This window comes from Hyaena hyaena, unplaced genomic scaffold, assembly GCF_003009895.1.
Source record: "Hyaena hyaena isolate Hyena2069 unplaced genomic scaffold, ASM300989v1 scaffold_25, whole genome shotgun sequence".
NCBI classification, from domain to species: Eukaryota; Metazoa; Chordata; class Mammalia; order Carnivora; family Hyaenidae; genus Hyaena; species Hyaena hyaena.
Genome location: NW_024080657.1, coordinates 4,515,995 through 4,637,890, shown reverse-complemented (window position 1 = coordinate 4,637,890; position 121,896 = coordinate 4,515,995). Strand labels below are relative to the sequence as shown.

At 41.6% G+C, this 121,896-nt stretch overlaps 1 protein-coding gene across 2 annotated transcripts; it reads right to left on the bottom strand.

Moving 5' to 3' along the window:
- Window positions 1-684: 684 nt before the first annotated feature.
- Window positions 685-92,405, bottom strand: TOP1 (DNA topoisomerase I). Of its 2 annotated transcripts, XM_039227074.1 has the most exons (22): window positions 92,367-92,377; window positions 92,142-92,214; window positions 91,784-91,808; window positions 61,262-61,364; window positions 47,365-47,488; window positions 46,158-46,213; window positions 42,588-42,683; window positions 41,541-41,616; window positions 37,967-38,079; window positions 31,051-31,166; window positions 27,190-27,311; window positions 26,151-26,273; window positions 23,856-24,043; window positions 23,437-23,581; window positions 11,451-11,594; window positions 9,676-9,861; window positions 8,556-8,624; window positions 7,895-8,009; window positions 6,808-6,935; window positions 3,351-3,445; window positions 2,981-3,130; window positions 685-1,986 (listed from the first exon to the last, which is right to left on the bottom strand). In XM_039227074.1, the coding sequence occupies exons 2-22, from the start codon at window positions 92,172-92,174 to the stop codon at window positions 1,884-1,886; spliced, it is 2,310 nt and encodes a 769-aa protein (XP_039083005.1). In that variant the 5' UTR covers window positions 92,175-92,214; window positions 92,367-92,377; the 3' UTR covers window positions 685-1,883. The 2 variants fall into 2 exon arrangements, with proteins under 2 accessions (XP_039083005.1, XP_039083004.1); XM_039227073.1 differs by having other exon boundaries at window positions 92,142-92,405.
- Window positions 92,406-121,896: the final 29,491 nt, after the last annotated feature.

Here is a 121,896-nt window from a genome sequence, read left to right as displayed (position 1 = left end):
GGCTCTCCACCCAGAATATAGCTGTGCATGCTAGCAAGCTAGAGGGCCTAGGACTGTGACCAATTCTGACCAGTGGCCTTCTTCCTGCTCCATTTGGCCAAGAAAGCTCTCTCTTCACCCTAAATTCCAGACTTAACAGTAACCTAGTATAAGGAACAATTTTTATAGGGACCCTACAGATGTGGGTACAGGAGCCCTGGGGAGTGGCCACAGACCACGCTTTTTCAGTTAACCAATTAACACAAGGAGAAGTCTACAGCTGGGCCTCTGGGATCCAGTGTTCTAACTGGCTTAGGACCCTTCATTCTTGCCATCCTGACTGTAAGCTTAGCCACACAAGCAAATCCAGACAAGCTTCCTACTGCTTCTGGCCAATAAACTCAGAAAGTCCATCTCCCAAATACTTTATCTTGCTCAATGAACATTACCTACCCTAGGCTCCAGATTCAGTTCTTGTACCCTCCCTCACTTCCTGGGCTTGCTTTTATCATAGGATATGGACTTTGGCTCCCCTCTGACCCACACCCAGACAGCAGGACAGGTGCAGCCCCTTCCAGGCCCCGCCCAGTCCCTGGGGAGGGAGCCACCATTGCTAAGCTGAGCAATGAGACTGTATCCCACACACACCGGCCCATTGCCCCAGTCAGGTCGGGGACCTTGTAAAACAAAGAGGCAGACTCTAGATTTCCGGTAAGTTGTAGGAATTTATTTTAAATAACCTACAGTTGATTAAAAGGGAATTCATGATAAAAATAGAAGATACTTGAGGAAAGATGTGGGAAATGGACTCTGCACACACACTAAACTAACAATGCATCTAAAACTAATGATTATAGCAAAAAATGTCTTCACATTAAAATTCTGCTTTTTATGGGTTTTTTTTTCCATTTTTTACACAATTACAAAAGAAAAATAAAAGCCCTAAATTCTTGATTATTTTTCCTTTTTTGGACCAAATACTCATTTTCCTCTAAATTATTGACTTGTGGAACTTTTTACACAATAAAATCTTTCAAGTGAAAGACTGGGTTTAAAATGAAAAAGATGGATATCTGAAGGGTACAGAGAATGCTCAGAACAAAGGATGATGGGAAAATGGTTTCAGTCACTGATTATTTCATTATCCTTAGACTCACTCACCCCTCATCCCTCCCCAACCCCAATCTACACGATCTTTAAGATCAAGAAAAAGGTTTAAATATTTTAAAATAATTAAAAAGAAATAAAAATTCACATTTAAAAAGGAACACTCAAGTCAGGAAATATTTTCCCATCATGCTTTTCTGTGAACAGGTGTCTGAACCAAAACACTGCCGATGTCACGACTGCTTCAAGTTTAATGAAAATTGATTCCCATGACAATAGATAGTGACAATTCTCACTAACAGGTGCGCTGGGTTTTTGTTCTACTTAATTTTAAATTCCTGAAATGGGGGAAAGGGGAGGGAGTTTAGGAATTCATTTCTATTAAAATATAGAAGTTATTGCAAAACCCTAACTGTAAAAACGCACCAATATAATCGGACTTCGTATACAGTAGCTAAGAGAATCCAAATGCTTCAGTGAAACAGTGAATTTGCCTGGCAGAACTCTTGACAAATTCCCATCCACTTGCTCTCTTGAAAATAAAAACAAAATTCAAAACAAATCATACAGCTAGAATTTTGATATCTGAAATATTTTTAAATAAGTTGTCCATAGGACAACTGGCTCAGCTCTCCCTTATAATATCTCCAGGTTTATCTTTTCGCAAAGATGTTGGTTTGTTAAGACTTGCCGCCTCTCTCCCTCAGGCGTGAGGGTAAGCAAGGCTCACAGTTTATCCATCTTCCCCAAACCACACTGTTCCTTTTCACAGAACCCTGCCCACCCCTCGAGACTGGCTAAAACTCGTAGTCCTCATCAGCCATGTCGATGGCCCACGCAAACTTCTCCCGCTGGGTTTTGTTGTAAATTTTCTCAATTGGGACCCCCCACTTCTTGCACCTGCACACAAAGGAGAAAAAGGGGGATTAGTGTCTCAGGGAGCGACAGCCTAGACCCAGGGTAGGGGTTTCAATATGCTTCTTCCTTCATGTCCATCTGGTGAGAATGAATTTTAAGAAGAAGCCAAACATACTCTAACAGCATCATGTTCACATTAATCGTGAGAGGGACCTCTAAAACAGATGTTACTACAAGATGTACTGATGAAAAAAAACCAAGGCAATGAATTCAGTAATTTGCTTACGTTGTTATGCACCTAGTGAGCATGGAGCTAAGAAGTGAACCCAAGCTATCTGGCTCTGGCGTCCATGCTCCTAACCACTGTGCATACTGCCCCTCAAGCCAACCCACCCTCTAGCACCCAAAAGGGCAAAAGAGCAAACAGGGTCCAAGAGCCGGGTGGAACCCCTGACCCATAGGAGCACGTTAATAAAAGCACGTTAACTAAGAAGTGACTTTTATTTATTTTTTTTTTTTGGAAGATGCTTATTTTGGATGTCATTTTATGACTGTGTGGGGTAAGAGGGAGACATAAGCAATAGAAAATTTATCTCTCTTTGTTATAAGGTTCCTCTAACTCTTTCTGTAGGTTGCTCAGATCTGTATTTTTTTTCCTGCTTGTTCCTATCTTCCTTCACTTGTATTTAAAAAAAAAAAAAAAAAGTCTATCAGAAAGTTTTGTTCAAGTGTAGATAGATGGGCTTGTTTTTTTAGGAATTCTAAGGGCTAAAGTTCCATAGGGGTAGAGGCTGCACTGCCTTTTAAGAACAGACAAAAACATGCTCCAAGGCAGTATATATTGACCATTTAGGGCCACAGAAGATGCTCTAATGCACTTGTAGTGTGCATAGTAGAAGGGCAGGGCAAGGGTTTCCCAAAGGACTTCTTCAAGTGTGAGGTGCAGGGATTGGCATGTGAAGGCCAACAATGCTCTTGAACCCTCCACTACCTTCTCAAGCCAGCAGCAGGAACTCATGAAGGGCCCAATGCTTACCAAGCCACTGTAATCCTTGGGTCCAGATAATTCAGTTTGGAGGTTCCCAAAGCAATTTGTTTATTTTCTTCTCGGTCTGTGGCTTGAACTTCCAGCTTCATTAACTGCTCCTCCAGTCTCTGCACAGCCTTCTTCTTTGACTCTACCACCCTGGAAGAATGGAAGTCATCAAGAACCAGGCCTAGCTTCTGGACAAAAACACTGCAGCCCCCACCCTGCCAGCAAAAGCAGGAAAGCCCTAAATACATACAGAGATTTCCAAAAGATACCACTCAGAAACTCTAGAAAAGCTGGGGCCCCACTGCCTCTGATACTACCCCTGCTTTTCTCTCAACCAATCCCCAGCTCTGCACAACAACCAGGTACATACTTCTTGGTCTTTGCATCCTTTAGGACCTTGGCATCAGCCTTAGCACTTTTCAAGTCTCTCCGGGCATCTGCTAGCTGTTCCTTCTTGGCATCAATCTAAGTGGCGAAGAACAGTAAAGTTTAAGGATACAATCAGCCCAGAGAAAAAAGAAGAGCTCCATCAGACGTGAAACCTAGAAGCTATCTCCACCAGGCAAGCGGGATCTGTCAGTGGTGTGCCATGTAAACCACCACGCCCCCACTCCCCTGCCTCACGGTGGCATCATGAGGGCAGAGTAGCTGCACAGTGACTGCTGAGTGCAAATGCTATTTCACCATTTATATTCTTCAGTGACCCTCCAAGAAGTAAGTGATCCTTCAACAGGCAGTGACCCAGGGCCCACTCCCTTAACGCAGAAGGTCAGGTTAAAGAACCGGCCAGGACTGGGAATGTGAGTGCTCATCTTTCGATCATGTAACACTTTGGTTTTAGACACCTGGGAGGAGGGCTACAGATGAAAATGGTTTATTACACGGATCCTGTGCCAGGTAATAGCCTTCCTTCTACATATACTGCAGGAGACAACTCTTTATGAAGCTGAGACAAGATCCTTGCATCTACTGAACCCAGCTCATTCCTCAGATTCTGCCAGCACTCTGGGAAGGAGCTGCCAGCTTCTCAGGAAAAAAGGATGCACTGGCGAGAATACCCAGGGGAAGCCAGGAAGCCAAACAGCTCAGCCAGTCTGTTCAAACCTATACATGGCATGGCCTGGCTTTGGCCTTCTATTTTTTAAAGGAAAGAGAGCTGAGACTGGAAGGAAATTAAAGCAGCTATCACTCAAAAACAGAGGTCTGAAAACATGTGGAGCTAGGGAGCTCTCTTTCCAAATAAAATTTCATGGAATCCCAGTCTACGAAGGATGAAAGAAGCAATTCCAGCCTTTCTTGCTAACAGAAGCCTTGGACGGCCTCTGGAAAACTGAAGTTCTTAGTTCCTGTTTAAAGACAGCAGCAGGCACCACCAGGAAACTAGAGCCCAAACCACAGAGTTCATGCTGCTGGGGGCAGAACCTCCGATGTGCTATTACCTTTGCTAACCTACAAGGTTAAGGGAGCCTCTGCAGAGTGAATAAATACTTGCCTGATTCAACACACATTGGGCTGTTGCTCTCAGCCTAGAATTGTTTGTTAGATATACACATATAGTCCAAGATTGGAAACAGAAGTCACCATTGTGAGAGACTCATTAAATGTATTTTACTGTGAATGGCTTACTTCCAGCATCCATGTTGTCCCAGGTCAAGCTGAAGGAACTGATTCTATACACAAAAGCATCAGACACCACTAGCTAGATTCTTCTTAGGCTAGAAATTTAACAGACCACAATCTTTTAACCATTTCTGTGGATGCTAAATTGGCAGGCTGTTTCAAATTCTCTCATAGCATCAAAGACTCCATTGATTCACTTGGCAAACAGGGGCGTGTGTTTGCTTTGTGGGCACACAGGAGAGGGTTCCTGGGCTTGGAGGGCTCGTCTGGCAGGCGGCCTGGGCTGCCCAAACAGTGGTTCCAGAGTAAGATCAACAAAATAACTCCTCATGCTCCAGAGGGACGGGTAGCTCGAATTGGGTAAACAGCACCTGAATATTCATGCTTTTATTTCTGGCTTGGAACAACACAGGGAGAGTAAATGATTCCACATGACCACCATTTAACAGAGTGGCAGCAAATGGGAGCTGCTAGGATGGGTGGCCTGTAGGGTTCTTTGCCTGCCAACCGTATGGTCTAAGGACTTGAGAGGTCTAGGGATATAGATTCATATACTGTGCATATGTGCATCCCTTTAGGAAAACCAGATGGCACCTGTAGCATGAACTGTAGGTGGTGGGTATCTTTTGACCCAGACATACTACTACTGGATATTTATCTTGAAGAAATTTCAACAGGAGGAAAACCAGTGGACCTGAAAATGTGTATGGAGCCTCACTTTATAGCAGTCATTTTTAGTTTTCATTTTAAATTTGTTTATTTATTTGAGGAGGGGGCAAAGAGCAGGGGAGGGGCAGAGAGACAGACAGAGGATCCAAAGTGGGCTCTGTGATGACATCAGAGAGCTCAGTGTGGGGCTAGAACTCACGAACCATGAGATCATAACCCGAGCCAAAGTCAGACACTTAGCCAACTGAGCCACCCAGGCACCCCTGTAATAGTCATTTTTTCACTTCACTTGTCCTAGTACTGAATTCTGTGAATGTGCATGGAAAAGAATTACCATAATTTCTGTAATTTCACTAACTTCTATTTGAAATTCATCATTTCTTCTCCAATTATGAGTGTGGGCAACAAACCACAGTAATATCAGTAGTACCTATGATATATTTACCACCAATATAGTACAGATATTTCCAGATCATTTACTACCCTTGAAATTTAGTCATTATTAGACCCACCTTTAGATCTTAATAAATGAATAAGGAAGCACATCACAGACTTTAAAATATACTTGGTAAGTATATTTCAAGATAATTGGTCCTTTATAACAACCCTGTGTGTCTGTTCTAGAGTGAAATACCTGCCAATTCTCATGGAGAGTATGTTAAAACGGATTAGTTATGTAGCCATTGCTAATACAGAGACACTAACCACCAAAATGTTTAGTGCCTTGTGGTTTAAAAGCTCAGGACCAGACCAAGTCAGAGGGAAGAAAAGCACACGGAAGAGGAACATCATCCACTTGTTTGCGTGTCAGGCTCTCCCTCTAGGGCAGCAACCCTGGCACACAGCCAGAGTTCAACAGATGTTTGATGATGAGCTACATAAAAATATGACTCATGTGGAATGTGTAAAAATAAAAATAGTGCTAGGATTAGGGGGAAATAAAGTATCATGGTCCATCATCTTTTTAATTTGAAAAAATTTAATTTAGAACTAGTTGTATTTCTGGGCTGTGGCAAGGAACTGTGAGGAATTGTCTTTATATCCATTATTCTCATGTATGATAAGGAAAATAATATTTCAAAAGAGGATACACATCAAACTTAACTTTTCAAAATAGGAAGAGTGGTCAGTGCAGGACTTCTGTCCACAGAATATAGACTTTCTAAGAGAGAGAGAAACAGAACGCTAATGGGGTAGAGGCGAGAGAGAAGGAGACATAATGTGAAACAGGCTCCAGGCTCTGAGCTGTCAGCCCAGAGCCTGAAGTGAGGCTCAAACCCACAAACCACAAGATCATGACCCGAGCTGAAGTCAGAAATAGACTTTCTAAACAATGGGTACCTGATATTCAGTTATCTTCATCAGGGATAACTCCTATCATATTTCCATTTATCTCTAGCATGTACCTATCTTTCAGAACAGACCTAGAACTGGCCTCCTCATATCCCAGCCCAGATGGCCTCTCGTTTGCAGATTATCTATCCACAGTAGATGCAGCTCCCTTAATTGTGCAACCCCACCATCCAGATTCACTTTACCTTAGATTGCAAGTTCATCATGGACTTCTCAAAAGTTTTGGGTGGTGCCCTCTGATGGTTACAAAGAATTGCAACAGCTCGGTTGGCACGGTTGTAAGATAGGATCTTTGCTGGGATGTTCTCATCAGCTATGAAGAAACATGATGATAAAAGAGTTAGTTTGTATCCCAGAAGAGAATATACCAAGTGCCTTCCCCAGCACTTCTTCCTCACGATTCTGCCGGCCTTCATCTCACTAAGATGACCAAGTTCTCTAAGACACAAGGTCAAAACCGGAGTCAAGACTCATCACCTTGTCTTAAAGGCCAGCCCTCCTCCCCACCACCCAATGTAGCCTGAATAAAATGCAGAATTGGGACAGAAACGGTCTGTAGAAAGCAAGGCAGAAGGATCACAAACTTTATGTTTTAGAATTATAAGGTTCTGTTTTACAAAGAAACATTAAAAGTATCATCTAAGGAATAGTTTACTTATGTCACATGGCATCTTTTGTCCCACCCCAAAATTCTGACCCTCAAAATACCTTCTTTAGATTTCCTGGCTTATATTCTAAAGCCATTTGACATACTTATAGAGGACAGAGAAAATTTAGCAGTGGCTGGGCTCTAGAAAAAGCAGCTTGAGGATCTTGGTTATACCTTCTGTACCTAGTTTTTAGGAGAATACTATCAACTCTTAAGGAGAGAAAAATAGCAGAAACCTCAGGGGAAGGATATCCTCCTCCTTTTAAAAAATAACAATGACAACCTTATTCTCTCCAACTTAACTTAACAGCATTAAGTCTTCATCCTGTTACCTTTCCAATAACATACATATAAAAATAAAATGTAAGCATTTCCATAACAGATAAAAGCTCCTGTCGGCATTCCATGAAAAGAAATCCAAGTTGGGGTAGGAAGGGGGAAACAGCACTGACTTTCTGTTTATACAACTAAGCCTCAGCTCTCTATTAGAGATATGGAAGGAAAAAGTTTCCAGTCACAAAGTTAAGGAGAAAAAGCAAAATGGATCTAGGACTTAGCTAGCTGAGCAAGGGCAATGGAGTTACCAGTGAGGGCACAGGCCTATTTGGCCAAGCAGTACTTACGGGCTGTGAGTTCTTTCAGCTGTTGCTGTAGCGTGATGGAGGCATTGTACGTACGGAACACCTTGGCTGTCAAGCCCTCCATGAGATCCTGAAGATGCTTATTTAGAATACCAGTCTGGAGGAGACAAGGCAGAGAATATACTGGGATTTAGGTAAAAAGCCATACCACCCTGCTCTTTCTGGCAAGCTCTATGACATTTATGCCAGTGCAATCTCAACTTTGCCAAGTTTACTGCCTTGCCAGTGGGAAGTTAGAAAAAAAGGAGAAAAGAATTCCAAAATATAGGCTGGCATGATACCTCCCTATGAGGTACTTTAATCTTAAGCAGGCCAATAAAGCAAATTTGTCCTTCTCTATGGAGTTCTTCCATGATAAGCTATCAGGGAGAGGGCTTCAGTCCCCAGCAGAGGTGGCTGGGCATCCAGCAAGAGGAGACTCTCTAAGGGCCAGAAGAGGATGAAAGGCAGGGTTTATCTACCTATCTCAGGGCTTTGGCCATGAATTCACTATGTGCCTAAGGGAGGAAGTGTGTACAGGATAGGATGCCACAAGACAGACTGAACAGAAAGTCCAAGTCACCCCTTGGCAAACCTCTCCCTTAAGAGCTTGAGTGGCTCTGGCTGGGCCCCTCCTTCAACCCGCTACACTTTGTCCACTCACATTGAGTCTATCAAAAAGATCATCCTCAGGCTGTTTGTTCTCCATAAATAGCTGCAAGTTCTTAAAAACCTAAAAGAAATAGCAGAACCTATTATTTGAAAAGCCTTTACCAAAGTAATAATTGCAAACTTACAAAAACTTGGAAAATAAAAAAGCATAAGGAACACCCACATCCTTTACGAGACTTACCCATCATTTAACAGTTTATACATCATTTGCTACTCACACAGCACACGCCTGCCCCATTTCTTTCTTTAACTATTTGTTCTGAAACAGTTATGGGTACTTGTATTATAGTCCTTTACCCTTAAATACCTCACAGTGTTTCCTAGAATTTCCTAAGGATAGAGATATTCCCTTACATACACACAGTACTCATCAACTTCATAACTTTTACATACATACATACTTTAATCTACTGTTCATGGTCTAATTTGGTCAGCTGACCTAATAACATCCTCTACCTCCCCAGTATTAAACCCGATCTAAGGTAAGGTATTACATTTAATTGTCAGGTCTCTTTAGACTCATTTAATATGAACCACTGCCACAGCCAGCAAAGTCTAATTACTTGACTAGACATCAGGCTGTTAAACAGCTAGATTATGGGGGGCCCTGCACCCTGTAGGTCTTTGGTTTAAGTGCAGTACTTTGGAGAAAACATGGAGCTGCAGCACCGTCTTCAGCTGTGGGCTCAGAGATTAGAGGATAACAGGTTACTCCTTTGCTAAGTCAGGAGTTGGGGAGAGGTTGAGCAAAGCTACAAAAGCGACAAGTGTGCAACATGACCAAGAGACACTAAAATGTAGTTGAACCATTACAACTTGGTGAGTTAAATCTTACGCTGAAGTTTGTCCTAAGGGCCCACTCTCTACAGCATGCGGTGTTAAATATTACTGTGGACCCCCGATCCCAGGAAGGTATAGCATGCGGTGGAGGGGGTGAGGAGCAGAGACTAAAAGCAGGTACACAGGACAACCAACACCTCTCCCCTCTCTTTCAAACCATTTTTTTCTAGCCGAGCAAAGTACAGAGGATATGAAAAACACTCAATAACTGCTTGTTGAATGACTGAATGAAAGAAAAAACAGGCCAGGGAGCACAGGCCACAGTAACTTACTCGTTTCTCAACAGGTACTTTGTTATAATATCTGATTGAATCTTTCCCGAGGAAGTCAAACTCTACCACGTATTCCTGACCGTCCAGCTCTGGGTGCAGATTAATATGCTCCACACGAAGTGAACAGCAACCCACTGTGTCTGCCGTTTCTCCTTCTTCCTTCTCATTGCCTGCTCTCAGAGCAAGCTGTCCAGGGAGGGGGGCGGGAAATGAGAATGAATGAAAATACTTTAAATCTCATAGGATCTCCAGGAAACCCAAATAAGTCTCCCAATTCTCTTTGGAACAGAGCATCAGTCTGCAAGGCCTGGGAATTCTGGATTCTATACTAATGTTTCTTCCTCAAATAAAATGAAGTATGGAGAATCATAATAGTATTATCCTTTCTGAGAAAACCAATCTTCTATCTTTACTCTGTTCTTTTAAATAGGGATGGAGGAAAGAAAGTTTTTTTTTTTTTTTTTAAACAAGGAAGCAGGGATACCTGGGTGGCTTAATCAGTTGAGTATCTAACTCTGACTCAGCTTATGATCTCATAGTTCATGGGTTCAAGCCCTGCGTCAGGCTCTGTGCTTACAGCTCAGAGCCTGGAGCCTGCTTCAGATTCTGCGTCTCCCTCTCTCTCTGCTCCTCCCCTGCTTGCAATCTGTCTCAAAAATAAAAAAACATTAAAAAAAAAAATAGCTCTCTCAAGCATTTGTTGCTTAAAGAGATACATTTCAGTTTATAAAAAATAATTTAAAAAGCAGCAAACAAAGGAGCATTCCTATTCTGGGCAATTAGACTCAACAGGCAAGTCTCTCAATTTTGCTTATTTTTGAGATAACTCAGAATTTGTGCTAAGCAGTGTGAAACTGGGAAAAAACTAAAATCTTCTAAAAGGTACTGACAAACTGATCTCATGTTCTTTCAAGGGTGCCTGGGTGACTTGGTTGGTTAAAGCGTCCAACTTTTGGGTTTTGGCCCAGGTCATGATCTCACGATTCATGAGTTTGAGCCCCACATCGGGCTTTGCACTGACAGTGCAGAGCCTGCCTGGGAGTCTCTCTCTGGTCCTCCCCCACACAAACTTAATAAAATTTTTTTAAAGCAGAGTCAAACTGTTGTTGTGATATATTAGTGGTTTAACCAATTTTAAGGGTTATAACCACCCTTTTTAGAAATAAACAGAATTTAAACTTTTTTAAAAATGTTTTTTATTTATTTCAGAGAGAGAGAGAGAGAATGAGCAGGGGAGGGTCAGAGAGAGAGGGAGACACAGAATCCAAAACAGGCTCCAGGCTCTGAGCTAGCCATCAGCACAGAGGCCCGCGTTGCTGAACCCACGAACCGTGAGATCATGACCTGAGCCAAAGTCAGACGTTCAACCGACTGAGCCACTCAGTTCAACGGCTGAGTCGCTGTTGGGCAACTGAGCAGGCACCCCAGAAATAAAGAGAGTTTAAAATGTCAGAATTCAGTCCTTGTAGAAACGTAAACATTGTTTTGTGCAACTTTTGTTTCAGTTATACACAAACACCTATATATTTGTGTGTGTTGGGTCTGTGACATAAAACTTTTTTGTAGCTTATAGTCAAAAGAGTTTGAAAATGTCACAATATTTCTGGCAGATTCAGATACCAGTCAGTAAACTCTGAATGCCTCTCTCTCCATCTCTACCTTCCTAACTGAACCAGAGATTGGTGCTTCTCTAGTACTTAGCACAGGACCCAGAGAAGAAATCGAGCCCCACATCTGCCCCACATATTAGGCAGTGTGATAGGAAGATTGCTCACCTTGTCGATGAAGTACAGGGCTACAGCTCTCTGCCGAACTTTCATCTCTTTGGACTTCCAGTCTTCTCGATACTGGTTCCGGATCTTGTCCACGCACTTCTTAAGCCGCCGAGCAGTCTCATACTTCTGCCAATCTTTCTCACCCTGCAGAGACCCAACCCCAAAGGTGGACTCCTTAGGAATGGTGGCGTAAAAACAGACTTTGAATATCCAAGTTCAGAGCTCTGAACCAAAGAAAAGGTGCTTGAACTTAAGCAAAGTACAAAAAGAATACTGAAGAGAAGCTGTGAAGCATTTAACCTGATGAGAACTCACACTGTCCCATTTCACCGTCAAGCACACACGGCTCCTGTCTAATTGCTAAGACAGCTTGTGGCTTTCATTCTGGTAAAATGCTTACGTTCTAGGGAAAAGCCCACATGGCATGTCCCCAAAACAGACTTCTGTCAACACAAAGGGTATAAACATCCCCATTCCCACATCAGTATCATGGTTCTGCTGCTGAATCTGTGAGCCAACAGCAGTTTCCTGCAAAGACTGAATTTCATTACACTCAAGACAACCATGCACAATTTGATGGAAGTCTCAAGGAAACAGAACCAAAGATTACAACTTGTAATTACTAAGGAACACAATGAATTACAGGAACAGCTGTAATTATTCACCATTTTCTAACTTCTTCATTTAGAAGTATTCTTGATTAGATTGAAGGAAACAATGTTACTGGGAAGACTTTTTTTTTTAAGCATTAGAGCTTTTGATAGAAGATCTAAAAACTGATTTTGAGACCAAAGAAACGTTTTTGAAAGAGAGTGAAAAGATGGTCTCTACCCCACAGTGACAGGTTCTTTCTACTGCCACACTGAAAGGAAATTCACAAGCAAGGGCTGATACTAATGTCAAGAGAAAGGTAAGAAGGGGGAAAAAAATCCAAGAAATCCCATAAGGTCAGGGGGTATTCTAAGGCCTCAAACAGATTACAGGACATGAATACAGGGATGGAATTTAAGACCCCAAGAATCTCTGCTCTCAATTCTCCCACCTACAAAGAAAGGGGTATAGTGATTTTTACCCACATATGTCTAGTTTCCACCTATGACACAGGACGCGTGGTCCTTGAAGTGGTGAGAACAGTGGTCAAAGTAACTAGCCTTCTGAGCGTGCAGGAAAGTGGGCTAAGTGAAAGCAAGAAAGATCTACTTCTGGCTCTAACAGTGCCCCAAAACGCAAGCTCACCCGGCTATGCTAAGGGTTCATCATTCTCCCACAACTGTATGTGGCCATGTTTTTTCTAACTGAACTACTTGTTGTGGGTGGGTGATTTAGCAGTTGTTGATACAATAGTTGACACAATACGGAAGAAATATCAAAGTTTTATTTCCTGACAATGGGAAACTGAAAATTACAGATTTTTCTAAGTACATACTGACATTTAAGAGTACATACTGAAGAAAGGTGTGATACCAGCTGTCCTCATGTACAAGTAATCCATTTCCATGATAATCGTGTGACATAAACACAACACGCACGCGTGCACGCGCGCGCACACACACACAATCTTCAACAGCACTGCCTCCAGCTCAGGAGTGGGCTCTTGGCTATCACTCTAATGCACGCAGGCCCACTAAAGCCTAACTCCAAGTCTGCAAAGTCCTGTAGGGTCACATTTGCGCAATTCCTTAGTCATGCCACTGAAACAAGGTTTAAAAAAAAACCCAACAAATAAGTCATTCACAGAGAATACCACAAGACCAACTTTTCTTTACAGGTTGGCTGGACTCCTAACCCAAGGATCCAGGATTCTCTCAAGTAAGGACATAGTGGGGGGTGGGGGGCAGAAGCCAACTTGTCTAAGTCTGGGGGAAGGCTAGCCTCCAGCAAGCATGCTTATCCCTGCTGCCTTCAGTTTCCCTAAACAGAATCCAGACAGTTAAAGGCACTTGAACAAGCTTTCTCAGACTACTCCCAGAAAAAAAATATCCATTTAGGTCTTCCAGACCGGGTCTTTATCAAAACCATCTGAGTAAAACAAGGTATTCACCACAGGGGAACTGCCTTTTAACCCCCTCCCATCTTTCCCTACCCAGTCAACCCTATGGATAAGAATCTAATTTGATTACTTATATGTGACATTTTTTGGGAGCTTGTTTTTAATTAGTGAGCTCACCATATTTTCTGTTTGTAATATAACTGCTTACTCATTAAGCATACTGGATAGGGGCACCTGGGTGGCTCAGTCAGTTAAGTGTATCTTAATCTCGGCTCAGGTCATGATCACACTTTCATGGGATTGAGCCCCACATCGGGCTTTGTGCTGACTGTGTGGAGGCTGCTTGAAATTCTCTCCCTTCCTTTCTCTCTGCCCTCTCAATGCTTGCATGCATGCCTTCTCTCTCAAAAATAAATAACTTAAAAAACGTTTAAAAAAAAAAAAAAAATATATATATATATATATATATATATATACACACACATACACACATACATACACACTGGGTAAATGGGGTCAGGATCTAGATGCAGGATACAAAGTGGGAAGAGCTAAATTTTGTTCTCCAATCCTCTCTCAGAGGTCTGTATTGGGGAACGATGACATTTGCCAAATTCTTAAGTGGCTCTTCTTCTTTTATTTGTTGAAGATTTAATTTTTAAAGTAATCTCTACACCCAACTATGGGCTGGAATTTACAACCCTGAGATCAAGAGTCACACGCTCCACTGACTGAGCCAGTCAGGTGCCCCATTAAGTGGCTCTTCACACGTAGCTGGTGATGCACCAAAGGAGGAGTGACTAGCATTCTGAAGTCCAAACATCTACTGTTTAAATAAAAGATACAACAAACTGGCCTTATACATTAATGCCCTGTTTAAAGATAAAATCCAAATTTTCATATGTGACCATTTTTACATGTTTGTCTTTTTATTACGTATGTAGAGATCTTTATATATTCAAATTCTTTTCCAGGTACAAGTAATGCATTTTAGTCCACTATTTCCTTTTCATCTTTCATTGTGAATATATCTTCTAAGAGAGATTTTATGTTATACAAACTTAAGTGTACTGTTTAATCAGTTTTGATAATTCATAACCCATATAACCTACATCCTATCAAGACAGAATATTCTCTATCATTTGAGAAAGTTTCCTCATGCTCCTTCCCAGTTAATCACCAACTAAGCAAGCAATCTGACTTCTATCATCAGAGCTTGGTTTTGCCTAATTTAGAATACTGTAGAATGGAAGCATACAGGGGTATCGTGATCTTTACAGTTCATGAGTTCAAGCCCCCACATAGAGCTCTGTGCTGACAGCATGGAGCCTGCTTGGGATTCTTTCTTTCTGCCTCTGGCCCTCCCCAACTCGTGCTCATGCACCAGCACTCTCTCAAAACGAACAGAATAAACTTTAAAAAAAAAAGGGGGGGGTGGGCGGGAATCATACAGTATAGGTTCTTGTGTCTAGGCTTCCTAATAGGTTTCTAGCATTCGTCCATGTTGCTGCATTTATCAGTAGTTCGCTTTTAATTGCTGGTATACGTGACATAATCTAGGACTATCCCTAACATGTTTGAGGAGACCAAGTGTATATTCTGTTGACAAACCCCTAGGAGATTTCCATTTTGAGACCTGCACAAATACAACGCTACTATAAACATTCTCGTACAATTGTTTTTGTGGACATAGGTTTTCAATTTCATTTACGGCAAAAATACCTAGAACTGGAACTGGGGTCTCATTGTAGTTTAAATCCCTTAGTAATTAGTGATGTTGAGAACTCTTTCATCTGTTTATTTATTGGACATTCCTCTATCTTATTAAAGCATCTGTTCAAATCTTTCACTTTTTATGGCAATGTTTGTGTTTATACTGAGTTATAGGAATTCTCTGTATATTCTGAATACAAGTTTTTTGTCAGACATACATGTTCCCAATATCTTCTCCCAGCCCATAACATATATTAACAGTGTCCTTTGAACTTAAGTTTTTAATTTTATTTATTTTTACATTTTTTAATGTTTATTTTTGAGAGAGAGAGAGAACGAGGACATGAGCAGGGGAGAGGCAGAGAGAGGGAGACACAGAATCTGAAACGGGCTCCAGGCTATGAGCTGTCAGCACAGAGCCTGATATGGGGCTGAACTCTTTAGTTGTGAGGTCATAATATGAGCCGAGGTCAGATGCCCAACTGACTGAGCCCTGCAGGCACCCCTATTAAGTTCTTAATTTTAATGAAGGCAACTTTATCAATTGTTTCTTTTATCATTAGTGTTTATTATGTCCTAGGAAATCTACGCCAAGGTCATGTAGATATTCTACTATGATATCATCTACAAGTTCTAGTGTTTTATTTCTTATACTTTAGAATTTTATTTAAAAGCAGACTCAGAATACAATTTTTTAAAAATAAGCGTATGTCTCATTTTCCTTTACTATGGAAACTCACCAAAACCAGAGCTTCCCAGGACTATAAAGTTTTTTAAGGACATTTTCCTTCAATCCAGTCTTTTAATCCCCAGATGGTTACATTCAAAAGTTTGTAGGTACATACATCTTTGAAACCCCCAAAATTATAAGCTATAAAGAGAGAAAAGGCAGAAAAGTGTATTTCTTCCTAAGAATAGTTTAATAGGATTGAATGCAATGTTATGTCAACATTGATTCTGAAGTCTGCTGTACTTCATTTAAAGAAAAAATGACAAACTTTGTTCATAAAGTTAAGACTCGTTGAAGAACCTCATTTTTAACTAAGGGCTACTTCACAGATAATGAGACTAGATCATGTCTCCAACCTTCGCAGAGGGCTAGACTTAGCAGTGAGTACCTTAATAAGCAGTCCTTTTAAACTCTGGATCTGTGGTTTATCTGGGATCAGAGAGCTTTGTAGAAACCACTGGTTCCAGAAGGCTGACTGTCATTTTCCTGGGATTTCAGATTCTATGGGCACCAAAGTACAGAGTGGATGGGAGAGGTAGCGAATGGAAACACAACAAGATATCTATATAATGAAAATCCTGGAAGGAAAGCAGAACAAACCAAGTTGAGCACAGAAAGATGTGAATGAGCTTAGGACAGTCTTTACCTGGAACACCCACTCCTGTGGCTCTCAAAAGTCCTGATCCTTTCTTCTGATGGCCTGTGAGGCTGTTTAAAAAACCTGACTCTGACTGCAAGTAAGCCAATCCAAGAGTCCAGAAAGGGGGACACTAAGAGGATACACTTCAGTTGTGCTTTTTACCCTTGACTACCCAACATTTAAAAATTGTCAAAGGTTTCTTGGGGTGCCTGGGTGGCTTAGCTGCTTAAGCGTCAGGTCAAGATCTCACAGTTCCTGGGGTCTAGTCCTGCACTGGGCTCTGGGCTGACAGAGCAGAGCCTGCATGGGATTCTCTCTCTCCTCCTCTCTCTCTCTGCCCCTCCCCTGCTTGTGCTCTTTCTCTCTCTCAAAATAAATACATATTAAAAGATAAAAATAAAATTGTCAAAAATCTCCAAGTCACGTCATGCTTGAGCTAAATTTCTTAATGAAGCAGAGATGGGGTAAAATAGTACAGTAATAGAACACAGGGGAAATGAATAAGTAAAATAAAGACAAGCAAAAGAATCTCAGAATAGGAAGTCTCTGGAGGCTAAGCAGAAAGGTATAGAACAAAGCCTCATCATGGTAGCCTCCACTATTTTGGATCTAAAGTCCCTGATGAAGTACAACCATCAACTACCACTTTTAACACACTACTACAGAAACTTATCTTTATAGACTTTTGGGTCAGATCAGATTAGGTGAAATCGTACTTTAACTCTCACGCCGCTTCAAACATATATAGCAATGAAAGGGCTCCAAGCAAGATGGAGAGACCTACAGCCGGGGCCTGTGTTAGTTAAGGCTGAGCTGGTCTAGAAGACTCCTAGGAGGAAGGAGCAGAAAAGTAGAGAACGAATAACTTATGTGAATGATACATGGACAAAAACCACTTCCCAAAGTTTACAGACAGAAATTCCAAGAGACAAAAGAAAAATGGCTTAGAAAAGCTGCCAACAATATTACTTCATGAATTCACTTCAGGCAACACTAAAAAAAAAAAACAAAAAACTAACAAAGGTTTTCATGTATATTACGAATAAAGATAAATTCCAAATGAAGCAAATGGAAGGAATGACCTAGAAACTGTGGAAGAAATAAATGGCTGAGAGTTTTCTAGAATAAAAATACATTAATCGTCTGATTCATAGTCTGAGTATCTATACAAGTACAGCAAAACCTTGGTTTGTGAGTATAACTTGTTCTGGAAATATGCTTGTGATCAAGCACCTGTGTATCAAAGCAAATTTCAAGAACCATTGGATCAGTTATGATGTGACATCCAGCATCATGTACTACTCCTGCTGCAAGACAGCGCTTATCAAGTTAAAAAGTGATTAGGAAGTTTGCTCGTCTTGTGGAACACTCACAAAACAAGCTACTTACAATCCAAAGTTTTACTGTATATCCTTATTTAAATATACAATAATAAAGACACACTCTTTACTGGAGAAAAGATAGATTATAAGAATGAAAATAAAGAAATTTTCAGTTAAATAAATACCTAGAGAAAAGGTATTGAGTGTAGAATCTAATCAAATATATCTACTGTGATAACTGCTGACTGGAGAGGGTTAGGGTTTTATGGATGATTTGTGAGTTCTTTTAAAATAAGTAAAACTGAAGCAGAGAAAGGATCTGGTATAAGAAATAGAAATAATTACTTTAAGATGCCCTTTTTTAAAATAGGTAATTTAACTGTCTATATAGAAAATACAAAGGACACAGATGCTTTTAGGATAAGAGTTCAGCAATGTTATCAAATATAAAGTCAATATTTAAAAAAATCAACAGTATTACCACTCTAGGAATAACAGAAATGTAGTAGAAAAAAATCACATTCAACAGTACTAAAAACTGTAAGGTCTCTAAGAAAAAAAGGCTTTAAACATAGGAAAAACTACTATGGAGAAATTACAAAAGAATATTAGAGGGTATATTCAAAGATCTGAATTAACAAAGGAGAACATGTTCGTGGATTGGAAGACTCAAACTAATGTCAATATTTCCTCCCCCATTGATCTATACATTCAATTTTTTTTTTAATGTTTTATTTATTTCTAGGAGAGAGGGAGAGAGAGAGACAACGTGAGCAGGGGAGGGTCAGAGAGAGAGGGAGTCACAGACTGAAACAGGCTCCAGGCTCTGAGCTGGCAGTCAGCACAGAGCCCGACGTGGGGCTCGAACCCACGAACCGCGAGATCATGACCTAAGCGAAAGTCGGACGCTTAACCGACTAAGCCACCCAGGCGCCCCTGATCTATACATTCAATACAATAAAAATCTTGGGACACCTGGGTGGCTCAGTCAGTTAAGTATCCAACTCTTGATTTCAGCTCAGGTTATGATCTCCCTGTTCACGAGACTGAGCCCTAAGTTGCCTGCTTGGGATTCTCTCCCCCTCTGTCTGCCCCTCGCCTGCTCATGTGTATGCATACTCTCTCTCTCTCTCAAAATAAATATTTAAAAAAATTTTAATAGTGTTCATTAGAACATGACAAATACCTCAAAATGAATGCAAAACAGCAAAAAGGAAAGAACAACCAAGACAATTTTGAAGAATGAGATGAAAGAAACTTGTCCTATGCAGTAAAACCCTACAAAGCTCCAGTAGTTAAGACAGTAAGCTACTGATTAAGAAACAAACAGGACATAGAGCCCAAAAACAGACTGACACATACATAAAAATTTGATATATAAACAGAGAGAGTAATACATCTAAATAGTTCTGGAACAACTGGTTATTTACTTGAAAACATGTATTAGATCTCAACTTCATACTATACACAAAAATACATTGGAGTAGATCAAAGATCCAAATGCAAAAACAAAACTTTAGAAATGTTGGCAAGGATATGGAAGACAGAAACATGGACACACTGTTGGGGAGAATGATGGTGGTATAAACTGGTTCAGGCACTTTAGGGAACTTAAAAATATCTAATAAAGAATCTTTAAGGAAAATGTGTTCATTCCAGAACTATTTATAACAGCAAAATATTGTAAACAACTCTAAATGTCTCTTGACAAGGGAATGATTGTTTTTTATAAAATACGATGTAGCAAACAAAACAAGTAAATTAGAAGTATATGTCAAAATAAAATCTCAATATGAAAACTGAGTGAAATAAGTTACAGAATAATCTCAGTAACTTACCTAGTTTAAATGTGTACCTTGTAAAACAACACTACATATTGCTTATGCACACAAAAATAAACTAAAAATACAAAAATATACAAAATCAAAATGTTAAGTTCATTGTAGTAACCTCCAGGGAAGGTGAATGGTATGGGGTGGGGGCGGCGTGGGGGCGCATGGCTTAGCTGTGTTCATCAGAATAACTTTTACAAAATGAAGTAACTGAATAGGACACGATGTGAAGGTTTGACACGGCCAGATGGTGTACACAGGTGTTCATTACATTATCTATTCTTGTACATTTGAAATATTTAGTAAAAAAAAAAAAAAAAAAAAAAGACCCCTAATGCTTGTATCAATGAAAATTTTTTTTTAATGTTTGTTTTTGAGAGAGAGAGCACCAGCAGGGGAGGAGCAGAGAAAGAGAGGGAAACAAAGAATTCAAAGCAGAGTCCAGACTCCGAGCTGTCAGCAGAGCCTGACATGAGGCTCGAACTCGCTAACTGTGAGATCATGACCTGAGCTGAAGTCCGACACTTAACCGACTGAGCCACCCAGACGCCCCATGCCTGTATCTGTTTTTATTTAGAGAATGCTTCTCCTGCTGGCACTGCATTTAAAGACTATTCAAAACACTGTCAAACCCCAATCTCTGTTTCACTGCTCTGCTGAGTGGGAAACAGCCAACAAGGATTGGCAGAAAGCTAAGAAATCACATTTCTTTTTCCCTTCAGACTTCCCAAGCCTTTAACCATCTTCATGATTCTTAGGTTCCCAACCCAGCTGAGGAGAGTCAGCCACTCTGTCTGAGGTAGAAGATTCTAGGCAGGCCTACATGTGGGTGGCTTCTAGGTTCACTACCATAACCATCATTCAGAAACCCGCACAAATTCCTATAGTATATGCGGGTTATCTGGATATTGTCAGGAATAAATTGGTGGCTCTCAGCTCTGGAGGGCCTCCACCTGGACTGTTAACAACAGAGATCTCAACTGGTGAAGGCTCTCCTACAATCAATTTGAATCCCAGATATGAAGAGAATGCAGTACACATGTATTTGGCATCTGTTCACCTCTCTCCACTCACACTGGCCTCATTTTGTCCAGGCTATCGCAGTCTGTTGTCTAGAGAACTACAACAGCACCTATCGGTATCTGTACTTCCGGTATGCATCTAATCCAATCTTCATAGAGGTTAGCGCTTAGAATAATCAGATATGTCACAAGTTTCTAAAACACAAATCTGGTATTCTTCCTCTTGTTAAAACCCAGTAGCTTCCTACTGGATTTAGGAGAATGTAAACAATTTTAAGGAAGAGCCTGAAAATCTGGTCTGCCTCCTCCTCAGGCCCCTTTCCTGCTCACTGTACTTGAACTGAAGGACACTGACCTTTCAGTCCTCAAGACCACCAACTCTTTCTCACCTCAGGGATTTCAAAAGGCAATTTTCCTTATCTAGAACACCCATTCCCCTATCCTTTCCATGGATAAATCCTATTCATCTTATAAGTCTTATCTTAAATGTTACTTCCTCAGAAAGGCCTTCCCTCAACCCGAGGTCAAATCAAATGCCCTGATACACTCTCAAATGGTACCCTGTACTTTCCTTTTCTTCATTCATAAGAGCTTGTATTTACTGGTGTGACTGTGTAGAAAGCCTATGAATCTTGCTATGAAGTGGAGTTACGTTCAAGACAGTTTTCTGTTCAAAGCCCTTCAATGGTTCTCCACCAGATGCAGACCACGGACCAGTCTCTTTAGCATGGCACTTAAGGCTGGGCACAGTGTGGCAGTAGGGTATTACATGCAGGCAATGAGAGGCAAAGGATTTAAGTCAGAGTAACTAACTATTGGATCATGAGCAAGTTTTCTGGCCTCCCAGACACTAAATTTATTTCTCTATAAAACAGTGGCGTTAGTACATGTGGTATGGTTGTTAAGATAATCAAATATCAACTTATGTGAATATACTTATCAGTAACCCGATATCTATGATTTTGTCTTTTTTTTCATAAGTAGGCTTCATGCCTAAGGGAGAGCCCAACACGGGGCTTAAACTCAAGAACCACCCGAGATTGAGATCAAGACCTGAGCTGGGATCAAGAGCTGGATGCTTGGCTCAGTTGAAGTGAGCCACCCAGGTGTCCCAAAAATTTTTTTCCTTTGTGTAAAATACACATAAAATTTACCACTGGTGACATTTAGCACATTCACAATGTTGCGCAAAAATCACTACTTGCTAATTCTTTTTGCTACTTCTTTTTAACACTTCTCCCTCTCTATCCATAATGACATAATTCTGTTTGGAATATCTCTCCTTTAAGACTAACTGTAATGGGGCGCCTGGGTGGCTTAGTCGGTTAAGCGTCCGACTTTCGCTTGGGTCATGATCTCGCGGTTCGTGGGTTCAAGCCCCGTGTCGGGCTCTGTGCTGACTGCCAGCTCAGAGCCTGGAGCCTGTTTCAGTCTGTGACTCCCTCTCTCTCTGACCCTCCCCTGCTCACGCTGTCTCTCTCTCTCCTAGAAATAAATAAAACATTAAAAGAAAAAAAGACTAACTGTAACCTAATTTCCTTCATAAAGTTGTTCCTCATCTGAAAGTCTTGGTAATAACTGCTGTATTTATCTAAAGCACTTAATGCTTACCTTTCTTCTAATACAGTTGATTTGCCCGCTAGCCTAGGAGCTCTTTGAGAGCTAAAACCATCATTTATCAACCTTTATTTCAGAAGATAGTAACATGTTCCTTTAGAAGACCTGACTTTCTGCTTGTGAGGGTTTTCTTTCTGATTCTATACTTACTCTAAACTAGGAAAAGTGATATTTTCCAAATGAATGGCAGAAATTATCAGAGATGTTTCATATTAGAACAAAGAACTATAAGCTAAGGAATATGCAGTGTATCATGTTTACAAAACAGAGCCTTTTTAGGTGTGGCTTTCATGTCTTAACATGTTCAATAACCTACAAACCAAGATTAAGAATGTCTTTAGTGCCAGTCCCCTGCATGTTAACAGTCATAGTCTACAAAGAACTAATTCCTTGGCTGGTTTATTGGAGCTCATCTCTCTTTTAGGTTGCTATGCACAGTTCCACAGCACGTCTGAGGGAGGAATTTCACAGGACTCTCCCAAGCAGGGTATGTCTAGCAGGCTAACAAAAACAGACTGTCCTTCCAAGGCAGTTTTCCCCTTTCAATAATAGTATTAACAAATAACAACACAGGGGTATACAATGGTTTACGATGTGCTTTCATATACATAATCCCACTTGGTCCTGGTGGAACCTACCCAGATGTAACCTTAGGAAGCCAAACTACGTAAGACTAGATTTTACAATTTCTTTCTGGAATGAGAGCAATTCTGCTCCCTTCTTCAGAGCCAAGGAAGGTGAGGAAGAAAGCTGTAGAAGCCAATTTACATTTACTGCATTCTTCATCACAACCTCACCGTTGGATAGTAAGCAGCGTGAAGGCAGGCCCTGCATCTGTTTTGTTTACCAACATAACCTAACACCATGCATACACTATGACAGGCACATACTGGGATTTCAGTAAATATTTGTGAATTTATAAATGAATCAGATTATAACGTGACGCAGAAGGTGGATACATCTAAGGAAGGTCACCAGATAAAGCTAAGCATGAAAAAACTTGTTTTACTTTGTGGAGAGTTTTTAATTTGTCACAGTTGATACTAGAGACCAGTAACACTTCATTCTAACAAGAGATTATCAGCCCCACTAACTGGTGTAGCCCTTAGCTACCTCTTACCTTGATTCGTGAACTGGGGTTCAGCATGATGTATTTAATGGAACCTTGGATGTTCTCTGTCCAGGAGACCAGCCAAGTAACCTTGTTATCATGTCGGACCTCCTTCCATTTATGTCCTGTAGGAGGAGAAGGAACCTTGGCATCTCTGTGGAAATAACAAAGCAGGAGGGCACTGAAATGAGAAGTGAGGGACAGTTTCCCCTTTCGTGACCGAAAGTGGTAAGTCTGCTGAGCATGTATTTCCAAATTTCCTCATCACCAGTCAGTAACTGAAAAATACTTGGAGATCTATACATGGAAATACTGCATTGTTCCCAAACAGCCTTGTGTAACCTGGGAAATACTCCCAGCAACAGTATTCCCAAGAACAAAGGTAGCCCCCTACTTTATTTCTTGCCCAAACAATGAGCTGTACTCACTTGCTACAATTGATGATTATATCCTCAGGCATGATCCGTCTCTTCAGCATGCCCATCTTGGGGTGGTTGCCACGGCCACGGAAAAGCCCAGGAGGTTCTATCTTGAAGTTGGCAATCCTTTCTCTGTGGTTATCCATAATACAGAAGCCGTATTCTTTCAGTAATTTTTCATTCTCCTCTTTGATTTTCTGAAACACAGCAAGGAAGTACTTAAAAGTGATTCAAATCGCTATTCCCTGCTCCTATTTTATCTCTTATCTGAGAACAGGTCTAGGTAGAGAAAAGTCTAAAAATCACTAAGAAATAGATGCAAATAGGGGTGTGTGGCTGACTCAGTCAGAATAGCATGTGAGTCTTGATCCCAGTTGTGAGTTTGAGTCCCACAATGAATATAGAGATTATTTAAATAAAACGTCTTAAAACAGATTTTTTAAAAGGGAAAGAGATGCAAATAAGGATAACCTCTTATAGAATTTCCAAACTTAAATACAATAAAGTTCCCTAAAATATCTACCTTTAATACTTGACTTCCAACTACAAATTTCAAAAACGATTCTCTTAAAGGATTTATGTGTGAACATGTTACATAGATATTTTTAAATATAACTTTTTAAAAAAATTCTTATTTCTGAGAGAGAGAGAGACAGTGTGAGCAGACGAGGGTCAGAAAGAGAGGGAGATACAGAATCCAAAACAGGCTCCAGGCTCTGAGCTAGCTGTCAGCACAGAGCCCGACGGAGGGCTCAAACCCACAAACCATGAGATGATGACCTGAGCCAGGACCTGAGCCGAAGTCGGACACTTAACCAACTGAGCCACCCAGGTGCTCCTAAATACCTTCTTTAAATATAACTTTAAAAACAAAATATCATTTTGTTGAGTAGTATCAAAATGACGGATGGGAAAGACACTCTGACAGGCCTCATAAAGAACATCTCCATGTTTTCTCATACGTTCCAGACACATTTAGTTGAATAGCACTTTAGATGGGTTTGCAAGCTCAAACATAACCTATCACAGATTCTTTTCTAGGTATATGGGCACATACATGGTCTACTTTGCGACCCTTGCTCCAAAAAAAGAGCGTGGAAGTGGAATCTGGAGCCTTCTTAACCTCTGCTGACTCTTTCATCATATTATACTTAGAAATTCAACATAACTAAGTCCTGTTGCCCTTATGGGTGGAAACAGATTCAGAACTTGCTGGCAGCAGGTGTCCTTGGCCAGGGCTCTGACAAGGTGATACTTCTGAAACCTTCCTATCTTTGGATCACTATTTGCAAAATAAAGCTCCAAAGTGGTCTACGTTTAAAAAAACAAAAAACAAAAATACCCCTGAAGGAAATAATAAACCAAGTTTCAGTAATTTGGAATACTGAGAAGACTAAAAAGTCTGGTGCTATTATCATTCTTATGGTAACTCGATTTTTGAACTAAAGATCAAACAGGCACCATCAAACAATGAGTTATATAAATACAGAGGTCTAAATTGTATAAACATGCAGGTGCTTTAAAATATGGAAATTATAGGGCTTCAAAATTCCTTAAAATCCTTAACTTCTGGATCTCCAATGGAAAGAAAAGAAAAAGAGAAAAAGAAGAAAAAGAAAAAGAAAAAGAAACTTTGGACTGAATTTTTGTAGATCAGGGTTTGGCAAACTTTTTCTAGACAGAAAATAGTTTAGTCTTGAGAGCTATATGGTCTCTGATGGACCTACTCAACTCTATCACTGCCTCACAGAAGCAGCCGCAGAGAATAGTCAAACAACTAGCTGTGGCTGCATTCCAATAAAACTTTTTAATAAAAACAGCCTATAATTTGCCTACAGGTACCCTAGAAGAAAATGACATCCCACTAGATACTAGAAAGATCATTCTGGAATGAAAATGGAGATGGATGAGCATGGCTAGATCCCAGGGTAAAACAAATCAAGAACAGGGAGGTACAGGGACAAAATTATCTGTTTAAAACTCTAATATCCAGAAACCACTTGCAGGTCTGCCCATCCTCCAATACTGTATTACTGGAATTACTGACTGGTTTTTAGATCAAAAGGGCACCAGGTTCTTACATTGAGCCATTAAATAAAGTGCCTATTATTCACAATTTTCAGTATCTAAAACCCTTAAGAAAATTTAAACTTTACTAGGCCAAGAATCTTAAATCTTCATTCACTATAGGGCCATGTGAAATTACTGAAGTCAAAGCTGTGTTGTAAGAACAAAAAAGAAGAAAATTAGATGAATGAATCACTATTCCAAAATTTCCCAGAGGTTTCAGAAATTCTACAGTACCAGTTTCTCTTCCTTGCTCATCTGTTTGCGAGCTTCTGACTGGGCTTTGAAATACTGGCTCATCTGGGTAAAATCACATTTGCTTAAGTTGGTGATAATGTTCTTCTCTTCATTAGTCATTTCCTAGTCAAAAAAGGGGGGGGGGAGGAGACAGAAGAAGGTAAATACACTATTTAATCCTCTAGGTTTCTTTGTGATTACAGCAAAGCACCATTTTTTTCAGGCAAAGGTGTTTGGAGAGGTAGTCAATCTAAATGTGAGTGTTGAAAAATAAAACAACAAAATTTTATTACTTTGTTCCTTATAAAATACTGAACAGAAAAAAGCTTTACATGATTTATTACTGAAAAAGCTCATGGAACTCTTAGGTAATTTCTTGAGCTCATTACACCCTGCCACATCCATAGGCCTATGTATCCCACAGTTGAAAAACATGAAAACGTATCATTTCCTTTAGTATCGAGAGAAAATAGTTCCACGCTCATTCTCTCTTAGAAACATCCCTGCTCTACTCACTCATTTAATGTTGCTTCCAGAGCTATTCAGAAGGTAAACTTCATCTCAGCCTCTGTCCACATTATCCAAATTGAGAATAAGGAAATTGTTTAAAATCACCTAAGCTGATACAGAACATGTGATTTCAAGAGCAGAATCAAACCCAAAAAGCAAATACGTAAGAATCAAAAGGGAACAGGACCAGGAAGGCACACTGACACCTCTCTTTGCAATAGCAGACAGAGGGCAGGCAGTCCTGCAGAGACAAAGTTTCCTTTGCTCAACCAGAGCTGAACTCTTTTGTTTGGTCTCATAAACTCCCTCCTGCAGCCATATGAGAGTGAGAGGAAAGAAATATAAATATTCTTGTTGGATAAAAATCTATGTAATATAGTGAATAGGGGAAAAAAGAAAAACTTTAAATACAATTCATAAAGCTCAAATTTTACATCAGAGAATTTTTTTCTCAAGTTACAGTTTACTCTTTAGTATCTGATTAGTATCTTTGCAAGGTGCTAGGATATTAACCCATGGGCTACAATACCTTTCTCCAGTCTTTAAAGAAGTTTTTCCTAAATATTTCCTTAGTAGTATATTCATGGTCGAGCATTTTTGCAAAGAACGTAGCTACTTCTTCTGCTTTGGGGCTCAGCTTCATGACTTTACCTGGAGGAAAAAGTGGTCCCAAAAATTGAGGTGCATAATTCATGTTTTAAGTATCAATACTGAGCTCTGGAGAGGTCTTCTAACTAATGGTTTACCTTCCCAAGGTATACAAAGGTCTGGTGACACATGCTAACAACAACAACAGAGACAATACACTGATTTGTATCTAGTTGTAGAAGTTCTCCTTCCCTTTAGCAGATATTTACCTGGGTCATTCTCTGGAGACTATGCCAGTAAACTGTTCCCAGGTGCCTGCTCAGGACAGGGATGAGCTGGGGGAGGCCCAGCCACTCTTCCTTTTCCTTTCAGCAAGCAGGGTCCTTTACACCTCTTCAATGGTTTTTAAAAATCAAATCCTCAGAGGGACTCCTGCCACTGCTAAGCTAAGCAGCCTCTGTTCAAGAAGGGGAGGAAGGGATAGGGCAGGGAGTGGAAGAAAGGAATTGTGGGGAAAAGAAATAGGCATCTTTCTCCTTTAAAGTTAGGTGGGTGGAATATGAATAAAATAATATATATCCACAGCACGCAAGCCCAGATATCCCACACGAAAAATCTAAGTAAGACCTTTCTCTAGAACTATGGTGCTCAAAGTGTGGTTCACAGATCAGCAGCATTAGCATCACGTGGGAGTTCTGTTAGAAAGGCAGACTCTCAAGCCCCAACCCAGATTTACAGACTCAGCAAGTGCATTTTAAGAGACCTTCAGGTGACTTGTGTGCATGCTAGAGTTTGAAATGATTGCTCTGGAACACAGGCACTAGGAGACTGCCTCTTTTGGGGAAATAAGACTCATCTGAAGCACAAGGGATGACTGGGATTCTTGGTAGCATGCACATGTTAGCAAAAGCTGTTCTAAAGGCATCCTGATGTTATACAATGAAAAATGCTAACTTGTAGTGTAAATCTGAATGAGGCGTAGGGGTTTTGTGTACCTTATTTAGATAATAAAGCAATAAAGGGAAGTACTTGGGAGTTTAATCTATTTTTAAAATAGAGTATCTTTAACAGTACTCTTAGGGACAATTTCCATTTTTTTCTTGAACATACAGCTTTACAACACCATCTGGAACTAATCCACAGCATAATAATTTGACTATACCTAAAATGAGGTTAAAAACCATCCCACTGTCTTACAATTTCATAGGTACTAACATTCACCAAGGATTTCCACTTTCATTAGAGAAAACTAAAACTTAACCAGAAATCCATCCATGTCAAAACTCAGAAGACAATTCATTTCATGATGGCTGGGAAGTCATCATCCCTAGTTGCAGGGTATAGGCAAATGTGGCACAAAACTGAAATTGTCAGGGTAGACCGAACTTGCATGGAATCCGCAACATGGAAAAGGCCAACAGGTAGCACCACATTCCCATTCAAACCTCCCCCCACCCCTACCCTATCCCCACAAGCTTTTGCCTTTGAAAGAAGTCATTTTGGGGAGGATAGGGTTATTAGCTTTCAAGGCTTTCTGGCACTTCTTCAACTCTCTGAAAGTCTGAATTAGAGTTACCAATCAAGTTATAACATGTTTCTTTTTTTCTTAATGTTTATTTATTTTTGAGAGAGAGAGGGAGACACAGAATTCGAAGCAGGCTCCAGGTTGAGCTGTCAACACGGAGCCCGATGCGGGGCTCAAACCCACAAACCATAAGGATCATGACCTGAGCCAAGGTCAGATACTAAACTGACTGAGCCACCCAGGTGCCCCATGATGTTTCTGATATAAAGGAAAACATTAAGTCACTAAAAATAAAATAAATGAAATTTAAAAATGGCAAGAAAAGAAATGCAAACTGTTCTTAGATCTGTCTGAAGTAAACCAGTATCAACAAATATTTGAACAATAAAAAAATGGAGACTCTTTGGGCAATTTTACTGAATTCTGTACCAACAGAGGAAGGAATTTTGATGCCTCCTATTTTAGATGGGCTGTCAAAAGAGGAAATGACAGCTCCCCAGCAGCAGAGTGGTGGGAAAAGGACTTGCTTAAGATTCCTGGCAATGGAAGCACTTTGTGGAAAAGGCTGAGCTCCAGGAAGAAGAAACTGCTGAGTCAGGGCTGATAACTGGAGGTTCTCAGCAGAGGCCAATCACTGCATCAGCAACCCAGTACCCTGCCTCCCTGGCAGGTCCGAAGGAGTCTGAGAACTCTTTTCCTTAGAGAGCAGGCAGGATTTAGAGTATCAATTTGTACTAATAATTCAAATACAACATTCTGACTTATTGCCCAATAGGAGTTCACATACTCAAAGGGAAGTAATACTAGCGAGAAACCCAACTAAGAAAATGGCAAAGCTGGAGCTCCTGTAATGGAGGACTGGGCAAGAACGAAGGAAAGGACCACAGTGACCAGTGATGACTGGCTCAGGTCTTGGCTTCCCATCTTGAAAAGAGAAACTCAGAGACTACAGAATCTAGCTTTCCTTCAAATCATTTTGAACCTCAAAGTGAAGCTTTAGTAGTTGAGCTTTCTAAAGCTCTTGGTAAATCCAGATTTGAGCTACAGAATATATGGACTTTTAGGATTGTCTTCTTCCAGGGTTCTAGGCCTTTGTCCTCATTGGAGTTTGGCTTTGGAGTCATATTTAAGTAACCAACTATGAAGGCTTATAGAACTGTGTCCTGTGTGCTCTGGTCAACACAAGTCAATGTTTATCTGATGCAAGCATTTGTCATTCAGGCTTTGGGGTCCTGGCAGACTGCAAATGTCATGCAATCAGGGAGTGGTCAATATTGTCCACTGCTGGGTCTTGGTGTCTAACACAGGCACGCTGAATAAAAAATGAATTCCAGCTTGCCAAGCTTGACGCGTCCCCCACTTACAAGACCCAGTATAAACGAATACCTTTATCTAGAAGTTATCTGTGGCCCTAAGGCCACCACTGACAGACAAAGAGATGTACCAGAACTCTCCCTATGTTCACCACTAATGCCTTTAGGCAGTTTTCCTAAAGGGAAAGGGAAAACCCCTTGGTTCAGAACCACCCAGTACTATTCACATCATTTAATAGATAGAGTCCAGATGCACCTAGCAAATCTTGAGCACATAAGCATCTGGGGTAAAATGCTCTAGCCACTTCTGGATAGAACTCTTGGAATGAGGGAGATCAGTTGAACATTCCCATCTGCACAGTGCTACACTATAAATAGGAAGAATGTCAAAGGTACTCTTCTAATTCTTCAACCCAACAACAGAAACACCAATGGTGTTTCTCATGGACAAATCTGAGAGTTCTAAGAGAAGTGCCCACAAAGAGCAGTTCTTCATAGCAGCCCAAGAAATTTGACTGCACATACAGTAAAGGCATAGTGCTGTGCTATATACAGAGTGATTGACACCTAACTAGCCTTACCTAGAGGCTGATGGCTGACTAATCTTCAACTGCTTATCAGCTTGCATTTTATTGCTAAGGTAAACTACTACCATTCAAGTAAGGCTCTTCTAATATCTTACAAAGAGTGGCTCCTCAGAAATGAAGTTCAAATAAAAACATTTAACTTGGAGACCATGTAGTTAAGACATTAACAGCCCCTTTTTCTCAAGGCAGTTCCTTCACCACCAAACCCTTTAAGAGTTAACACCTGATGATCATTCCCCCAAACCACACAATGACAATAAAACAAAATGAAATAAACAAAAGGGATTATATAGCACAAGATCTCTCCTCATTTTCTATTCCTAAATAGAAGCAACTCTTTTCTTGGCCAAGAATTAGACAACCTTGGAACAACTCACCATCATAATAAAACTTGACACTCTCTGGAAGAGGTTCATATGGTGGAGCAAAAACAGGGCCTTTATGTTCTAGGAATTTCCATTTGATGCCTTCAGGATAGCGCTCTTCTTCCCACCTTTAAAAAACAAAGTATAAACCCATTTAGTGATCACCTAACATAGAAAATGTCATCTATTAAATCCCCAATGAATTTATCATTCAATTGGTTGGTGCTCTAAAATAACTCTGGGCCCCACATTCAAGGCCTGGATCAAAAGAACAGTATTCTTCACCTTGAAAAAGCCAACAGTCACAATAAGTAAAATGGAATACTCAAGTGAACACAGGAAAATACAGTTCAAGAGTTCAGTTCTAGTATTGGATATAAGGGATTCCCACTCAAGGAGCCTGCAATAGCTGGGAGCTATGGAAATGGAACAGCTCTTTTACCACCATGGTATACATGACAGAGGTATTATTTATGTGCTGATACCCAGAGAAAGGCCTCCTGGGAGTGGAGATGCCAGGTGAAGATATATGGAAAAACAACCCAACAAGCACAAGATGGAACAAAAGACTGAGAAATAGTAATTCAGTTGGAGTACTGAGTTTAAGGTACTCATGGGTTACCTAGAGCTATCTAGAAGGTAGGGATAAATGAATGCAGAGTTTAGTGCAAATAGCTTCTAAAAAAAAAAAAAAGCAAAAATGATCAGACATAATACAAGGAACACCATATCCCCATCACTTATATTCAACAACTGCTAATATTATGCTGTTTCCTACTTTTTCCTATATTTCAGCAATGTAAACTGTAGATATTTTACCTCACCTCTAAATAGTTCACCCGTGGGACGCCTGGGTGGCTTAGTCGGTTAAGCGTCCGACTTTCGCTTAGGTCATGATCTCGCGGTTTGTGGGTTCGAGCCCCGCGTCGGGCTCTGTGCTGACTGCCAGCTCAGAGCCTGGAGCCTATTTCAGAGTCTGTATCTCCCTCTCTCTCTGACCCTCCCCTGCTCACACTGTCTCTCCCTCTCTCCTAGAAATAAATAAAAATATTTAAAAAATAAATAGTTCACCTGTAAACATATTCTCTCACATAATACTATTATTACATCTAACAAAATTAGCTTCATTCCAATACCTAGACCATACTAAAAACTCCCCAATTATACTCAAAATGTATTTTATAGGCCAGGATCCTATTAAGGATCATGCACTGCAATTGGATGATAGGTTTCAAATTCTTTCTTTTTCTGAATTAGATTTTCTCACCATCACCACCGTTTTGTTTAAGAGTCAGTTGTCTTACAGATAGAATATTTTGTTATTTTTTTGTTTTATTTTAGAGAGATAAAGAGAGCACCAACGAGGGAGAAGGATGGGAAGGGGAGTGAAGGGGGAGGAGAGAGAGTGGGGAGAGAGGGAGAGAGAGGTGGAGAGGTAGAGAGAGAGAGAGAGAGAGAGAGAGAGAGAGAGAGAGAGAGAGAGAACCCCAAGAAGGTTCCAAACCCAGCCCAGAGCCTGATGTAAGGCTCGATCTCACAACTATGAGACCATACTAAGCCGAAATTGAGAGTCAGACGCTCAAATGACTGAGCCACCCAGGTGCCCCTAACTCCAATGTTTTAAACAAAGTTCAGAAACATCAAATAAAAATTACACATAACAAACTGCTGCAAAAAGAGCATCACTATAAAAAGTCAACACAGATGGTCAAATGATTTTTGACAAGGGTGCCAAGACCATTCAATGGAGGTTTTTCAACAAATGGTATTGGGAACACTAGATATTGACATGCAAAAGAATGAAGTTGGGTCCTGACCTTACACTATATACAAAAATAAACTCAAAATCAATCACAGACACAAACACACAGGCTAAAATTATAAAACTCTTAGAAGAAAACATAGGGCAAAAGCTTCTTGACTCTGCATTTAGGAATGATTTTCTTAGATAAGACAACAAAAGCACAGGCAACAAAAGAAAAAGATGAACTGGACTACAAAGTTAAAAACTGTACATTAAAGGATACAATCAACAGTGACAAGGCAACCCACAAATGAGAGATATCTGATAAAGGATTAACATGCAGAATAAAGAACTACAACAATAAGAGAAAAAACCCAATTAAAAAATAGGAAAAGGACCTGAATATACACTTCTCCCAAGATAAACAAATGGCCAGTAAGCATCTGAAAAAAATGTTCAACATCACCAGTCATTAGGAAATATATATCAAAACTATAAGATATCGCTCACACCTATTAGGGGGACTATTATGAAAACAAAAACAGACCAGAAAATAACAAGTGTTGATGAGGATACGGAGAAATTAGAATCCTTTGCACCACTGGTGAGAATGTCAGCTGTGCAGCCCACTGTAGAAAGCAGTATATATAGTGAATGCTTGAAAATTAAACACAGAACTACCATATGATCCAGCAATTCCACTCCTAGGAATATACCCAAAACAATTCAAAGCAGGTATTTAAACAAATACTTGTTCTCCAACATTCATAGCAGCACTATACACAATTGCCAAAAGGTGGAAACAATCTAAGTATCCATCAACAGAAAAATGGATAAACCAAATACGGCCTATACATACAATGAAATATTATTCAGCCTTAGGAAAGAAGGAAAACCTGACACATGCCACAACACAGATGAACCCTGAAGACATTTTGTTAAGTGAAATAAGCCAGTCACCAAAGGCCATATTGTAGATTTCCAATTACATGAGGTTATGTAAAGTAATCAAATTCAGAGACAGAAAGCAGAAGGGCAGCTACCAGGGGCCAAGGGAAAGGGGGAATGAGGGAGGGTTACTGTTTAACAGAGTTTCAGTTCTGTAAGACGAAAAGAGCTCTGGAGATAGATGGGATGGTGGTGGTAAGGGTTACACAACAATGTGAATGTACTTAATACCATGTAACTGCACACTTAAATGGTTAATGTGGAAAATTCTAGGTTTTTGTATTTTATTACTAAAGACACTAAAAAATACCTCAAAGTACAGATTTAATAAAATCTTAAACCTAGAGAGGGCACTGCATAAAGATCCTCGATAACTAACCTACCACTTCTACATATGAAACTGGCATGATCTACCAACTAGACACTGGCAAAGAAAGGCTTAGGTACAGGGACCCATCCAAATCTGAGTCTGTTACTTTCCAAACCAGAAAAAAATCCACGTGTGTGTGTGTGTGTGTGTGTGTATGAACAATGTGTGTAGGCATGTATACACCAAAGAAATTTCAAGATACCTGTGTGCAGCAGTCAGAGAGTCACTGTGTAGAGACTAAGAACACCATGTTTTCCCTTATATTGGGACTTGGTTCCATTATTCCCATCAACTCCAGTGGTAGTGGTGGTTGTGTTTTATTTTGGGAGAGGGGGTAGGTAAAGGGGAAAAATGAGAGAGAGGGAAAGAATCTGAACCAGGCTCTGGGCTGACAGGGAAGCTGGATCCCATGAACCTTGAGATCATGACTTGACCCAAAACCAAGAGTCAGACACTTAACTGAGCCACCCAGGCACCCCAACTCCAGTGTATTTTTTTAATTTAAGTTTATTTATTTTGAGAGAGAGAGACAGCACGAGCAGAAGAGGGGCAGAGAGGGAGAGAAAGAATCCCAAGCAGGCTCCACCCTGCCAGCTGCAAAGTCTGACCCAGGGCTTGATCCCACGATCCATGAGATCATGAGCTGAGCCAAAACCAAGAAGCAAGATTCAGACTCTTATTAAACAAATGAGCCACCCAGGTGCCCCTCCAGTGGTTTTTAATTAAGACTCCAAACTGTTTTATAATTCTTCCTATTCCAACATGTTCATCCTGAGGACTCACAGTATTTTCTCTACCATTTAGGTAAAATAAGAGATTCAATGAATCACTCAACACTAAACCTCAGTTTAAACAGAAAGAGAACATATCCTTCAACAGGCTGATATCATTGGATCAACAACTATATATAAATACAAGTAAATAGAAATAAAAACAGTAATGTTGCCCTTTTAGGCCTACATCAATGGCTCACCAACAAAATTAAGAGCATGTACCTAGACACCAAAATGACTTCTCTTTATGGCAGACTTGACTTAGGAATTCAAGATAGGTATCAACTGGATAATAAAATACGCTTGAAAAGGAGAAGGTGGAAAGGTGTTAGAAATGTAGTTATGACAGGAAGGTATTTGAAATCAAGCTCCCTTGTAGTTAAGAAGCACCTCACAGTACACTATAAAATGCACATTTAATTTTTAAACAGAAATAAAGCTGAGTTACTACAGCGTTCTTGAAGCTAATCTCTAGGCTCAAGGACAGTTTCTCTAGTTTGAAGAGAGTATCAATTCATATTCCATAAATTTCGTATCACTATTACTGATTATATTTGTGAGTCTTGGTCTTTCAACACTAATTCCTTACATTACAACCTAAATCCTTACAGCATTTTGTCTTTGCTGAAAGAGACTGAAACTTCCATGTAAAGTCACACCTAATACCAGCAAACAAACTCCTCAGTTTCTAGATCTTTTTTGTGAAGAATCATGTTTACAATTAACATGGGACATCTGTTCAAACAGGTCAGCCCTGAAAGAAATGTGTGTTTAACTCAAGAACTGAAACCCCATACACCTACAATGGGTAACCCTTATAAACATGGGGCTCTTGGGAGGCGCCTGGGTGGCTCAGTCTGTTAAGCATCCAACTTTGGCTCAACCATCTTCAGTTACAGACTTAATAGTCCCACTTAAACCAAAATAAGAATAAAACTCAAAGGTCATGGTGTCCAAGGATTAATGTGTGGCAACACTGATAAGGATTTCAACCACAGAAGCAAAATTAGGCTATTACACTCTTGGATCTAATTCCACACATATGAGGCTAGACCAGGACAAGAGTAGATCTGCTTCAGGGCCCCATAAAAGCCAAGGCTCCACAGGAAGGGGGAAGACAGCAGGGAGCTAGTGATGACCGGGCAATAAATTTGTTCATGCAACAAACACTTCTGAGCACACACCACCAAACCCTGACAGACAACAGACCCTGATCACTAACTCACATTCTCATGACTCCTAATAACCATCCCTAATTTACAATAATCACTTCATTTTATCTTAAGGTCAACATTCTATCTCTGGAAAACTCTGAAGAAAATAAAAACACATTCTTTTGTTTCCTGACTCTGGCTCAGGGTTCCTTTGCTCTGTGACTTTCTCTGTAACCCTGGATATGCCCACGCCAGTTATATAGCTGTATGGAGCATTCAGCCACCGCAGCTCTGCTCCTCTCTGTCACCTCCCTAGTCACTGAACCCTCCCTTTTCCTCAGACTCGTGGTACTGGGGAGATTACTGTTCCAAATTATAAAAGCTGTAGAGGAAATGCATACTAATGGCTCTGGAACTCTACACACCAAACTATGAATGCTCATTACATCAGAGCTGGCAAGGGAAAACGAGAATGGGAGAAAGAACTCATTTTTTCCCCCGGACTTGTGCACCTCTGATCATCTGAATTTTTTTTAACACAACTACAAATCATATATAATTGGTACAGTGGTTAGTAAGTTTTAGGAAATATCGGTATTAGGGGCACTTGGATGGCTCAGTCAGTTAAGCGTCGGACTCTTGGTTTCGGCTCAGGCCATGATCTCATGGTTCATGGATTTGAGCCTGCATTGGGCTCTGTGCTGACAAGCATGAGGTCTGCTTAGGATTCTCTCTGCCCCTCCCCGCATTCGCACTCTCTCACCCCCCTCAAATAAGTAACTTAAAAAATATATCAGCATTAAAAATACTTGTTTATTTCAAAATTCTAAACAGCAAAATTTATTAAAAAATAAAATTTCCCACCTAAACATATGTCTCAGAAGTAACCTGTTAAAACTATACTCCTCCCATAAAGATTAAAATCTTCACTCCCAGTGTGGAGGACACCTGTTTTCTTGGTCACAACCCTAGATATTTTGATACGTATTGTTTCCTAATCTGAGAGACATTAAGCATATTGGCATCTTTCTTTCCTCCTATTTTAAGATGTTTTACTGATCACTTTTCTAAGACTCTTCTCTTTCATATTTAAAAAAATCTTTTTTCCTATTAAGAATCTTAGTCCTCTGCAAGTATTTTCCCTTATGATTGTTTTTAATGCCATGAGTTTGTCTGCCATACCCAACATTTTAATTTTTTTTTTTTTAATGTTTTATTTATCTCTGAGACAGAGAGAGAGAGAGAGAGACAGACAGACAGACAGACAGACACAGCGTGAGCAGGGGAGGGTCAGAGTCAGAGAGAGAGGGAGACACACAATCTGAAACAGGCTCCAGGCTCTGAGCTGGCTGTCAGCACGGAGCCCAACGTGGGGCTCGAACCCACGAACTGTGAGATCATGACCCGAGCTGAAGTCGGACACTCAACCAACTAAGCACTCAGCCACTCCACAACATTTTAATTTCGATGGATCAATTTTATAAATCTTTTCCTTATGGCTCTGGTTATAGGTCCTGTTTCAAAAGGTCTTCATTATTCTACAATTCTAAAATATTCATCCAGACTTTCTTTTGGAGGTTATTTTTTAAACCTATAAACAGGCAATTTCCTAAACATAATTTATAGAATAATCCATCTTTTCTCCATCATTTTAAATGCAACTTTCTTCATATGCCAAATTCCTACACACACAATATAATTCTGTAGTTAATTCTGTTCCAGGGTGACACCAAATTTTGACAACCAATATGCTGAGACCTAGTTAACACTCGCTAGGACCTGGAAAACCTATTTCAGAATATTATTCTGGAGAGATTTTTTTTTTTTAAGTACTTCCCTCTTCGTCCAAATATCAGGCTATTAAAATTTATTTAACACTTTTGCTTAGTTAGGCCGTGGAACCCGAGAGCAGACACTGGATCCAAGGCTGCCATGTTACCATTTCCACTTCTGTTCCTCTTCTTTCTTCGGCTTCTTTTTCTTGCTATCTGGCTCAGGAACTTTTTTATCTTTATCTTTATCCTTATTCTTGGGTTTTTTCAATTTACCATCCTACAAAGAAACATGGTGAGAAAGCACTTAAGTAAGTACCAATCATATTTTTAGAAGTAGTTTTTGAGGGGCCATTAGGAAGAAAAACTGGAATCATAGAATAAAATATTAAAACTGGAGAGTTCTTAAATCTAATCCTCTCAATTTAATAGATGAGTGAAAATTTACTTTTCTCTAGAGCAGTATTTCCCAAAACTCCCTGACAAATGACTACCTAAGAAAGTAGTTAAAAAAACATTCACTGTGCATGGGAAAAGCCTCGTAAATTATACATATATTTTTTAGCCTTAGAGGAATGTTTGGGAGAGCACTTCTATAGAGAGTAATCCCGGTATATTACCCTCACTTGTTTTTAAATCCACTTACTTTCAAACCTCTTCCAATGTCATCAAATAATGGGTACAGACCTTGTATTAGACACTTACTATACAATTTGAAAGGAAATTCCCGATGGAGTTTAATATCACTCACTGTTGCTTGCATATACAAAGCCACGAAACAGTAAGCAAGTATTGGAGAGATCCTAAAGTGATTACCAAGTCCTAGTACAGTACTGTATTTCTTTACGGCTTTTCTTTGAACTGTGACCCTAGATGAGCTGTCACTGTGGCACAAACGTAAACAAATGTAACTCAAGAACACAGGTGATAAATCTCAAAACACATATATCCAGTCAAAAGTGTGTTATTTAACAGGTGGGGGGTCCTGCTCCACAGAATCTAAACTCTTAAAGAATATTTTCCTTTGTCCTAGCTATCCAAGATAATTTCTTACTCAACAAGCTTTATGTAGCTCTCAAAGGGGGTTTAGAGTCATCTTAAAATCAAGTATAGAATGGCAGAGCTTGAAAGACCTTTACTGACAGTTTGGTCTGACCTATTCAGTTATAATCAATGAAAAGTCCAAAATAGAGGTTTGGCCACTAGTTCCGGGTCCTATATAGCGGCTATTAACCATGACGAGAGCTCAAGTTTACCAGAACACTAACAGTGTCACTCATGGGAATGACTGGAATATATAAACATTCTAGCACCACATGATAGGATATAACAATCAAGATAAACTCAGGATTTTTTAAAAACTTTTTTTTAATGTTTATTTTTGAGAGACAGAGTATGAGTGGGGGGAGGAGCAGAGAGAAGGGGAGACAGAGAATCCCAAGCAGGCTCCAGGCTCTGAGGTGTCAGCACAGAGCCCGACGTGGGGCTTGAACTCATGAGCCAAGAGATCATTACTGAGCCAAAGTCAGACATTTAACTGAGTCACCCAGGTGCCCCAAACTCAGGATTTTAAAGCAAATGATCTTTGGAGCAGAAGTAAAGGGAAAGACTATAAAACAGAAATGGAGAATATAAATGTTTAAGTATGTTTGGGAGGAGAAAGTACTAGAGGATCATATAATTCAGATAATGTTTACTATTTAAGCTGAAACACACCACAGGAAAGGGAAATGTTTTTCAGTTAAGACATTCTCCCTCCAGCTTCTGAACAGGCATGCAGATGGTACCATCAGGAAACCACTGGCTACACTGTATGTTTTCAAGCCTGAAATGGGATAATCAGTCACTAAAGACTTCCCAACAATTCCCAGAAATGAAAAAAACCACAGCCAGTTAAGTGAGGTTTCAGTGAGAGTGCTCCTGCCACCTAGGGTACTGGCCATAGTAAGACTGCGTAGTCACTCTAGGTCTTTCAGCCTGTGTGGTTTTTCTCCTCCCTCTGTAGGGAGAGGGTTGCTGAAAAGGACAATAAAAAAATAAAGTCAAGCATCCTTTTTTCCAAATAGTTTAAAGCAGTTATTACTAGCTCCTTCTAAACTCAGAGGAAGGTATTATTTTACATTAGTGCAACAAAAGCCTGAAGGCAATAGAGAAAGCACAGAAAAGCTAAAGTTGTGTATTTTTTACTGACTAATCTGTACTGTCTACACGAAAGTGGGGTGACTACCACCATCACTCAGCACTTCATTCTCGAGTCCTTGAGTGGGTTGCTCATAAACCGACCCTGCTATGAAGAGGCTACTACCACCTGGCAGGAAAACCACAGTTCCCTAACCTAGGACCTGATCATCTCTCTATGGCTCTCCTTCTCATTAATACTCTTCATGTGTTCATGTGATTTCACTTCAGACTCTTCCCCCTTCCCATGGAGTTAAAGATCAGCAAAGTCAAGCAGGAGACAGGCTAACATGGTAGCTAGTGTAATGGTTCTGGATTCAGACTGCATGGGATTGAATCTTGGCTTTACTACTTAGTAGTTGTAGGACCTCAAGCAAATGATTCAGCCTCTCTATACCTCAGTGTCTGCATCTATAAAACAGAGATAATTATGATAGTAGCAATATTTATCTCTTAAAGGTGGTTATGAGGATGAAATGAAATCATGCATTCATTTAAAGCACTGATAGTGTCTGGCACACAGTAACCACCTATTACATTTAATTTTAATTATTATCATTTTTACTACTACTATAATAGATTACACTCTTAAAACTCATTGCTCCTTACTATCTTTACTGCTCATACTCTGATGTGCTAGTGACTTAATAATTGTGAATCCATTTTGCCCATGACCAGGGCCATGGCCAACCACAAATGCAGCAAAAGTGCTAAGAATTCACTCAACCCCTTCTAAATGCAAGCTGTAAGACTCCTGTGATCTTCTGACATCTTTCCCTTGAATTACTTGCTAATAATAACTCTTTAGTATAAGAATAGGAAGTGTCAAAAGAAGGAACCATATTATTTTATTTTAAATCTACCACAAGCATAAAACAGAGGCCCTAGAAAAGTACTTGTGATGAGCTGAGATTTTAAAGAAGGTGCTAAGCCAGGAGAAGGAGGGAGGAAGAGCATGTGTGTTCCAGACAGAGGGAACAGCATGTGCTACACAAAGCTGTGAAGCACAAAAGAATCCAGTGTGGAAAAGAAACAAAGGAGGTCAGTGTGGCTAGAACAAGCTAAACTAGAGAAGAGGCACAAGATGAAGGGAGGCACCAGATGCAGGGGCCAGATCGGGAGGAGCTGTGGTAAAGAGCTTGGATTTCATCATATGTCCAAGAGGCACCCATTAAAGGCCTTTAAACATGGAGAGTTACCCAAAGTGAGTGGTGAGCAAGCCTTGATACATGTAAGAGAGTGCTAAAAACATTCCTTAGGGAAAACTCTTGTGGGCTGTAAGCCAAAGTATGATTTCTTGTTAACGTTTCCTCTGCAGGTATGAAGACAGTATAGTTTCTCCAAGAATGTCAGCTAGCAGCAAAGCTATGGGTAGACATGCACGAAGGCTAAGAAAAAGATCTTAAAACTCAAAGCGCCATAGTCACTGTTGCATGCCTTTCTTAGCGTTTCCTCTACGAAAGACCAATAAACTCCTACAACTCACCTGCCTTCAAAAGTTGTTTTATGGAAAACTCCCTAAAACAAACCCAAGCCTCTAAGGGCCACAGTCTCTTTACTAACCTCTTCTTCCTCCAGTTTTCGTTTCTTCTCTTTCTTGAGATCTTCTGTTTTAATTTTCTTAGGTTTATAATCAGCACTACAAAGGGGAACATGAAAATGCAATTAACACAACTTTGACTCAGTAGTTCTCACCAAAAGGATCAGGACCTCCAAACTCCTGGAGGCTTCTAAAGCCAGCATGACTGTTATTCTTGGCTGGACATTCTCATAGTCAGAAGAAGAGAAAGTAAAGAAGGCATGAATAAGGACCAACAGTTACAGTCCTACACAGAACAAAACAATTTCTGTTTACACAGGCCTGGGAGAGATTGGGGGGGGTGGAGGGTTATACCACTAGAAGGTACAAGTCTGGGGACCAAATGCCCAGTGCAACAATGGCTACAACAAAGTAATACCTAGCTGGAAAGGGGAGGAAAGAAATACTGTATGTATTCTAAGTGAATACAAATGGGTTACCAAGTATTTTCCCTCCTTTCTTTCTACCCACTTTCTATCATAAATCCTTTGTAGATTCCAGGAGTATACGAAGCTATACAAGACTGAAAATAATGAGCAGAACTTAACCTCACTGAATCTGAGAAAGAGGTACACACAAGCCTCAAATAACTGTTTTAAAAGCAACACTGAAACTTCACTTAGAATACATGGACAGGCACAGATCCTAGGAAAAATCGCTTAACAATGGTAACTTATCTGTGGTAGGTGATAATAAATTGAAAGTAACTTAAATAATTTAAATGTTCTTGATGAATTCTATATTATTTGAAATTTTTACAATAAACAGGCATTACCTTTTAATATGATGAAATAATAAAAAGATAAATATATGTTTTGCATTAAGCCTCAGTCAGGTACACTACCTATTTGCTTAGAAAAGGCTCCATTTCATAAACCAAAGACAACTAAGCTGCCCAGTCCATTAATCACAAATTCCAAATGACTAAAGTCAATCAATGTCATTTTCCTGCATACTGGAGAGGCATATGTCACATTTATTGTTTAAACAAATTGTTTTTGTTTTCAAAAATCAAGGAAAAAAATACTCACTCATCCTCTTCTCGAGGTCTCTTTAACGGCTTTATATCCTCTTTAGGAGGAGCAAAATAGCCATCATCTTCAGGTTCATCTTTAATCCGTGGTGGACTAAAGAGGACAAAGACCAGTTAATCAGACTGGGAATGTCTATAGTTCGTTAAATGCTCTAAAGTAGGGATAAATCATCTCACTGAGTAGTAGTTAATGTAAGGATAACAACATGCATTGGTACGAATTATAAAGATTTTCACTTCCTTACACTTAATTCTCACTACAACCCTGTGAAGGAGATAGTACTGTCTGCATTTTACAGGTGAATAGGCAGTATCAAAATCTAGGATCAGGACTCCTTAATCTAAGTCAGTATTCTTTCTTACTGCATCTTCACTGCCTTTGCCAGATGACCCAAACCATAACACGAACAAGTTAAGTTGTTCCCTCACCTTACAGGAGGGATCTACTATGTATCTAAACCCACCAATGATCCCAACTGATTATTCTAGTACCCGAAGCTAAATACAGCTTTTACAAGGAAGGGAATAAAAATTTCTTCTCAAACTTGTACCTTACCTTAAAGTTCTAATGGAAAATAACCTTAGTTACATGGGAAAATACCTAAGCTGACATTACAACAAAAGAAGTGCATGTACTAAATGAGAAGAGGCCCAGAACAAACTGCAGCCATTCCAACCCAAATCTAGTCATTGTTCAACTTCCTCCCATGGTTTACTTAGTTGATACACAGGAGAGTGCCTTGCCCTTTTTTTGTTAAAACTTTTTGCCTTCTGAATATAAAAAGATGATTCTCTCAGACAACTATTTTGAACCAGAAAGAGGAAGGAAAAGGTAAAAAACAAAAACAAAAACAAAAACAAAACCCATGGGACCCGCAATCACCAAAACCTTGGGATGTTCCCTGGCCTGGCATAATTCGGCAGAACCTCACTGGTCACAAACCAAAACGCCAGCGAAGCTAACTCACTCAGTACAGGGAATGCCTCCCCATGAAACCATCTGTTTCTAAGGGGCCCAAGGGGTGGGCACCCAGAGTCAGCTGCCAGGAACAGTCAAGATATTCACAGAGTTTCAATGTCACCCCCCTCCAACTCCCCAGGCATACTGGATCCCCTTGCTTGCAACAGAGTCTGAATGTTTAAACAGATTAGCGTTTCTTCCCTATATCTGCACACTCGTCAAATGCCACTCTCTACAGCTGGTTCCCCTCACCATAGAAATCACCAGCATAGGATCAAGAGTCCAGTATCTCCAAACACTTTGAACCAGAAGGAAAGAGACACTACCATTTACCCAACTAGTTAAGTAAATGCTAGATTCTAGTACTATCACGGGTGAAGTTAACAACATGTGGGGTTACTAGGCCTGAAGAAAGAACTCATAAAACAATTTACCAGAAAGCTGTGTTCTACCCAGTAAAACATCTGGATTGGTCCACAAAGACAAACATGTAAGACAGCAAGCAGTCTAGCAAAGTGAAAATAGAGATCACAGCCTAGAAGGCTGTGTTCCTAATCTAACATGGAATTCCTGAAACAAAATCCTGGATTACATACCAAGTTCAGAGTCTATTCATATCTTAGTGTTAGTTTAATAAAAGTCCTAGGTGGTCTCCTGGCAGCAAATAGCAACCCTGTACTCACTTTGAGAAATCAGAACACCTAGGGAAGCTTCCAGCTCTACTGCTTCTTGAATTGCATTATTCTGCATTCCTAGAACAGTTACAAAACACGCCTGAAGAGGGCACCTGCTCCTTCTAGTCTAGGGACTCAAAGAGTACATGTCAGAATTTTCAAAAACGTTCTCAAATGAAACTGAAAGTTCAAAGTTTCAAGGAAGCAAAACTCTCCAACACTTTGTTCTAGTCAATACGCAAACCCTTCCACCAACTCTCAGGAAAACCATTCTGTCATTCAATGAAGCAAATGTGGATATATGATCATAAACTTTTTTTGAAACTAGAGGGGACTTTCATGCTTTTTTTAAGGAGCTGAGGTTGATGAAAAAAAGAAAATCAAAATGGCAAAAACAATACAGGAAAAGCAACCTCAAGAGTGTATGCATTTTCCTCTTCTTGAAAAGAGATCACATTATCTCTACTCAAATCTACACCAATCCCTAAATGGAGATTAAAGGGTGCATGGGTGGCTCAGTGGGTTAAGCGTCCGACTTCAGCTCTGGTCATGATCTCATGGTTCGTGGGTTCGAGCCCCGCGTTGGGCTCTGTGCTGCCAGCTAGCTCAGAGCCTGGAGCCTTTTCAGATTCTTTGTCTCCCTCTCTCTCTGACCCTCCCCTGCTCACACTGTCTCTCTCTGTCAGAAATAAATAAAACATTAAAAAAAATTTTTTAAATGATAATAAAATAAAAATAAAATAAGACAAAATGTAGATCAAGTAAGCTTCTACAGATGAGCCTCAGAATTTGGCAGTCCCCCAGCTTATCCACAGGGGGTATATTCCAAGACCCTCAGCAGATGCCTGAAACAGTAGAGTAAGTATATACAATGTTTATTCCTATACATACATACTTGCAATAAAGTTTAGAAGTTAGGCACAGCACAAGATTAATAATAATAATAAAACAGAACAATTATAACACACTATAATAAAATTTATATGAATGTGGTCTCTTTCTCACTCAAAATATCTTACTGTACTGTACTTGTCCTTCTTATGATGATGTGAGATAATAAATGCCTATGTGAGGGGATGAAGTGAGGTGAATGATGAGGGCGCTGCGGCATAGCATTAGGCTACCAGTGACCTTCTGACAATATGTCAGAAGGATTGTCTACTTCCTGGACGTGGCTAAATGAAACCACAGAAAGCATAACTGCAGACAAGGGGGGGGGGGGATTACTGTATTACTAAGGAGGAATTCAGAGATTCCCCCCCTCCCCCAGGAAATCCACAATTACTACTGACTGAATATGAAGTTTCTTTTGGGGATGATGAAAATGCACTGAAAGTGGGGTAGGGGGAAGCTGTACAATCCTGTGAATATACTAAAAACTAATAAACTGTATACTTTTTTTTAAAAGAAATTTTTAATGTTTATTTTTGAGAGCACGTGTGGAAGAGAGAAAGAGAGTGGTGTGGGGGGGGGGGGGGCGAGAGAGAGAGACAGAGACAGAGACAGAGAGAGAAAAACAGAATCTGAAGCAGGCTCTAGGCTCTGTCAGCATAGACCCCAATGTGAGGCACAAACCCACGAACCATGAGATTATGACCTGGGCCGAAGTTGGATGCTTAACCAATTGAGCCACCCAGGTGCCCCCCAAACTGTACACCTTTAAAGGGTGAATTTTATGTTATGTAAATTATATCTGAATTTTTAGAAATTTCTCCCTGTCGATCTTCTCCACTGAAAATGGCCTTCTGGAGAATGTGCTGGTTAGTTTCACTAAATGACACTTTGGAAATGCTCCAATTGGCTTAGAGCAAGTGCTCTCACTACTGACCTCCTTGGAAACCTAGAGGTGGCCAAGTCAGTATATCTTATTTAAGTTCAGACAACACTACAACATGCATAGCTGGCCAAGAGAAAAGTAGCAGAGGAGTCTTACCTAGAGAAGCCATTTTCCTTCTCCTTTTTTATTTTTGCATCCCCAGAGGCTCTAACCTGAAAACAATAGTAACTGATTAGTACCTTGAAAAGACTAAATTTGAAGAAGCCTCGCTCTTATTTGAGAACATGTGGCCCCAATTCTTGATCGCACTGACTTATTATTAGCAAAACTGAGAAGGTGAACTAAAGGTCTTGACATTTTCCTAAGACTCATTTTTTACAGTTCTTCAGGGTGAATTATCCAGTTTACTAAGAAATGTTTCCTTTCAAAATTTTTTACCTTTAAATGATGGCAGGTCCCCCTCCCTCAATAAGCATACTCCACTTTTCAAGGATTAGCCCTTGGCAGTGCATAGAGCAAATAAAAAACAAAACAAAAACAACAAAAAGGAATAGTCTATTTCCTGCCTTTTCTGATTTAGTGTATTCACATCCCCCTCTCCACTTCCCACTCAGTCTTTCAAAATTTTTCACATACAAAAAGATACATACACGTATGTATGCACATGTGCACACACAGACACCAATATAGTATCTCTGGAAGAATACAAAATAATAGCCGGTAGAGTGGGCTGCCTCCAGAAAGATAAAGATGAAGTACAATGAGCAAGAGGCGAAGGAAGGTGTAATTTTCATTACATTCCCTATTTCATATTGTCTGAATTTACCAAATTCCAACATTATTTTCTCCAAAACTAAAATAAAAATGATTTCTTTTTTAAGTCTATACAGAGTACCACCGATTTGCAGCCAGATGAGCCTAACCATTTTCAGGTTTGTTTGTCCTGGTTATGCTGGAACCAAAAGCCACAAAGGGCACCAGCATCATTAAGTTTTTACTCAGGAAGGACCTTCATTCAAGAGAAGACCAACATGGCATTATGCCTTCTCCCCAAAACAGAATTTTCCTCATGAAAGAAAATTGACATTTCCAGAAACCCTACATTCTTCATTTATCCACTTGCCATTTAAAGTAAGATAATGATATGGATAGATTTGGTTCTGTGAAATTCAGTGGTAAAAGGCTTTGGTTTTCATCGCTTAAGACTGTGACTGACGCTGAAATCTCCTGACAGAGACCTTTTCACTCAAAGGCCAAGGGATCTTACTATGCAACGAAGGTACTTTCATTACCTGCTTTTAGAGATAAAGAAAATAAAAAGTACATCTCACAGCTCTTCCTTCCTCATTGGAAAGTTCTATACCTTTTCCTCCTTTCGCTTTTCCTTGTCTCTGTCTTTGTGTTTGTCTTTATGCTTTTCTGAACTTCCATCTTTGTGTTTGGTTTTCTCCTTTTCTTTGTGTTTCTTTTCAGAATCTTTATGTTCACTGTAAAAAAAAAAAAAAAAAAAAAAAGACACAAAAAGTTAGCAGGGACCATATAGTAGGGACCATAAGGGTTCATTTCACAAGATCAACTCACAAGATACCCTAAGATAACATGAAACCATGGAAACTTCTAGTGCTTTAATTAATAGTCCTGACAGAAGGTTCAAGTAGAAGCTCTCGGCTACTGTACTTTATTTCTGTTTGATGTTTTTATTTTATCGAAGGAGCAAAAAAAAACCAAAGAGAAACAGAGTCCTTCTAAACATACCAGGACTTTGTGTTAAATGACTAAGAATACACAGGCTGGGCTTCTACAACATTCTATCAGCAAAAACTATGATGAAAGCTCCAAATTGAGCACTGACATCTGATATGAGAGAGTAGAAACAAATGACAAAAAAATGCGTTTGGTGACTCTGTACAGTGAACAGCCCAACACAGTAGATGTTTTCTGCTAGTTTTAATTAGGAAAGGCTTATCCCTTCTAAAAAAATTTTTTTAATGTTTATTTTTAAGAGAGAGGGAGAGAGACAGAGAGAGAGAAAGAGAGAGCATGCGGGGATGGGGGGGCAGGCAGAGGATTGGAAGCAGGCTTTGCACAGACAGCACAGAGCTTGATGTGGGGCTCGAGCTCATGAACCATGAGATCATGACCTGAGCAGATATCAAAGTTGGACGCTTAACCCACTGAGGTGGCCCAAGGCTGGTCCCTTCTAGAGGGGGCTTATAAACCCTATTTGGTCTTTTCTTCACAATAAGAAAAGGCCCAGCTAAAAAGCAAAGACATGTCCTGTGCTAAACGTTTAAAGCCTTGCTTTTAAAGGGTTTTGAGGATGCAGAACCTTGATGATTCAGCTTGTTAGGCATCAGACTTCAGCTTAGGTCATCATCTGGCTCAGGTCATCATCTCTTGGTTCGTGAACTTGAGCCCCACATCGGGCTCGCTGCTGTCAGTGCAGAGCCCACTTCAGGTCCTCTATCCTCCACTCTCTACCCCCTCCCCTGCTTACACTCTAAAAATAAATATTTTTTAAAATTAATTTAAAAAGTAAGAGCTATGTGGACATACTGGAAACCACGGTAAAGGTACTATTCCTCTGGAAAACTAAATATGACATTACAAAGCAAGAGGCATTCAAGTGCTCATACCCTAGGGGCACCTCAGTGCTTCAGCTGGTTGAGCATCTGACTTCAGCTCAGGTCATGATCTTGGGGTTTGTGAGTTCAAGCCTGATGGGACTCACTGTGGTCAGCGCAGAACCTGCTTCAAATAAATCCTCTTTCCCCCTCTCTGCCCCTCCCGTACTTGCACTCTCTCAAAAATTAATAAAAACATTTTTTAAAATGTTCATACCCTAGGATCTAGCTCCTGGAAGTTTCTTTTTGGGAAATAACATTACATAAAGGTGCTGTAATTTGTGAGCCCTACAGATATATACAGACAACGTCTATGACCACAGATGGGAAAAAAAGGAATATATAAAATGGCTGCAACTGTATAAAAACATGCATGTGGACAAAAACTAAAGAGCAATAAGCAAAGGTTACAGTGGCAGAACACTAGATGACGGTTTTCTTCAGTGTGCAGGGCAGGCCATTTATGAAACCTGTTTATTACTGCACCAACCAATATCTTCCACAAGTCAACAGAAGGAGCGTGAAATCAAATGTTATGAACTGGGGAGGACACCTTAAGATGCAGGACAGTGGCAGCAACCCCAGCTGACAGGAACAGTCAGGTAGCATCGGCTCCTGCCTTTCCCGCCACCACACACTGCATTTCTCATCTGTCACATTTAGCCTTCAGCCCAGAAAAAGGAGATTTTTACCAGCAATGAGCTCTTTAGGCTATGTCCATCTCATGAAGTTTGTTCTAAAGAGATTTGGCCAGCACACCTGGCTATACCAAAGACCAAAAATAGAGAAACAAATGATGGCATCCAGTTAGGGGTGAGGCATAGAAACTAGATCAGAAGAGCATCTTCTGCCACACACATCTCTGTGCACAAAAGGAGCCTCAACTTGAGATAGGCATTTGGGTGATAAATATGCAGAAGCTTTATGAAATCTAGCCAGGAAGACAGGGGGACTAGTAGAAACAGGACTACAGGGTTAGGTAGATCCAGGGACTGTCAGATGAAAGAAAACAATGCCAACTTTCTCTTGTTTATATACTCCTCCATGTTGCTCTCATTAGGTTGTTATTTAGATGTGCCACACAATGAAGTAACAAGTTTCTCCATGGGCAAACTTTCTTTTAACTCACGGGGGCTGAGCCTAGTTCCGGTGTGCCTGGAGGCATATGGTGACCCAGTGTCCCACCATGCTTCCTGTGCTCAGCAGGAGGAGGAGGTCACTCTCCATTAGTGTGTTCTCATGATCAGCTTTTACCAAGATGCAATGTTTTACCAAAATATTATTCTTTACTTTGTACAAAAATGGCTCCCAACTGCATTAACACTCTTACTTCCAGTTTTCACTCACTTTAAAATGACTGACCAAAGAGCAAAGAGGCCAAGATTGCCATGGACTCATCAGGAGCTTACACGTATGAAATCACATGACAGCAAACTGTGTGAGCTTACTATTCTATTATACAAGCACTGTAGTTTTAGTGTTTTTTAAACATTACTTATAAGAGGAATGAATGGCCATCTACACACCTTTTTGCCTAAGAGCAAACAGTTTGGAACAATTACATCCATAATACCTATGGATAAATACCTCCCCACATACACAGTAAGAAAAACTCCCACTTTGCAAAGAAGCATTGTGCTTGGCGTTTTCACATACATTTTATTTCATGCAATCCTCACCTGTGAAGTGGATTTTATTATCCTCTTAGACTGATGTAGAAACAGAGGAGCCAGTGTTTCAAAGTCTAATTCAAAGTTACAATGTTAGAAAGAAGGGAAGTTGGGATTTAATTCAGGATTTCCATCTCCAGTTCAGAGTACTTTCCATTAAATCAGTACCATTACATATCCATGAAATTGATACCTACTACTTGAAGTAGACTGGTATTAGGGACAAATGCACAGCCAGTCTGAGATTTGATATAAAGTCAAAACTTTATTTTACCATCAAGGAGAAACTTTCTAGAATAGAGATCTTGAATATCTGAAATGATTAGACCCCTGGGATAAGCTGTTCCTTATTTTGTCTTCTGATGAAACTATAAATGATTGATTCAGGAATCTACGTTTAGGAACACTCCATCTTCCTTTCTTTCCTTTTCACTTTCCTTTCTTTCTCAATGAAAGTAATTCCTAGAAAGAACATGTCTGTTTCGCTAAGAAACTGGCTTTCTGGCCTTTTGGCCATCACAGCATGGGAACCTACCTGTAAGTGTACACACAGCCCTCCAGTTTTCAGCTTTGCTGTTCATTATCATACCAAACAGAGATCAAGGAAAAGAAGTCAGCAAACAACAAAGCAATGTGACAGTACCCAGGCCACCCCCAGGAAAGTGAAAAAAGTCCGTACTTCCTCTGCCTACATAACCAAAGGGACATCTATTTAGGAAATTCAAAGTACCTGCTAGGCAGTACCCCTTTTATAAGTCATAATTAATCAAAGAGCAGAATGAGATGGGAACTACTGATGTGACTTTCCAAAAGAAAACTCCCTCTCCTCCATTCCCAATTGTTTAGATGCAAGAGAGCAGGTAAGGATTTTGATACTAAGTGCACTCAGATGATAATTCAGACTTGAGAACACCTTGTTACCACAAGGCAACTCATTATAGACTGTTAAACAATTTGGGTTTATGGAGCCCTGAACATAAGGCTAACAAGTCTACTTGTCAGGTGCTATTCCCGTCCCTGTCTCCAGAAACAAAACAGCATGCTGGAGTGCTACCCCCTCATCCATAACTCCCATGCTGGCAGGAGTGCTGGCAAAAAGCAAGATCCAGTGTCAATCTTTCTTGGGAATCTACCTGAAGTAAATGGCAAATGCAGGTGGGGGTCAAAGACCTGTGATACAGAAGCATGGGTGAGGCTGTGCCATGGAAGGTTAGAAGCAGGATGTGGCCAGTGGTAGAAAAATGAAGCAAATTTGGGACCAGTTAGACTGACTCATCGTCACTGAGGCTATCCTAACATGGACCTCTTTTTCCAAAAGGGTTAAAATTAGTTTGATTTTCATGGCGGCTTAACAAGCAGCATCTTTTTCCACTGATAATGAATTGATGGAAATTGTGACTAGTGTAGAAGAGGGGTTCATATGTTGACCCCTTGTCTTGAGAGAAGTTACCTTTATCTTTATTCTGATCCTGCCTACGTTTCCACACGTAATAGCCATAATATATCAGGGGCACCTGGGTGGCTCAGTCAGTTATAAGCAACTGACTCTTGGGTTTTGACTCAGGACATGATCTCACAGTTTCATGAGTTCAAGCCCCACATTGGGGTCTGCGCTGGCAGCACAAAGTCTGCTTGGGATTCTCTCTCTTCCTCTCTGCCCCTCCCTGGCTTGCACAATCTCTGTCTCTCTCAAACTAAATAAACTTAAAAAAAAAAAAAAATAGACACAATATGTCAAAGTTACAAAATAGGTTTTAATACAACTGGAGGCTATAATACTGGCTAATTCAGAGGCAGTAAACAGATGAAGGAAACACTGAAGAAGCTTCAGTGGATTGACATAAGAGAAATAAACTGGAGAGAAAGGCTTACTACTGATAATAGTAAGAAACCCAAATATCTGGGGGAAAAAATGCATTTTAAGTTTCGTCTGGGGCACCTGGGTGGCTCAGCTGGTTAAGCGTCTGACTTCGGCTCAAGTCATGATCTCACAGTTGGTGAGTTCAAGCCCCACATCAGGCTCTGCGCTGACAGCTCAGAGCCTGTAGCCTGCTTCAAATCCTGTGCCTCCCTCTCTCTCTGGCCCTGCCCCACTCATGCTCTCTCTCTCAAAAATAAACACTAAAAAAATTTTTTTAATATATTAAAAAGGAATGAATTTAGTCTGGGTGCCTGAGTTTATCTGTCAGCTGAGTGTCCAACTTCAACTCAGGTCATGATCTCACAGCTCATGAGTTCGAGCCCCATGTTGGGCTCTGTGCTGACAGCTCAGAGTCTGGAGCCTACTTCGGATTCTGTGTTTCTCTCTCTCTCTCTGCTTCTCCCTACTCACACTCTGTCTCTCTCTCTCTCTTTCAAAAATAAACATTAAAAAAAAAAAAGAAAAAATTAAGAATGCGTTTAGTCTGGGATACACTAGAACTTCTGTAATTCTCACATTTTGGATGAAATATTAATAATATTAATTTCACCATGAGAACCCTGGGAAAGAAAGCACAATTATTGGCTAAGTACAGTGCCTCCTTGGCTCAGGGCCCCTGTCTGTCTGTGGATTAGATCCACCACACTAGCACAGCCTGGACAACCAAAAGTCAATGCCAAAGAGAACAAATGGAAAGATTCAAAGCCACATCTCCAGATGCTACAAGAAAAAAAGTAACCTGTGCTACACTATTTTTAAAGTGACAGTGAAACCTTTGGTCTGTGACTTCTGTTGGAGCTGAGCAGACAACAGAGAAAGCTGACCAGGGTTCTAAGGCACTGAGGCAGAAGTATGGAAGTAGGGAGATGGCTGCAGGAAGGCATCTTTAGGGGAAAATAACAATGAACTTTTGTCTGATATTCTGGGAAGCTAGGACGCTGGCAATGGGAAACCATTTAAATGTGTTAAAGAAAACAGAAACTGTCTGTCCTGTCACCCATAAAAATACTTAACAGATACTTAACAGAGCGCTAGTGCCATCCACCCTTCCAAGCAGTTTAAATCCTCGTAACAAAACTCTGAGATAAGTATTAGTATCTCCATTTTACAGATGTGGAAACTGAGACACAGAAAGCTTAAGAAACTCATCAAGGAACACCTCAAATGACAGGTCATAAGGATTTAAACTCAGGCAGTCTAGCTTGAGTCAGGCACTCAACTGCTGTTACGTGATCTCTCAAACAAAACAAAAAAGAAAGACTGCTAGGTACAGAGGAGGCTTTCTAACTTCTGAGAACAGGACTTAGCCATTAATGGCTAAGAGAACAAACTCATCCCCACTACTGGGCCATTCCTCAAGGAAGGAGAGCATAGCAGAATGTAGCCAATGGAACCACAGGAATTCCTATGGGAGAGCCTAGAAAGCTTCAAAGCTGTGAAGGGAGGACCTTCGTGGCTCCTTTAAGGAAAGCAGGCAATTATGGCTTAAGTAATGTTTGCTAAATAAAAAATTCCAGGTAAATTCAAAAGTTGTCTCTGGATAAAGAATGCAGCAGTTTCTGAAAGCCTCTAAGAAATGAAGATTTCCTCATGTACCTCACCATTAGAGGTTACTAAACAAAATCACAAGAATTATCAAAACTTCATGTTGAATCAAATTTTATAAATTATTTATAGACTGCTCATGCCATTTGTGACCAAGTCCTGTATCTTCTTTTATCAACTGTTTTCAATGGCTTCTAGCTTCCTTCAGAATCAAGTCCCAACTTTGCAAAGATAAATTTAATAGTTTTGCCTCAAGCTCCTTTTTTGGGCCCCATTTTCTATCCCACCTTCTATTAACCCAGTGTCTACCTAAAGGGATTCCTTCCAGAGCAAAGCATATTAGACTGTCCATGTTTGTGTAAAACTCTTCTCGCTGTCTGAATTGCCATCTTTCTAGTCATCACCTTCCCTTGTCAAGACCTTAACCATCTTTTAGTGGCTAGCTCAAATTCTCTTCCCACCATGAGATCTTTAAAAATAAATTATTGCAGTTCATTATAATAGGGTTAGATATGATTGAAAACTAGGGCTCCAAAGGGGATGTTATCAATAACTACTAAACTAGATTCAAAGATTACCAAAATTAACAGCTCTACTGTATCTGAATGATCCTCTACCAGGACTTATGGTAACCACCACCACCACCCCCAACTTTTAGTATGTTAAAGTTTCCAAAGACCTTTTTATCTACAAGATTCCACTGACTGGTTTCTCCCCACAACAAACCTCAAAGACTTACCAAACCAATACTGTTATCAACAATTGACCAACATGGAAAACAAGATCCAGAAAGAAGTTAAATGGTTTGAATCAGGACATACAACTAGTAAATGTAGGACACACAGTAAATGATAGAACCTAGGCTTTCAACTTCTATTTTTTTGTGTGCTTGTCACTGAACACTGACTCCTACTTAGGTTAACTGTCCATTGCCCGCAGACACGATCATCTAGGGACCTGCAGATAAGTGCTAGGGCTTTGGCAAATCGCTCACAAAAACGAGCAAAACGTCTTTTAAATTTGATCCCTTTAAGAAAAACTTCCCCTAAGAACTGATTGCTTAATTCCAGTGCATTTTCCTAAGATCCTACATTCTCTCAATTCTAATTCAGGTACAGTTTGAAACGGAAGGGAAAGCACAACCCAAAAGCATCCTTATCCTCAGATGTTTCTCACACTGACTGTACAAATTAGCACTGCCAACATGGCTGGAAAAGCACTTCCTTTACTATTTCACAGCAGAGCTTTTCTATCTTCCCTGGCTTTCCACAAATTTGTCACTCCAGCCTGAGTGCCAGGCTTAAAGTTGGCAAGAGACGCAGTCAAAAACTAGCTTGGGGGGGGGGGGGGGGGGGAAACCTAGCAGGAAGAAATCTTATTTTTCATATATGATGGCCGTTTATCTCTAAAACCAACCCCCCCAAACACACACAATTGCTTTTGATAATGTTTACATAAGAGGTCTAGTAAAGAGAATTTATGGCTAAGAATGCAACTTTTCAAGAAAAATATCTGGTGAGATCCTACAAGCCCAGTGACTCCTCAGCATCTAGACAGGATATTCTTTTTGTTTCTTTTGACAGGATATATATAGTTTTTAAAAAGACCCAAAGTGCTAAATAGTAAGGCTAACAGAAAGAAGCAGTGCCAGAGATAAGTAATAGAAGAAATTATTTTTACTTGACTTTGGTATAAACTCTTCCTGTGTTATTATGGGCCAAAAAGGTGATGGGGTTTTCATAAGGTCAGAGTTTAATGAGATTAATACTTCTGTTACCAAAACCTTCAGGGATTTGGGGCCCAAAGATAAAGAGGCAGTGCCTGAAAGATCTGGCATTTTAAAACCTGAGCTGCCAACTACTGTATAAGAGTTGCTTGTGTTAACACAGTTCAGCTATACAACTGACCTTCCTTAGGAAGGAGATCTTTTTCTTTTTACTGGAAGGAGTAACGCAGTGGGGGAAAAACACAACAACTCAGAAGTCCTGGTCTCTTATCCTTGCTCTGCTAACACATCACCATGTGACTTTGGGCATGTCACTCAGACTCTTGACCACACAAAGAGATAAGATGGAATGATCTTTCATACCCTCTCCCTTATTTTGTACCTTAAGAACAGTACAGGAGAATGTACATGAATAAGATGGGATCTCCTGAGGGATGGATCCTCATCCCATTCTGTCTCGGCAGAAAGGCTGGTTTCCCTTTCTCTGGCATTCCAAGTATGTAGCACATGTTACTGTGTGGGAGAGAGAGCTCTCCTGGAGTTGGGTCCTAAGTTTAGTCTAATGAGAAATGATTGATGCTAATATCTAACAGAAAAGGAACAATCATGGCAAACTGATCAGTGAATACTGGGATAAAATGAAGCAGTTTTTAAGAGAACATGTTAATAAACTTTAATTATTCTGGGCTTCTGCTACAAAGGAAAATGGAGAAACCCAATACTATGAGAAAGACCAGAAGTCACTTCAAAAAAGGAACACAAGACTGAAACAGGGGTGCCTGGATGGCTCAGTCGGTTAAGCATCCAACTCTTGATTTTGGCTCAGGTCATGACCTCACGGTACATGAGTATAAGCCATGAGTCAGACTCCCCACTGACAGCACAAAGCTGCTTGAGATTCCCTCTCTCTGCTCATATGCTCTCTCAAAATAAATAAACTTAAAAAAAAAAAAAAAAAGGGAACACAATGTACAGGATTTTAATGAAATATAAATATATAACTAATTCACTTGCTTCGTTGCAAAGAGGTAGTATGTCAGTAGAGGTCAAAACAAGAAGTATTTAAAAGTCTGCTTACAACACATCATCTAGTTAGACTGTCTTAAACTTACCCACATGTGAATTAGAGATCCAGGGCTAGATTTAGTCATGTGTAAACAGAAACTAGGGCCAGGTTTTTCAATGCCTCTTAGCAAAGAGGCTATAATTTCTTAAGCTTTTTGGAAAAAATGAAGAATATATTAAAAGGTACAAATGAATTTGCCTAGGCTATAATCTTGGAATATTATGCTTGATAGATGTACAAAAAACACCTCATATTAGTGAAACAGTTCACAGTTAAAGAGCTTTCACAGTTAAAGACTCCCCCTCTAAGTCCCCTCTGAAATGTGTACTGATATGCAGGAACTGAAGAGGAGTTGAGGAAGGTTAGATAACCTAATGAGCAAGGTCAAGGGAGACCTAAGCAGAGGGACCAAGATGAGGCCTTCTAAACAGAGACAATTAAGCTACAATAGGCTTTCTAAGAAAAAGGACACCAAAATAATACACATTATTTTTAGAACAGATTTTGGTAAAACAGAACAGGGCCAAACCTATGTCCCAAAGCTTTTTATGCTACTTCTACCTAATCTTTTCTCCCGCAATGATACATTTTGGTTGGTGAAGTCAGATGCGCCTGAGAAAAAGGAATTCATCTTAAAAAGCTTGTTTTAAAAATTAACCTGGATTTTTTAAACTTGGGGGCGGGGGGCAGATTCATGCTAACATAGAAATTAGCATTCTTTAACAGCATATTTTTCTGGGGATGAAGTTCTTCATGCTCAAGGATTACCTCATTTTTTTGGTACTTCACATCAAGCAGCACAGTAGAAGCATGGCAGGCAGGATAAAAATACTTATTTCATATGAGCCAGCAATTCCACTCCTAAGTATTTACCCAAAGAATTGAAAGAAGGGACTCAAATAGATACTTGTACACCCATGTTCACAGCAGTGTTCTTCCCAACTGCCAAAAATGTACTAACAACATATCTACCAACAGAGGAAGAGATTTTTTTTTTTAAATGTGGTACAGACACACAATGGGAGTAGTATTCAGCTATAAAAAGGAATGGAGGGGCGCCTGGGTGGCTCAGTCAGTTGGACATAAGAATCTTGATTTTAGCTCAGGTCGTGATCCCAGGGTCATGGGATCGAGGCCTGTGTTGGGCTCTGAGCTGAGTGTGGAGCCTGCCTGGGATTCTCTCCCTTTCTCCCTCTACCCCATTCACATTGTCTCTCTAAAAAAATTTCAAAAAACAAAAATTAAAAAGGGAACCAAATCATGATATGTGACAGTACAGATGAACCTTGAAAACCATTAGATTAAGGGAAACAAGCCAGACACAAAAAGGATAAATATTTTGTGATTTTACTTACATGAGTACTCAAATAGGCAAATTCAGAGACAGAAAGTAGAAAAGAAGTTGCCAAGGGATTGGGGGGGGGCAGGGGAGGAGAGAATGGGAATGCATGCGTTAGTGGGTTCAGAGACTATTTGGGACAATGAAAAAGTTCTAGAGATGAACACTGGTGATTGTCGTACAATGCTGTAAATACACTTAATGCCACTTTGAAACCGCAAAAACACATTACGTATATTTTACTAAAGACACAGAAAAAACATGTTTGAAAAATGGGGGAGCCAGAGGGAACTATCTTGTAGAAGATTAAGAGTATGTGAAAAGAAGAGAAAAGATGGCAATTGGTGTACCCACAGGTCATCCACTCAATGATCCAATGCACCCTAGGTAAGTGCCAGCTCTCCACCAGAAACAGTACTAAGCCTTGAGGATGTAAAACAAAACAGACTTCAGCTCTGCTCTGAGAGACTTTCAGAGTCTAACAGGGAATACAAAGAAGTAAAGAGACAATTATAATACCAACACAACTTGGCAATTACTGTGATAGGAATATATTCAATGTGCCAGAGAGCACACTGAAGTAACATTCAATATGAGGGGGTAGGCACAAAGGATCCCTGAAAGAAGTAAAGTCTAAGCTGTAACTAAAAGAATGATAGTAGAGGGCAACAGAGTACTCGGAAACAGTAATCGCATATTTTAAGGCATATTTTAATAGCATATTAAATTCAAATGAGATTAGGGGTACCTGGATGGCTCAGTTGGTTAAGTATCCAACTTCAGCTCAGGTCATGATCTCATGGTTTGTGAGTTTGAGCCCCATACGGGGCTCTGTGCTGATAACATGGAGCCTGCTTCGGATCCTCTGTTTCCCTCTGTCTCTGCACCTCCTACGCTTGCACGTGCTTATTCTCTCTCTCTCAAAAATAAATAAACATTAAAAAAAAAAGAAAGTTTCACAAGACTGCATAATGGAACATGAGAGAAAAGTAAATGTTAAGAGAGGTAGCAGAGGGAGAGCCAGACAGAGGACTGCTACGTACACTGGAAGGAGGTTAAAAAATAGGTGGCCAGCGGGACGCCTGGGTGGCTTAGTCGGTTAAGCGTCTGACTTTCGCTTAGGTCATGATCTCGCGGTTCGTGGGTTTGAGCCCCACGTCGGGCTCTGTGCTGACTGCCAGCTCAGAGCCTGGAGCCTGTTTCAGAGTCTGTCACTCTCTCTCTCTCTGACCCTCCCCTGCTCATGCTGTCTCTCTCTCTCTCCTAGAAATTAAAAAAAAAAAAAAAAAACATTAAAAAAAAAAAGGTGGCCAGAAAGATGGAAAAGGACAAAAAGCAAGGGAAGTTGGTTTTAAGGAGAGCTGGGCCCAGAATATGGTATATCTCAGAAAATGCTCTAGGTGCCAAGAATCTGTATTCTGTTGAGTAGAATATTCTAGAAATTTCAATCCAATCAAGTTAGTTGGTAATGCTCAAGTCTTCTACATTGTAATGATCTTCTGCTTATACTATCAATTGAGAAAGACAACAAAATCTGACTATAAAATTGTCAATTTCTCTTTGTAGTTCCATCAGTTTTTACTTCACGTATTTTAAGGCTCTGATATTCATATATAGACATTTATAACTGTTATGCCCTCCTAACTGGCTCTTTTTTATCTTTATGAAATGAACTTCCTTATTCTTGGCAATACTCTACTCTCAAATCTACTTTGGAAGAGGTTAATATGGGCTGAACAACTATAAACTGAAAAAAAGACACAGGTGAACTGAGACTGGATTCAACTACTAAGATTAAATTCACCAGAGTAATGAACATGGAAACTAGATGATCAAATGGTAAGAAATGAGTGAGTGGTGGGGGAAAGACCACAGGAGTGGTAGAGGATACATAAAGCAATGTCTCCACTAGAGAAAATTAATCTGGTTATTTAAAAAAATTTTTCACATGTTTTTATTTTTGAGAGAGAGATAACGAGCAAGTGAGGGGCAGGGAGAAGAGGGAGACACAGAATCCAAAGCAGGCTCCAGGATCTGAGCTGTTAGCACAGAGCCTGAAGTGGGGCCCAAACTCATGAACCACAAGGTCATGACCTGAGCTGAAGTCGGACACTTAACTGACTGAGCCACCCAGCAGCCCCTAATCTGGTTATTTTAATGATTCATAAAGACTTACTCATAAAAGGAATTCATTATAAATATCTTAGGGCGGGACACCTGGGTGGCTCAGTTGGTTAGGCGTCCAACCTCGGCTCAGGTTATGATCACACACACAGTTCATGGGTTCGAGCCCCATGTCGGGCTCTGTGCTGACCACTAGCTCAGAGCCTAGACCCTGCTTCAGACTGTGTGTCTCCCTCTCTCTGACACCCCCCTGCTCATCCTGTTTCTCTCTCTCTCAGAAAATAAATAAAACATTAAAAAAAATTTTAAAAAAAAATAGAAATATCTTAGGGCGTCTGGGTGGCTTGGTCAGTAAAGTGTCCAACTTTAGCTCAGGTCATGATCTCAGTCTGTGGGTTCCAGTCCTGCATTGGGCTCTGTGCTGACAGCTCAGAGCCTGGAGCCTGCTTCAGATTCTGCATCTCCTTCTTTCTCTGCCCCTCCTCCACTCGCACTGTTGATCTTTACATTCCCTTTTAACAAAACTTAGGCCACTCTGGGAATATCATATAGCACTCTTCCCTAACAACTGCCTTTAACTTAAAATGGAAGCATAAGTCCTCAACAAGGGGTCCCAATATCCAAAAATATGCAAAGTCTTTGTGCTTAACCACTTGCTTGCTACACCAAAAAATGGGAGCAAAATGAAAATGAAAATATATTTCTGAGGCTTGAATCTCCAAGGGTAGCACTACTGAGTTTCATTTATTTTGACGGTCAGTGGCTTCCGTGAGAGCTGAACCCTTCTGATAATCTGATGAAACTAAAATCGCTCTCTCCAGGAAAAATCTCATATACCTAACCTTTGCATATGATTTCAGGGGCTCATAGACCATGGAGGCTCAAGGTAAGAATTTTTAATCTATACCTGTACAGAAAGAATACATATATCGAGTCTCCAATCTAGTCACACCTTTTATCAAAGCAAGTTCTCTGGACCTCATGTGTTAACAATGAATCCATAGCGAACTGAGTTAAAAATTGTATTTCTAAAGAAATATATATTGGAAGAGAATTCACCATACTTGCTTTGTAAATCTTGATGTGAACAGCCTTCCTTGTAAGGCCCAAATCATCAAGGCTACACTCTGCTTACTTTGCTATCCATGCTATTCACCTGTGGATCAGGTTAAGACCTATTCCAGGTGAGCTAAGCCACAGTCAAAGCACTGCCAAATGATGAGGGACTTGCTGTTTAACCCTTACCTGTTGCTATGCTTGGACTTTTCTCGGTCCTTCTCCTTGTCTTTCTTGTGTTCTTTGTGCCGGTGTTCTCGATCTTTATGTTTATCTTTGTGTTTATGAGAATCTGCAACCGTAAGAGATGAGTCAGTTAAGAGGAGTCATAAGCTATCTCCTGCCTAAGCAGTACAATGACACGATTCAATGGAAGGTAGCCATAACAGCACATTCCACTGGAAGGAAAGATTTCACAAAGCCGCCCAGACAAGGCATCCCATTACCCTGCCTCTAAAACCAAGACGTGTTACAAACATGAAGGGGAAATGGGAACAAATTCTACTGTAAAAGGAAGTAACAGTTTAGCATTCTTCTCCCTATATCTGGTACTATTGAGACTAAGTCATAAATGATACAAAAGGGTAAATCTTGAATATACACTCTCAAGATGAGATGGCTATCTATGTAAGTTCTGGAAAATCCAAACCTCAAGAGATATGTTTTTAAAATAACTTTAATGAAGTGTAATTTCTTTGCAGAAAAATACATACATTTTGAAGATACAGTGTGATAAGGCCAACAAACACATGCACAGGTGTAATCCCCACCACAATCAAGATTTAGAACAATCCCATCACCCCAAAAAGGTTCCCTTGTGCCCATTTCCAGTCAATCCTCATCATCCCCGCAGACCCCTCCTGCTGAAAGCAACCACTAATTTGCTAGCACTATGGATATGTGTCAAGTTTTATATAATGTAATCACATAGGATTTACAGTTGTGTCTGACTTCTTAGTGTGGTGTTTGACATTCATCCACGTTGCTGGATCTGTCAGCAGTTGGTTAAGATTTTGCTGCTGAGTGGAATCCCACTGTTATGGATATACTGCAATTTATTTATTCACTTGGTGATGTACATTTGAGCTGTTTCCAGGTTATTATGAATGAATCTGCTATGAACATTCATATACAACTCTTTTTGTAGACATGTTTCGTTTCTTTTGGGTTCATACTTAGTAGTGAAATCACAGGGTTACATGATAAGTATGTTTAACTTAAAATTTTAATGTTTATTCATTCTTGAGAAAGAGACAGAGTAAGAGTGGGAGAGAGGAAGAGAGAAAGGGAGACACAGAATCTAAAGCACATTCCAGCCTCTGAGCTGTCAGCACAGAACCCGACATGGGGCTCTCAAACCCACAAACTGTGAGATCATAACCTGAGCCAAAGTCGGACGCTTAACCAAATGAGCCACCCAGGCATTCCAGTATATGTTTAACTTTATATAAAACTGCCAAACTTTTCCAAAGTGATTGTACTATTATTATACATTTCCACCAATATGCATTAGAGTTCCAACTGCTATAAATTCTCTAACACTTAGTATTATCAATCTTTAATTTTAGCCATTCTAGTAACTATGTAGTGGTACCTCACTTGTTTTAATCCAGTTTCCTAATTAAATAACGGGCATCTTATCATGTGCTTATTGACCACTTATGTATCTTTTTGGTCAAGCATCTCTTTGAATCTTTCCTCATTTTAAAAACATTTGTCTTCTTGGGCATCTGGGTGGCTCAGTCAAGTAAGCATCCAACTCAGGTCATGATCTCACAGTTTGTGAGTTCGAGCTCTGCACTGGGCTTCACACTGGCAGTGCGGAGCTTGCTTGGGATTCGCTCTTTCTCCCTTCCCCATGTGCACATGTGCTCTCTGTTTCACAATAAAAAACTCTAAGTAAATAAATAACTATATATATAGTGGGGGGGAGAGTTTTCTAAGAGTTGTTTCTAAGAGATTACAATTTTTTGGTTTGATATACGTATTGTGAATCTTTTCTAGGAATTTCACGGAGGTAAGTCATAAGGTACATTTTTTTTTAATTATAAAGATGTCCAGTTGTTGTAGTGCCATTTCTTAAAGAGATAGCCCTTCCCCCACTGAATTGCCTTGGCCTATCTGCTGAAAATGAAGTGACCACATAATCTTAAGTCTATTTCTGGACTCTATTCTATTACACAAACACACACTATTTTGACTACTATAGTTTCACAGTAAGTTCTGAAATCAGGTTATAAAAGTACTTTAGTTTTGTTCTTTTTCAACATTGTTTTGGCTATTCTATGTCTTCTGCATTTCCATAAATGTTTTATATTCAGTGTGCCAATTTCCAAAAAGAAGAAGAAAAAAACAGCTGAGAAGTTTGTGTTCAAAGGACAATCTGGAGAGAGGTGACCTCAAAAAATTGTTATGTCTTTTGATCTGTGAACATGGTATCTCCCTGCATATTTATGTTAATGACTCTTAAATTTTACTGTGTATCAGAATTATCCTAAGGGTGTACTAAAAATGTAGCTCATTGGGGTCAGGTCACACCAATGTTGAATATGAACCAACTAGAAGTTTATGTACTGAAAACATATGTGGTGGTTTTTTTAAATCTGTCCAAGAGTCCAACAGATTCTTTGACACTTCTCTATTCAGTAAGTGTGGGCTTATTTTCTTCTCCTTGAGTATAAGCTAGACTTAGTAACTCATTCCTAAAAAAAAACAGGATAAAATGGAAAGAAATGTCAGTATGCGACTTTTGCCAGAAGGTCATACAAGGCACTGGATCTTTCTCCTTGCTCTGGGGGAAGCCAGGTGCCATACTGTTAGGACACTCAAGCAACCCTAGTGGAGAGGCCCATGCAGGGAGTGTGAAGCTCTAATAACAACCATGGGAGTAAACAATCTCAGAAGTAGGGCCTTCAGTTTCAGTTATGTCTTCAGACTTCTCCACTTTCATGACAGACCCAGAGCCAAATCCACCCAGCTAAGCTGCTCCTGGATTCCAGGCTCACAGAAACTACATGAGAAAACAAGTGTTTGTTGTTTTAAGCTGTAAACTTTGAGGTAACATGTTTTGTGTAACAATAAATAACTAATAATAACATACAAGCAATCTGTGTGCTCATCCCATTTCTGGCTCATGGCAAAAAAAAAGCCACATTTGGCATAACCCACTAAGCATGTATCCTGTGCCAGGCCCCAGGGAAGCAAAAATTTGATGATCATATCCCTAGCTATAAGAAGTTCTCACCCCACAGAGATGGAAAAAATAAAGTCATATGGTGTCAAAAAACAAAACAAAACAAAACAAACCCCCAGTAGAACCTAAACCCAATCTTCCACCTAGCACACAGAACCCCCTAACTTCTGTAAGTCTCAAGTCTAGAAATATAAAATGCTGAGTCAATCCAACACACAAAGGTGGTGGCCCCTGTTTACAACAGTAATAAATACCCGTATTATGTCTGCCCTAAACCAACAATTTACGGTTAAAACCACAATAATAACAAAACATGCCACCAGCACTACAATCTGGAATGAAATCTATGTGGTTTAATCTTGTTTATGGGTCAGATTTAACAAATAAGAAACAGAACATTAGGATCTGCTATTATGGCCAGAGTATGACAGGGACACAGTATTTAAAAAATAATAATACTTCAACACACATAAACAAATAATATTAAAAATACTAGAAGACACACCCAAATGTTAAAAGTAGCTATCTGTGGGTGGTAAACTTATGAGCAACCTGAGATTGTATGTTACTTTGTCTTGCTTCCCAATTTTTGCCCATAACAAATCACTTCTATAAGTAAAAAAAAAATAAGTTATTTTAAAAAATTACCAAGATTTGCCAAAAATCTGACACTCATATACACAAGGAAAAAGTAGTTTAATTCACTAAAAAGCACGAAACTTAAAAAAAAAAAAAAAAGTAAACTAAGTAAAAGATGAACTGAAGTAATTTCCAGGTAGGTTTCAGATACTATTCTACTGATAACATTACCTTTTTAAGGGCACAAAACTTCAAAACTGATTTTATAGCCAGGTCTCCAAGTCTTTTAAAGCAATTGCTAATCTAAAAACTCAACACCAAAATGTCTGGTAAGAAACCTAAGGCTATACAGCTAATAATCCAGTGACTCAAATAAGACTCAGGTCAAATATATGAACCCCAAGTGCCCTTAATTTCAAAAGAAGTTATTAGATATCTGCCATATCGATCATAGGCTCAAACTGTGCTATGTGTGAGGTGACAGGTACCAGAAAGTTTAATATATGGCAACTTCAAATATCTGAATGGCTATAGTATAGCTCCTCCACATGGCAGACTGGGTCCTCTGAGGAGAAATGACAGAGAGGTAAAACAAAATGAGACACCTACAGAATACCAAGAGTGTATAAACAAACAAAATTACCAACTGACAGAGAAATTGTAGAGATGCTCTACACCAGGTAAACTGATAGATAAATAATCTCTACAGATACATACAGAAGTACTTCCAGGTAAATGATGTCTGGAATTTGCTTTAAAATATCAAGGCAAGAGAGGCACCTGGGGTGGCTCAGTTGGTTAAGCATCCAACTTTGGCTCAGGTCGTGATCTCACAGTTTGTGGGTTCGAGCCAGCATCAGGCTCTGTGCTGACAGCTCAGAGCTTCAGATTCTGTGTCTCCCTCTCTCTCTCTGTCCCTCCCCCACTCATGCTCTGTTTCTCTCTGTCTCAACAATAAACATTAAAAAAAAAATTTTTAATAAAATATCAAGGCAAGAAAAAAATCTGGGGGGAGGTATGGGGAAAGATAAAACAAGACTAGCGAAAAGTTGACAGTTACTGAAATGGGGGCGTGTAAGATACATGGGGAGTTCATTATACTCCTCTCTCTACTGATGTTCATGTTTGAAACTTAATAATAAAAAGCTAAACACTATCTTTAAGCTGCTTCCCTTCCAATCCCTTATTTTTTATTATATAAGGATACCAGGAGAAGACTTGCTTAACCCAAGACAGGATTTGTGTTAAGGAGCAGTGAGAGCCTGATAGATAACATTAACCTAAGAGCCAGGGTGTCCTACTCCAAGGATGACAGGGAGCCACTTCAAGCATAAAAGGAACAAGATAAAAGCCGTACTTAAAGATTAATGGAAGGGCAATGTGAGTAGAAAGGTAAAAGCAAAATAACTAGCTAGTGTTTCTTAAGCAGTCTAGGAAAAAGTGATAGCAAGGAGCAGAGAGAAGGAAAGGGAAAATGTAAAAGCATGTTGAAGAAAATGGAAATAGAATCCAATTCCAGGAGCTCCACAAACGGACTGTCTATAGTAAATACACTCAGAGAAGAGTCAAAGATGACTCAAAGACTTTGGGTGTAGGTGATTAGGGGAACAAGGTGCTTTCAGACATTGGAAAGCTGTGCAGAACGAAGATGGGTGGGAGAAGAATGGAGAAATGATGAAACTAACTGAAGTCATACTGTACTTTAGGGTAACAGTAGACCATCTGACTACATACAGATGTTGGTAAGAAGAGAAGCCAGTAAGTGAAAAAGTGAAGCCAATAAGGGCAAACTGATCTATATCCCTTGTGGTGAAAATATTTATAGAAAGCAGACTAATGGCCTTAAAGATCACTTCAAATAAGTATGTGCCCCTTCCCCTTAAATAGAATTCATCTAAGAATAGATACTGTTAAAATGTTTTGGAGAAAGGATCTTGCCACTTCAAGCAGCTGTTAATGCAAAAAGAACTGTATTGAACTTGACTGATAGATGAGAAATGAAAGGGGCAAACCGCTACATATCAAACCACCAGAAAACCTCATTGGTTGTGAATTCAGGTCACCTAATAACTCGACAACTGTTCCAAAGGCTAGCATTAAAACATTTGAGAAGACATAGGAGGATGACCCCTGAAAGAAGGCAGCCTTGAGACAACAAGAGACCTGTAACTGGTAATTCCTTTCATTCTTACTTCACTGATGTTACTCCATAAGGACAGATAAGTAAATGAACAGACAGAATAGCAATCAACATCTTTTGCTATTATTATCTACAGTGTTCCTTAAGGTTAATAAAGACTTTAAGTAAAGACACTTCCAAATGACAAAAGAGGAAAGTACCTGTGTGTTCTCAGGATATACCCTCAGGGAAAGTTGCTGGCTAGCATAACATCAGGATTTGATGGTTCATGTGCCAAAGAAAAGAAAATCTTTTACTACTGGATTCAGAATTATATTCTTAGGGTTAATTCAGGTACAACCATTTTTAATATATTAAATCCAACGTGTTCTGCTAAAGATTCATCAGACATGAGCTCGACCCTCAAGGAGTTCACAATTTAGTAAGGTATTTAAGTCATGAAGCCAAATAGCCACAGCCCAAAGCAAGCAAGAGAAAAGGGGCCCTAATATATGTGCCAGAACCATGCTAGAGGACTTAGAAACACGGTCTTATTCAATCTCTTACAATTCTTATGAGAAAATATTCTCGCCATTTCACAGAAGGTAACAGTAACAGCTGTCTCCTATTAGGTGTATTTATTCTCTGCACGAGGTAGCAGGCTTGTCATCTCTGGTTTTTACAACTCTAGGTGGTGCCAATTTTATCCAATCTGAGACACATTTCTGCCTCTTTTAACATCTGAAAAAAGTGCATATAGTTCATTAACCGCTGTGGAGGGGGAATTTGGCAATGTCTAACAAAACTAACTTATACATAATCTCTTTTGACCCAGCAACCTGTATCTAGGAATTCAGCCTGAAGACACACTGCCAAGAAAGAAAATTTATGCTGCTCTATGTATATGTGAAGGCAGAGAAAAATTAAGTCAGCAGAGAAGAAACCTTTGCAAATTTGAGACTTGCTAAAATAGACTAAATTTCCTTTCCTAACCCCAAAATCTCAAATGTCGTATGATTAACATTAAAGCAACAGTATTTTTACTGCATCATCATGCTCATATTCAGAAACTATACAAACTCTTTATAAAGGTGACATTTTCCCAAACGTCTACACATGCAACATATGGGTGTCATGACCTCCCCATCTCTTAATTGATGGCAGAATTTTCTACTTTACTGCCCTCCTTCTATCTTTCATTAAAGGTAGTAAAGCAGAATTACTTAATTTATGGATATTTTGAAGAGTCTTAAGGGTAAAGATAATCAGGGTGCCTGGGTGGCTCAGTTGGTGGAGTATCTGGCTCTTGGTTTCAGTTCGGGTCATGATCCTGGGCTCATGAGATAAAGCCCTGGGTCAGGCTTCACACCAAGCAGGGAGCCTGCTTGAGATCCCCACTGCCCCCCTCTCTGCCCCTCCCCCCAGCTTACACGCATGTGCTCTTTCTCTATTTAAACAAAAAGTTAAAAATAATTGAATCTAGGCTCAATGTCTTCTTTGTTGCCAAGTGAAAAGTAAAATGCTGAGAGGAAACAACCTGATTCCACCAGAGAACAAGAAGAAATAAAGAGCCAGGGTCCAAGAAAGCAGTGAGGAATGAACTTGGGCTCTCTGGAAGAGGTAGTGTGTGAGCTAAGTCTTACTATAGGCAAAAGAGCAAAGTAGAAGGAGAGTGGGCATTCTTGGCAGATGAACAATTAAAGTCAACTGTCAATTACTATTTATTAATTCTTTGATTTTTTTTTTTTTTTTGCTGAAGAAGTAATCTTCTCACTATTGAGCAAAAATGAAGAAAGATCTACTTTCTGCCAGCTAGAAAATGGTAGAGTTGATTCTTCCAAGGGGCAGATAAAAAATAAAATCCCAGAGTTATATTTAATTTGCGTCTCTAAAGCCATGTGTCCCAAAAGCAGTGTCTTAAAATAAGATATAGATGCACTCCTACATCTTGTAGCTTTAGAGTCCTAATCTTCTGCTTAGACAGAAAGGAAACCAAATACCTACAAATAAGAAACTTCAGTATCAAGTTAAGTCCAGCAAAATTCAATCAACTTTTATAAAATCCCTGAAAGCTGGTCTAATCCCAGACTCACAATGAAGCTGCAGGTCTGGAAACCAGGTAGAGTCAGCTCGATGTTGCCAAATGAGCGTCAAACCAGGCATTAAGATAAAGAGCTCACACCCATTAAGAAAATCAGATACACACAGACATTATATGAAAAAGGAAACCAAAACATTTTGATTAAATATGTTCAAGAATGATGCAGTAAACACAAAAGACCATGGCTAAACCCTAATGCTGACTACAGATGTCAGAGAGTAGCACAGAATGCTAGAAGAGACTTCTGAAGGAAGCAGGAGGAAGCAAACCAGTTCAACAGAGTGAAAAATAGCTGACTCAAATTCTTGTTCACTTACTGTATGACCTGGGGTAAAAGTCACTTAACTAGGGGTGCCTGGGTGGCTCAGTCAGGTTAAGCATCCAACTCTTGATATCGGCTCCAGTCATGATCTCACGGTTCAAGAGTTTGAGACCTGCAACAAGCTCTGTGCTAGCAGTTCAGAGCCTATTTAGGATTCTTTCTCTCTCCCTCCCTTTCTCTATGGCCCTCCCCTGCTCACATGCTTGCTCTCTCGAGCACTCTCTAAATAAATAAATAAACAAACAAACAGATTTTAAAAAGTCACTTAACTATTGGGTCTATAAGAAGGCAGCACAGGTCAGTGATTAAGAGCTTCAAATCTCTGTTGATCATCAACTTAGATACCTGTAACCTTAGGTACAAATTGTCAATTAAGTACAACTGACCCCTCTTCATGATCAATTTACATAGAACTAAATCAAGGCTACTCAATCATTCCAAGTAACTCAGGGTTCAGGTTCTATACATGCATTTAAGGCAGCAGTCATGCCCATCCACCTTGCCTAACAAGCCAATGACAAAAGGGTACCTGATTTTCTTACCTTTCTTACCAGATCCAGGTAAGAAAAGCACTTAGGAAGAAATAACTGAAACTGACTTGCTCAAACAATCCTATACCCAGAAGCCTAAAAAACGTACAAGTTTTAGGGGATGCACTGATAACACCAGTTAACACCACCTGCATGGAAACATTTGCATTAGTTTAGCTGCAATCAGTAGGTAGCTAAAAGTATCGCCAAGCTTATTCTACTCAGGGTCTCTAATACAATCACTGTTCAACCCAACCATAAGCATTTACACTATGAGAAAAGGCTAAGGAATTAGCAAATGTTACTGATTATTTAGTCAACTATCCATGATGTTAAAGCATCTGCCACTCCACCATTTCTAAATTATTAGGGTAATCAGGGCAGGGCAGGAGGGAAGAGTCTTTTGCTTCCTTGTAAACAAAGGCAAAGACTTTTCTGGTATAAAGAAGAGCTCTTTGCCATGCTTTGAGCCAGACCTCACTTATGATGACCTTTAATGACAAGTTTTGAGACTTAAAGCAGCTGTACAATATGATGGGCTCTTCCATCAAAGATAATCATCAAAAGAAAAATGTTAGGAAAATTCAGCTCTAAAGCAAATCAAGAATGAGGGAAGGGACTAGTAACATTTCCAATTTTTTTAAAGTCAAAATTATCATGTTTTCCCCAAATATGTACTGTATATAAAGACTGGGGATGAGGAATAGTTATTCAACCAAACCTGCCCTTCCCAAGGAGGCAGTCACAATACAACTTTGTCAAAGATAACCCCATCGGAAATGATACATAAACATACAACCATTGCATTAGGAAGGTGGGCACTGGAATCATTTGGGTGAAAGCACAGGGTGAAGAAATTAATTTCCTCTCTCTCTTTTTTTTTTCGTTTATTTATTTTGAGAGAGCGCACACGCACATGCAAGTATGCATGGGGGAGGTGGGGTGGGGGGGAATCCCAAGGAGGCTCACCCCTGAGCCCAACTCAGGTCCTGAACTCATAGGACCATGAGATCATGACCTGGGCCAAAATCAAGAGTTGGATGCTAGGGGCACCTGGGTAGCTCAGTCGGTTAGGTGTCCAACTTTGGCTCAGGTCATGATCTCGCGGTTCATGAATTTGAGCCCCGCATTGGGCTCTGTGCTGACAGCTCAGAGCCTGGAGCCTGCTTCAGATCCTGTGTCTGTCTCCCTCCCTCCCTCCACCCCCCCTCCTCTCTCAAAAATAAACATTAAAAAACAATTAAAAAAAAAAGAGTTGTATGCTTAACCAACTGAGCCATCCAGGCACCCTGAAGAAATTAGTTTTCTAAAGAAAATATTCATTACTTGCTTCTCATTTATTAAATCATGTTAACTGGGATAAATCCTTGCATCTTCTCCTTGCTCTCCCCTCACTTTCAAACCCAATACCACATCCCCAGAAGCTCGAGTATAAATAAAATCAACAATTCTACTTAATACTCTAGACTCCGTATGTTCCAGCACTTCAAAAGTTTGTCTAGGACAGATAACAAGCTGGTTTTGGTGATAAAAGACTGGTATCCGGAAGCGTGGTCAGTATCAAGGGTGTGTGAATCTCCCCAGGAACTTAATGCCAAACTAAAAGCAGTCAGAAAGCCTGAAAACCCATTATTGGAAGGGAAAATAATTGAGAAGTGCAAGAACTCTACCCTTCCCTCCCCCAAACCCCAGCTTTCTAAATTCAGACTTTACCAATGGTAATCCGGTTTCAACCTAGGAAACCTGGTCTGTGATCCATCCTAATGGTAGCTGGTTTCAATCTGTAGCCCACAGAAGAATTCTTATCACTATTTTACATCCATTCTCAATGAGAACATTTCCAAAATTCCAGGGCATAGTTAAAAGCTTTTCAAAGTAAGGAGGACAGATGGTGTTCTGGCTAAAAGCTCAAAGAACTCTGGAATCTAAAAGAAAAATGTTGGGAGAATTCAGCTCTAAAGCAAATCAAGAATGAGGGAAGGGACTAGTAACATTTTCAATTTTTTTAACTCAAAATTATCATGTTTTCCCCAAATATGTACTGTATATATACAAGACCTTTTGTCACACATGGACTTGGGTCAAACTTAATCAAATAACTCTTGCCAATTTTTTGCAAATTGCTTGTGTCTTTCTCAATATTCAATACTTGGTAAAAATTCATCATCAGAAACTCAGAAGTACACTGCATTAAAAAACTCAGAGTTAGGGGCGCCTGGGTGGCTTAGTCGGTTAAGCGTCCGACTTTCGCTTAGGTCATGATCTCGCGGTTCGTGGGTTCGAGCCCCGCGTCGGGCTCTGTGCTGACTGCCAGCTCAGAGCCTGGAGCCTGTTTCAGTCTGTGACTCCCTCTCTCTCTGACCCTCCCCTGCTCACGCTGTCTCTCTCTCTCCTAGAAATGAGTAAAACATTAAAAAAAAATTTAAAAAAAGAAAAAAAAAAACTCAGAGTTGGGGCACCAGGGTGGCTCAGTTGGTTTAAGCATCTGACATCGGTTCAGGCCATGATCTCAAGGTTCATGAGTTCAAGCCCCACGTCTGGCTGTGCGGACAGCTCAGAGCCTGGAGCCTGCTTCAGATTCCTTGTCTCCCTCTCTCTGTCCCTCCCCTGCTCACGCTCTGTCTCTCTCTCTCAAAAATGAACTTTAGAAAAAAAAAAATTTAATAAAAAATAACCCAGAGTTGCTCAAAAATAGGCACCTAGTATTTTCAGTTTTATCAGCTCTGCAACACAACTTCAAATTTCTAAAACCTTTCACATTTCCCAAAGTGTCTACATGTTCAGAAGAAATGCTACAAATTGACTTTAAAACCCTTAAGACAACCTGCTGTGGTTCTTAAACGTCAGCAACTCTGTGAGTATAGCGGCCAGATGTTGTCTTTAAGGACCTTGTCAAGGAAAAGACACAAATGAAGCAGCCAAATGGTTTGCTTAGGCCTCAATCCCACACAAAACGGGTTAAATGGTCAGAGGATGTTTTCTCTTCCAGTCAGTCTGTCTACTTCCGCATTTAAATTTCTTGGACTCTTTTTATGCTTTTACAACACTACAATTACCTTAATCTGTCTTTTCAGGCTCTTCCTGTCTATGCCCTATTTTAACTTATTTTACAACCTTCTCTCCCATCTTACTCCTTCCATTACGCTCCCTAAATTCAAGTTCATCTTCCTCTCTTCCTCTAATTCTCATTCCCACTTAATTACATTAAAAATTTCTTTTACAGAATTCAGATTTCAGTGATGGGACTAACAAACTGTCTCCCCCCCAAAAAAGTTACGTAATTAACTGTAAGGTTTCTGAGCTGTGGTTTCTAGACACAATTAGGGTCCAGAACACGCTGCTCACTATTATATTACTATGCAAAGAACTAAATGACATTTAAAAAGTCAATTCCTTAGAGCAACTCTGAGTGTCTTTTATGCAATGTCCTAATGGGGTCTTTAATTTATTTCTCTGCTCTGGTCTGCTTTCCAATCTGTAAGATAGCCTCTACTGATGCCTACACTTCCAGTCCAAAGAATTCTATAACCTTTAAAAATTGTTTTAGTTCAAGTGGAGTAAGGTAAAAAGAAAAAAAATTAAATGCTTGAGAGCAGTGGTTCTTAAACTTTCCTAACACCTGGGACTCATATCATCCCCAGATATGTAGATCTTAACATAAACTCTCCAGGTGACCATAATCCACATTGTCCAGAATCCTTTTTTGAAAAACTCTGCCCTGTTGTTTCTTGGTCCTTTGAGCAATAATTAACACCAAATACCAGCCACCTGCAATAATGGACATGCTATCGATTTTATTTCCAGTTTCTATTTCAATTGGGTCTCCTTCCTTTAAAAGGCCAGCACACGGTGCTGAGTCGGTCCCTGGGGACTTCATTTATTTATTTTTTCTGCAGCTAAGAATGTGGAGTCTCTACAACTAAGGAAGTAAAGAGGTTGTTACCTGCTACTCTCCTCGGTCCTATTTGAGAGGAAGAGCTACATAAGGGGGTGACACAACTGAGATAAAGAGTAAGATAGTCAAGTTCTTTAGAACAGAAATTTTCTTTGTTGTTTGGACATCACTGGCAGAGCCATGCTTAGAGAAACAGGTAATCTGAGTCCGGGCAGTAGGACTCTGTTGGGAAAATGAGTAAGAGAAAAATGAACTAAGACTTAAAGAAGCTGCAAGCTCACAGCAAACTTCTGACATCTGGCTTATACAGATTTCTCTGGGGGCTAGAGTCTTGTGAGCTTCCTGTGATACAAGCGCCAGTCAGTCAGGTAAGAATCTGAGACTACTCATCAATCAAACGATCAGCAACATTTTTTTTAAAGGGACAGGTAGTAGTTTAGGCTTTACAGCCCATTAGATTTCTGCAGCAGGTACTCAGTTGTGCCACTGTAGCACAAAAGCAGCCACAGATTATATGTAAATCGATGAGCACAGTTAGACTGCAGTAAAATTTTATAGACACTGAAATTTGGATTTCATGTAATTTCCCTACATCATGAAATAATCTTTTTAAAACTGAAGTATAACTGACGTATAAAATTAGTTTCAATAAAATAAATTAAAAATAAATTTAAAAGGGAGATGCACCTGGGTGGCTCAGTCCATTAAGCATACTACTCTTTTGATTTCGGCTCAGGTCATGATCTCACAGTTCTTGAGTCCGAGCCCTGCACTGGGCTCTGAGCTGTCAGATTCTCTCTCTCTCCCTCTCTCTCTGCCTCTCCTCTCACTCACACTCTCTCAAAAGATATCAACATAATAAATAAAAATTAGTTTCAGGTGTATTTAATTCTTTTTAAACTAGCATGTACCCTGCGAAAAGAGGTACCTTTCTCAAAGTCAGTGTGTAAGTGAAGAATTATCTTCCCCACTTTACCTTTACTTATGACTCCTCTCTAGTTGCTAAGCTTTCTCCTAAATGATATCCACAGTAAGTCCCACTCCCACCTCTCTCCTTCCTTCAAACAGCCCATGAACAGTCATTAGCAACAGGATTTAAAAGCAGTTAAAAGCTACTCCCACTAGATAAAGTGAGTCCTGTGAATGAGAACGCTGAAGGGGAGGCCAATGCTGAGCCCACTGCTAATTCTGCTTCTTAAGCAGCTAGTTCACAATTTGTTATTTATCCCCTATGAAGTGGGAACAACATTGTACTTGTTCACATACTGCTAACCAACTCCTTTGTAAATAAGCAGACTTCAGGATCCTTCTAAAACAAGGGTTTGGGGGTGGGGGGTCTAGTTAATCCTTGGTTAACTAAAAGATCCTTTTTCTTTAGTACTCAGATAAAAAGGTTTTACTGATTTCTGGAATAACTGGATCCAAGTACAAGCCGATTTGCTAAAAAATAAATTACCTTGGGGTCTTTGCTGCACAGGCAGGCAGACTTTCCTTTATAGGGAGAGGATTGCTCATTAAAGTCCAATGATACTCGTCTGGTAAAGATCCACTGTAAATTAAGGGAAGTGCTTTGAGAGCCCATAGGCTGATACCATATGGGTATCAGCCCAGAATTCCCAAGAGGCAATGGAGTCATCCAGGTTCCCCTTTACTTTTTTGTCACATTTAAGAACTCAGGTTGTGGCATCAGACAGGCCTACATTAGCCTCCCAGCTCTGTGGCTTTCATACAAACTACAAAGCCTTGAGTCTCAGTTTCTTCAAAAGTAAAGTGGAGATAGTAAATGTTCAAATATCTGTTATTTATTTCATCCCTAGTCCATTTCCTCTTTCCACTTCAAAAACAAATGACTGTAATTTGAAGCTAAAGCTGGAGGAAAATGGATCTGCCCTTGCTCTTTAAGCATTTTACCCAAGTTGTTCTCTGAGACTTCACATGTCCACTATTGTCAATGGTCCTCACAGTGGCCAAAGCTACAACCCCATTCTGAGCCATCAGACTAATAATTGTCTAGCTAACTAATGAGATGCAGTCTACATTCACTATGAGAATGAAAATAAGAGGAAGACTTAACAGGTAAGTTGTAGAAACTGAGTTCTGATCTGCTTTTCCTATAACCAACACCTTGGGTGTTGTCAGATCATTTCCATCATGATATAGAGTTCAACCGGACAGTTAACCTCTGGGTGCTATCTGCCTGTACATTTTTTCTTTTTTTTTTTTTTTAAATAAACTCTACCCCCAGCATGGAGCTAGAACTCACAACCCTGAGATCAAGAGTTGAATGTCTACCAACTAGGCCAGCCAGGCGCACCTACCTATAGAATTTTAGATTTTCCACCACTTACAGTCATTCACTTATTACTGACTACAATTTAACAAATACAAATTAACCTCTTGTTATAACAACATGCTAAAAACTTGCAATTTCAAATTAAGTTGAATACAACCATTTTAAAGGATAATGATCCATAAAGGTGTATATAAAATGTAAGTTAATCTGTTTTGTTAACTACAAAAATAGACACGACTTATCTCATAAGGCTGCTGAGATAAAATGAGAATTTATTCAATCCAAAGGACCGTAAATGTTCATCTCTGTGTAAAACTAAAGGGGTCAAGTAAAATGGAAAGCTGTCTAAACTTCCACCTGCTCTTGTAAACACAACTATATGTACCAGTCATTAAGGCAACGTAGATATACCGAAGGAAGACTGTTGTTACTCACACTCATCAAATTCGCACCACTTTTGGGTTTTTAAGTTCCAAGTGCTCTAATCACCCATTATTCCAAGGAAAACCTTGATCTCTTGGCTCTTACCGAAATTTTAGCTGAAGCTGTGCTGCCCCAGGCACCTGGGTGACCCCATCATTTTTAAGCGTCTGACTCTTGATTTCAGCTCAGGTCACGATCTCAATTTGTGGGTTTGAACCCCGAGTCAGGCTCCACACTGACAGTACAGAACATGTTTGGGATTTTCTCTCTCCCCCTGTCTGTCCCTCCACCCTAGCACTCTCTCAAAATAAACTTAAAAAAAAATTTAGAGGCACCTGGGTGGCTCAGTCGGTTGAGCATCCAACTTCAACTCAGGTCATAATCTCCCGGTTCGTGGGGTCGAGCCCCGCGTCAGGCTCTGTGCTGACAGCCAGCTCAGAGCCTGGAGCCTGTTTCAGATTCTTTGTCTCCCCCTCTCTCTGACCCTCCCCTGTTCACGCTGTCCCTCTCTCTCTCAGAAATAAATAAAACATTAAATTTTTTTTTTAATTTAAAGCTGTGTTGTCCAATTATGGTAGCCACTAGCCACATGTAGGTATTTTAAATTTAAATAAAATAAATTTTAAGTTCTTTGGTCACACTAGCCACATTTCAAGAACTCAATAGTCTCATCTGGCTAACAGCTACTATATGGGACAGCACAGATGCAGATCATTTCCATCATGATAATAGAGTTCAACCGGACAGTGCTGACTGAAAAGCTTGGATCCAGGTCAACACCTTCTTCCTTTTACTGGTAGGGAGAACATAAGGTACCATGTTGTATGATTTGCTCTGTTCACACCTGACAAAGCCAAGATTAAGACTTCCCTTGTCAACACTATCCCACCACCAAGTCCTCTGCTGGAGGCCAATCAAGGGCCTTTTCCCTACGTGGCCAGGTACTACACTATGTAGTTTCTTAAGGCCAGCCAAAAGTTTTCCTGGCTAAACTGGCCATCTCAAAAGCAGTACACTTCTGCACAAAGTCCCTGGAGAATCAGAGCCTTAATGAGTGCTGCTTAGAGAACATTTCAACTGAGGATCAGTCCACTGAGGTGTTAAGTCAAACCTAGGTAAAGCAATTATTTTAAGCCTAAGAAGGATGATAAATATCCCATTTTACTAACTCACCTTTGTTGTCGAAATACAAGACAAAGTTAGAATGCTTTACTCCTGCCTCTGAAAGTAATTAACCAGTTACAAGACACTTAAAATGGGCATTTATATTTCATATACTCTTCTGCAGTGAGTCATGTTTTCCCAAGGACATCCCTACACTGAAAATGTTTCTTCTTTCCCAAGAGACAGAACTTAAAAGGGAAAAAGGACTTGTCTAACCTGAAAATGTACCTACTCAGGCCAACTCAATTAGGACAGGCCCATTCCTGCAGGTTTGTCCTCCTTTGCTTCTATTAAGTGAGCTCTTAATGCTTGGGAAATAGTGAAAGTGGCTGTAAACCTCCTGTCTGTGCTACATAGGAATCCACAGCTCAGCCTAAACTGCCTCTGTTTACAATAGGCATAGGCCTCAAAATGCCCCTAGGTCCACACCTTGAGTGTGTCAATGCACCTATTACTAATTCAACAAGAAGCACAAGTCCACCCCTGGTCTAGCCATAAAGGAGTCCAGGATGTTGATGTACTGTTTCATGCATCCTAGTACCAATTCAACTAAGGGGCCATCTTTGTCTAGAGTATCACTACTGACCATGCTTGAAATGCACATGCCATTCTCTGGGCAACTAACTGGAGAAAGATGAAGTCTGAATACATGTATATCTTGTAAAGAACACTTTGTAGTGCTAATCACTGAACAGGCTCATTTTTATGCTCCAATTATGAATTACTTCAACTTCAAAACTATAAGGAGGTACATGAATAAGTACGGAGGCCTAGCCGTGGGCCTTGTAAAAAAACAAAAACAAAAAAAACATGGAATGCTGCTTAAGAGGTTCAATTACTACAAAACTAGTTCTAAGCCTCATTTGAATGTCAGGACTAAAATATCTGACCAGAAGCTTATTTTGATCCATTTATCTTATTCTTGTCAATCATTTGACCTTGGGAATATAACACCAAATACTATTAGATGTGCTCTTATATGACTGAGATAGCTATTATCCCTACCGTTACAGAGGAGAAACTAGGATCAGAGGTATGATTTGCTTAAGGCCACCCAGCTAACCAAGTTTATCTAACTCCCAAGTCTAGATTTCAAGCACGTTAAGCATGTGGACTTTGTCAACGGTCTTTCATTCCTTCTAAAAATGTGAGGCTCAACAGAAGGGTGAATTTTAAATCTTACTTTATTCACTGGTTCTGAAACTTCAGTGTGTATCAGATCACCTGATTTGACTTGTTAAAACCTAGATGGCTAAGCCCCCACTCAGAGTTTAGGCCAGTGGGTCTGGATGAGCCCAACTATTTGCATTTCCTACAAGTTATCAGACAATGCTGATGCTGATCAGGGAACCATACTAGAAGAACCACTGCTCTATTCACATCCTCCCATGTCAATGAGTGCCATCAGTAGCTAAAGACCATTAATTTAATGTAAAGGTAGGTAGTAACCTCCATAGATTAGAGCTTTAGCAGGCCACTAAACTGTCCCCATACCTCCACTTACTTCTAAGGCCCTGTCTTAACCATTTTAGGGATTATCAGTACAAAGACAACCTCTTGCTCTTTGTGCTCTGCTTAGTCACCTAATCCTAAAAGATAACATCAGGATCAAATAAGGGCATTCTCTTACTCTGTCAAAAGTTAACATTTAAAAAAAATTTTTTTAAGTATCTTTACAAAAAAAAGAAAAATACTTAGTGTAAAGCTCTCAATTTTTTTCACTTGATTTTCAACCAGCAAATAAGGCTGGGGTGGGGGGCCCACTTCACAATTTAAACATTTGCTGAAAGCATCTGTACTACCCACACAAGATGAGATAGTGTTCTTGCACACTTCCTAGTAAATAAGCAAAACATGTAAATTTCTCCAGTCTAGAAAGACAAATTGAAAAAAAGAGGACAAGAAAGGCTCAAAGCCAGAGAAAAGTGATTACTTCTGGCTTGGGATTAAGTGGTGATTGCAGACAGACTTCAATAGAAAGGAAATGCCTTCAATACTGAAATAGGTGAGATGTTTTTCAAGGAGTTTTTAATACTTAGTGCTTTCCTAATTAGGTAGTAAAATGGATAAGTACTGGGTATACTTATTCAAATTGTACCAAATCCTAAAGACTAAGAGGTATTCCAGGGTAAAAAGAAATACCTGAACACAACAAAACAGGACTATAGACTTGTGGGAGAAGAATACACACTGAACTTAATTTTTGGGAAATAGAGTTGCTGCGGAAGGACTTTTTTATTTAAAGTTTATTTATTTGGGGGTGAGGAAGACAGAGAGAGAATCCCAAGCAGACCCCACCCTTAAGCAGGGCTCGATCCCACAAACCATGAGAGCTCATGACCAGAGCCACAATCAAGAGTTTGACGCTCAACCGACTGATCTACCCAGGCACCCCAAATGAAATTTTCAATAACAAAATTACTTAACAAAATTAAAATTATCCTCATCTTTTTATGACAGCAGTGATTAGCACGCATATTTACATATGTGCAGTGAGTACAGATTCTGCTTAATATTCTGGTTATCTTACACACTTTTACTGTTTTCAGTCATTTATGGACCCAACTGAATCATATTGTACTGTAGCTTTAAACTATTCCCCTAAAAGCTGGAGCTCAACAAAAACACTGTCTGACATCTAAATTCCACAGATTTCCTCCAGTCCTAAAGAAGTTCTATAGTATTTTCAGGACTATAGAAGGAAAAATTTTAGCTTGTTTGCCCAACTAGAATCTGTTTTTCTACAAAGCAAACAAGCATACTCTGCTAATATACAACTTTTCTGACATTGAGATTAGGAAGATGCTAGCATTTATAAAGGACTATAAAGTTCTGCTTAAGCATCTATTTTTATATCACACTGCATTCAAGGGACAAAGAAGGGGATTTGACTTTTAAGGGAAAAAAGGTAACAAGTGTGGTCAAACCACCACCAGCTGAACTTGCACAGAGGGACCTAACTGGGAGACCTCTCAGAGCTGGGGGTCTGGCCTTGGAGAGCTTTCTGCTTGGAAGTCAAGTTTAACAAGCCAGCAGTTACAAAGACTAGACAATTTATGTTCCTTCTCTCTGCTTTTGTTTTCTTTCCAGGTTAACTGGAATCATGAAAAATTAAGAAATCGTCTCAATTCTCTGAGCGACTCTTGTTTCTTCATTTCTGTTGTTAAATAGCAAGTAGTAGGGACATTGCATTCATTCTTGCGAAACTCACTGTAAGAAAGACATGATCAGTCTAACATTTAGTCTCATTACTTTTCCAGTCTTCAGATCACTGGATGTAATACCACTATGTACTCTCAACTTTCTTCTAAGAAGTTTAATAGCTTTCATATCAAGACACTTCATGGATTAGGAAGCAGTAACAATAGTAATATATTTAAACTGCTTCACAAAATTGGTTTCCCAGGACTCTAAGTACTGATTCTAATCTCAAAGATTTTATTTCTTCAAGTTTACAAAGATGGTGTGACTTTACACTATTTCCGGCAACTGAGTTCAAGGATTTAAACCATTTCAAGCAAATACTTGAATTAGCTATGGTCACATGGATCTCTTGCACACAATGTGAACATTACTAGTCACTGATAAATCTACCAGTTCAGGGAAATCTGAAAACTATTTTTCTAGAATTCATGCAATACTACTAATACAGAAAGACAATGAGAAATACATAAACAGAATTTTAACTTCTTTTCCAGGTGAAAGGATTTAATGAGTTTACATGTATCAAAAAAAAAAACAACTTCTTTTCTAGAATAGATATTTGTTTGGACATCTTTGGTATTATAAAGTCCTAAGTCTCCAATTTTTTCAAGGACCAAAAAAAAAAAAGCAACCAAACAAACAAAAAAACCCCACCAACAAACAAACAAAAACTTTTAGGATTGGGAACAAATAGAGACATCCTTCTTTCACTGATAGTAAAGTATTGACTGCCAGGAAGTATCTTCCATCCCCATTCAATCTGCTAGGTCAGGACCCTACGTACTGAGGCCCAGTGAAATATATGGCATCTCAACAGAGGAAGTGAGTTAGTATGAGTACTAACTTCAAAATGTTCATTCTGAGAGCCATATGGATTTGTCTTGTTCATCTGTGTCTAGTCGTTACTGGTATTTACTTTCTGAATGTTTGAACGAATGAATACGGCAGCTTAAATTTTCCATTTGCAATTAAACATGAAATTTTTAGTTTCCTGAGAAGATCTATAAATATTGCACCATCCCAAGTGCAAAGGGGGAATAGTTACTGGCTGCCAAAGATTCTTAAACTATAATTTAACTCTGAGAAATAAAGTGGTTTGTACACAAAGTCTTACTGTCCTATGCCCATCTGGATTCATGGCAACAGTATCATATTCAAGGCTCCCTGGTGACCCTCCCCCTTGGGTAAAATCTCTCAATACCCAAATTTAAAAATTAAAGAAAAGGTTTGGGTTTTGTTATTGTTGTTTTTAAGGTGTGGCAAGGAACTAAAATTCTGTTTTAAGTGTCACCTTTCCTAAAGTGATCCTCACACTGCTCTTCAATCCCCAATCTTGTGAGTTAGTATTAGACCTAGTTTACAGGTAAGGTACTAAAGCTTGGAGATTAACTTGTTCAAAGATCTCACTATTGAGCAGAAGCACAAGAACTTATGTTCAAATCCCCTTGACTCAATCTCTGTCCTTTCCACTCTATATCATGGTTGATTTGGTGGAGACACACACACACCCCCAACAGATGGAGACAAACCCCAACTATTCACATTCTGAATCAGAAAAAAAGATAAAAGAAGCCCAAGCTTTCAAGACTTTAAATCCAACTTGGACATTCTCACGTACTGAGAGAAATATAGTCATGCAGTATTAATAAATAGTCACTTCCCTCTAGGATTTTTTTTCCCATGTATTTAAGAACATATGTTCCTGAGGCACCTGGGTGGCTCAGTCAGCTGGGGTGACCGACTTCAGCTGAGGTCATCAACTTGCAGTTTGTGGGTTCGGGCCCCATGTCAGGCTTTTTGCTGACAGCTCAGAGTCTCGAGCCTGCTTCAGATTCTGTGTCTCCCTCTCTCTCTCTGCCCCTCCCCTGTTCACATCTGCCTTTCTCTCTCAAAAAATAAATATTAAAAGTTTTTTTAAACCATTATGCTCTTGACATTTTTTGAAAACTTCTTAAACCTTTTTAAATGTTTATTTATTGGGGGGGAGGGAGAAAGAGAGCACTTGCGAGCGCAGTGCGTGCACACGAGTAGGGGAGGGACAGACAGGAGGAAAGATAGAATCCCAGCAGGTTTCCTGCTGTCAGCGAACAGCCTGACCTGGGACTCAAACTCACAAATTGTGAGATCACTACCTGAGCAGAAATTAAGAGTTAGATGCTTAACTGACTGAGCCACCCAGGCATCCTGAAAACTTTATCTTTGAAGACTCTTTAAAATTAGAATTAATTTTGGGGCTCTTGTGTGGCTCAGTCAGTTAAGCATCCAACTCTGGATTTTGGCTTAGTTCAAGATCTCATGGTTTTTGAGTGCAAGCTTCATGTCTGGCTCTGTGCTGACAGCCGGATTCTCTTGAGAGTCTCTCCCTCCCTCCCTAAGTAAATCAACCAACATTAAAAAAAATAAGACCCAATTTTGTAATTTTTCTCCTATAAAATTACTTTCTCTGGCCCACCTTTAATTGAATATTAAGTCTGAAGTCTGCTCCTGTTGTGATGCTTCTATTAAACTCCTTTTGATCAATGGTGTATCTACTAAGATCCATCAAGATTAATCTTATGGACATTAGTAAATGTATCTGCAACTGACTTTGGTTTATTTTCTTTAAGGAGTACTTACGAGGTAACAAATTCAAGGCAATTCAATAACCAGCATTAGCTAGACTTTGAGCAGTTATTGAAATTTCTGCTTACTATATAAACTTTTTCATAGACTCTCCCAAATGCCTATACTCATGTATAACTGTTAACATGGAGTTTGCTATTTAAGTTCTCATACCTAAGCTTTATTGTTTACGGCATTCTTCTTGCCAAGAATTACTATTTCACAAGCAGTTGGGTTGGTCACTATGAACACTGTGTGAATAAATGAAAAATTAAGGTAATTCTTGGGCACTTTGAGTTTTCTGAGTTTAAAATGTTTTGGGCCGAGAAGTAAAAGAGTGGCATTTGAAAAAACATGCTGACACAAGATATACTGAGTTTTGTTGTTTAAAAAAAAAAATCGCAGGGGCACCTGGATGGCTCAGTACGTTGAGCATCTGACTCTTGATATCAGCTCAAGTCATAATCCCACCAGCGTCATGGTAACAAGCCCCTCATCAGCTCCATGCTGAGTGTGGGGCCTGCTTAAGAGTCTCTCTCTCCTTGCCTCTCTCAAAAAAAAAAAAAAAAAGAATCATAAATAATAAACTTGGCATTTCACTTATTAAATGCATCTAATAAAGATAAAACTCTGGGTACCTTTTTTTAAAGTATAATTGACATAAGCTCTGGGTATCTTTAATAGAGAACCCACAGTTCTATTAAAGGTTGAGAAATTTGCTACAGCAACATATTTTTTTCATGTCTAAGCCCATCTCCCCTGAAAAAGTAGTCCTTTCAGCAACGACAGCCTTGCCTTATTCTTAGAAAAGAACGAACCAGATACACATTTGCCTCCTACTTAGCCCAAACCTACATATAGATAAACCACCTTTCATTTTATAGCAGTTGCTTAATTGAAGAGATGAGTGTAGGCTGTGAAGTTCAGTTAGGTAAAGACTCCACCAACTCTAGGTATATGCTACTGTTCACTGTATAAATGTCAGAAAGATTTAAAAGGTTATCAAGGAATACCAGTGAAGGAAGGAAGGAATCACCAACAGTATGTCAAACCTAACATTCAAAATAAAGATCCATTTCATAATAGAAGCTGTCTGACCAAAGTTTAAATTGTAAAATATTGGCGAAGAGGCACTCTATATACTTATAAATTCTCTATGGCTTGTGAAGCTTAGAAATATCATCCTTACATACAGATGACAAAACAAGATTTGGCAGCCAGGGTTAAGTTTCATACTAAGAAGAGGGACTTACTTAGATTTTTCTACTCCAATTTTCTATTTTACAACAGGTGCTCAAGAACTTACTCCCCCTAGCCTCCCTCTCTTTCATTTATACCCTCAGGTAGCAATCTGGTTCCAGCCTTAACACCAAAGCATCTCTTGAAGACATAGCTCTCCAGGTGGAAGGGGTCTAAACTACCTCCACCAGCACATAATTAAGGGAAGGTTGTAGCATCGGCACTAGAAGCTTACCAATTACAGTATGGTATTTCTGTAATCTAGACCAAAAAGAGTGGAGAAGGTGTAAAAAGCAAAAATTTCCTTTCTTGGTCTCAGGTTCTTCCACAGACCTATGTAATCTGTTCTATTCCCATTAAATTCACATTTAATGAATACAAAAATGTGATGTCTACTAAGTTCTCAAAATTTCTTTCTTTCCTTCCACTTCCCCTTCTACTGCCTAGCAAAAGATCAGATAACTGACTAAGAGTTGGGTAAAGGACAGGGTTTTAGCCAATGAGATCCCCTAATCCACTGATCCTGAAACCTGCTACATTTAAGTCTTCTGCCCAACCAGTATTCTGCTTACAAACCTTTATACATCTAGGCATTCTTCTACGGTAACAATCTAGACTTTTTATGAGGTAGCAAAAGGGTACTTTTTTTTCTTTTTTTAGTTTATTTATTTATTTTCAGAGAGAGAGAGAGAGAGAGAGTGAGTGAGTGAGAGCAGGGATGGGGCAGAAAGAGGGGGAAAACAGGTTTCCTGCTTTCAGCACAGAGCCCAATGCAAGGCTCAAATTCACAAACTGTGAGATCATGACCTGAGCCTAAACCAAAAGTCAGACACTCAACCAACTGAGCCACCGAAGAGCTCCCAAAGGGTACATTTCTAGTGTATTCTAGTACAATTTTTCAGGGGGATGGGAGGAATTGTTTGGAATGTGAATTCCAAACAGCCAAGGATATCTCCAAGAAAGATCTCAGTATCTACCTTTGCTAGGCTGTGCTAAGAAAAATGCAAATATTGAGACCAAGAGTTCGTTGGTTTGTTTTTATTCTTAATATACAGGAAAATGTCAGATACCCAGGGATCTATTAAACTTGTTCTCAACAATATGAACAAAGACAAGAGAATCAAAGTCCCCAGTAATGCTGACTGCTTTAACACCTTTTGTTGGAGCTTATCTGGGTGTATCTCAGGAATATTAATGAACAGTGTTCTTTGGTTCCTTAAATCCACAGAAACAAAGCTAACTTCAAAGGCTCAGAGGTATGAATGCCCTAGTAGAGATGCACCTCTACCCTAAATCTAATGGAGATGGCATGGAAGGAGATATAAATAAAAATATCTACTATAAATTTCAGGAAAATTACCAAGAATAGTACACAAAGGTAAAGGTGGCAGTGACATAAATGAGCAGATATAAAAACTTTAGCCAACAAATTAAAAATACCACCCAAAAAGAAATTTAACACTCAAGTTGCCTATCTCCCTTTGAGTTTCTTTATTAAAATTTTAAAGACATAAATGACAAAGACACTTAACAGCTTGATACTATATACCTATATATCTATAATCTATATAACCTAAGATATACTTGAGATAACTAGCAAAGTCACTTCTCTCCCAGTTTGAAAAATACTTAGAATCTTTCTTGAACACACAGAAAAAAAAATCATGTTAAATAATATCTGCTAAGCCATTTCAGCATATTGTCATTTCCTATAACCCTACCAAAATACCATTAATATCTAACATATTCTACAAGCTTTTTTCCATCTAATAATAAAGCCCAGACTTCCATGTTACCCCCCCCCCCGCCCCCGCCCAATCTTTATCCCCCTCCACAGTACCCAGGCACTGGTGCTATCACACACAGCACACAATGCACACCTAGATGGCAGACTGGGGGAAGGGCAGAGGCTGGCAAAATGCTAATTATTCCTTGCCTCTCTTTGATTTCCCACTTTGGTGACTGGTCTGGCACAACAGGGATAGAAAGCTGTATCTCCAACTTGGATTTACAAGACAAAGAAATAAAGACTTGTTCCAACTATTACTATTCAAAGTTTAAACACAATCTGAAGGCTTCCTTTAAACACAATACTTCATTCACTTCTTAAAGCCGGTTAGCGGGGCGCCTGGGTGGCTGGGTCAGTTAAGCACCCGACTTCGGCTCAGGTCATGACTCACGGTTTGTGGGTTCAAGCCCCACATCAAGCTCTGTGCTGACAGCTAGCTCAGAGCCTGGAGCCTGCTTCAGATTCTGTGTCTCCCTCTCTCAGAAATAAAAATATTAGAAAAAAAAATTTTTAAGCCAGTTAGGAACTTCTCCCATCCCAACCTTTATACCTTAAGAAACCAATTCTCAATTCTCAATAGCCCAAATGCCCTTATTATCCAAAGTTAATGGTTCTAAATACTTACGGGGAGATTATCTACACCAAAGGACACAGTAAAGTCACTCAATTGATTCTCCCATATATAAATGCAATGAATTGACTACCTTTTACCTTCCTTCAAAAGTGTTTTTTTTAAACTCAGGGTCCCATATCAAATATTCATTTCAAGCACTTCCACAGCCTCATTCACAAGTAAACAATTACATCTGGATACATTTTCCAAATAAAACTAGAACTTTTTTGGAAATCAACACAGTTTCATATGGGAAGGATGAAATCCCTCACAAAACCACACTTCTGGGGAAAGAACTTTGGGTCTAAAGAAAATTAGTTTTATTTTGTACTGAAAATGTGGCAAAAGTTGTTAAAGATCCATAACATGCATATGCATTCATGCCCAACTAATATAACATGCAAATTCAGTATAATCTGAAGCGTCCTAAAATGAAATATATCCATGAAGTACAATAGAATCATTTTCCATAAGCTTAGCAGAGGATAACTGTTATTATAATATACAATACCGAGCTTTCTAAAACATATTTACATATTTTTGCACCCCTTCCCCCCCAAAAGGTTGAAAACAAACAAAACAAACTCCAATGGCCGAATTTTGGAATAAAAGATTTAAGACAAGCAAAGAGTCCCGGGCTCTTGCATGCGGTATAAATGGATACCAATTCACAAGACCCAGAACAAATTAATGAATCACTCTTTCAAACTCTCACAATTCCTCATTTTCATGCTGATGTTAAAGAAAAAAAAGTCAGGTAATTCTCTTTTTGCTACGATTGGTAAGTGAGATTTAGGGACTAACTCTGGGTTTCTATTTTCCATTTTACCTACTTCCCAAAAAAAAGTATGAGCTGGCAACATCAATACTACCTAGTTTTACCTTTCAAACTAGGAGGTATTTCTGATTCTTTTAGTAACTCCTGGATTTTCTTGTTTTACCAGCAACATTGGAATCTAAAATCTGTTTGAGAGGCACCGGGGTGGTTCATTCGGTTAATCGTCCAACTTCGGCTCAGGTCACGATCTCACAGTTCGTGGGTTCGAGCCCCGCATCGGGCTCTGCTGACAGCCAGCTCAGAGCCTGGAGCCTCCTTCGGATTCTGTGTCTCCCTCTCTCTCTCTGCCCCTCTCCCATGGTCTCTCTCTCAAAACAAACATTTAAAAAAATGTGATGGTTAATTTTCAGATAGCCACCTTATCAATCTTCCCACCCCCCACCTCAACCTGCAACTAACAGCATAGAAATACAACTATCTGTCAGCATCAGGAACAATTTATATTTAATTCCTCCATACAATCTGAATCCATTAAGCTAAACCAGAATCAACACAAGATAATGTCAAACTATGACCCCACTAGAATAGTCAGTCACTGATGGAATCAAGCATTATACTTTGCTCATCCCAGGAAGGGAAGAACCCCACAAATGCAAAGTAGATAGACAAAAACTTGAACCAGCAGAAGGATCACTAACCCCAAACATGATGTTACTCTGTGGATAACCGGGCAGTTACTGTAATGACAACCCAACTCCACCACAGTTAGTGCTACCAACACTTAGAAAGGAAAAAGGTAGGCAAGATTATGGTTTCTGCTCCTCCAACTCCAGGCTCACCTTCGATATTTTAAATATAAAAGCATTTCACAAGTAACAGATCTTCCCAGGATGGGCCAGAATGTTCTGAATTCCAAGCGAAAAGCAACAGTTTTAACTACTGTAAAGAATGAGCTCCAAAGGGCAAAAAATCTTTTAGATCTTAAGGGATGAGGGCAGGTAGAATGAGGGATGTTGGTATACATGAACTTGCACAGTTAATCTGTAAGTTTGGTTAAGTCCACTTAAGATCATGCTAAGGCAAACTCTTCTTAACACAAAGATCAATAATGACATGTCTGTGTACAATTAAACACTGATTTTTATTTTTTAAAAAGTGCCTTTCACAAGTACGTAAATCAATCACTAGTTACCAGGCTATTACTTAATAGAGCAAGCACACAGTTACTAACACTGCATCTTTCTTCTGAATAATATTTACAATGATAATTAGTTCAGTATCAGACACAGTGGTGGGGAGGCAGTTAAAATGCTTTTTCTCTTGAAGGAGTAGGTTAGTTAAAAAGTAAGCAAATGACAACTAGCAAATCCTTCCCTCCCACATTTTTCAACTCTGTAAGAAAACAGAGATGTGCAGCTCTTAATTTTGTCATACTACAGTCACATATATAGCACACTGGCTAAGCCTGGAAGCTTTGGAGTGCCCCACTCTCCCTGCTCTTGGGCAAGCTAGTAAACATACCTAAGCCTCAGTTTCCCCATCTACGAAATCGATAGTACTTAACTCATAAGGTCCTTCCAAGGACTAAACTGAATTACATAATCCACACAAAGAGCTGAGATTTGTGCCAGGCAGACAGTAAGTGTTCAATACATATTAACAATTATTGCAATTACAAGTGATCACATTCTAGAAGTCAATAGACTTGGTTTACTTCAGTCTCTATAAAAACGGCATTAAAGATCAACAACCCACCCAGCCCACAGTCATTCACATATTCAGTAGTTCCTTTGTATAATTTAAGTGAGCACCATGGGGAAAAACTTACTGATGAGAAAGGACTAAGCTTTCTTTCACTACTAAATACATGACCTACTCAGCCTGGTCTTAAAGTCAAAAGAACATTTTTTCTGTGTTATGTGTGCTCCTACCTTCCTCCAAGAGAGGTCAAAAGGACTCTTTACATCCTCACCTGCCACATCCTTTCTTTGCTCCCACATCCCAAAGAAACATCAACACTCTTCTCGGTTTTCTGAACTGCAGGGGCCTCATCTCCCTTTTAAAACCCTGAAAGGTTAGCTCAACATAGTTAAGAAATACTCCAACCCCTGACACTCAGCACCTAGACTTGCACAACACTCAGAAGCCACCTCCTTTGAGAAGTTTCCCCACCCCCAGACAAAATTAAGTCCCCTAGTTTCTCAAAGCATTTTGGGTATACATATGCCTTAGCACCTACCTTATAATTAACTAATTATGTCTCTCTCAATAGACTGGATTGAGGGCAAGAGAAGCATTGTGGCCAAAGGTTCAGCTCTAGCACTGTGAGCAGCGTTGGCACATACCAGGTGCTCAAGAAATGCGACATGTTCATTTAACCAGAATCTTTCCTTTTAGAGTCCCATCTCTTGCTAGATGCCCTATTACAAAATCTGAACATAAGGCTGTTCTCAGTAGACCAGGCTAACACGACGGACTGCTGATTACAACATCAGAAAACATACTCATCAGCTTCTGCCACTGGAGAGGTTCCCAGAACCCAAACTCAACTGAGCAGGATTATGTACCATCAGAATCTGTGGGAATCCCCAGCACACTACAGAGGGTACTTTCTCCTTCAATAAGACTGTTGAAAAGCCCACAGGGAGAGCTTTTTATTGAGGGAACTCTTCATTGAATAACTGAAGTGAAAATACTCAAAGATATAAATAAATGCCTCGATTTGGCTGAAAAGGGGTCAAAATCATAAAGATCTGGGAAAAGCGAGCTAGCTCTTGATTCCTGAAAAACAGCGGCTTCTGAAAAAGAACAGGAAGCAGGGATGGGTGCTGGTCATTCTTTGTTTCAATAAATAAAATCTTTTTTTTTTCATCCCCATAGCCCAAAAGAAAAGGCCAATACGTCAAGTTCAGAGGAGGTGCTCAATAATCTTTCCTTCTGACAAGTACACTAAACTGCGGTTCTTTAAAAAAAAAAGAAGAAAAAAAAAGGCAAAAAAAAAAAAAAAAGCACTACCTTAGGAACCTCAGCCACATTGAAAAGTTGGAGTCAGTAATACTTTAATTAAAAAACAAAAATCTATGTGCCTGAGTCCAACATTTACACTGGACGGCACTTAGAGAACTTGAAAAGTTTCTGAAGGGAGGTACTACCTTTGCAAAGAACACAACTTGGGAAAAACAACCTCAAAACATGAAGAACTCCACAAAGGGCTGGCTTTAGTTTTAGAACCATAATTCCCATCATAAACATCTTACACCCCCCCCACCCCCCAACCACCACCAAATTCAACAGTTGCCGGAGGATAGCTTTCATTCTGGAAACAGAAAAGGAAACAAACAAGCAGCAGAAAGGGAATAACCCCCCAAATAAAGTTCTCTTTGGAAAAAATTTTAACAATTCGGTCTCCCACCCTTCCCTCTCGGGTGAGGTCTATGACTTATACGGCTTTGCTCTGCAGAAAGCTCTTTCTGGGCAGCTCAAGGAAAGAGCCGAGGGAGGGAGAGAAAGAGACACAGGCACAGAAAGGAGAGGAGAGAGAAAAAGAAAATGGCGCAGAGACTAAGTCCCGACTGTCGACAAGGCGACTTTCCCGGGAGGAATCCAGGCCGGGAAAGGCTGCCCGAAGCCCGGCGGCGGGCGACTCCGGGTCTCCGTTGCCCCCTCTTGGGAGGTCCGCGATCTCGGAGTGCTGGGACCCCCGGAAAGGGGGTCTAGAGGCGGCCCGATGGGAACAATGGGGCCGGTGAGCGAGGAGCCGGGACTTAGTCTCTGGGACGCCATGTCTGTCCTCTGCCCGGCTCCAGCCCGGCGCGGGGTAGGCGGCCGGCGCCGGGGAACCCGGGGTCGGGGCGGGGGGCACACTCACCATTCAATCGGAAATCCGCTTCAATCTGGAGAAAGAAAAGGAGGGAAGATGAACAAACAGGCACATTTAACCCCGCGGGCGGCGAGCGCGCCGAGCCGGGGGCCTAGCCCACCCTGCGCCCCAGGGAGCAAGAGACCCCCGGGAAGGGCCTTAAGGGGCAGTCATCCACCACCACCCCCCCAATATGTAACTTGGCGGCGTTCGTCCGAGGCCTAGCGAGTCCATCTCCGCCGGCCGGCCGCCCCTGGCCTGGGGCTCCGGCCTGTCAAAGCGGCCGGGCCGGGGCCGGGGCCTGCGCTGGGGGTCGCGGAGAGCCGGGGCGGGGCCGGGGCGCCGAGAGGACCCGGCCGAGCTGTACCTGGGAATCATTGTGGAGATGGTCCCCGCTCATGTCGGCCGGAGCGGCGAGCGCGGCGGGCGGCGAGTAGCGCCGAGGAGACGCAGACGATAGAGACCGGCCTATTCGGGCGGACGGGAGCTCCCGGAGGCTCCTGCAGGCGCCGGTAAGCGGCGGCGGCTGCGGGCCTGAGACTCCTGGAACGGCTAAGGCGGCGACAGCGGCGGCGACGCTGACTGACTGCCGGGCGGGCGGCGAGAGCGGACCCCGGCAGTTGTGTAACAGCCTAAGTTCGCATTTCGGCTTACTGCGCCTGCGCGGCCGCTTTTAAACGAGACGTCGGCGACGTCAGAGAGTCGCGGAAGGAGACCGAGGGTTGTGGGGACCGCCCCCTCGAGCTTCCAAAGGAAGACCAGGCTTTGCATCGCAAGCCCCGCCTCCTAGTCCTTGCGCACTGCTATGATTTGCATAAGGAGTCGACTCCTCCCAGGGCCGCCCATCCTAAGCAACCTTCCTTTCCTCTCCCCGCGCCTTTTCTCAGAACCCTGTACTCCTCTGCGAAGCAGTGCGCAGGCGCAGCCCAGACACCGCCCCCGGGCCGCGGCCGGCAGCGCGGCCACGTGGTGGGCCTTTAAAGGCCGCGGCGGGACCGGGCCAGTCTCCGGCCGAGCTGCAGCCCTTCTCGTGCGTCTCTTCGTAGCTGCGAATATCTTGGTGGCCTGGGCTGTAGCCCTTTCACCAACTCTTCGCTCGCCGATCGGACCCCGAAGCCGCCTGGAGGCAGGAGTTCCCGCCCTAGCCTTTGTCCCGGCCTTTCAACCTTCTGGATTATTTCACTCTACTTAAAATTTATTTTAATTTTTTAACCAACCAAAGGTCTGGTGCAGCTCGAGTTTCCAAACGGGTACATGTAGTCCTGGGTCACAAGAGCCCTAATTTATTTCCTTCATTCCACAAACATTTATTGAGCATCTACTGTGAGTCCGGAATTGTGCTGAAAAAAAAGGGGTGGTGCCGGGGGCCACAAGGGATGGGCCCTTAGGGTGAACACGACGTGGCTCTATCCTTCGCTGTATCCCTAGCACACTGTGAGGCAGAAGTGAGATGAACGGGACAAAGAACTGTCGTTTAGGGAGCACGTTCTCTGCTCTGAATCCAACACGGCAGTTCTGTCGGGCTATTTTATTAAACTGTGTCAGAGATAAGTGGCCTACAACCTCCTACCTGACATCTACATTTGGATAGCCCACAAGCTTCTCCAGGGCTGAACTCAACATCTTCTGCCACCCAGCTAGAAAAGCTCCACTCTGGACATCTTCCTCCTTCCTTTCACAATAGTCCAACCGATTGCATCTCTCCAGTCCGTCTACCTCTTCTGCCCGCACATCTGTTGAAGGCTTGCATTACCTTGCATTATCAACAATACACTCCTAAAGGGTCCCTGCTTCCATTCTGGCCCTCTCACAAGCTGACAGCCAACAGGAGCCAAAGTGGACTTTTCAACACTCAGATCTAACTTATCCCTTTCCCACAAACACTTCCCATCCCTTTTGGCATAAAGCTCAAAATTCTTAAGGTGGCTACCAGGGTGCTGCATAACCTGCTGTGAATTTTGCCATATCTTTTACTGCTTCCACTATTTTACTTAATATTTTAATTGATCCCCTTCTTTACTTAGCTTCCACCTAAGTAATAATAATATCTATGAAATAATAATGTCCATGAAGTCATTTACAATTAAATACAAAAAGCGTTCATCCACAGACCACTGAAATATCTCTATCATGTCTAGTGGTAAACACTTTGAGGTTAATTCTTGTGAATGCTTCAAAGCTCAACCTTAATATCACTTTCTCAAAGTGATGCCCTCCCCCCCCCACACACACACATTCTCTCATTCCCTCTTTCCTCACTCAGATCAAGTGCCCTTCATAGAGTGTCTTTTCCTTTGTAACACTTACCACAATTGTTATTTACTAACAGGACAATGAGCGATTTTATGTCTGTCTTCCCTTTTGAACCCAAGATCTATCGTGGCTGAAACTTCATCCCCAGCACCCAGCAACAGATCCAATCGAAGAAGCATACAATCAATCAATCGATGAAAGCAGGGTGGTACAGTGGTTGGGGGTGTGCACACATGAAGTGAAACCAATCTAGGTGTGAGTTCTGCTCTGCTGTTGCTTAACTTCTCTGAGCCCTTGTTTACTCATCTGAACAATGATGATAATGGTGGAATTTTAGACTACCAAATGAAAAAAAATGTTTCTTGACAACAGACAGCGAGTAAGTACTGAATTTTGGATTTAAATTCCGGTATGCTTGGCTCCAAAGCTATGCTCTTTCTCTCAAGCAAACTGCCAGAACCAGTTTCACCTTGCTAATGATGTCTTTCGATAGACTTCCCATCTCAGAATCAATCCCAGGCCACCAAGTGAGGCATTTTGATCCTATCTGTTTGCTGCACTTAGGCCAAGATAATTCAAGGACTGTCTGCCTTAAGGAATAAAAAGGCCTCTTACTACTACTCTACCGCCAACCCCCAAAGTCAAAGGAGAATCTGCATTTGATTTCCAGGTCCCTCCAAAGAAGATGTGGGTAGGCATAAAAACAGATCACAGACTCCAAAATGGCATGGTCCCACGCACAAACCTGCAGGAGTGCAAGCATCTTGTCACATAGCCACCCTGACTCTTGACACCTCAAATCAGTGTCTCTGCCATATGGTCCATCTACCCCTAGTACTTGAGAAGATTACAGATAATGTATGGACAAACACTTTTACTTTAATCGTTATGGATGTATTTCTGTGTCTATGGGGGAAAAAAATTTGACCACCACATCAAATCCATGATTTTAAGGTTATAACTGTTTCTGGATTAGGCTCTTAAAAAGTTGGTTGATTGGGGCACCTAGGTGCCTCAGTCAGTTGGGCATCCAACTTTGGCTCAGGTCGTGATCTTGCAGTTCAGAAGTTTGAGCCCAGTGTTGGGCTCTGTGCTGACAGCTAAAGGCCTGGAGCCTGCTTCAGTTTCTGTGTCTCCCTCTCTCTCTCTGCCCTCCCCCACTCACACTCTGTCTTTTCCTCAAAAATAAACATTCAAAATAAATTGTACCTCTAAAACATTGGTCAATTGATTTAAATAAAAATATCAAATAAGAGGCGCCTGGGTGGCTCAGTTGGTTAAGCATCTGACTCTTGATTTTGGCTCGGGTCATGACCTCACAGATTGTGTGATCAAGCCCCACAATGGGCTCTGCACTGACAGCACAGAGCCTGCTTGGGATTCTCTTTCCCTCTGTCTCTGACCCTCCCCGACTCACGTGCCCTTGCTCTCTCTCTCTTTCTCTCTGTCATAAATAAATAAATAAACATTTAAAAATATGTGTATCAAATAATAACAAGACGGAACATATAAGACAAACTCCGTGAGGTCATAGGCAAATAAATGTTGCTTGGGAAACACTGCTTTAAATCAAGGCTCATGGACCATCCCAATCCCTATAAAAATAAGTAGCAGATGACAGCTGATGTTGTGGGCCTGTTTCCAAAGTGTGTGCTGTCAAAGGTGGATGATTTATAGATATTCCAGTAAAAGAAGGACTCTGTACACAAATATATACATTAGCATGATTTAAAGAGAAACAGGTCTTTTCCCACAGGACTTCACAGATTTATCAATATGCTCATACATACGTGAATCTTAAAGAGAGGGAAATGGAATCCAGTATTGCCAAAATGTATGTAAGCCCCGAAGCCTTTTTTTCCACACTACCTTTTGAGACCAGGCCCTTTGGAATGACCAGATCTTAGGCCACCTGATCTAGGTTGTCACCCAAGATCCAGCCTACACTTATTTGCTTCTCAGTGTCTTGGGATTCTTCTGATCACCTTGGTCCAACTCTTGGCTTCCAGAACACAACCCCTAGGAGGTTGTCTCAACAACCTCTGCTTTTCAGGGACCTGTCCTCCTGCACAACATCCACATGCAGACGACAAATATGTTGCTGTCCCTCTGCCTATAGTTGTTTGACCCAGGCTGACTCAAGATGAGCCACTCAGATCAACTTCCTTGAGACTTTGGAACTAGGAAGAAGAGAGTGGTTTGTTCTCTTGTTGTGGATGGATCTATAGGTTGTATATTGAGGACCTACTCTGGTGGTAGGACCTACCCTGGTGTCAAGAGGGCCAGAAAAATCTGGGAAGGGGGGAGAGAAAGAGGTGGAGAAGAGAAGGCCTTGAATTCCATCAGGCCTTATTTCACTCCTATTCCTGTGCCTTTAAATAAATTCCCCCTTTTGCTCAGTTGAGCTCCAGTGGGTCGCTTGAGACCAAGAGTTCTGAATCATACTCAGTCCTAATCTACACCTGACTCCTGGGCACTCTCAACCCCCTGTCACCCTTCGGACCTAACTCTGGACCCCTCATGTTATGGCACCTGGATGCCCCTGCCAGCGTTTTGACCGTGGATGCTGGAGCAGTTTCAACTCTGCCAATTCTTGGGCAGCAATATCTTCTGGAAGTCCTCCCTGCCTGTGGCACCTTGTCTAACGACCCACTGCCCTGTTGAGATTTAGACACCCCCAGAGAAGAGGCTGCTTGACACCACAGGAAGGAGACTCAGAATAGCAACCCCAGTAACAACCAGAAACACCCTTTGCCTACCGGTAATTCAACATCTCAGCAAAGGTTGAAATTTGTGGAATAAAAAGAAAAGAACTAACAGGAAAACTGGCAACCCTTCAGTGATGGGATGATAGAACAGCAACAAGGACATGGGAGCCTGGCCATGTGGCTCAGGGCAAGGAGGAGAGTCCACTTTCACATGTTTTCCTGCCAGAAGACATCCATTCTGAGATGAGGACACTTAACACATTCAACCAATAGTCACTGAGGAATGGGGTAGATAGGAACTTGTTATTCCTTGGGAATATAGATATTAATAAGACCTAATCCTCATTTTGGAGGAGTTCCTAGTCTAATAATGAGATAGACGTATTCCCCAACTGTTGCCTTTAGGTACAAGGAATAATAGGGAAGAAAGAGGCAGCCAGCCACCAGTTGCTATGGGAATGCTGGGGGTGGGGGAAGCACATCCAACTCACCTGTGGTGGTAGTAGGGGCAATGTTGGGAAAGGCTTCCAGATGGATGCCAGGCTTGAAAGATGAGAAAGGGCTGGCCTTTGGAATAGAAGGGAGAATATTATAGCAGGAGTAGCAACCTACGGAGAGGTAGAGAGTCACAGGCATGAGAGTAGTGTTGGTCAGAATGAAGCAAAGGGTACATGTGAAATACACCAGAGGAGGCCGGGAAGGTGGGGAGGCTTCTCCGAGTGACTTTGGTGCTATTTCGGGGTGAGCAACGACAGGGTTTTGAGCAGGTGTGAGAACAGCCGTGGACAAAAGAGTGGGAATAGTTTGGCAGAGCTGACCCTGGAAATAGGCAAATTCATCAGCGGGCCTGTGGAGACCCTGGCAAGTGCTTCAGAAGCGTTGTTAGTCACGCCAGGTCACTTGGAATCAGGGTGACGATGCAGACTGTTAAAAGAGGACAACCCACGGGGAAGTTGTGACAGTTGCTCTCTCTCTGACACTCCCTCTCACAGGGTATGCCTGCAGGGACATCCTGGGGCTTCTCAGGTCCAACTGCCTCCAACTGGAGAACAGCAGGTAGAGGGAGGCAAAGACGTAATTTCCAGGACATTCTGGAAAATTCTGGGAGCAAGAGAGACACCCCAGGCTGACTCAGCATGACTCTCTAAGAAGGTAGAACCAAAGAAGCAGCCTCCCTTAACAACCAGCAGGTGACAGCTTAGCCCAAATCAGGTTTTGACAAGATCTACTTCCCTGTGCTCCATAGCAAGTCCTCCAAATACTCAGTCCCAATGCCAACACCCCCAGAGTCTGGCTCAGTCTATCATTCTCTCCCCCTCACATGGCAACTTCTCCACTTCTCCTCTCCCAATCCCCTCTGCCCCCCTCCGCAAACCACCACCTTGTTAAAGACAACATGTCACATCAATTGATAACTTACCTGCTCTGCTAAGTGCTTCACTTACATCATCTTAGTTAATCTTCACAATAACCGTATGGAGCAGGCACCACTACTACTTCCACCATTTTACAGACCAGAAACCCAAGGCTTAGGAAAATTAAGTTAACTTATCCCAAACACACAGCTATTGAGTGGTGGGGCTATGATTTGAATGCAAGCAATCTGATTACAGAGTCTAGTGCTGAATTCTTGTACAGCCTTCCAAGTTGTCCTTAGCTCGCTGTTCCACGTGCCTGGGTTGACATGTTTGGAAAGGCTAGTCTGCATTTGCTGCCTTTTCTGTCTTATTTTCCATCCCTTAAACACTGTTGATCTGACTTCCATTTTAATCAGAGACTTCCTAGTTTCCAAATAATTTGGAATTATTATTAAAATAATTTAGCAATATTCTCCTCTACCTTCTTGCAGCACTCAGTGATGTAGATGGGCACATTCTCTGGGCCCGTTCCATTTGGCTTCAATGACTGTGAATTCTCTTGATTTTCCTCCTACCTCAGCAAATGCCATTTTCCTGCCTCCTCCTCATCTCCCAGCACATCATAAGCATCCCCAAGGATTCTGCCATCAATCTTCTCTTCTCTCTCTACATCCCCCTCCTAGAAGCTTTATGAATTCTATATTGACTTCCTTAGAGAACCTCTCAGATGGGTGTCTCTTGCCTTGACTTCTTTTTGGAGCTACAAAAATATCTACCCATCTGTCTGTTGATATGTCTGTTTCATGGCCCCCACAGTCCCCTGCTCCTGAATTCAACTTTTCCCTGAGCCTACCTTTCCCTTCTGTGGTCACTGCTTGGTGAATAGCTCCATATGCTCCCAGTTGTGGAGACTCAAACCATGGGAGCCTCTTGAGTTGATCCTGTCCTCCACATTAATGGCTACAATCTCTGAGAGTCAGCCAAGACCTGTAATTATTTGTCCCTCATTCTCCAGGGCTCTCATGGCATCAGCCCCTTCACCACATCTCCTTCTCTCTCTCTCTCTTTCTCACACACACACACACACCCCTATGAGCCAGGTACCATGACTAGTGCTACTGCTAGGGATTTAGCTGTGAACTAGACAGATATGAATCCTGCCCTCAAGGGCCTGGTAAGTGGGACAGCCAAGAGGGCAAGTAATTGCCATCTACTATGATAAGTGCTTTGGGGATAAAGTGCAGTATGTTTGCTGTAGGAGCCCTTTAGAGGAGCTGCCAGGCCAGAATTGAGGAGACAAGACTTCTCAGTGGAAACGACATTTAAACTGAGACCTGAAGGTGGGGACAGAAGTTGGTCAGGTGAAGGTTAGGGAGGATAAAGAAGGCAACTGGAGATGAACACTGGAGGTGGAAGAGCAGATGGGCAAAGACTTGGAATTGGGGCAGAAAATGGTTCACTGGGGGAGCTTTGGATGATTCAGCATGAATGAGGGGTAGAGTATAGCAGGGGATTGAGAGATGAGGCTGAAGGGCTAGGCAAGGCCCACCTCATGCAGGGTCTTTTGTGTTGATTAAAGAATTTGTAATATATCCTGAGAGCAATGGGAAACCACTGATGAGGTTTAAGCTATGGAAGAACATAATTAATATGCATTTTAGGAAGTATGACTGCAAGATAGATTTGAAGCAGTCAATGGATTGAAGTAGTCGAGATTGGAGGCTTGTTAAACCACAGGTAAGAAGGTTGACTTTGTCATGTAGGCAAAAGGGATGGTGATGATGGTTCTGATCCAAAAGGCCAAGAGGACAAAGAGAAGCATATGCATCGGAGGGATATTCATGACAGAGGAGTGATGCAACAACAGTTGACTATATATGTAAGAGAAAGGGAGAGGGGCAGATCAAGGATGTGGAAGGAGATGTCATTCGCAAAGGCAGGGAACACTTAGGGGTGAGCTGGTTTGGGGGAAAGATAAGGAGTTCAGTTCTGTACATTAGTTCTGAGGTTAGCCAAGTCAATATGTCCACTATGGGGTTGGATACGTGGATTTGGACTTCAGGAGAGTGTCAGCATAGTGGTGGTACCTGAGATGATTGAAATAGATGAGATCATCTGGGAGGGCCTGGAATGAAAGCCTTATGTTAGGGATGAGTCTGAGGTAGGAAGTGAATAAAAGGTGAAGAAGTTGAGGATAGCAAGTTTAGACAAGTTGTTCAAGAGGTTTAGCTATAAACAGGAGGGGGAACCTAGGCAGTAATTAGAATAATCCTGGGTTAAGAGGGTTTTTGTTAGTTTTATGATGGGCAAGATATACTCACATCTAATAAGAGCTAGAAAAAATGATTTCTAGTTCAGGGTCTTTTGAATCATCCCAATCTCTCTGACAAAGTGCTAGCACAACTGAGCTGATACACTTCTTTATCTTTCTGGGGGAGATAAGGAGGCCGCTCTCTTTGGAGGAGACAATTCTTTTTGCCTCTCAGAAGCCACAGGCTTCTTTAAACCTCACTTCCAACATTCTGGACCCTTTCCCACCAGAACTCACTCAAGGATTGACTCAGAGAACTCGTTTTTCAGGATAGTTCATCCAGGCCTCTAGGGATATTCTCCTCCCAAAGGGCAGAGTCCAGTGGTATGTGATCTGTCTCTACCTTTTCAGGACTTAGCAGGTGCCAAGGAAGGGTTTCGCCAGAACAGACACCAGCTCTGGTGATGGAGCTAGAGAAAGATACCCACAGTTCGGGGGAGAGATGTTCCTCCTCAGGTTTTGCAATGATGTTGTTAAGTCCACTAACATTCCCTGATGCCTGTTTGGTGCTGACCCCTGGTAGTGCTGTGAAGGACCGGAGGAACCACAGCCCAGGAGAGGAGATGTATAAGTAAAGCATCGATTAATTCCAAGATAGCGCTCTGAGAGCTTCAGGAGACAGTCCTTGGGGCTGAGAAGCCATGCAGACTCCTCCACAGGACCCCAGCCTCAAAAGTTTGATGGCAGAAAGTAGAAAACTCCACTACCAAACCAGAGCCTGGCTATACTACTATTTTGGAGGAAATGGCAACACAATCTATTTCAAATTGTTTGTTTGTTTTTTTTTCCTCTGTGGACTTTTCGTTTCTGGTGAGCATGTGTATTCAGGACTGGGAGACAGAACATTGGGTAAACATTTGTACAAAACCTTACAGAATGCCCAAGTCTAGCCTTGGAACCCCCAAATTAAAAGCAGGTGAGGCCACCATTGCTGGATGTTGGAAAGCCCCTGAGCTCAATCCTCACACTCCTCTTCATTCCCTCATTCACTGTCTCACCCTCTCCTGGTGGCTTTAAGTAGCAATTACATATGGAGAAGCCCTAAGTTCACATCTGTAATCAGGACCTTGCCCCCTGTCTTATACTTGTGTATCCAGCAGTGTATCCAACATTGGTATTTGGATTTCCAATGGGCCTCTTCTTCCCCCTTCCTGCCATGGGCTTCTTCAACACACAACTCCAACCACACTCTGTCTTTCTTCCCAAACCTGCCCCTCCCTGGGTTTCCCCCATCACAGTTAATGGTTCAAGCCAAGCCTCAGGGTCATCATCCTTGGCTCTTTCTCTTGCCCATCTACTCCCGTCTCCAATCCGTCAGCAAATCTAGCGGACACGCCCTTCAAATACCCAAATGCTAAACAGCTCTCCCTCTGCCCCCTGCTTCTGCTTAGCCAGAGCCTTCATCATCTCCACCTGCTTTAGTGCAGGGGCCTCCTAACTGGGGTCCTAACTTCCATGTTGTCTTTCCATGGAACCTCCTCAGAACAAGTGACTCTTTGAAAACGTGAGATCCCATCACCCCATAGCTCAAACCTCCCCAGTGGCTCCCATCTCATTCAAGGTAGAAGTCAAAAGACTTACAGTGGCCCTTGAGGCCCCTCCCCTCTGCTAGTGCCCTTCACCTTAACTGCCCTCTCCAGCCACACTGGCCTCCTGACATCGCCTGTCACCCACCACTCACCCTCCCACCTCAGCACCTTTGCATCTGAGGACCTTTCTGCCTGGAACATCCTTGCCCCAGACATCTCCACAGCCTACTTCCCATCTCTTTCAGATCCTTAATATCTTCTTTCCAGTGAGACTTTTCTGACTACTCTGTGTAAAGTCACAACCTCCTTCCCTCATCACTCCTCCACCTTGAACTTAGGCTTTATTTGTCACCAAGGCACTTGTCACCACTGAACCTACTAAATATTTTACTTATTTGCTTATTGTTGATTTTCCTCCTCCTAGAAAATAACCTTGACGAAGGTTGGGATTTTTGTTTGCTTCGTTTAATGCTGCATTTCTAGCATCTACAGTAGCGCCTGGCACACATAGGTACTCAATTAATATCTGTTGAATAAATTAATTAATCCCAGGCTGCAAAGAGCTCCTGACATGTGTCAAACAGGGGCCTGGAATGTGCCAGAAAGCCCCCCGTAGTGAGCAACATGGTTCTCATTTTACAGATAAGGAGACAGAAGCTTGGAGGGGATGAGTGCCCTTCCTCTCTGTTCCCATAGCAACTTGCACATGTCCCCAGTACCTATCATTCTGCACTGTCATGGTCCATTTCCTCAGACAGATGTAAGATTTTTGAAGTCAAGGACCCTCTCATCATCACTGTTGCATCCCCAGCACCTAGTAGAGCACTGGGCACATAGTAGCGGCTTAAGAAATGTTTGTTGCATGAATGAATGAGTGAATGAAATCAGGACAGAAACCCACAAATGTCAGGTAGACAGGTCCCTGCTCACCCACCGTGCCCTGGGGTGTCCCTAAGGCAGCTACAGAACAGCTAAGTTCCCTTCCCCTGGCACAGTGCCTGTCTTACACATCCTCGCCCAGAGAAACAGAAGTATCTCAGATGGAGAACACTGTACGCTGGCTGACAGTTTTTTCCCATCACACTAGGCAAATGGAAAGAATTTCTCCACTCGATCCCTTTGCAGTTCCCCAGGCACACAGGCAAGGTCTCTCTGTTCCACTCCCCAGCCCCCGCATCTGCAGTCTGCCCCACTCTTTTCCCCAGCTTCAGCTGCTGGCTTGGGCTGCCTGCCCATCCATCCACTCATCTAGCCTTCAGCCAACGGCCTCCACAAACCTTCTCCAGGCTATGGGGGGGATCTAAGCCAACCCCCTCCCCCATCTGCCCTTACCTCACCTCTCCCCCACCCCACTGTGTGTTCAGTAGGTTCTCCAAGTCTCTCCTTTGCCTCTTCTTTCTAGACTCTCCTACACCCCCCAAACCCACGTCTTAGCTTCATGGAGATGGCTTGCTCCATCCCATGGATCGTTGTGGGCCTCTTCTCCCATCTGTTTCCCCTTCTCTAGATCAGTAATTCTTTTTTTAAAATTTTTTTCAAGTTTTTTTATTTTGAGAGAGAGAGAGAAAAAAACAGAGCACACGAGCAAGGGAGGGGCAGAGAGAGGGAGAGAGAAAATCCCAAGCAGGTTCTGCATTGTCAGCACCTAGCCCCATGTGGGATCGAACTCATGAACGGTGAGATCATGACCTAAGCTGAAGAGCCAGATGCTTAAACAACTGAGCCACCCAGGCGCCCCATCAGATCAGTGGTTCTTAAACAACTGTGGGGGAGGGTCATAGACTCCTTTGAGAAACTGGTGGGGGTTATGGGCCTTCTCCCTCCAAAAACCCATGTACTCTTAAATGCAGCATTTTGCATACATGTTCAAGTGCAGCCCGGTTAAGAACTCCTCCTATAGATGGTCTTTCTTCTTCTCCCATCCCCTCTAGATTTCTGCTTGTCATTGGCTTCCACATCAATGCCCCCACCAGTCTCCTTTCAGAAGCAGAAGCTTCTCCCTACCATATTATTACTGATGCCGTTATTGTTATTAACAGCAGCTACGAGGTTTGAACACTTGTCACACATCACCTGACTTCGTCCTCTCAACAACCCCAAGAGGAAGCAACTATTATTGTCCCATTTTTACAGATGAGAGAACTCTTGGTCATGTGGTTTGCCAATCCCACAGAGCTCTTGGTCCATGCTGTCTTTCCTCTGTCCCATGTATGTTGCCTATTTGTTATAAACTGCTGTTTACCTTGACCTTCCCCCTTCTGCCTTGGAGAAGCCGCCTCCACCGCCCCACCCCGTGGTGTGTTGCCTGTTATTCTTTTTTTTTTTTTTCTGATGAAATTATTGTTTTATTTTTATTTATTTTATTTTATTTTATTTTTTTACAAATAGTTTATTGTCAAGTTGGTTTCCATATAACACCCAGTGCTCATCCCCACAAGTGCCCCTCTCCGTGCCAATCCTCCCCTCCCCCGCCACATCCATCAGTCCTCAGTTTTTGTCAGCATTCAAGAGTCTCTCATGGTTTGCCTCTCTCCCTCTCCCCCACTATTTCCCCCTTCTTCTCCACCATGGTCCTCCGTCAAGTTCCTCCTAATCCTCCTATACGTGCAAACATATGATATTTGTCCTTCTCTGCCTGACTTATTTCATTCAGCATTAACACCCTCAAGCGTGTTGCCTGTTATTCTTAACTGCTCTTTGTTTTTTAACCTCCCGTCTTTACCACCCGAAATGCACCCGTTTTCATCACCTCCCCCACTCCTCCGAAGCTCCCTCTTCCCCCCTCCCCATCCACTACTTCAACTGACCACAGGTGGCTTCTTTGCAGTTGCTCGAGCACATGTGAGCCGTGAAAAAGGTTTCGTTTCCCTCCCACTCTCAGCCCAGCTGTGCCAGCCTCTGTGACCCTGACAGAGGTCTTGTCGCTTCTGGGGCTGCCAAAGCTGACATCCAGGTAAGAGGTGGGGAGAGGACATCTAGTTGATCACCCACCTTGTACCAGGCCTGTGCTTGGCACGAGGACACAGAACCCGAGCTATAAAAGCCCTAGCTTCCGGGTGTTTGCAGGTATCCCACTGATGGACACTTGGAGGCTCTAAGATGATTGGCCCGAATCCATCTGCTGCCTGCCTGTGGATGGTTAGAGGCATCCGGCTGCCAGCTGAGCCTGAAATAATACTGCTAGACCCTACCCGAGAAATACCTGGCTCTTGCGTCTTCCTCCTCAGCTCAAATCTCAGACCAGCCTGATAATTTTAGTTGTATTAATCATAGTCACACTTTTGTTCTTTGCGTGATACAGTAGTATATCATCACAAAAGCAATTTCTAAAACCGTTTCTCAAAGTGCAATATACATACAGAAAAGTGCACACATCAAAACTGTGCAGCTTAGGGGCACCTGGGTGGCTTAGTCGGTTAAGCGTCCGACTTTCGCTTGGGTCATGATCTCGCGGTTCGTGGGTTCGAGCCCCGCGTCGGGCTTTGTGCTGACTGCCAGCTCAGAGCCTGGAGCCTGTTTCAGTCTGTGACTCCCTCTCTCTCTGACCCTCCCCTGCTCACGCTGTCTCTCTCTCTCTCTCCTAGAAATAAATAAAACATAAAAAAAAAAAAAAGAACCAACTGTGCAGCTTAAGGAATTTTCACGGACTGAGCGTTTGTGTAACCTGCACCTAATCAAGAAACAGAATTTGCCAGCTCCCCAAAACCCCCGAGTGCTTCCTTTCTGCCATTACCCCAAGGTCACCATTATCCTGATGACATCCAACAACACACATTGGTCCTGCCTGGGTTTGCCCACAAAAGCAATTGTAAAAGAAACAGACCATCCCATTGTCCACCCACCCTCCAGGCACACATTTTGATTGCATGAGGATTCATGGATGCAGTTAGTAATTGACCAGAAGTTGACTGTATACAAAATGGATCAAGAATCTTCTGAATTGAGGGGCGCCTGGGTGGCTCAGTTGGTAAGCATCCGACTTTGGCTCAGGTCATGTTTCGTGGGTTTGAACCCCATGTCGGGCTCTGTGCTGACAGCTCAGAGCCTGGAGCCTGTTTCAGATTCTGTTTCTCCCTCTCTCTCCGCCCCTCTTCCCACTCACACTCTGTTTCTTTCTTTCAAAAATAAATAAACATTGAAAACGATTTAAAAAAAAAAAAGGATCTTCTGAATTGAACCAAGGAACTGTAGCCTCCAAGGGGCTTTAACTGTAAACTCACCCTCTGCTGGGGCTCCAGAATCCCAAAGTGTGTTCTGAACAAAGAGTGCAGCACATGTCTGCATGCACATCTGATCACTTCCTCTACAGTTCAAGTTCTCGTGCTCATTGCTGCTGGTTTTCTTTTTCCTTTTCCTTTTTAGTTCTGAAAGAGGGATAGTAGAGACTCTAGCAAGCACTGTCCTCCAGAACTCTAGCCTTGATCACTCCTAATGATGGAGAAGCCATGATCTCATGAAGTTATCTATTCCAGGCAGATCTGACAAGTAAGTTTTAAATTGTTTAAACACACACACACACACACACACCCCTGGAAACTTCCTTGTTTGAGTCAAATATGCTGCAATCTTGCCCATAGATTCTAGCCCTGCCTTCTGTAGTGTCCCAGAATTAGTCAATTCAGTAATCAGATTTCGGTGCTTTCTCTGTGCCAGGCTCTGAGGCATGCAAGGCTCCCTGAACCCCAAATCCTTTTCTCTGGGAATCCTGGAATTTACTGAGTCGGAGATGTGGCTAAACTAGCATTTACCAAAGAACATTCTAGTGGATGCTAATCCCCAGTACTACTTTATGAAAATAGAGCTCTGAGCTCAAGTGAGTTGGGTAAGATCTCCACATTCTCTGGTCTGTTTCTAGTGTCACATCCTACATTAGCTCAGATAAAACTCTGGGAGGTCCTGAAGCATAGAAACACTGCCCTACTTTGTCAGTGTTTTTAAGACTTACTTGGCTTAAAATCCTTTTTCTAAAGAATGCTTATGCATATTTCTCAGAATGAGTGTCCTCCAGAACAAGACCTAGGCCAGCTAGCTTTACGCATTCTCCGAAGCTGCACTGTCCAATCTGGTAGCCACTAGCACAGGGGGATATCGAACACTTGAAATGTGACTCCAAACTGAGATCCGCTGTGAGTGTCAAATATACACCAGGTTTCGAAATCTTAGTACAAAAAGAACATAAAATATCAATGATTTTGTGTTGATGATGTGTGTTGATGCTGTTTTTGAACTATCAGGTTGAAATATATTATTAAAATGAATTTCGGGGCGCGTGGGTGGCTCAGTCGGTTAAGCATCTGACTTTGGCTCAGGTCATGATCTCATGGTTTGTGGGTTCGAGCCCCACGTCGGGCTCTGTGCTGACAGCTCAGAGCCTGGAGCCTGTTTCAGATTCTGTGTCTCCCTCTCTCTCCTCTCTCTCTGACCCTCCCCTGCTCATGCTGTCTCAGAAATAAATAAAACATTTGAAAAATTAAAAAAAATAAATTTCATTGGTTCCTTTTTACTCTTGAAAATGTGACTACTGGAAAGCGTATAGTTATCCAGGCAGCATGCGTTATATTTCCGCTGGAAAGTGCTGCCCCAGCTTTCCCTGCTGGTTGTGAAGGTTTAGTTGGTACATTGGGAGGGGGGAGGGGTTGGTAGCCTCACAGAGGAAGTTCAGGGGAAATGCGGGAATCCATTGAAGGGGCAGCTCACGAAGTTTATGGGGGTGGGAGGGGTGGTCAGGAAGTGGTGACAAAGCTGAGACCTGAAAGATGAGAAGGAGTTAGCCTGAGGAAGGCAGCGAAAATAGCATGTGCCAAGACCTTGAAGTGAAAGAGGAACTGTGGGTATTCCAGGACGGCTGAGGCATGGGGGTAGAGAGCAGAGAGGACAGCAAGGGCCAGGATCTGGGGGGGCCTGGGGAACTGTAGTAAGGGGCCTCTCTTGAGGACATTGGGAAGCCACTGAAGGTTTTCAGTTGGGTGAGACTAGGCAGATTTGCATTTTAGAAAGATCTCCCTGATATTTGGATGGGACATAGATGGGGTTAGGGACAGACTGGAGGCAGGATGGCTAATTCTGAAGCTGTTGGAGTCATCTAGGAGGGAGGTGATAAAGGTCTGGACTACACTACAAACCTTAGAATTAAGGAAACCCAGGGTCTGGGAAATAGGGTCAGAGCCGGGACCACTGATCCAGCATGCTACTTGGAGATGAGACCAGGGGAGAGGGTGGAGTCCAGGTTGGTATCCTAGTTTCCGAGTAGTGAGGCCGTGATGGGAACACAGAAGCCTTGTGGGAAGGGAACATGGTGAGTTTAGGATCATTCCAATTGAGTTGAGGAAGTGTGGGGGTATACACATGGGGATGCCCTAAGGTGAAGTGGGTATCAGGGTCTGAGCTCATAAGGGAGTTCCATGGTGAAGGAGAGTTGACACGGAACAGCTACCCTATGAATCTGAGTTCCTCATCTGCCAAGTGGGGCATGATCTACTTCCCAGAATTAGTGTGATGATCAGATGACGTAACATGTTGAATGCGCCTGGCACTGGACAGGCACACAGAAGGTGCCAGGGGAATAGTAGTTCCTAGTTCTGGAGAGTCTATCATCCCTGTTTCCTACAGGATCAAACCCACCATGACCTTTGCAGCTATTATTTTGTCCTTCACTACCCACGGGCCCACATCTGTGTTTTTGAAGTTTCCAATGCAGTGATGGAGAGATGTTGCTGGAAAAGGTTGGGGGAAAGGTGAGTGAAGGCAGGCCCCCCTTCCTGGGTGGCCTTACAGTTGGAAGGGAGTGAGCAGTCGGTCCTACAGAATGAAGACTCGACACTGGCTGCTAGCCCCTACCCCGCCAAGCACACTGATAAACCTTGCCATATTCTAAGCCTCAGTTTCTCCACGGGTTCAAGAAGAGGTCCGTCAGCTGGGCCCTCCCTGGTCCTGTCCCTGCCTCCTTCTTGTTCCCAGAAAGCCTCTTTCCTTTTCTTGACCCACAGAAGACATCACTTCCTTGAAGGCTTGGCTCACTATGGGCTTCCTGGCGGCTCCTTCCTGGGGCAAAGGGCCAAAATCCTGACAAGATTAAGAAGAGGCTTTGGGACTGCGCCAGGCTGGGAAAACAGGAAGGATGACGAAGTAACCCTCTGCCCCCCCTTCTTCTGGGGCTTGTTTACTTCAGTTTCTCCTTAGCTGCGTTTTCTGGATCCACAGTAACCCTTGACTTTTTCATCCCATGCCCAGTCTCTGGCCCTACAGCACTCAATGCACCCGTTGGTCATGAAGCTCATGGGACAGGCTTGCTCCTGTGTCCACTTGGCCAACTGCACCGAATCCTGGAAAGCAGGAAGAACATAGATATACCCTAATTGGATACCTACCACTTTCCGTGTAGGAACTGTCCTCTCAGCTCCCCAGGGTAAGCAATGTTCTTATGTTTCCAGCGTGGAAACTGAGGCTCAGGGAGGTGACTCACACCCCCCAGCATGTTTGCATGGCATTCAGAAATGGGGAGAAATGGAAGGGAGAAGGAATCTTAGCAATTAAGAGCATATCTTTCTGGGCGCCTTGCTGGCTCACTTGGAGGAGTGAGCCCCTCTTGATCTCAGGGTCATGAGTTTGAGCCCCATGTTGGGGCTAGAGATTACATTAATAAAGAAATAAACTTAAAAAAATAAAACAGAGAACATATCTTTTGGAGGCTGACCGAGCCTTGATTGATTCTTCCACTTCCTGCCTGTGGAAATCGGGCAGGTTTCTGGTGGGAGACTGTGTGGGGTAGTGGTTTGGAGTACAGACTCTGGAATCAAACGTCAGTTCCCCCATCCGCTCATTATGTGACCTTGGGCAGGCTTCTTCACCCCTCTGCACTTCAGTTTCCACAGCTGTAAAACAGGTTAATAATAGCTCCTAACCACATTGACTTGTTATGCGGATTAAACGTGATAATCCACGTGGAACACTTAGCACAGTGTCTGGCCCATGGGCCGGTTCCATCGGTGCAGCTACGGTAGGCATGGACATGGAGCTCGCTGACTCTGGCTGCCACCTGTCCCCCAGCCTGTCACTGGTCACCCTGGGGGCTCACTCAGCTCTCTGCATGTGGTAGGCGCTCCCTGGCATGTCGACAGAAGGAGAGGTTGGGGATTGACTCAGTGTTTCTGCAAACAGGCTTCTGATGACGTGTGGGAATAGGATTCTGAAGGAAGATGGTTTTGAGGAGTTTCCCAACCAACCAGCAAGTGACAGCTTTTTGCACGCTAGTGTGAACCTAAAATATTTCCAGACTCCTTTTTTTCTGTCTGACTGCAGGAACAGCTTATCCTCATTGTGCGCGGTTCAGATGTTACATAAAGATATAAAGCAGAAAAGTTAAAGTCCTCAGGAATCCTGTTTTGAAAGAGGTGCACATTGTTAACCTGAGGTGGGTCCCTCCGGACTTCTGTGCCTATGCCAAGTTTTTGAGCTCTGCCGTGTGGCCCACTCTGTGTCAGACATTGTGGGGAGGCCCCCGCAGAGTAGAGATGACTGTCTGTACCTTAGGGGCGGGCACAGTTGGGGTGGGGACACAGAATTTCACGGAACACTTGATCAGCAATTAAAGCCACCATTGTACCGATGACTCATTCTCTCACCGCGCACTTATCATTCAGGGATCTAGGACCTGGAAGTGACGAATCAAGGTCTTACTTGGCTTCAGAGAAAGAATTGAAATTGAATTAGCAAGACCCTCCAGTGTATTTGCCCCCTGTTAAGGGAGAGGACAGAGTGGGTAAGGTGACACCAGCTCCAGAGAATAGTACCCTCCCTTTGTGTAGGGAACTGAGTCTAAGGAGCCAGCCGGGCAGGCTTACCCCAGGTGGTTTCTGTGACCTTGGGCAAATCACTTCCCCTGTCTGAGCCTCAGGTTCCTCCCTGACTGAGGACGATCTTCCTGCCTCGAAAGGTACATTTCCTCATTCATTCATTCAATTATACACACTCTTATTTCCTAGGAGGACGGGGTGGGGGTGGGGGGAATACTCATAAACATGGCCACCTAGGGGGAAACAAGTGAAGTCCTGTGTAGTTTGTGTTATTGTTCAGCAAATATTTACTTCCTCCAGCCCTCCTCAGTACGGGAAGAATATACTTCCGCCATCTGTTGATGTTGGACTTAGCCATGTGACTAATTTTGGCTAAAACAATGCATGTGCAAGTGACAGAGGCCAGCCCCAAGACACTGAGTATTTCCATTTACCCATCTTGAGCAACTGTTCTCCACCACGAGAGCCTTGGGACCCAGGCGGCGGGGGCTGCTTCAGCCTGGACTCAGAGAAACAAGACTCGTGAGGCAGCTTGGAGCCCAGCCCAGCTCATCCGGGGGAGCCCTGCGGAGCCCTGAGTGAGAAACGAATGGTTCTCAGAGCGCATGGAGTTTCTGGAAGCTGTTTTTTTATGAGCATTGTTGCAACCTGATCCCTAGTGTGGGTCCCCAGCTCACTCCTTATGCTGATTCCAGCGTGGATCTGAGGAAGGTTTCTCTGTCTCGGTGATACTGAACCTGGGATGAGAATGCTAGGAAGGAGCTAGTTGTGGAGCCATCTTGGGGAGAGTGTTCCGGGCAGAGGGAACAGCAACACCATGGTCCTGAGGCTGGAGGAAACTGAGCCTCTTCAGGAATAGGATTAAGGTCAGTTGGCGGGACTGTTTGGTAAGGGAGAGGAAAGAGGTCTGAGCTCCAGACCCATATGTTCCATGGGGCACATCACATTTCTACTTGGACATCTATCAGACACTTCAAACTCAAAACGTCGCCTCCAGAGCTGAACTTGTGGTTTTCTCCCGAACCTGTCCTTCCTTTTTCATTTCCCCGTCTCAGTCAGTGACACCACCACCGTCCTAGCCAGTCACCCAAGCTGCAAGGCTGGACCTCATCCCTAACTCCTCCCTCACCCTCACGCTCCACCCCCATCTAACCCATCCTCAAATCCTGCCAGTTCTATGCTGCTCGTTCTCTCCTATCTGTTCACCGCTCTCTACTTCCACGGAGACTACCCCAGTGGAAGCCACGACCATCTTGCTTGGATGACAGCATCACTTCCCAGCCTCCCTACCTCCATGCTTAGCCTTCCTCCAGCTGGTCTTCCAGCTGGTCCTCCACATGGCAGCCGGTGGTCTTATTTAAAAACAAACCATCTTGGGGCACCTGGGTGGCTTAGTCGGTTAAGCGTCCGACTTTCGCTTAGGTCATGATCTCGCGGTTCGTGGGTTCGAGCCCCGCGTCGGGCTCTGTGCTGACTGCCAGCTCAGAGCCTGGAGCCTATTTCAGAGTCTGTGTCTCCCTCTCTCTCTGACCCTCCCTTGCTCACGCTGTCTCTCTCTCTCTCCTAGAAATAAATAAAAAATATTAAAAAAAAACCCATCTCTCCATAAGTGAATAGGTAAAGCAACAACAGCAAGGAATATTATTCAGCAATAAAAAAAAAAGCAATAAAAAAAATAAAAAGGAGCTAAGTTCTGGAGATGGATGGTGGTAGTGGCTGCACAATGTGTGAATGTACTTAATTCCACTGACCTGTACACCTAGACATGGTTAAAATGATAAACTTTATGCGATGTATATTTTACCCACCCCCCACGCCAAAAAAGAACAAGATACCAAACCGTGAAAAAACACGAAGGAACCTTACACGCGTGTTGCTAAATGAAAGAAACCAGACTGAAGAGGTTATGTACTATCTGATTCCAACTCTATGACCTTCTGGAAAAGGCAAAACTCTGGGGACAGTGGAAAGACCCGCTGGGAGGGACAAGGGAAGCATGATCAGGTCAAGCCTGGGGTATTTTTAGAGCAGTAAAGCTGTTCTGTATGGCATGTAGTGGCGAACTCATGTCGTTATATATTTGTCAAAACTCAGTGACCTGTGCAATACAAGAGGGAGCCTGGATGTACAGCGTGGGCTTCAGTCAATAAAAACCCCCACAGAAACAAAGACATCGAGTTTCGTGAGTCCTCCATTTAGACCTTCCGACGGTTGCCCCTCCAATCCTGGCTGGAAAGTTTGTGGAGTCCCTCCCTCCCATATTGGCATATTCCCGGGTATTCTTTAGGGATCAGTTGAAATGTGGCTTCTTTTGAGAAGCTTTCCTTCATCCCCTAAAGTAGTCCAGCTCCACCTCACCTCACCCCCTCACCTTACCAGCCCTGTAGAGCCTGTTCTTCACCTCTGCAACATTTGCACATTTTTAATGAGATAGCAGACTGTATTTATTTGGGTAATGGCTGTCTCATAGGCCCCATGAAGGCAGAGATCAGGTCTGTCCTCCTCACCATCTTTTCTCTAGTACTTAGCCAGTGCCTGGTCCATAACAGAGCTCGGCAAATGTGTGGCTGGACACAGTTTCAAATAAAAAGGTCACATATCATATGATTCCTCTTATATGAAATATCTAGAATAGGTGAATCCATGGAGACAGGAAGCAGACATGTTGTTGCCAGTGGCTGGGGGAAAAGAGGGAATGAGGGACTGCTTATGAGTACAGGGTGTCCTTTGGGGGGATAAAAATATTTTGGAACTTGACAGAGGTGGTGGGTGTACAATATTGTGAATGTACTAAAATGCTACTGGACTCTATATATTTATTTTAATTTATTATTATTATTATTATTTTTAAAAATGTTAACATTTTATTTTATTTTTTGAGAGACAGAGCACGAGCAGGCAGGGGGCAGAGAGGGAGACACAGAATTTGAAGTAGGCTTCAGGCTCTGAGCTGTCAGCACAGAGCCCGAAGAGAGACTCAAATCCATGAATAAGAGATCATGCCCTGAGCTGAAGTCTGATGTTCAACCAACTGAGCCACTCAGGTGCCCCTGGACTGTATATTTTTAAAGTTTATTTATTTTTTTTTAGTAATCTCTATACCCAACATGGAGCTCGAATTCACAACCTGCAACATCAAGAGGCTCATGCTCTTCCGACTGAGCCACCCAGGTGCTCCTGAACTGAATATTTTTAAAATGGTTCATTTTAGGGGCACCTTGGGTGGCTCAGTCGGTTGGGCGGCCGACTTTGGCTCAGGTCATGATCTCACGGTTGGTGGGTTCGAGCCCCGTGTCGGGCTCTGTGCTGACAGCTAGCTCAGAGCCTGGAGCCTGCTTTAGATTCTGTGTCTCCCTCTTTCTCTGACCCTCCCCTGTTCACACTGTCTCTCGCTCTCAGAAATAAATAAAAAACGTTAAAAAAAAAAAGCGTTCGTTTTATGTTAGGTGACTTCCACCTCAATTTAGAAAATAGTTTGGGGGCACCTGGGTGGCTCAGTTGGGTAAGCATCAGACTTTGGCTCAGGTCATGATCTCACGGTTCATGAGTTCGAGCCCCACATTGGGCTCCGTGCTGACAGCTCAGAACCTGGAGCCTGCTTTGGATTCTGTGTCTCCCACTCTTTCTGCCTCTCCCCTGCTCACACTCTGTCTCTGTTTCTCCCTCAAAAGTAAACATTAAAAATTTTTTTTAAAAAAAGGTAAAACAGTTTGGAGGGGTACCTATGTGGCTTAGTTGTTTGGAGGTCCAACTTTGGCTCAGGTGATGAACTCGGAGTTTGTCAGTTCAAGCCCCATGTTGGGCTCTGTGCTGACAGCTCAGAGCCTGAAGCCTGTTTCAGATTCTGTGTCTCCCTCTCTCTCCGTTCCTCCCCTGCTCACGCTCTGTCTCTCTCTCTCTCTCTCTCTCTCAAATAAATAAAGATTTAACAAAATTAAAAGAAAATAGTTTGGAGTATTAGCCCGTGTCTGTCTGTATGTTTGTCTTTCTACAAACTCTCTTATTCCTCTACCTTTCTCAGGTTTACACTAGTGCCTTTGGCCTCAGAGGTATTTTGGACAGAAGAAATGAAGAAAGAATAAAAGTAAATTGTTACTTTTTTTTCCTTAGAACTTTTTATTATGGAAAAATTTAAGTATATACAACAGTAGGGAAAATAATATAATGAAACTCCACATACACATTACCCAGCTTCAACAGTTATAAACTCAGGGGTGAACTTTATGCCCATCTATCCCTCTGTTCTCTCAGGTTACTTGGATGCAAGTATCAGACGTCATATAACTTTATCTGTAAACATTTCCTTATGTCTCCCTAAAAGAGAAGAACTTGAAACATGTAACCACAAAATCATTATCACCTAAAATCAACAACAAACTCTAATATTATCAAACATCCAGTCAGTGTCGAAATATACCCAGTTATTGCCTAAGTTTAAAAAATAGAATGTGTTGCAACATACACATTGCATTGCTTGATATGTCTCTTAAGTCTCTTTCAATCTATAGGTGTTCCCTCCCCCTCTCTCTTTTTATTTTATTTTATTTCTTTAGGTGTATTTATTTATTTTGAGAGAAAGAGAGAGAAAGAAAGTAAGAGGGAGATAGAGAGGAGCGGGGGTGGGTGGTGGGTGGTGTAGAGAATCCCAAGAAGGCTCTGAGCTGTCAGTGCAGAGCCCAACACAGGGATTGAACTCACTAACTGCAAGACCATGACCTGAGACAAAATGAAGAGCCATTCACTTAATTGACTGAGCCACCCAGGTGCCCCAATCCCTCTCTCTTTACAAAGTGGAATGTATGGGAGTGGAATAGACAGGACTTGGAGAAATTCTCCCTTTCTTTGTCTTCAACGTATTTTTTAAAGGAATGAGGTATTTGTCCTGTGCTGTTTCCCACATTCTGAATTTTGCTAATTGTATCCCTGTGGTATCATTGAACACACTCCCTAACCCTTTCATTCCATGTGACTAGACTCTTGCTAGGGTCAGGTTAAATGTTTTTTCAGCAAAAATACTTCACAGGTGACGTTGTACCTATATCAGGAGATGCATCACATCTTTGTCTTTCTGTGAAATTCCTGGCAATAGATAAGCATGGCTCAAGTCGATTGTTTTGTTAAAGGTTGCAAAATACAAAATGCAAAATTCTAATTGTTAAAATTTGTTTTCATTTATTAGCAGAAACACTTTGATCAAGGAACTTTTCTCTAACCAATTATTTGGTTACAATGAGATTCAGTTCATATAGGAAAAGTAGGAAAAATGCTTGATTCTTTCCCTTCATTTACCAATTTTTAAATGATGAGTAGGTTTCCTCACACGTTCAAGGGAAATCCAATGAGGTTTTCTTTCTCTCTCTTTCTTTCTATTTCTCCTCCCTCTCTCCTTTTTTTTCTTTCTCTCTCTCTTTCTTTTTTCAGTATGAATTTACAGATTTTAAACTGGTTTGATTTAAAATTTTGTTTAATGTTTTATTTATTTCTGAGAGAGAGAGAGAGAGAGAAAGACAGCATGAGCAGGGGAGGGGCAGAGAGAAAGGGAGATACAGAATCTGAAACAGGCTCCAGGCTCTGAGCTAGCAGTCAGCACAGAGCCCGACGCGGGGCTCGAACCCACGAACCATGAGATCATGACCTGAGCCGAAGTCGGACGCTTAACCGACTGAACCACTCAGACGCCCCAAAACTGGTTTGATTTTAAGCCATATCGTTGCTCAAATTGTCTCATCTTTGGCTAGCTAGAGCCTCTTCTCATTGGCTTCTGAGCCCTTTTGACCTGACCCTATAGCTTCCTTGTTTTCTGGAATGACAAGATGTCCGAGGTTCATCTTATACATTTTTTTTTGCCCCAGACCTTGAGGCAGCCATTTCTCCAAAGAGCCCTGGTTCTTTTATGGGAAATGATATTTTGATCTTTCACACTTTTTTCTCTAGTGTTGCTCAGAGCTACTATATTGGTAATTGTTTCTAGGCCTTTTCAGTGGATACAGAATTGTTTTGGGTTTTGTTTTTGTTTTTGGTTTTTTTTGAGAGAGAGCATAAGAGTGCGGGAGTGGGAGCAGGGGGAGGGGGCAGAGGGAGAAAGAGAGAGAGAATCTCAAGCAGGCTCCACACTCAGCACGGGGCTCGATCCCACAACCCTAGGGTCATGACCTAAGCTGAAATCAAGAGTCGGATGCTCAACTGACTGAGCCACCCAGGTGCCCCCAGAATTTTTTAAAAAGAGATTTTGAATTCACACTGATAGTTCCTTTTTCAATTTAGGTCAGAGTTTTACTAAATGTCTTCCTTTTTATTTCTTTTCTCTTAGCCCAAGAGTTTTGGTTTCTAAAGTCAATAAACATTAGATTTATTTGCTTTGTCCTCTGATGAATAAAAACAACAATTTCTATTAACAGTATGATAACTGAAAACCTTTTAATATTAAAAACTTTTCTTCTCTTTCTTACTTACTTTCTGTCTTTTTTTTCTGTTCTTCATGTCATTTGAGTATATCCTGATGGGGATGGACAATCAAATTATTGTATCTAAAGTTACTCAAAATAATTCTCTAAGTGGTTATACTACCAATTTAATTCATAGTTTGATACGTTGTTTTCATTTTGCTTTTAAGTTTTAGGGATTACTTAAAATTCAATTTTGCTTTAATTATTATATAGAACATTTATACCATCCTCTAGCCAAATCTTCAAAATGAGGTATATTCAGGTAGTGTAACTTCTTTACCTGTTCCCGCCCCTCCAGTCTCTTCCTGTCCCATTGGTCATCATTTTTTTTTTTTAAGTTTTTTGTTGTTGTTGTTGTTGGGGCGCTTGGGTAGCTCAGTCAGTTGAGCGTCCAACTCTGAGTGTCCGACTCTTGATCTCTGCTCAGGTCTTGATCCTCAGGGTCGTGAGTTCAGGCCTCGCATTGGGCTCTGTGGTGGACATGAAGCCTACTTAAAAAAAAGGGGGGGGTTGTTTTTTCTGTAATTAAAAAATCTATAAGTACATATTTGTGTGTGTATATATATATTTACATCCTTCCTTTCTTACATAAATTGTAGCATATCATGTACACTTTTTTTATTTAACAAATGTATTCTGAAGTTCACTCCATGACAGTATATAGAGATATACTCTCTCTATTCCTTTTTATAGCCACCAAATATTTCTCGTGTAGATGCATCACTGTTTATTTGCCTACTCCTGTGTTGATGAACATGCGGGTAGTTCCTAAACATTTGCTATCACTAAGAGTGCTGTAACAAATGGTCTTGTGCACAGCTGTTCTCAGGTTTTTGCCAGCATACTTTGGGGATTGACTCCCAGAAGTAGCGTTGCTGGGTAAGTTTGTCTGGAATTGATTTTGAAGTCCTGGCCCGTGAGTACATTTGTGTGAGCCTTTTCACACTGCCTGTCTGTGTCTCAGTTTTTCACCTGCAAAATGGGAATGATAACAGTATTTACTTCCGAGAGTTGCTGGGAAGATGCTTTGAAGGGCTTAGAATGTGCCTTAGTACTCAATAAGCCTTAACAAGGGGTAGGAAGTACTAGAGTGTGTGGGCAGATGGGAACAGTGGGGTTAGATGCTAGGATGCTTTTTTGAGAAGGGATTCTGTACCTGTCCCTCCTGCCCCTGAAGAAACGGTAGGGATAGTAGAACCCAGAGATGAAGTTTGGAGATTTAAAGAAGAGATTGAATGAATGAGACATGGAGGTATAATAGCTGGATGCCAGCATGGACAAGGGCCCCCACAGGCTCCAAATGTCGCCTCCCTCCTAGAGCTTGGGGGCCACCTATATACTCTGATCTTCCCTGAGACTGAGAGATGTACTCTGAGAGAAAAGAGGGAGGAAACGCTCGCTTGACTGCATTTAGCCTGAATGGATGCTTGGGATAGCTATTACCTTCAATTACAGAAAAATAGAGTATTTTAGATATTTGTGTTTATTCACGACCTGTGAAATTCAAACCCATTACAACATGGCTATTGACGGAGAGCTTGAGGGATAAGAGGAAGAGTTGAACGTGAGCATGGGAAGGAGAAAAGGTGACTGCTCATCTTACACCGAGTCTAGATCTATGCCGGCCAGTAGAGTAGCTACTGGTCAGTGTGGCTAGTGGTTATCATGCTGGGGACCCTCGCTAGAGAACATCTCCACCATTGTAGAAAGAGAACATCTCCATCATTGCAGAAAGAGAACATCTCCATCATTGCAGAAAGTTCCATTGGACCGTGCTGGCCCACTCTAATCCCCATGCAGCACCGTGTGCAAATGTGATTGGACAGGCATGGGGCAGAACGAAGACCCCGGTGCGGGAGGCCACGTGCTAGTACCCCCATCCCTGGTGTCCAAGGAAACAGGCCCAAACTGGTCATCTGAGGGTCCAGAGGAGCTGCCTGCATCCATGTGGCCAGCCAAGCGGATGTCTCAGGCTCTCACTCCCTCCTCCTTCTTCTAGGGAGCATTTGCCTACAGCTCCAGCTCTTCACCCCCTGCCCTCCAGCCTATTTTCCGCACAGTCATGCCCTGCCTCATTCCCCAGGTCTTGCCCCCAAGATCCTAGCAGGCCCCAATCCAGCTGGTCTATCTGCCCTTTATCCTTGTCCAAGCCTGGATCAGCGTGGCTTGTAGGCTGCTGAGAGGCGGAGGAAGGCAGGGCACCCCCAGCTTACTCCTACTTAATCTCTGCTGGCTCATATTTCCTGTTCCTGTAGCCTGGTCCCTGGGCCCATCGGGTTGGCGCGGAAGCCTGCCCCTTCCCTCCCCCACCATGTTTACTTTTGAAAAAGGGGAAGTGGAACTGCCCTAAGGTCCATGAGCCAGGCTGACAGCGCGGTTCTCCTGCGGCCTGGAAATCTCCAGCTCGCAGTCTTATTCAGGCACTCACACCCACCCCCATGAACCATCGTGTCAGAGGCTCCCTCCAGAATCACAAGATTTGGGGAGCCGGGTGCCCCAAACCAGAAGATGCCCCTGCCGCTCTGTTCTGCCTGGTCCACAGGAAACCATTTGAGCCATTTCCATTCAATATTTGTTGGTCATCTACTCCAGGCCAGACCCTGAGAACACCAGGGTCTACAAGACAGATGAGGCCGCTGCCCTTTGGACAGGTATCCTAAAGGAAAGACACGACAAACAAGGAAAGGAGGGTGTGGCTTGAACTGAGAAGCTTGTTGGCAGGTGGATGCTAATACGAGGAGTTCTTCTGGGCTTGGAGGGCAGTGTGGATGCGGGGCAGGGAGATGCGTTCAGAGAGACCAGGAAAGGAGAGAGGAGGTGTGAGTATCACGTGAGCTCTGTGATGACAGGGACTGTGGCCCATTAGCTCTCCTTGAAGCCTCAGTGCCGTGCCCAGAGCAGGGACTCAGTGAGAGTTGAAGGAATGCATGAGTGAATGGGTGAATGAAATAATGTTGACTGAGGCAGGGGACAAAGCTGGGGGCTTGTGAGGAGGCCTTGCCTCTGTCTCCTCCACTGCTGCCACTGTTCCACGTGGTCTGGACCCTAGCCCCAGACTGGCCAGCTCTGCCCTACTTGCATTCATTTCCTGGTGCTCCCCAGGCACGCTCTGTACTGTGGCTTCCAACCTCGCCCAGCTCAGGGCCATCGTGGGTCCAGGCATCCCTCTCCAGCCTGGTCTCCTCCTTCAGCAATTTGCTGAGTGGAGACATCAAGTGGTCAGACCCCGGAATGGCAGCGGACAAGCTGAAGTTGGAGTAAGGAGCCTTCATGCTAGGGTGAGCCCTGATTGAGCCACAGGTGGGTCTTGACCTTGGGTCCACCTTAAACCTTGTCTTGGCTGAGCCTAGACTCCAGCCCTAGAATGAGCTCTAAACTTGGTTACAGACTGAGGCCTTGTCCCCCTAAACACCACCCCTAATGTTGAACTTGTGCTATAATGACCTGATGTTACTTAAAAAAAACCTTTTATTGAAGTGGTGTAACATACATCGAGAGAAGTACCCATAGCACAAGACTTTTCACCAACTAAGCACATCCGTGTATCAAACACTTGCTGTCGGCATCCCAGAAGCTCTCGAACTCCCTCTGGTCACTATTTCCCAAGGTTACCCACTATTCTGACTTCTAGAAGTGTATTTTAGTTTTGTCAGCTTTTAAACTTCTAAGTACTTGAAATCATACAGTATATACTTTTCGGTGTCTGGTTTCTTTTGATCAACATTATGTTGGTGAAATCCGTCCATACTTCTGTGTGTGGTTGTCGATAGTTCTTACTCATCCGTGTCTGTTTCACAAGCCCACGGAGAATGTAGCCAAGAGGATTGAATCCAACTCTAATCAAGCATCTGGATCCAGCTGCCAACTTGCAGGAAGCACGGAGGCAAAAGTTTATGCCTCATCCAAACTCATAAACTCATAAAGGACCATTTCTATCTTAACCCTTATCTGAACAGGTATTTCATAGCACTTAACCTTGGAGAACGGACAAGGAAGTAACTGTTTTTTTACTAAATGAGGTTTCAGCTTTATACTGTGGACCTTCATCGAGAAGAGTTATAAATCTGAGGCACCTGGGTGGCTCAGTCGGTTAAGTATCTGAGTTGAGCTCAAGTTATGATCTCACTGTTCATGGGTTTGAGCCCCACGTTGGGCTCTGTGCTGACAGCTCAGAGCCTAGAGCCTGCTTCAGATTCTGTGTCGCCCTATCTCTGCCCCTCCCCCATTTTCTCTCTCTCTCTCTAAGTAAATAAACATTAAAAAAGGGTTATAAATAACAACTCTAGGAAAACAGCTTCTGGATTTACTGTCAGGATCTGAGGACAGTGTTCATTTTGTCTACAGTGGCCTTTTCATGAGAACTCCAGAATAAATTTCTTCTACATTTTAATAATGGGAAAAGGCATTTTATTCAGGGGGTGGGGGGGGGGAGAAGTGATTTTGCTTTTAGCTGACCGACCTTATGAGTCATGTGTTTCCCTTTTCACAATGGTTGCTAGGAAGCTCAGAGTCAGGGTTTGTGGCCATGCTTTCTAAGTGCCTAGGACTCTAAGCTGTGTGGTCTGCACTAATGTCACCCCTGGCTGCTCTTAGCTTTCCTTTTCCCATTTCCCCTTTGTTCCTATTTCTTCACTTTCCTATTTTTTTTTTTTTTACCTTCTTTTACTCTTGAATTGTTAGTTCTTAAGGGACACAGTGAAGTGGGCACCTCAAGAGCATGGAAAT

Coding starts and splice junctions, on each gene's coding strand:
- TOP1 (XM_039227073.1), bottom strand. CDS start 92,174: ATGAGCGGGGACCATCTCCACAATGATTCCCAG. Junction 42,684..46,157: donor AAGGAAAATGGCTTCTCTAG/GTAAGACTCCTC, acceptor TGTCCTCTTTAG/TCCACCACGGATTAAAGATG. Junction 23,582..23,855: donor ATAATCATCAATTGTAGCAA/GTGAGTACAGCT, acceptor TTATTTCCACAG/AGATGCCAAGGTTCCTTCTC.